General features: G+C 41.4%; 2 protein-coding genes and 1 long non-coding RNA gene across 6 annotated transcripts; all 3 read left to right on the top strand.

The window, feature by feature from the left end:
• The first annotated feature begins 16,143 nt into the window (after window positions 1-16,143).
• hmga2 (high mobility group AT-hook 2) lies at window positions 16,144-70,368 on the top strand. 4 transcript variants are annotated; one of them, XM_071502053.1, is made up of 5 exons: window positions 16,144-16,718; window positions 18,269-18,355; window positions 27,377-27,427; window positions 54,664-54,696; window positions 62,601-70,368. In XM_071502053.1, the coding sequence occupies exons 1-5, from the start codon at window positions 16,611-16,613 to the stop codon at window positions 62,667-62,669; spliced, it is 348 nt and encodes a 115-aa protein (XP_071358154.1). In that variant the 5' UTR covers window positions 16,144-16,610; the 3' UTR covers window positions 62,670-70,368. The 4 variants fall into 4 exon arrangements, with proteins under 4 accessions (XP_071358154.1, XP_071358155.1, XP_071358153.1 ...); XM_071502054.1 differs by having other exon boundaries at window positions 54,664-54,697; window positions 62,608-70,368; XM_071502052.1 differs by lacking the exons at window positions 54,664-54,696; window positions 62,601-70,368 and adding an exon at window positions 31,310-33,326.
• A 10,184-nt stretch (window positions 70,369-80,552) lies between these two features.
• On the top strand, window positions 80,553-97,282 carry dera (deoxyribose-phosphate aldolase (putative)). Its single transcript, XM_071502470.1, has 9 exons — window positions 80,553-80,708; window positions 81,483-81,580; window positions 82,499-82,646; window positions 85,827-85,922; window positions 86,084-86,218; window positions 91,600-91,728; window positions 94,532-94,644; window positions 96,256-96,405; window positions 97,052-97,282. Exons 1-9 carry the CDS (start codon window positions 80,678-80,680, stop codon window positions 97,106-97,108), a joined length of 957 nt encoding a protein of 318 aa, XP_071358571.1. The 5' UTR covers window positions 80,553-80,677; the 3' UTR covers window positions 97,109-97,282.
• An 8,574-nt stretch (window positions 97,283-105,856) lies between these two features.
• On the top strand, window positions 105,857-107,975 carry LOC139635493 (uncharacterized). The gene is made up of 3 exons (XR_011694232.1): window positions 105,857-106,269; window positions 106,405-106,512; window positions 106,896-107,975. It is a non-coding gene; the product is annotated as an uncharacterized lncRNA (long non-coding RNA).
• Window positions 107,976-121,896: the final 13,921 nt, after the last annotated feature.

Genomic DNA, 121,896 nt, shown 5'->3' with positions numbered 1-121,896 from the left:
TTAAAATGTGCAATCCAAGGGCAAAATACACACAGCCAAGGTGACAGGACTTTGTGATGTCACAACAAAACAGTCACCGCCCTCTGCTACGCCATACACCAGCCCCATCCCCCAATCCCCTCCCTCCTTTTTTACTACACTTACATCACATTTTACTGGATTTGACTGTTATTCTATTTGATGTGTGTGCATGTGAGAGTGTGTTTTAAGCAGAGTAAATGGAAACAGTTTTCTTTTATGAGAGAGTAAATTTCGTTGTATGTGAACATGCAGTGACAATAAAGGCATTCAGTTCTATTCAATTAGTCATTATGAATAAAGTAGTTAAAATGAGCTCCACCTCAACAACCGACAGTAAAATCCTGCTTTTACATGAATGCGTGAGTAATAATAACCTAATGATATAATATGACAGTCTGACAGTCACAGGGAACATTTTTCACTGCAGGACTTTTTACAGGCTGGTATTTGTAGTGGTTATCATACCTGAATGAAAATCTCTGACCCTTGCAACCGTAGCAAGTAAATGGAAAATGGAAATGAGCAATCGCCGGGGGAAAGACCAAGTGCTCACCAAACCCAGCATCTAATGCAGACACAGGCTGTTTTACAGAAGCTATAGGATAATTATGAAATTTTGAAAAAAGAGAGAGATGTTCTGTAGGTTAGAAGTCATGTGCTGTATACTCTATTTGAGCTTGCAACACATGTTCCATCATCCAGCAGTAGTGATGGACTGATGATGCCAGGTGGAGGTCTGGGTTTTTCTGTTTGTGCTGAAAAAAAGATTCATAGCTTCGGGAGGAGGGTGTGATTTGATTTGCAACCATGTTTAGTCTGGTCTGAGGATTTCTTTTCCTTTCCTTCTCTATATATATAAAAAATAATGAATACATTTGTCTTTCACAACCTTTTCATGCCTCTGGCCCAGGTTGGGTCCTTCTCACACAACATGTGTCCTGCACTGTGGACGTTTTCTTTCATAAAGATCGGTGTACGACCAACCGGTTTTGCCAATTTCGTTGTCGTGACAACTGTAATGTCTGGCCACATGTTGGCCATATGTTAAGAAGAAAAATTTTTGGTTTGAATGAATGACTGAATGAAGCGCTACATTTATGAACTGTTCCACGGTCACAGGGAGGTGGGGTGGTTGGTGGGTGCAGGACTGTGGGTGACTCCTGCCTGTGGTGCATTCAACAACAGGACTTTGTTCAGTGCAGAGGGAGATTGTGGTTTTGGTTTAATGTTAATCTGGTTTGATCTTTCCCCAACATTAACCAGGAGTATTTGCAATCAGAGACGTGTGAATATCGTTACAGGTGGATGGAGAATTTCAAAGGCTTTCACGTATTTTCTGTGTCTAAACAGAATTTCTGGGAGACGTTGGGATTAAAACATCTACCTTCATCCGTCAGAATGAATCTTCCCCTCTGCCTGACACCTTCTACTGCTGCTTCTGCAATGTTTATTAGTATTGTGTGTAACTATGGCTTCCTCTTCCTCTCTCCTCCTCCTCCTCCTCCTCTTTCCTCCGCTAACAGAAGAAAAACTGATAACACGTCTGTTCCCCCTCTCGTTCTGAGCAGCATATTGATAATGTCCGTGAGTGTTGCTACTGTTTGGGTTGTGACCTTGTCGACTCCAAGAAGTCTGCTCTCACATTCCTCACATTCTCCACAGCACAACCCCCCCCCCCCCCACTCTCTCTCTCAGGGGCAGAGCTGCTCTGGACAGACTTACTCACTCTTACTGGTTCAATTACGTCTTGATGGGTGGTATAACAATGTCTTTGGCTCAATTGTTCTAGAGAACAGGTAACAGTTCATGTTCTGAGGCCCAGCTGAAGGTGTAAAAATGTTATGGAGCCTTGCTGTGCTGCTGACGGTTACTGAGTGAAAATTTCAAATACTGCATACTGTTGTGAAAAATGCATGATGAAGTCCTCAGAAACATCACATTTATTCTTTTAAACATGGGGTGGGGGGGTCACAAGCAAAGCAGCTACAGGCTAGCCGCCGGTTTCAGGTTCAATATTATCAACTTTAACTTCTTTATTATTTCTCGACATACATGGGAGCAAAACACGGTTCTCCACCGTGCAGCACATGCAGTGGATGAGCCGTCATTAAAAGTCAGTGAGAGCAGATGTACATGCTGCTGTTTGAGTGACTCTAAATCCAGTGAATAAGGTCGAGAAACAATATGGAAGCTGTGCTGTTTGCAACGTAGGGATGAAGATAATTCATGTCTGGTTCAATTCAACTCAATTCAAACTTTTGGCAATTTAAAGGCACATAGAGTAGACATTAAAAATGCACAAACTACACAAAACTACACAACTAGTGCAAGACAAACTGTAGTGTGCAGTAACTGCAAAGACAACAAGTCACACTTGTTGTAATACATATATTACAACACATCCATGCACGTGTGTCCCAGCAGGGTTCATCACTTTCTTGTGTTGCTTGGAAACACTTCCCTTGTCGCCTGTGCTCCTTGCAGCGCCTTTGTGTGTTCGGTTGTGCTGTGAGTATTTGCAGCACATGTGTTGTCAGAGCGATGAAGATGTTTTCTGAGTTTATTTGTCTTTTGTCTGTTCGCACGTGTTCTGGTAAGTTGCAGTGCGTTGAGCTCTCAGGGCCACCGTACTAACAGCTTTAAAAGCTGTGGTTGTTTGGTCAAATCGTACATGGCAACACCGTTTAGAAACTGTGCAACAGTGTGAGTGTGAGCAACAGGATATAAGTCCTGATTTACCTGAAGAGTAAGTTGTTTTCTAAAACTGTGGAAGATGCCATCAGTTTGGGAAGATGTCAGCAGGGTCAACACTGTCAGAAACGTGCAGGGTGAGGTTAGGTGGAGGTGATTTTTTTTTTTTTCTCTCAGGGAAACAGGGCAGGCGGGAAGGTTTTGGGGTGGTCAGGAATGTGCAACTGAAAGGGGCGACCTCCATTAATGGAGGAACAGAGCAGACGCCTCTGCAGGCTAAACAAAACTCTGTCTGACACCGAGATTGTTGGTTTATGATAAACTGTGAGTGCTCGTCTGTGACGGACACAGAGAGCACGATGGGAACATCTCAGCCTTTCTGGAAATATTTCCTCTCTAGGAAAAACACTCCTGTGGTTTATTGCTTGCTGCTACTGTGGACCTCGCCAAAATAAGACCAGTAATTCTGTACTCTCTGAACCTCGGCTCATTCACTGGCTTTATGTGTTTGGCAAGAGAGCTGTGGAGGAAATAGATGGACCTGCTGTTGCTGCGTGATTGGAGAAGTTCTTTGCAACAACTATAAGAAAACAAACCTGTTTCCTCCTCTTACCAACTGAGGTGATAATGCTGGGAAACCAAAACCCCTTTGAAAAACTACATGCACAGAGTTTACCAAGAGTAAAACCCTGATATATGTGTGGAAGCAAGTGAAGTGTAACTCCTGTTTCACAGGGACGACATTCCAGGTGTTCCGTCTGTCTTTTTAAGGCTATTAAAAGACTTAGATTAGAGATTATGATTATTACATTTATGGTTTGGATGAGGATTGCATCAATGCTTTTTTTCTTTCTGGTTTTTAATACATTTGTTTTCACTGTGTCATTGTGGGTTGTTGAGTGTAGATTGATGGTGATGCCAAAATTATGATTTTATCCATTTGAAAATGAATATACAACACAAAGAACCCATACAGAAATGTAATCTATGACATATATGTCCCTGTATCAAGAGTGATGTATATGTGCCACCTTTATTATTATCACATATATACATCCTGTGGATATATGAATACATAAGTTTATAGCATACATGAAATACCCATAGTAAAATTTGTGAATGTACATATATTAAAATATGAATGTTCATATGGTTTAACATATTGTGAGCAAATATGTTAATGTTTAATTCATATATGCAAGTTCACTAAAACAACATACATATAAAAATTCTATGGTTATGTATGTTTTTCTCATTAATTCCTCATTAATATTAAATCTGGAAAAGTGGTCTCAGTGTTTTGAACCCCACTGTAAATAATGTCAACACATCTTGACAGACTTTTGGGATGGACATATATCTATTTATTTAACATATGTCTACAATAATAGCACACATACATTAACATATGTATTTGTATGGGCTAGACACATACGGCGATATATGAAATTATTCCAATTTCTAATGTTTCTTAAATACACTTGAATTTTTTATGTGTGTATATATATATATATATATATATATATATATATATATATATATATATATATATATATATGAAACTGTACACAAAAACAGTTCAGAAGGCAGCAGCCAGTTTTCAGGTTGATGTTCTTTATGGAAACCGTGTGTCTTACGAGCACTGTTTCATACTCTGTGCTTGAAGGATTATGCCTACAGCCGTCAGTAAATAATAATGTACAGGTTGTGTGTGAAACACATGTATGTGTTGTGCAGCAGTGGAAAATAAAATGGTTTGGTTATTGACCCTGAGGTTGGAAGTGAACAGTGATAGTTAAGGTTGTGTTCAGGGGGATGAATGTAGACAGTTAGAGTTGTTACGGGTTTAGTGTGTGTGTGTGTGTGTGTGTGTGTGTGTGTGTGTGTGTGTTTAGGAAGTTGACCTGAACACTCTTAATGTGGATTAGTGTAAATTTAAACATCCTCTGGCGGAGACAGGCCTGGAACATGTGAGAAGAAAGACACTTGGCTTTGAAGTGAAATACGTCCAACCAGCAGCTGCTGCTGTCACTTGTGTGTGTCTGCGCCACACAATAACTTACACTTCCGGCCGGCTTTAGGTGTTCTTCCCCCATAAGGCCAGAACATCACAGCACTGGGGTCAGTCTGAAGCAGAAGAGGAAGCTTGAGAGCTTTAACGAAACAAATTGGAAGCTTTACTGCAGGTGCAAATATTAAGTTCACTGTATATGACGTCAGTGAACTGCAAACTTTTATTTCCTACATGTTGAGTCTTTGTGTCATTGCTTCTCGAGGTGTGTGTGCTGGAGTCAGTCTCAGCACGCTGCAAGCACCATGGACAGGTCTCCAGCTCCATACAGCTCTAACACACACCGGCTGCAGACACACACTTCCTCTCTGAGCAGGCTTTCAAAGAGCTGACAGAACAGACGAACTGGACTGTCCGGTTTCAGCTGAAACAGAGAAAACACATTTTGTTTTGTATTTAGACACAATTTTATAACTGCAGGTTGGCATTCCCTCAGTTTGTGAGTCACATTTGTCATGTAATGAATTTCACTCGAATTGTGTGCTTGCAGGTATTTGATGAGCCAACAAACTGTGGCAGCTCTGGGACGCTGGTGTCCGTGGCTCGGCTGCTTGCTCCACCACAACAAGACTTTTTCTACAGGGACTCGTGGGTCCTTGAGGATAAATCCTGACTTTGCTGATTATCTAGCATGGCTAGCAGATGAACTTTTCTGGTTATTTGGCTCATTAACATGTCTTAATAGAGCGCTGCAGAAATGAGTCTAAAAACCTGGAAATGAGTTGCATTTCAGCACTTCCTGCTCCCTCGTCCTGAAGTCTGTGGGCTTGTCGCATGGGCTTTCGGTTGGATGGCTAACAGAAGGTCGGCAGTTAGCACAGGCTCAAGACATTTTCATTTTTTATTCTATAACATGAAATCCATCAGTAAATCCCTCAGTCCTGATTTCTCGAAGCTTTTTGCTAACAAGTGTCAAAATGAGACGACAGAGGTCGTCGGGGACGTAAAACGTCATCAGTCCAACATGGAAACCGATCTCCTCACCAGTCCACCTTTACAGCCTCGCTGTGTTTCTACAAACTGTCACTAACTCTGTCAGAGGAAAGGCTTCTGTAGAAGAGCTCAGAGCTGAATCAGACTACAGGTTGAAGTTTGGTGGTGGTGACGGTGAAGTCATGTGACCGTGGTGTCGTTGGTTTATAGCCTAACATGAGCTTTTTACTGCTGCTGATTGTATTTAGGCTTCAAACATCATAAAGTGGAGTCATTAGTGAAGATGATCCTGCTGAACAAAACCTGTCAGCATCAGAAACTGTTGTTTCTCACAGTTTCTTTTATTTTCTGTAATAATCCAGAAGACAATGTAAAAATCCCATCGGCTTTTCATTGAGGGAACCAGGGTGATGCTAAAGTCAGGATTAGCCTAGAATAAATACTTCATCCCTGTGCCACACGATGCTCTTGTTTTCTCTGTGTGTCTCTGTGTCAGCGCAGTGATCTAAGTGACATGAAGGAGGAGGCAGCATTTCATTTTGTGCAATACTAATCAGTCTGAACACCACCTTCAAAATCACCAGTCCTCCAGATGCAGGTAAGAAGTCATACATATATATATATATATATATATATATATATATATATATATATATATATATATATATATATTCTGGTATATATATATATATATATATATATATATATATATATATATATATATACCAGAACATAACACTGTACACTGTTTTTGCACGAGGCAGTTTTATTTCTATAGTATTTTTCATTGCAAGAAAACTCAAGTCTGCTTTACATTGAAATACACACAATACCCAGTAACAAGTATATAGCAATATAACAAGTACAATACAAGAAAATGCAACAATAACAACAGAAGAAAAAGGAATAGTACATGTAGGATGTGGAAAATGCAAAGATGCAGCAACACATGACTTCCTCATGTTTATCTTCTGCGGGCACATTCAGGGTGCGCAGGAACTTTGAGATGCCCTGGAAGTGTGTAGACCAGCAGATGGAGTCTTCTCCCTGGCAGCATGAGTGCTGTATGAGAGACGGATGGGTATTACTGTAAACTGAAGAGGAAAACCAAAACAAGTCCTGCTCAGTGCCTATTCAAAAATAAAATAAGTTGTGATAATCATGTCTGCACAGCAGCACATCATGAAATCACTCTCAAGAAGCCACCTTAAAAATCTGCTGAAATCAGCCTAGAATATACCTTTTAGCAGAGATCTCTTTAGGATGCTGACAAAGAGCCTTTGGGAGAAACTTCTATGTTGCAATGTGACCTCTGACCTCTGTGGGTGTGGTGGCTGGATTCCACCGCAAATCTACTGGAGTTCAACTGCAGCACTTTAAAGGCCTCCGTTTTTTCAGTTTCCTCTGTATCTCCCACAGGAAGTAAACACACCACGTTGTGACAGAAAACACACGTCGCATGTTTCTGCTCCTGCTGGAGTAGAATCACCACTGCGAGGCTCACAACACAACACAACACAACACAACACAACACAACACAACACAACACAACACAACACAACACAACACAACACAACACAACACAACACAACACAACATATATATATATATATATAAATATGTGCACAAGTTCAAATGTTACTATGGGTATGTTATAAACCTATATCTTCAGTTATGCGGAGGTGACATATATGACAACAACTTGATATAGGGACATACTGTATATGTCATATATTACATTTCTGTATGACTTAATTGTGGATCATTTTGCTTTGACACACAAACACATTCAGTAATCACATCTTTCAAAAGCTGATGCAAGCATATCTCCAAGTAAATGACAAAATAAAACTGCATAGACTGACATACGCAGGGGAGGCAGCATCCAGGACGTTTTGTAACTGTATGGGATGATGTGGCTTTTCCACATTCTCCTCCAGTCTCAGCGTGGTTCTCAGCACATCCTCGGATATTGTCATTTTCTTTCCACCTCATCCTCCGTTCCATCTTTTCCTCGGGGAGGTGGAAAAGTTTATGACCTCCAGCCACATGATCAGATGACTCTCCTAGACACAGTGGAGGCTGGATGTCTGGACATATCTGCAGAGGATTGCTAGGGATGCATCAGACATGCAGAAAGAGAGTACTGCAAGAGAGGGCAGAGGGTGTGATGTGATGTATATATGAACTATATGTATGGTGAAAATGTACAGTTTTATATTGTATTACTGTATTACTTGAATTAATTTAGTTTAAAAATTGCAAAAGAATTGCAAAAAAAAAAAAAAAAGCCATAAAGCATATTGCACCATTTCTGATTCATTTCTGTGACATGTACTGTCAAGTAGCACAAGCAATACAATGAAGTTTAAATGAAGAATGAAGAATGAAGGATGAAGAAGGATCTTCATTCTTCATTTTAAATAAATAAAAGGTACCTTAGAGTCAGCAGTGGTACATATTGCACTGCTTCCTGTTGTAGTGCTGTTGAGGTCAGTGTAGGTCAGTGTTTTTATGGTTCCGTGACAAATGTCAGTGTCAGTGTCAGGCATTACAATACTATAGAGAGAAACCCAATAATAGCAGTGATACTTATAGTTTTAATAGTGTTATTAATAAGAACTGCAGCAACAGCAGCAGCCCTAATTAGGTAGGGAGGCAGGTAATATGATGCTTCAGACTTCGTGCACGACCCAAAATAGTGAACAGCTTGGGTCAGAGGTCACAGTGCAGTTGACTAGGTGAGCTCTGTGCCACCAGACTACAGCCTTTTTACACAGTATGAGGCCACATTTGAATGACCTGGAATCAGTGAAGGGACTTGAGTGAGACAGACTGAGTCTCTGTAAAATAACACGTTTCTTTAGAAGGCTGAACAAAAACCCACAAATAAAAACCATCTCCTGCAGTATGAAGATGATGTTTGGTAATGATATGAAACACAGTCAGCAGCGCATCGTCTCCACCTCTGCAGCTTTCGGAAGCGAACTGACGTGGGTCTAAGAGCCCAGCCACAGAGGACTTTCTCTGTGGTTCCACAAAGGACGGGAGGGATTGTGATTGGCTGGAAGTCATTCATCAGTGTGTTTAACAAGTGCTGGAATAATACATTATATTCTACATAAATGTTCCTTCAGCCTGGCGACACACATTTCACTATGATAAATTCTCTTTTTCTACAGATACTGCTCACTTATAACTGTGGACTCCTGACAAACATCTTGTGAGGACCAGGATCAGGTGATGCTGAGAGAGTTTCTTCTCCAGTCTGAGAAAACCCACCTCTGTCTCCTCCATGTCTCACTGTGCCACACTCCACCATATGTTTTTCTAATGGACAATGAGTCTGACAATGAAAATGAACTGAACTCACTGCTCATCACTGAAAATGAACACAGTCTCACAGGGTGTAGACATTCACACGGGGGACGAAAACACTGACCAGGAGGTGAGAAGTCGGCCCATTTAGAAACAACTACTGGAAACATCATGAAAATATATTATTCAAAAAACGTTCAGAAATCCTAAGAGCGGTCGTAGTGGTGGTAAATCAGACTGTATCATAAGAGAAAATAACTCTCCTCTTTTCCTCTTTGCACAAATGCAAACATTTCACAGAGTCTTGCTCATTTTGGACGGCACGCGTGTACTTCCTGCAATCCCATCCTGCAACGTGTCAGTGAGGTGCAGTGTCAAACCCTGGGTAAACCAACCAACTAACCAACCAACCAACCATCCAACTAACCAACCAACAAAGAAACAAACAAACAAACAAAAGGAGGTGAGTAAATCCAGCTGTCATGTCACATCCTTATTTTGACTTTAATAGGACAGGACGAAGCCAGATTAGTAGGTGTTGATGTACAGCTCTGACGTACTGAGCATAAAGCAAACAATATTTACGATTGTTGGGTGATACCTGACTGTGCATTTCTCTAAAGTTTCTTACTAATGTTTGATGTGCTAGATAGATAGATAGATAGAGTAAGAACAGAAACAGGAAAGTAAAAGGTGGCCACATCATTAAAAGTATTAGGGTGTGCAGTACAGGGGTAAAAGGTCTTCTGGAACCGGACTTCTTTACAGCTCTCCCCTGATGGTTACTGTGATGGCACATCCTGGTGGAAGATACAACTACATAAAAAATGACTTGGAGGTGATTTGGAGTTATGTTAATGTCATTGTAGACGAAACAATTGATTCATTTGATGGAATGTTAGATGATATAACTTTCACAGTTTTTACAAGAGTATGTAAATGTGCAAAAATGGACGGTAGATCCACAGGGTTTCGATGGTGGTTGAGCTTGAATAAGGAAACAGCTGATGAATCTTGAAAGATGTGGTGATTCTGTACATTTTCTATTAGTGAGTCAGCAATGGTAAAAAAAGAACTGTAAATGAGTGATTAAAGGGTTAGGTTAGGTAAAAACGCAGGCTTACGGTTACATCAACACGGACCTTAACCACGGCTCATAATGATGTCGAATGATGTCATCGTTCATTTTCGTGAACAGATGTGTTATTTTTGCGCCATTCACAAACTAGCTCAGGTGTGACTGCCCCCACCCCCCACCCCGACACCAGTGCAGGTAAACATGTCACCTCCGGACGTGGAGCTCTGTGGAGCTCTGCCCTCCAGCGGCTGCAGACACACAAGCCTGTGACTTTTTTTCTTTGTAATTTTCTTGCTCTGTGAGGGATGTGACTTAAACGTAGAGAAATACAATACCTCAAATACAAAATACTACAAATTATGGTTTTTAAAAACTCAAATATATAAAAAAGCTTTGTTAAAGTAATGAGATTAAAAGTAATTTATCACTTTCAGCCAACATAAATCTACCATTGACAGTCTGGGGTTGTATTATTCCTGCCCGTATTTAAATAATAATAGTTCCATTGTTGAAGTGTTGCCACTTTATCCTGTAATTTATCGTGAAATACACATTGATGATGATGATAAATGATTTTTTTAACTAATATCAGTTTCCTTGGTCTTTATTTCAGTATCTGCAGTGTAATTCTAATAAACTTTACCAGTTAAGCAATAATTCATCACTGAGTAATATCTATATTTTTTTAGTGCACTTCTATTTCCAAAATGAATGTTAGTGTTAGACTTCTCAGCTGAAAAAAATCAAAGACCAGATCAGTCCAGGGAATAAATGTATCGAGGTATTAACATTATTAACTGTCAGTCTGGAACTATCCAAGGATTCTTTCATAAAGTCACAGTTTTTGTAACAGGAGGAAAGATTCTTATTATACAGTTCATGGGATTTAGTTTTTTGTCCCATGAAAATATATATGAAAGAGGCTTTAGTACAGACAATATGAATCCACTGCTCTTCTGCTGTGTATCTAACTATATGATGATACAGTCTATATTACAGTAATAATAAAAGAAGAACGTTTTTGGCAGCGTAATTGTAACAGTATAGAACAACCATGACTGATGAATCTGTATTATGCTTTTTTGCATGTTGTTGTCTTTGTATTTCTTTTTAAGTGACATGTATCAAATCACGTACTTTGAACCTGTGCTGATTTATTATTTAAAAGGTTATTTAACATTTTATTGTTACAATTTTAATCTTATTGGTCTAGAATCAGAAGGAGTCTGGTTTTAATATATTAATATAACAACATTATAGTTTGGTACATAGATCTAGGAAGAATGAAATTAATTGACACGTCCTTTGAATAAATAAAGGCACATGGTCGGTGACAATACTCAGAAAGGCTGTGGCATTCAAACCATGATTGACTGGTATTACTGTGTAGGGCCCAAAGGGCCAAAAAAACCCCACTCCCCACACCATGACAGCACCTCCAGCCTGGACTGTAGACACGAGGCAGGTTGGATCCATGAGTTCCTGCTGCTGACGTCATACTCTGACCCAACTGCAGCAGAAATCTGGATCCATCTCACCAGTCCAGTAACAGAACAGTTTTTATAACAGTGTGTAAACTATAGTGGTTGAGTTTCAGTGATATAATCGGTTGTGAATTTTGAAAGATGATGTGATTGGATGAATTTTGTGTCAAAGCGTTGACCCACAGTTTGGTTCCCATTAAAGAAGTGAAGTCAGTGTAGAGAGACGAGAGCACCCAGCACTCAGCCTTCATATGTGTTTGAGTCTTAACTGTCCAGGAAGAAGCCATCAGGCACGGATCATCAATTGTTTGGACCTCCGACATACCCCCCCCCCCCCCCCCCCCCCCCCCCCCGTAAGACAGCCTCACATGTGGATCTCCCACCAGCTTCTATATTTAATTTGTTCATTTCCTCCCTGAGAGTGGGGACGAGAGACAGCGACAGCTCTGCTCTCACTGCAGGACCTGAGCCGTGAGCAGGTTGCAGTGGCTTCACATCGTCCAGCTGAAAAGCATGAGTGCCAGGTCTTAATTGGCTTAAGGACGCCACTGTGGTGTGATGCCCTGAAAACATTTTGGAAAATAATGTAATCAGAGAGCAGTTAGAAATAGAAAATCCTTAAACAGTCTGAAGTGTTTGGCAGATGGCCTCTCAGCACCATAAATGCATCACACATGTGCTGCTGCTTTGATGGAGACTGGGAGGGACATATCTGGAGGTTATTCTAAAATTAAAGGATAAGTCTGGCCTTCTGCTGTATTTTTCTTATGGTCACTCTCTGACTTCCTCACCAGTCTGTGGCTCTCAGCTCAAGCCCATCAGTTCCCACTGGAGAAAAAGAGCTCACAAATATATCGTTTGATTTCTTAAAGAAAATTAGGAGTCATGGGAACCTCCACCACAAGCACTGATATGATTTCATATGTTTTCAATCTGAATTTGGGGGAAGTGTGTGTCACTTCCCATACACAAATGTAATATTTGTACATGTATTGAATTTTCATAGATGAAATATTTGTAAAAAAAAAGTATAAAGTATAAATAAAACCCATTAGAAATAAGAACAATTTCATATATTGACATATATATTTAGCCCATACAAATATATATGTTGATGCATGCACTTATATTATATTTAATATTACATATGTTATTAATGTATTAATATATCCATCCCAAAACCTGTCAATATATGTTGATATTATATATAGTAGAATCCAATAAACTTGCACATATAAATCAAATATATATTGTTACAATATATGCCCACAACATCTTATGCCATATTAAAATTCATCATAGATATTTTTTAAATATCTGCATATACAAATTTTACTATGGGTTTCATTTCACATATGTTATAAACTTATCTTCATATATACAGAGGATGTATATGTGAAAATATGATATCCTCTTAATATGACATATATGGCAACATCACTCTTGATGTAGGGACATATATGTCATATATTATTTTTCTGTATGGGAAATGATGCTCAGCATGTGTAGAATATTATCATTTGATGTAATGCTCCAGCCCTTAAAAAAACCATGTCTTTAAATGTTTCTAAAATTCCACCACTGTGATCGAAAACATCGTTTAGCATCAATGAAAAGTTTGAACCTGGAACAAACTGATGTAGAAAACGTGATACTGTCATGAGGTGTGAAGAAAATATTTAAATTACCGATAATGAAAAGGAAATTTGGTGGGAAATGTGGAATATTTGAGTCATGGCCGCACAGAGCTTCACTGTCACTGCTGCGGTTTATGAATCTGAAACATATTTACTCTACTGTGGTATTCTATTTTAACCTTCCTACCTACCATTTAGAAGTAGTGTGTAAAAAAATGTGAAGTGAGAGAACTCACAACACAGTTGTAGTAAATGTGAGCAGATACTCAGAGATTTTAACTGTTGAGTAGTTGTTAGAAATTGTACATTAATGGAACTGCTGTATAAATGAATAATGAATGAATGACAATCTAATATAACACTGTTGTAATCATATCAAATATGAATATTAATATACTATTATTTATTTTTTTCATTATTATTCATCATATGTATTATATGCATTAATGTAGTTATTCATTTTTATATAGGCCACTTTTTCAGTCTCCGTGACAACTGAGCAAACTGTGCACAGTAACAGTTAAGAAATATTGCATGGTCCTGTATCAGAGAAAAAATGCCCTCACAGTGTCAAAAAAACACAACTGTTTAAAAGAAAAAGGAAAGGAAACCTCTCATCTCCGGTCCTGAAAGGGAAATGAATGCCAGCTCTGAGGGTGACAACCCCCCCCCTCTCCTAGAGGAAGATTTGTCACAATAATACGTAATAAATAATAATAAGAGTATTGGCAACAACCATCTAAATACTGCTTATTATTATCTGATGTATCTGATTGGTCCAGAAGGGCACTTCAGCCAAAGAAGGTGAAAGGTCATTGGCTTGCGCAGAATAACCACAGTGCTGTGTGTGTCTCTGCTGCTGAAATGAATATTCACTCTGCCCTACACACACACCCACCCAGCCACACACCCACCCACACACACACACACACACACACAGACAAAACTTTCCGTTTCAGTGCAATAACACGTTTATTTCCTGTTTCATTGTGCCTCGGCTGGCTCAAAGTGAGCCACATGCCCAACAGAGATGAACGCATGAAACCACCCTGAGGTAATGGATCTGTGCAGCCATTGATTGTATTGGTTTGGTGCTGACGCCGCTCTGTCTGAAAGGGAGGGGTCTGCACAGAAACCCCTTCTTTGGGGGGTCTAAGGGCTGTGAATGGGGCTTATGAATGAAGTGAATAGCAGCTACAAATTAACCACACACTACATAAATTGACTGCGTCTGTGGGAGGAATTTGTGCAGTTATGAAAATAAATGTTTTCTACAACAATGTGCGCGCTGATGAGATTCCTGTTCAATGTCACAAAGCTCAGAACGTGCCTGATCCTCTCTGAGCATTAAGCTACTTTTGCTTGCAGTGGCCAGTGTTAAGCTAGGGAGAGCATGGAGAGCAGGCTGCAGGATCGTGGGAAAGGTCCTCCACGTAATGCACTTTATTCTTTGTGTTTGTTGTTCTTGTGTAATTGATCTCACTCCACGTCCACGGTGGAGTTCTTCAAAGCGCCACACTTTTTTTTTTTTTTTTATGCCTGCGTCGTCACATTAAGGGGAAATATGCTACATGTCTTGTGCATCATTGTCCCAAAATTCAGCAGGCATTTGGTATCTTTGAAAAACTTTGTGACATCCACAATAAATTCAAATCTCTGTGGCGTTGAGCAGCAGGTTATATGTAGGCTACTGTGTGAAGAGGAGAGGGGGGAGAGGCATACATAGGTGCTGAGCAAATAATTTTGTGAAGGTTAAAGAAATATTAACAGACAGGAACCTGAGGGGAATGTCACAGGAATGTGAAAGTTTTAAACAGGCATGGATTGAAAACAACAACTGCAATAATTTCTATTAAAAAAAAAAAAATTACCCTTAAAGTTCAACTTTACACATGAACATGAGCATTTGACCTGGAGAGTTTGGACATTTTTACATTTAAAACACAAATGTGAGTTTTAATTTCACATATGCAACATTAAATCTCACAGTTCAATTAAAGGTCCCATATTTTTAACTTACCCATTGTTTTATTTGAAGTGTTAATATCTATAAGAAGATATATTTGTGAAAAACCAAACAGGCCAACGTTTGGCCGACTGTCTCTGAGGGAGCTAATAAAAATATAGCCGATTTCAGGTAAATCCTGAGGGTTGGATGGTGGGTCCACGTGGGTGGGGCTTGAGGCATGGCTGAGAGCAGTGACTGCTTTGTTGTGACATCACAAAGTTCCAGAAGTCCTGACGACTGGTTTTAAGGCTCAGTTTCTGAATACAGGCTGTGTGCATTTCTCTGTGGACTGAGGCTTTGATACTTTCACAGTATTAATATAGAACCTAGACCTGCTTTATAATTAAAAAACAAAACAAAACAAAATAACCAACAACATAAAAATCTACTTTTGTAGAAAATGGGACCTTTAATGTTTGAAAATGACTATAAGATATTCCTTTATCCGTAGTATAATTTTTCATGATGGATAAGCAGACTGCTTTTATATATATATATATATATATATATATATATATATGTTTGTGTTAAGCTACAATCCACAAGACAGTGACACAGCCTACAGGTTTTTGTTGTTACACCTACATTAGTTTGAGTAGATGTGCAATTATCTTTTATTAGCTGTGCTACCAGAAAGGCTGTAATGGAAGTGTTTTGCGCCCACTCTCCCTCCAGTATTGAGGTGACACTGTCTCTCCAAAATGAAGCATGCGGCTTCATATTCCACTGAGGTGAATTCTGAATGAATGTGGAGTCCGGATTCCATTGAAACGCGTGAAAATGTGAAGTTAATTCATAAATGCGGCCTGCCACGTCTGGCCTGCAGCCAGGACCCGTCTCCTCTCTGTTGTTTCTGGCTCCCATCCAGCCCCCCCCCCCCCGCCTGTATTATCCACCCACAGGAGAGAGGTGATTTCTTTCCTTTTTCTTCTTCTTCTTCTTCTTTTTTTTTTTTAAACTCCATCCTTATTGAGTGGAGCCTGGCTGTGGAGTGTGGATGTGGTTATTATGCCCACACTTCCCTACGGTCCGGACTGAGCTGTCACGCCTCGCTGCTGCTGTATGGTCCTGCCCGGTGCCGCCGTGTGTTGTAGCCGAGTTTCGGTCGGAGCTGCTCGGCGTCCCAGAGTCCGATGTCCCCGGTGTCCTGTCTTATGCTCACTGAGCCAAACCTTCCAGCTGCTCCCTGGCTTGTTTTATCAGCTTCAAAGTCTCCAGTCGTCCCGCCAGTGGAAGCCTCACAAGCGGACAGCGGACCTGTGAACGTGCCTCTGAAGCGACCGTCGTCGGCTCCCTGTTTGTTTCCCCTTTCTCTTCTGAAGTCTTTTCTGCTCACCGGGAGAACGGAGGAGCCGCAGCGCCGGGAACCATGAGCGGACGCGGGGACGAGGCCGGGGAGAGCTCTGGCTCCCAGGAGCCCACGGGGTCCGCGGAGCCCCAGAAGAGGAGGCCGGGGAGACCGAGGAAGCCCCAGAAAGTGAGTCAGAGTCCGGGCCGCGCCGCTGTTGAGCGGACGCGGTGTCCTCGCCGCGGACAGGATGAAATGTTTCTTACTTTGTGACTTATTCTGCAAGTAAGAGTGGATGTGCACAGGCTGAGCAGGATGTGCTGCTCTGTGAGGGCAGGCTCGACACTTGGTTGCCGTTAAACTTCGGCACTGACTCGGTCCTGGAAAAGAGCACTGTGTCCGGATGCCGCTCTGATTTCGTGTACTTTATGAAACTGTGCAAAACGGCTCACAATCCGTCTGAAAATGAGCTTATGTTGTCATCGACTGCACCGCACTTGCATGAAAGCAGGGTGCGCAGTCCACCATAACTTCCCTGTGCTCTTCGTGGGTCGTGTGAAGTACGTTTCTCTCTGCCGAGGAGCGCGGGCGCAGGCTGCTGTTTTGATGTGCTTTGTGAGCTGAATACATTTCTGTGCAACTAACGAGGAATGCGCCTGCCTCCAATTGACAGCATGAGTAAGAGGAAAGGCATGGGGGTGAATGTAATTCTGCAGATCTTCCGTGGGTTGAATCGGAGACGCCATGACAACTGAGGGGCTTTTAGTGTTCATGCCAAAGCGTCCGTGGATCGATGAATCACGCTCCTACTAAAGTTTCACGGCAAAATCACGTCGAGTGACACCGCAGGCTGCAGGGTGACTGTGGGTGTCAGAAACTGGACACAAACACAGCAGCCCGCAGCTGCTTGGCAAAGCAGAGCGAGAGTTGAGTAAAACATATGCGCATAAGCTGCGTGTTGAAACATCACCAGGCTGCATCGAGGTTATTTTGGTCATAGAAGGATTGACTCAAATTGTGCAAAGTTCAGTGTGAAATGTAAAAGTTTAAATCCCGCTCCTTGATTCTGTCTGTGATGTGTGCCCACACATACTGTCCTCCTGTAAAAAACGAGCCCATAGGTCGTCTGTGCAGCAGGTTATTATGACCCATAGTTACGTTTTGTTGTTAGGCTCTAGTGGCCATAGTAATTATGACAGGAGCGAAGGGAAAGTAGTTTATAGTATTAGTAGTAGAAGTAGTAGTAATAGTAGTTTATATAGTAGTTTATAGTATAGTAATAGTAGTTTATAGAGCGACAAAGTCCACGTCAGGAGGAGGTTGGGGTGGATGGATGGGTCAACAAAACAGGAATATGACACAGGAGAGCGGTGTTCGATTCCTATGTGAAAGTTGGCGTTTACGTTCTATTACGTTCTATTATCAATGCCTGTTCGACAAAGTGAACCACATGATTGTCGTAACCATGGGAAGGAACCGGGGAAGGAAGTGCTTATTTTAACCCAAATCACCATCTTTTCCTAAGCCTAACCAAGCCATGACCGGTATTATAGTAACCATGGCAACAAAGGTAGGCAGTCCACTCTCAATACAGTCCGTGTGTTTATTATTGTAACCACGACAACCGAGGTCTGGTACGCCTGTCGCCAGAGGGGCGCTATTTCAGGAGACACACAGAGCTGGTTCAGAGCTGTGTTTCCTGTCCTTGACACCCATGTCATGTCCTCCCACCATTTTAGGAGCCGAGCGGAGAGCCTGTCCCCAAGCGACCAAGGGGCCGCCCCAAAGGAAGTAAGAATAAGGGCCCCTCCAAAGCAGCGCAGAAGGTGAGGAGCCTCAGAACATGATCGACACAGACACCTTTGCTAACGCCTCTTTGAGGACATTCATTGTTTCATGGTCACTCGTTCACTCCTCCCGACTCACTGTCCAGGGAGTCATATGTAGAGGAACACACAGTCACTTCAGCAAGATGAAAACACAAACTCTACTCAGGTCATTTTCTTTCAGTGCGAGCGCAATACATGATGGTGTATACTGCTTGGTTAGTGACCACCGGTTGTACACTACTTTTCATGATGCATTATGGGATACTATGAGTTCACTGTATAGGGTATAATAATTCTCACTATACATTTGGACAGCACTCCATTAGTGAGTGATTTTGGACACAGCCATTGAATTACATTCCACAACCAACATGGCTTCAGGAGTGGACATGTGGGACTGATGACTGGTAACCAGACTTTACATTTTTAATTGTTCTGGTCAAATTGCTGCACATTGTTATTATTCATAACCTTCCTCATTTGGGACCATCCACATCACAGGCTCCAGTAGAGACCCAGAGCTCTCCACAGCAGCTACCATTTCATTCAAATCTCACTTTTTTCCCCCATGAATCTACCGGTGTGATCTCTCTGTCGGTGAGATCAGTTTAAAGTTGAATGTTTTTTATATGTTATTTGAATGAAAGTCATTAACTCTAGCAATATGCATGAGCTGCAAACCTTCCCTCAAACTCAATTATAAGTCAAAACACACACACCCACACACAAACAGACACACACACATACACACACCCACACACAAACAGACACACACACATACACACACACTCACTCACTCACTCACTACAAAAACCTCACATTTTGTTTTGTGAAGTTGAGTGCTGAGTTGAAGATGACTGGATTTAAATATAGTTACAGTAGTGGTGGGTGTATATCAGATAACACTGCATTGCCAGGTGTTTCTGTTTGTCCTGAACCTGCTTCTGTATCTAAATGGGCTTGGATTAAGTAAGCACCACAAACATGTTTCAGTGATGGTGCAGTTCAATACAACACCACCACTGACTGCAGCCATAAAAATACCCACCATAGGTTTTTTTTCCATGACCAAACTACGCAGAGTGTTTAAAGCAAATGCAAAATGTTTGAATCTTCAGGAAGGATCAGTGAACTGTGTCATCCAGTTGATGGCTGGATGTCCTGACCAGGTCTGGGTTTTGGTACTAGGCCTGAAATATTATCGAATTCTTAATATGGCCAAGTGCAATATCCAGAGAGGTGCGATTTATGTGTCACAACAGACCATAAAGGAAGCATTGTTACAGAGATGCCCCGGCCTACAAATCATATTGGAACATAAAGGAACATACTTGTTTAGTTCATCATCTTTTTTTACATTTTTGTTGTGAAATTTAAATGCAAAAATGACCATTCAACTGAAATCATGACTCGTATTGCAATTACAATATCTGCCAAAATAATCACAATACGATTTTTTATTTTTTTTTTGCATATTGTTCAGCACTAAATGGTCCAGACTGAAATGTTCCTGCAGCAGAGTGGAACATGGAACATCTGGTCATTTCTATTCATCTTGACTTATTCTTTGATTAGATACTTTCTGCCAGTGTCAAACCATTTTTGCTGATTGTGTTTAAGAATTTAAAATGGGGAAAAAAAGTTACATAGAACATGTTTATGTCCCTCAAAAATAAGGTGTTTTTTGTATCTGTACTGAAACTCAGGTATCTTATTGGCAGTCCTACCGAAATGTTCAAACAACACTGAGCCCTAACCCTGACCCATCAGCTGTTCATGTCAGAGTAGAAGGCTGGAATTATACATTTGCAAAGGCACATATCTTTGCAAATGTACACAGAGAACGGTGTTATGGGTAACAGAAAAAAAATACGTCTCCAGTTGACACCTGTGCATGTTTATGTGCAGCTGGCAGAAGCAGGTTCCAGTCTTAAAGAGTGACATACCTCAGTGAACAAGAGCCTCCAACAATAGGAACCCACTGCAAACACTAACACACGTGAAAACAGACAGAAACATGCAGCCATAACTAACCAGCACTTTCACACACTCGTGTTCACATTTCCACAGAGAGAGGGAGACAGTGTGCATGAGAGATAGAGATGATGAATGAAAAAAAAAGGTTAAAGTGGCAAAGGAAAACTAATCCAGAGAAAAGCTTTGAAATTTTACAGTAATATCCCACCCATCTTTTAGGTTGTGTTACACGTCCCTGTGTCTTCGTTCATTGGTTAGATGAAGCTGTGATAGGCTCATGATGACAGCAGCCTTAGTGCTCCCTTGCCACCATGAACCACTGTAAACATTCTCAGCACTTCTTTGAAAAGATACGAACCACCCTGCTCCGGCCATAATCCAGTCGAATCGCATCTGACATTGTTATAATAAACACTGAGGATATTAGAATTTTCAGATGAAAGGAGTCCAGGCTCAGCCCACACCTGTAACATACACGCTTGAAAAGTTCATTTCCCCTTCCCAAATCCGTAACTTCTGCAATCTATGACAGATATCATGGCAGCTTGGAAGAAGAAACAATTGTACTGCACACCTTGACTGGACTATTACTCACCTTACTGCAAAATGTAGTCGACTCGGACTTGCTCTGAAAAAAATAAGGTGTTATTTGTGGAAAATGTCAGGTTTAGGGTTGAATGCAGGGAAATGAGATCCCAGAATACTCACCAACATCTGCGACCGCCCTCACCAGTAAACTGTCAGGATGTGTTGTTTGTTGAAATGTAAGCCTCTGACAAGGCTTTGCTATTAATGACAGCTGTGTCATTACCTCCATTAGGGAGCACAGGTGGATGGATTGATGAACAAAGTGTATGGCGGCTTCAGTACACTTAAAACAAACAAGGCCCTGCATAGGGGTCTTAGCTGTTCTGAATGTCTGCACCCAAAGGCAGGACGAAAAAGTCTCAAGTTGAAGAATTTTACAAAAAGGAATAACTGCTCACAGGTTCAGACAGTCTCACCTTTTTCAATTCAATTCAATTCAATTCAAATCACTTTATTTAGCCCCGAGGGGCAATTTAAAAGGCCCAAAGAGTAGCTACACACTCACATACACAAAGAAAAACAACACACTAAAAAGAAGAATGCATTGCTTAATGCCGTGCTAAAGCGCTAAAAAAAAATCGTGTTGCACTTGATTGCGCACACAAAAAGTGGAAACAGAAGTAGTTCTGTGAAAATTGTAAAAAAAACAAAAAAACAAAAAACACATATAAAAAAGTTACAGAAAGTGTGAGACATAGGCCCCCCAGACTTTGTTGTGGGAAAGCAGGTTTTAGACCTTGTTACATAATTCAATACACTGCATGTACGCAGATTGGAGTCTTGACCATAAAAGAGGTAAATTAAAAAACTTTCATTTAGTTTTTGCATTGACTTTATGCATTTTGAAAGGAGCTGACAAACCATGTTGATGAGAGAGGCACATGATCAGGAAATGCACATCATGGGTCGTTGTTGTTTTATTTGATTTTCTCCTGTAACATGTTATTTCAGCCATGTTAGCAGCGTGGCTCCAATGATGGCAATGTCACCCCGTCAGTTGGTCGGTCCACCTCTTTGGTAACAGGAACACATTTAGCTGTTTTCCACTGTGGGAACAATGACCTGCACTCATGAGCATCTAATAACCTGAACCTTATGAGAACTTGTATGGCAAAGGTGATCTGGTATACCTTACTTTTCCACTGTGTATTACAAACTGGGAAGGATCAGTTATATATCATTCAGAAGGCAACATGCTTTGAACGTACAAAGCAACAGAAAGCAACATGTCCAAAATGCAGTCTCCATTTTTCTTCATTTAAGTTAAGAAAGCCTTCGTCGATCTACACACACAGGTGAAATCGTGGTTACTGCTTTGCTTTTGTGTATGTTGTATTTGAGTATGACACATCTGTTTGACTAATCACAAGCGACAGCTGCTTGACCAATCATGGGCGATGGTCCTGTACGCCCGCAACCCCTTCCCCTGCTTGAAACATAGAGTACCTGGAACTTGATTTGTTACCAGCTCTTGAAGGGTGCTGATGTTTAGCTCCTGGAACTTGTCTCCAAAGCTGGTAGAGGACAGGGCTGCCAGTTCATGTGGTGGAAAATAGCTACCTGAGATCAAATTTTATTCAACTATTCATCGTCCCCAAAGGCATGAAGCCTACGAACGTTGGTGATCCCCCTGGTGACTTTTCCTGACACTTCTGGCTTTTGCTGAAATATCTTAAGGATTATTCAGCGGCTGGCCCTTACATTTATAGATATCCATGGTGCCCACAGGATGAACCACATATTTTTCGTTAACTAATATGCCTGTACTATTGAATGGTTTGCCATGAAATGTGATTGAAGGTAAATGTTTTAATCTGTCCAATACTTTAGTTTATGGCTTGCAAAACTAATGTCAATCCCTTCATCCTCTGCTGTCGTTTGTCTTTACTGCAAATTCTCAGATGCTAACATGCTAAAATGCTAGAGGGAAATGTTTAAGCATTCAGCTCAAAACATTGCTTTGCCCAATGAAATCTTCACAGAGCTACTAGCAGGGCTGTAGTCTCTTTGCTGTTAGCATGTGTGTGTCTGTGTGGTCTTGTACTGAGGAACTGAACTGTATTGAAACAAAGATGCTGTCTCCAAACCGCTTTATTACCAATGGAAGTGCCATAGCTAAATACTGAAGTCCAGGCTTGAAACCTTGTGACACTGTCTTTCCCACCAAAAAATCCACAGCATCAGATGTTTGTGTACTTGCCTAAATATGCTATGTTTAACTGACAAAGAGCTTTATTGGAAGCATGAATTTTAACTTCTGTTTGTTGTGACATTATTTTACAGCCCAAACACTTTGTTGGGAGAAGGTTTGGGTTGATGGATGGGTCAGCAAGTCTTTGCTTGTTTGGTTTCCTCAACCATGACCACAATCTTTCTGTTAACCAAGTATTTTTCTTTTAACCACGATGAAAAAGGTTCCCTAAGCCCACAAACCCTAACCTTGAACAAGTAATTTTTCTGCTTAAATCTAACCAAACCTTATCCACAGCAGTGGAGATCAGAAAATGGTCTCAACAATCTTCTTGGAATGGGTCATTTGGAATGGTTTCGATGAGAAATGTAACATATGGGTAATTAAGAAAAACTGGTACAAATTACTTTTCTTGACCTTTTCTTTGCAGGACTTGTTGTGAAATGCCATATGCAGTTTCCTCCAAAACCGTAATGAATAAATGAGAATGCATTTTTACGCATGACTTTTAAGCGTAGCGGTAATAGAGTAGTTTGGTGAAACCAACACTGCATGGAAAAAGAGAAAGATCACCTTGGTACAGTTTAGTTTCACTTTGGCTCTTGCTGTTTATAGTTTCTTGTAAAAGAAAAATGGGAATTTATGGGAACTTATGGCAGGTTCCCTCTTCAGATCCCTGGGTAGTCAGGGCTGCAGCAGACATGCTGCATCTCTCTGCTCAGACATCAAACACACTGATGATTAATTGAATAGGGTGTTGTCTTTCAGACCATTAAATCTCCACATTAAAAATGCATCATCCCAAACAGAGAACTGGGATTACGGTACACTGATTGGCTAGCCAGCAATGGGATGTGTCACGATAAAGACCTGCTTATAAACATCACATGACAAAACATCATCATTTTGTTGTAGCTGAAGATACGTATGCCTCTCTTACATTAGGGGGTCCAAGCTAGCCCCTGCTCTTGCTTGACACAATGTTACAGCTTGTTTTAAATGCTTTGTTGATGATGATATTCGGTAGGGTGGGAGATAATTAAGTTGATTTTGAAACTGATTATGCTCATTTATAGAGCAGGTCATATGAGAACATACAATAGAAATAAATGTGCATTGTTTCCTGCAATGCATGTGCTTTGTAACCTGTTCAGTGCAACTGAATGTCATGAGTACAAGATAGCAAGTCCTCCAATATAAACTACCTTATGCGTCATTGTCTCTACCCTTGGATACGACCCATAGGAGTCTACCAATGGCAGGCGTACTGAACCTTTGTGGTCATGGTAACAATAATACGACCAGTGGGAGTGTACCAGTGGCAGGCACATTAGACCTTTGTCATCATGGTAACAGTAACAAACACATGGTAAACATTGAGGAATGGTCATACTTTGGTTGGGTTAAGGCACAAAAAGTGCATAGTTATATTTAGGTACAAAAAGGTCTTGTAAAAGATCATGGTTTGGGTTAAAATAAGTCCTTCCTTAAGGTCAAAGACCTTCATCATCATGGTTTCAAGGATAAACATATGGTTATGGTTATGGAATGGTCATGGACAAAAGAAACAACGGTGATTACAAGTAAGCAGCAGTCAACCAATCCATCAACCCCAACCACCTCCTAGCTCTATATACTGGGTCACCTTACTTCCTCCTTTACTCCTGAGGTTGCCTATCTATGGGCTGTCATAAGCTGCTTGCATAGCTGCTCACTATTTGCAGGAAGACAGTTTAGTACATACATGTACACCATGGGGAGAAAGACTTTCAGAGATGCATGGACCTCTTCAAACCTTCAGTTGAATGTTTTTACTTTGTGAATCAACTCACATGAGAAACTGCAGGTGAGATATTGAAAAACTCCACCTGCTGCCTTGTGACCAGGCTGGGTGGCTTATTCTCAGTGTCAGGCTGACAAAGGAGCTGCTGTTGTTTACTGAACCAAAGCTACACACATGCCCTAACACCACCATATCACTGATACGGGGCTTTTGCTGGTCATCGTCTGCAAAATTCATTGGAGCTCAGCGATTTGACTAAGATTTCACCTGACTCCCAGCCAAGAGCCATGGAGCCTGGATATATCTGATGAATTATTGACACTGGTCTGGTCTTGTTAATTGTGGATGACTGCAGGGCTTTGCCTTCTGGCTGTGCTGGACAGTCTGCAGGGTGCAGACTCTCCCAATTCCCACAAACGTCAAATCATTCGTTATCTAAAGAAAAGTAATTTGGTCAAAATAGAGGGGCCTGGTTGCCATTATTGTTAAGGCTGTGTTACGCTACTGTTGCATGCTACTGAATTTAAGATTGTTTTAAAATGTTTGTGCTGCATTAGGCAAGTCTCTACAAGTTGGCTGTTATAGTGTTCTGACATGAACAGAAAGCAATGACTACCCAGAAGTAAGGAAATCACAAACATGCAACAGTCAACACTATAGCATGCTTTCCAAGATGGATAGCTATACTGCTTATCCTTACAGGGTTGAGGGGGGCTGGAGCCAGCCTGTATTAAAACAGCTACATGGGCTGAACACATTCATTTGGGTTTTATGGTGAGTTGGCTTTATGGCGAGTACACCAGTACTGTATCAATAGTAATGTATCTCAACCTGCCACCACCAGCAAATCTCAGTGATCTCAGAGGTCAGTGAGTTAGTCAGCTTTCTTAGCAGATAAGAAGACTGACAGTCATGGAGCCACATTAAGCACATCCAGCTGCTCAGCGTTGGACTGCAGAATATCCTATAAGTGCATTTTCAGGTTGCATAGGCAGCAGGAAAACAATTCAGTCACTGCCATTGGAAAAAGGACTGGTTCAACAATTACACATTAAAATGCACCTCCTTTCAGTGGAATTTGGTGCTCTAATTTTTCTTGAATTCTGTTTATTCTGTTCTAACCTGTCTGTGACACTCAGCTCCAAGCCCATTTGCTCCCTCCGAAGACGGAAATCTTTAAAAATTGCATTTTTAACAAAAGGCTCAGTAATTTCCTGAAACAGTGGGCATTGTAGTTTTCAGCAAACATCGCTTAAAGAGGAGGAAATAGGACATTTGGTGGGGAAAATTTTCAGTTACAGATTAATCCACAATTAAAGTTGTAGTATACATGGTAATAAAGGTCACTGTAGTTTTTGAGTGTTACTCAAACAGGAGGGAGTAGTGCATTTGTTGTGAACTATTTTCAAGGATGAATTAATACAGACTTGATGCTCTAGTGGGCATTTACTAACTTAAATACTTTACTCAATTTATTTTTATACCTGAAGGGTATAAGTCGCTTTGGAAAAAAGCATCTGCTAAATGACTAAATGTAAATGTAAATGTAATTCTTTTAATTCATTCTTGGAAATGTGGATCTTATTTTTGTAGTTTTGGACATCATTTCTATCAGCCATGATAACACTGTTACTCAAGCTAATAGCTGGGAACTCAGTGATATCACTAAAAAGTCCGACAAGTCAAGTAACACAAGGAGTCAGACGATGAGACAGGATGGACACAAACACCCACGTTAGTCAAACCTACTTGGAGAAGAAAGCTAAAGTAAATCTATAAATTTATTACACAAACTGTCTGCTGTAAACATCCATCACAGTTTACAGATCCACTTTTTGCAGAGCTGAGTCTCTTGTAGTTGTGTGCACATGGAGGGGTGAAGTGTTGGTTTGGTGCCAACCCGTCTGACCGTGGGACTGCTCACATTTCTTGACCTGATGGGCTTTGTTGCAGGGATCTCACCCTGTTCCCAGATCTCAGCAATGAATCTGGTGAGTCCACTGTTATTCTAACTGACAGAAACAACGATCTGTTAATGGAACACAACGGCTGCCTAGAAGCCATGAAAAATGAAGCTGAGGGAAGGAGTCCTGCGCTGAGATATTACCATAATAACCACAGTTGAGCTTTTTGAGTGTTTGTCATTGCACATTAATCACAAAAGGAATGGCTTAAAAATGATGAATACATTTTTTCTGAGCCTCACAAACACATTGAAGTGAATATTTGATCAGAATTTGATTGATTAGTTCCAATAAAGATTAATGTGTTGAAGCTGTGTTAGTAAATTATTTTTATTTCATTCTTGCTCTCATGTCCTGATGTAGCCAAAACAACAACACCCCAGGCTATGCACTGTCATGGGAATGAATGGAGGGCCATCTTGTAACATTGTATCTAGCAGTATTACTGTAAAACATCCATGTCATGCATGTCACTGAAGTCGTAGGATAAAGCCTGATTATTTATGTCTCCACAGAAAGCCGAGGCAACTGGTGTGAAAAGGCCCAGAGGACGCCCCAGGAAATGGGTGAGTCAGTGGTTCTCTTAAGGTCTGAGCTTGTCTCTGCTGCTGGACACTGGAACACATGTTGCACACAACCAACTGCTCCTCCAACCTGAAACAACCATACAGGTCATTTTCTTCAACCCCTGATGTGGGACTGTCTCCTGAAATAGCGCCCCCCATGGCGGCAGGCGTACTGAACCTTGGTTGTCATGGTAATAATAATAAACACATGGACTCTACAGAGAGTGATGAACTTAACTTTGTCACCATGGTTACTATAATAATGATCATGGCGTGGTTAGGTTTTATGAAAAGATGGTGATTTGGGTTCAAATAAGTACTTCCTCAACATTAGACGATCTTTGTTGTCATGGTTACAATAATGACAACGAATGACAACATAAGCTGCTACTGTCACATGGGAATCGAACACCGCTCTCCTGTGTCATATTCATCCATCCACCCCAACCTCCTCCTGACGTGGACTTTGTCGCTCTATAAACTACGTCACCACACTTTTCCCTTTGCTCCTGTCATCACTACTATGACCACTAGATGTCGCCTAGCAACAAAACCTAACTATGAGTCATAATAACCAGCTGACAGACGACCTGTGGGCTCGTTTTTTTTAACAAGAGGAGCCTGTGAGAGAAAAGGAAAACTTCAGCACGTGATCTTATTGCCACACACTTGCTTCTTATCATTTAAAAGCTTTTTGCTGCAGAGACGTCTCCCAGTAGGTTTAAGTTATTGCCTGGTTTGAACGCATGTTGAAATGGACTGAACTGTTTTTAGTCATTTCTTGTTATTAACTTTCATTAAGCGGCCTGAACACATTCAGAGCTTCCTCTCGGGTTGTTGCTGGTGTGTGTGTTCAGGGAGATTGCCAAAATGTTTGTGTTATCAGTTAAAGAAAATGTTTACCCTCCATGCTGACCGCAGGAATACTTAAATAATTCCACCGACAGCTTGAAGGCCTCAGTGTTTATCAGCTCCAAAGTAACAGAGCTGATTGATAATGCAGGGAAAAGCAGCTGGCATTTAGAAGTGCCACCAGGAAGGGCGAGGAGAGATGCATATATCATGTCTGCATTTTTATGTGCCAGAGGGGGAAAAAAAGAAGTGAAAGCCTTTGAGAACAGAGCTGGAGGGCCATAAAGTGTGTGTTTTATATTTATTTTCCTGGAAGGAACGGTGTGTTCCAAGAATCAGCGGTGCATATTTGGTATATTCTCCACTGTCAACACTGCTGGTTTACTGGTGCAAGCTCATGCTGGGACTTGTTAGCTCCATGTGGCGGCTTTAAAATCTACAGCAAGTAAATTAGCTGCTCTGTTCACATGCAGGGCATCGAATCCTCCGCCTTCACGGCCTTCTCCAACAGCAGGCCTACAGCTGCCAGGATGGCAGTTCAGGCTTTATGTCAAGTCTGATGTTTTTGGAGTAGCTCCCAGTAGGTCACAGTAGCATGCAGTGGGCATTTTTGAGAGTTGCAAGAGCAGGCAAACCAGGTGATCCGTACTGCTGAACCAATTACTAATCCATTCAAGCTTTGCATTTAATGTAAAGCACCTTCCTCAGTATAGCCTTACCAAATTTAAAGGAACATTGTACCAATAATCATCCCACGGTTAAAGTCACCGAGATCACATTTTTCTCCATTCTGAAGTTTGATGTGAACACTAACTAAGCTCCTGACTTGTACCAGGATTTTATGCATTGCACTGCTGCCACATGATTGGCTGATGGGGTAATTGCATGAATAAGCAGGTGTACAGGTTTTCTTAATAAAGGGCTCAGTGAGTGTGTAACTAATAATGTAGTCATCCATAATTTTATTGCATTATTACACATTTTTTGCACTATTCACAAAATGCTAATGTACGGTGGCCCTGAGAGTTCAATGCACCGCAATTTAAGAAAACACATGCAAATAACACAAGCAAATACAGAAACGTGCTGCAAGTGGCACAGACGAGAACGTACATGTTTCAAGGGGACACAGAAAGTGCTGAAGCCAGCTCGGAGTCACTTGTTGTTCAGTGCTTTTAACTTCAAAAGTCACAAAGCATTGATGAACAACAATTGCGTGCAAGTGTGTTGTGAGTATTTGCAGCACATGCTGTCAAATTGATGAAGATGTTTTCTCAACTGCTTCTATTTTGTCTGTTTGCATGTGTTTTCTTAAGCTGCAGTGTGTTGAGCTCTCAGGGCCACCGTACTAATGGGTGCCCACACCCCTCACAACCCATGACAGTACACTGTAAAAAGCAAAGTATAGAATTTACCCAATAAATCTGAGGTAACAATTTCCATCGACTTTTTTTTGAGTAGATTTAATTCTATATTGTCAGTAGAAAATAACTGAAATAAAAAGCTATGAAATACTAAAATAAATGGGGTTATATTTACCTCACATTTCAACAACTACTTACTCATTAAAATTGGGTAAAATGAACTCTTGATTGCTAAGTAGGTATTACCTAAGTATTAGTATTCAAAGTTAATTGATATCAGTCAGTAACTATTACTTATTCAGAGAAGGTAAAATTTACCCCAAATAATTACTATTCAGAAATAATTAATATCAGTTAGTAACCATTACTTATTCAGAGAAGGTAAGATCCTCCCACCACCCACCCCCCAAAAAAAGACTTTCAGATGATGATCATCTCAATGTTTTTAATCCATAAAATTATCAAAAACACAGAATAAAGTGCAATAAACACCTTCACACAGCTTTTCAAGGTATGAACATGTTTCTAAACTAACAGCTTCAAATGTTTCTAGATGACAAACACATCTTCCCACATCCAGCTTGCTCAAAAAGAAAAAGAAGTGATGAGATCAGAGGATAGAAGAGAAGAGGAGAGCAGAGAAGACAAGTGGAAATGAATGGATGAATGGAATCCGAGCAGAGAAGAGAAGAAAGGAGGGCAGAAGAAATGAGAGGAGAAGTGAGGAAATCAGAGCAGAGCTCCAAGGGATGTCCAGTCACATGAGGATTTTCTTGTATCCAAACTCTTACTTGTGCCTCTTTAGCTTTACAGTTTAACAGTGACTCACCAAATCTGCAGTACAGGTTCATTTATACAACAAATAACTGAACCGCCTCAAATGCAGACAACACTTTCAGAGGCCACTTATTATATTTTTAACATAAGTCAAAAGCACACACGCAAACTCTACAATGTTCCTGTGCATGTACACTATCAAACATTTAGATGAGGATAGAACAGGTGAACACCAACATATTTAAAACAAACTGAGGGTATTGACCAAGCCGGCCACTTGCTATTGGTGTTCCTTTTCTGCCAATCTGGGGAAATCAGACAGCAAGGGAGTGGGCTGAGAGAGGCTGCACAACATACAACTTGTGTGTGTGTGTGTGTGTGTGTGTGTGTGTGTGTGTGTGTGTGGTAGGGAGGAGAGCAGCAGAGAAGAAAAATAAAATTACACACCATCACAACTCCATCTAGCTGTGTGCAGATCCTCTTGTTGGAACAAGAAGGGGAATGTCTATTGCATGAGCTTATGTTTGAGGCTGTGGACCTTCTTCAGTAGTTTCGCCGCGTCAAGCTCCAAAAAAAGTTTCTGAAACGCATCAGATGTGTTCTTCAGCTGCTGTGGATATTCAAGGTTGAGGGCATATATCAGTCCCATCAGCAGAACACATGCCTTTGTTCGACTTCCACATTCTTCCATCACTGTGTTTCCCTCAATCACAATAGACACATCTGATGGATCCTCCTCAGCCATGACACTGTGCTTCACAATCACTTTCATTGTTTTGTCTGTATGGTCCTCACATTCCTACATGTTAAAAAAAAAAGAAAGAAAAAGCATACACATTTTTAATGTACATTAAGATGATGTTCCAATACTTTTCAGTTTATGTTGCAGAGTAAAGGAGAGAAGAGGGGAGTGGACAGAAGACGAAAGGAGAAGGGGAAAAGAGGGGATACCAGAGGAGAGCCGAGATATTTGATTTTTATTGATTTTCGTTCTTTGGATTTGACCTAACTCTAAACAACACAGGGTTGTCTGGCTAAAAGTTGGTCCATGCTCAGTTTTTGTTGTCAAGTTCTAGTAATTTACTGTGCAGTTTCCTACACTACCTCGTGTTGCCACCCTGATAATGTGTGCTGTAACCACAGACTGTAAATAAAGAGCAGTTTTGCAGCTCAGAGTGGGCTGCTCCACCATCGCCATCTTGGCAGCGACTAACTCCCTGCTAATCCAAAAATGGGCAAAGAGGTGAGACTTTGGTGCACGTCGGTTTGTGACAAGCATACGTCCACCCAGCTGTCACTCAGCGCAGCTCAATTATACACAACTTTAAGTCTTAATGAAATTCTAAGGTGAGTGATATAAAAATTCAACCCTCGTACAGTTATCATGAGGTTGCTGCTTGGTTTTATATAACACACCTCAACCAGTGCAGCCCCCTTGTGCAGTTTAACTCAGGCCTGTGTGCAATCTGAGCAATGGCCACGTGGACGACAGGAGAACACAACTTCACGGTATGCTGCGTAAGATGGTTGACAATAATGCAAAGGCTTTGTGGTGAATGGGTTAAGGCACTGGAGCGATCTCCTGTGTGGAATTTATCTTTGGGAATAACCCAAAGAAGATATTGAAGATTTTATCAGACGCAGCCTCACAGCTGCTTTGCCCGAGCGGCGGCCACAACAAATCAGTTTCTCCACTCCGCTGCAGGCAGCCGCTGAACCCTTAAGACTGAACTGATGAAACAGTTGAGGTTTACTGCAGCGTGTCTGCATGTACGCACACCTACACACCAACACAGCTGCTTCACGTCAACCCTTTTGGCAGAGCCACACACAGGCCGCACTGCAAACCAGCCAGTTGTGTGCTGTGGGCTGTGTGCCTCTCGGACTGCTACAGGGCACATGCTGACACCCACATGACAATCAAAGGTGCTGCCTCACAGCTGCTCCTCGCTGCATCTGAAGCGTGTGGACGAGAAAATGTTTAACTAGCACAATGATCTGTCAGCAGGATAATTAGTCTCTTTAGCTGCCTCTCTTATTGTTGACTTTGACCACAGCTCATCATTAAAGGATTCAGGAGCAATGCAGCAGTGACAGATATGTGAGTTGGAATTTCACTGTGGCTGTCAAAGAGCTGAATGTTTTCATTTCTTCTTCATTCAGCTTTACAGCAGAAAATGACAAATGGAGCTTTGACCTTTAGCTTTTGCCTCATAATCTATTATAAAATATTTATTATCGGACTGTTGTATGAGACCACATTAGTTTTAGCTAGGTGTTCCTAATAAACTGTCAACTGTGAGTATAGTAACTGAAGCAAAGAGAATAATGAGACAGTCATGTTTTTTTGCCATTTGAGTGGAGATGATGAGCTTTTAGCGGACAGGGACAACATTAGTGGACAACATTGAGGTGACTTTAGATATTACAAGGCAAAATGTGCGCACAGGTGTGGTTGGTGTGGTTGTATACTGTAGTTGAAACATGGTTGAGCTGGTGATATAAGGACAGATTAACTGTGAGGCAAGGTTGACCCTGGACAGGTCGCCTAGAATAACAACTTTTTACTTTAACCCTAGAACACTAACGTTAAAATTAGTAACACCATCACTAACGTCGGGTGAAAATCACCTGAACGCATGCCTCTTGAAAAAACCATAGATGGGAGGAGGGAAATAAACATACCATTAATGACATCAATGAGCAGCCTGAAGCTACCCAAGGACCCATGCAACTCAGACAGCAGCAACACAATGAAAATCACATGACAAGAATCGTGTGGGTGAAAATCACCCGACGTTAGTGTTCTAGGGTTAAGTATAACAAGCTCCTCCCTAAATCCAACTATTAAAGCTCCATCCAGTCTAAAGGTAGATGTCCATGTGTTTTGATTGTAAAGCAGGTCTAGGTTCTATATAAATACTGTGAAAGTATCAAAGCCTCAGTCCACAGAGAAATGCACACAGCCTGTATTCAGAAACTGAGCCTTAAAACCAGCCGTCAGGACTTCTAGAACTTTGTGATGTCACAACAAAGCAGTCACCGCCCTTGGTCAGGCCCCAAGCCCCGCCCACCGGACCCATCATCCAACCTTGCAAGATTTGGTTTCTCTGAGTGTTTACCCAAAATCTGCTACATTTCTATTTGATCACTCAGAAAACAGTCAGCCAATCAGAAGAGAGGCTCAGAGCCTCTGTGTTGTTACTAGAACTCCAGAGAGAAGCCTGAGAGAGGAGGCACTGGGATGGTTTTTGGTTCTTAAAACCACAAATACATTTTCTTATCGATATCAACACAGGAAAAGTGTTAAATCTGGGACCTTGAAATATAAGTGAGCAGGAAGTGAGGTAAGTTGTGATATTTTAGTCCGCTGGTGGTGTGTCTCTGTGACTTTGGTTTGTATTTGGGTTATTAAAAGTCACACACTGAGTCTCCCTCTGTACCACCAACACACAGCTGGCAGGAACCGCTAGGGTCAGTCAGACCCGGCTGATCCAGGGTCAGTCCCTCATTGGTATGTCCTCTTGCTCCTCCACTGTTTGGCTGCAGGTCCTGTCCTTCTACGTGCAGGTGCTGAGGTGCTGAGATGCTGACCAGTTGACCGGCTTCCTCTGCTAGTAAAAGCCTGAAGGGGGAACTCTGCCCTCCAATAGATCGCATTCATCAGTTGCGCACAACAGTTCCCCTTTTCTGCTGCCAAATGGCTGCTGTCCTGTGGGTTTAATGTGTTGGTTCCTTTACAGGCTCAACCCTCTGTCCCTGTTTGCTGCTCTGTTACAGTAAAGCTTTGGCATCCTCAGCGTGTGGCAGCCTATGAGAAAGGCCTTTGTGTTGTCATGACAACAACAATGAAAACCATGACATTACTTTTAAGGAAATAGAACAGCAGTACCTAGAGACCTCTGTGCTTTGTGTAATTGAGGTCAATTGCTCGTAGTCTGTTAACTGTGCCGAACCTGCTTTAGTTAAAGGTGCACTCTTGAGTTTTTTTGTGCATGAACAAAGTAAACATCTCCATCATTCTTCTGTTGGTGAAATTGTTGCTGTCCCGTCAGTGCTGGGCGGATGCATGTTATGGAGGCTAGTGTATAAGCTCAGTTTAGCTGGACCATGTCTGCAAAACCTGGAATAAAATCAGGCCCAGGAAAATTCCCACAATGAAACTGATGGCCTTGTTCTGCAAAATGTTACACACATGTTTGTATGAAGGTGGGTAAATGTTTCCTACAGTGCTTATAATTCTCACTCTGTCTCTAGCACTGTGAACAGTCTTACTTTAAATCTGAGCAACTCATTAGCCAATGACAAAAGGTCAGTTCACACAAATTATTAGAAGAAATTTACTTACTCCCTTTGTTCATCCCTGGTCATTTATTATACAGTTGCAACAAGGCTTTAAGAGAGGCCAAGCACTGTCCCCTCAGAGACCAGGTGAGGTGAGCAGCAGGTGGAGAGCAGCATAACATCTGTAGGATATCTACAGAAAACACTCTACGTCTGCTGCCATGTGCATCAATCTAACCTCATCATGCAGCAGACAATGTCACACACATCACAATTTTTTCAGACCTTGGATGGATTTTCTGCATTTGTCTCCATTCCATTCTTCTCCCAGCCGTCCAAGTGAACCACCACGTTTGATGAAGTGGTGCCGCAGAGGACTCCAGGAACTTTGACAACAAGGTGGAACTTCAACAAGATGAGGATTTTTGTTTTTTTCCCTGGCATTGTTTTATAAGATCATGCCACACATGGACGTACTGCGGAGGAACATCAACTGTCTATATCAAAGGGCTTATCCATAGGTTCCCAGACGTTTAACTGTTTATTACCTCCACCGAGGAGGTTTTCACCTGTTGGTTTATTTGTAAGTAGAGTTATGCAAAAAGTATGAAACCGATTTGCACCAAACCTTGTGGAGGAGTGGGACATGACCCAGGGACAAACCCATTAAATTGTGGTGCTGATCTGTTAAAGATTCTGGATCCGGTGGAAGAAAATGTTGGGTTTTTCGGCCTTGCCAAATGATTGTGCTCTACTTAATGCCATTCTAATTGTTGTTGTAAGAATGCCTCAGCTTTTTAATGTTGGAATTAAAAAAAATGCTCAATATTTCTCTGTCCTCTTGTAAAAAACAAGTTTGTGCAGCAGGTTTTTATGAGCCATAGTTACGTTTTGTTGTTAGGTGACATCTAGTGGTCGTAGTAATTATGACAGGAACAAAGGGAAAAGTGTGACAAATATAGAGTGACAAAGTCCACATCAGGAGGAGGTTGTGGTGGATGGGTAGGTCAACACAACACAGGAATATGACACAGGAGAGCGTTGTTCCATTCCCATGTGAAAGTTGTTTCTTTTATCTATGGCCGTTGAACAAAGGGAAACCACGCTGTTGTGACAACAAAGATCATCTAATGTTGAGGAAGTACTTATTTTAACCCAAATCACCAGGAGACACTTCCCAGAGCATAGACTGATACAGTTCTTGTTAAATCATACTGAGATGGTTACTGAAGTGACTGAATGGCACATCTATAATATTTTCACCGGGACAGCACACAAAGTGAAACAAAGATGATTATTCTAGCACTGTTCCAACAAATGTCAAGCAGGAACTGCACCATTTATATGTCCATGGAAAGGAGTAGACAGCAAGAAGGAGAATATAGTCTGCTGCGTTAGCCTGCCCTATTTGTGCTTTGCCCTTTCCTCTGGTCAGCCAGTTCCTGTCTGCCAGGGTTTGGAAGCCAAACTGTTTCGCTGCCCTCAGGCTGTCCCTCTGCCTTCAACACAGCTGCCCCTTTGTGTTCGATTCTCTGCAGTCACATCCGAAGTAACTCACATCCAGGACACACTCATACCCATCTCTCCTTTCTGTGTCAGTGCAAACCCTCATGTTAAATGGAGTCTACTGTGAGACTAATGCCCTCTGCATTAAATGTGCGGAAATGAAGTGAATGGGCAAGGAAGCACAAGCGCTGTAGCATGGGTATGTGTTAGGGGAGTTGATGTAGTGTGAAGGGGAGAGGGCTACTCCCATCTCACTTAAGGCTTTGCTGCTCTTGGCTTCGGGACAAAGTGAAGGCAGGTGCCAAGCAATGGAATCAGAGCCCAGGGGAGAAGGAAAGTAGGAAAGTCTGGCAGAGTTGACGAGCACCTTAATTATGAGTTTGTCCTGCAGCTTTGAAGAAGTGGTGAAGAGGTCAGGAAGGTCCTCAGAAACCAGCAGCGTGTTAAAAACTTCTTCCCTTTGGATGCGTGCATGTGTAAGGCAGGCGTAATTGTGATATTGTGATCAGTGTCAGACATTAAAAAGCCTTTTATAGCCTTGGCACACCTTATAGAGAAAATATTCAACTTGGCCTCAAGGGTTTTGGGCAACAGATCCAGAGTTACTCTCCAGAGTGAGTGAGGTGTGGAATCAGGGCTAAAGACTAAAGCTGAATATGAATTGATAGTACAATATATTCAGGAGCATGAAAACTCATTGTTGAACATTTGAAATTTAAGTTTGATAAGAGTATTTAAACTCAAGCTGCACGTACTTGCTTTTAACTGAAACTCATAATGTTCAGTAGCAAATTGAGTTTACCCTGTAAAGGAGATGGTGCAAATTTCTAAAGCTCCATATCTACATCATGAAATAACAGAAACAATACCTCTGGTTAAATCTTGATCCATCTTAATCTTTCACCGGCTGTCCACTGGCAACAGGGAAGAATGAACTGTGGTCAGTGCTGACTGCTTGTCACTTCTTAGATGTCCCACTGGAATGCTTCTTGTGGCCTTTGTCAAGTTAGTAGTGTATGTTCTGGTCTTAAGGCAGGATAGGATTCTAATTCTAATTCTTACCCCTTTGATAACTGAGCTAGGTTCCATTTGACAATTCTACCATGACATGCAGATGAAAAAGTTGAGACATAAATAGATAAAGAAAAACTAGTAGTTAAGATTATTTTGTCAGTATAGGTATTTAGACAGAAAATTGCACTGAATTTGGACTTGAATACTGCAGAATATGAACATATACATAAATGCTATAGAATCTTTCTTTTATTATCTAATTTGACTGTCAATCATAAAAAAATAAATCGTGAAAGAAATAACAGGTCCTGCACTAGTTGTCCTAACATTAGTGCCACCCTCAAATTGCAGACATTTTGCAAACAGCTAACGGTAAACAAATTTACAGGAAATCAGTTCGTCTTTGCCGCTCTAAAACAGTAGTTGGTTCCTGTGTAAGCAACTGTTTTAGGGCAGTGAAGACGAATTGATTTCCAGGGGAAAGTGCTGTTTTATCTGGGTGTGAAACTAAAACTTCATGTTTATTGATAAATTAAGTGGTGCATGCAATTTGCATACTCGCCGATACCCGATACCGTATTTTATGCTTTATCAGAGGCATTTACAATACTAGCATTGTTATCACAACAACTCTACACATTTCCATCAGCCTCAGCTTAACTTGGTATTTAGTGCTAATTAGCAAATGTTAGCATGTTAAGTGGCTGAATTAAGGTGATGAACATGATGAATATTTTACCACCTTGGCTGTATCTAGCTATTATTTCAAGTCCATCATTTGATTGGAAGTATTCATGGAATTTTCTGCTGATGAACTATGATTTTCTGCAGGTGACCTTATTCTTTGCTCAACTGTGGGTCATCAGCAACCTGGACCTGATCAGAGGAGCTCAGGTTTCTGACAGTGTGATATAAGGACAGGAGTTCTGCAATAAAAGAAGAAGACTCTGTAGACAAACAGCAGGATTTTGAAGTCAGTTTTATAGCTAACAGGGAGCCAGTGCTGGGGGGTGAGGATGGGAATGATGTAATCCCTTTTTTTGACCCTGTTACTCTTGCAGCAACATTTTGAACTGGTTGGAAGCAGGATTAAGAAGACGGAGTGATACTGAACGAGATACAGCAAACAGAGTAGGAGGATACGAGGGCCAGGTCCGATGTAGAGTGAACTGATTTGAGTTTTGACATAATGATGTCAAGATGACGCAAACTTCAATAATGAATCACATATGACTCCAAGATTTTGGAGTCATGTGCTGTGTCAATATTGGGGGTAATAATGTTAGTTAGTTTTCCAGATCCAAATAATGTAACTTGTGATCTGCTCTGATTGAGCTGGAGAAACTTGCCTGCCATCCAGGATTTTATGTCTTCCTGACCTAAATATCTCAGCTGTCTACTGTGGCCTAACTGGCCAGAATCCAAGGTATCCAGAACTGTGTGATAGCAGATATGTTAGAGTCTGATAAATGCACTTTTTTTAATTACATGAAAAAAAACAGCCCTCAAGCAGTTTGGTTTTCTCATTTCTCAGGTGGAAAGAAAGTGTCAGAACAGGGTGAAGTTCACAAACTGATACTGGAGCTTAGAGATGTGTTTTATCATGTCAAGAGGCCAATGTGTGATTTATGATAAAAATACTGTCAAAAACCTGCTTGATCTTGAATAGGCAGTGGCAATACAGTAGCTGATACCACACACACACACACACACACACCCTGGGAAAACAGTGTTAAAACTGTATCTCTGCTGAGCCAAGAAACATGAATGTGTTTTTGAAGTTCATTCATGTGAAGAGGATTCACTTGTGTTTACACAGAAACCAGAAACTTTCATCAGTGATTTTTTCAGACTCGACAAAAGCTTTGAACAAAATGTGACGATGTACGTTTTTGGATAAAAATAAGAGCCTTAGCAGAATACAACATGTCTATTCATTTAGAAACATCTGAATAAGGTGTGTGTGTGTGTGTGTGTGTGTGTGTGTGTGTGTGTGTGTGTGTGTGTTAAAATCTCTTAAACTTAAAACCTACCTTTTGGACTTTGTTTCTGTATATACTATGTCACTGCACATTTCCCTTTGCTTCTGTCAGAATTACTACAGCCAATCTGGTCTTCGATTTGCCCAAAAGGGTACAGGTCACTCCACTACTCATCGACCTTCACTGTCTACCCATGGGTGCCCAAATCAAATTCAAATTACTAATGCTTGTGTAACTTCTGGGTCTGCACCCATCTACTTGAAATCAATCATAGAGAATCTCCTAAACAACTTCAAATGTGTTCATTTTAACTCCCTGCTCTCTGGCGTCTCTGGCAGAGCTCATTCAAAACTCAGCTCAGGGTTTTAACTGGAACTAAGAAACAAGGCCATCATTGATCCTTGGCATCGCTCCACTGGTTACCTTTTCCAACTGATTACAAAATCTGAGAACTTTTAAAACTCCAAGTCATGTATCTAACCTCGTAGTGCCGTATGTTCCCCCTCGCTCCCCGAGAACCTGCAGACGCTTCTCCTCATGTTGTTCTAAGAGCTCAAACACAAATGTGACAGAGCCTTTGCTGTTGAGGCATCTATACTTGAATGAATTACCTGACTAGATAATTGCAGCAATCTGTCTTCGCATGTTATTAACCCACCTTTTTAAAATAGCTTTTTATGGATTTCTTTTCAAACTTAGTTTATTTATTTGGTTATTAAAGTTGACTAGATTTGTCTTATTGTGAAGCACTTTGTAATTGTCCTTTAAGGTTATTGAATTGTCGGTTCATCATTATATTATTAGAAATGTATGTTGTTGCTTGACAGACTTGCTTTAAAGGGCCCATATTTTACACTTTTAATGTGTTTTTTTTTTGGTGTTGATATCCATAAGAATATGTATTGGTGGTTTTAAGAACCTAAAATCATCTCAGTGTAGTTTTACATCTCCTCTCTCAGGCTTCTCTCTGAAGCTCTTGCAACAACAGGTGATTGAACCAATTAGAAGAGAGGATCTGAGCCTCTTCTGATTGTTTGACTATTCTCTGAGTTGGCAAATAAAAATATAGCAGATTTCAGGTAAACACTCAGAGAAACCAAATCCTCCAAGGTTGGATGGTTGATCCAGGTGGGCTTGGATTGGGGTGTAGCTGAGGGTGGTGACTGCTTTGTTGTGACATCACAAAGTTCCAGAAGTCCTGACGGCTGGTTTTAAGGCTCAGTTTCTGAATACAGGCTGTGTGCATTTCTCTGTGGACTGAGGCTTTGCTACTTTCACAGCATTAATATAGAACCTAGACCTGCTTTATCATCAAAAAACACATGGAAATATCATTTTATACAATATGGGACCTTTAATCTCTCCCCGTGGCATTGTTCTTTCAAGTTAATCTGGTTGAGTTCAGAGTTGTGCCATGTTGGACGTGTTATGGAAATTTTACAGTATCCTAACTCGTGAGGTTGCCCTCAGAAAACTTACTTGAGTGCTCTGGCAGACATGTGAGCGAATATGAAAATTAGAATCACATTCATACATTCATTTGTCCTCGCATGAAGAGGAGTTTTTGTGTTAAGGTTGTGGTTAATTACATTTGTAGTGACTTGGTTTTTGTGTGCTGTGCATTTAGTTATTTTTAGGTCGCTGCTGTATCGTACTCCTTCACCAGGCTATTTGTAAGAGTGAGAGAAAGAGAGACCTCAAAGACCACAGAGAAACTCTGAAAGGAGTTGGGGGGTGGGCAGCAGCTTTGCCTCATTCCCTACATTCTCAACCCCCCACCTTCCTCCAGCCACGGCTGCTGCCAGGCTAAAAGGTTGAATTCCATCCACTAGAGGCCTTTGTTCAGACAGGGGCTCAACAACGACAAACATCAGGAGTTCTCTGGGACCTTAGCGGATGTCTACAGGTCACCTATGCCTCCCTCCCCCAGCTCCCACCCCTTTTTTCCCCTTCTGCAGTCTCTGGAGTTTAATCATTTCACTCTGAGTCTTCATCTACAACAACATGGCAGAGAGCTGCTACATAGATTAGGATGTAAAAAGCAGTGGAGTTTAACATTCTGCTCAACATGGGATTACTCAGTTGTCATATTACACAGCACAGTTTTCTTTTCTTACTTTTCTTTATCCACTGCTTCAACAAAGTAAAAATCTTTCCTGACAAAAATGCTCTGGGACACACTGATGCACCATGTTTTCAGGAGACATGATGCAACAGCAACATCAACCCTGGGTAGCAAATATGGCAAATAGTTTGAATTGCTAGAGGAAGGATTTACACATGCAGTAGCCGCAGATTGCATTTTTCTTTAAATGGAAACAAATACTTATTTTGAGGAAGATGTTTAGTTTTTTTTTTTTGCTGGCAAATTAAACATCTAAAGAAAAAACTCGTATGTCAGGCACAGTCATATGTGGGTTTGCCTGTTTGTTACAGTTAGTATTAAAAGAAATTTGGGAAACATCAGGTTTATTGATTTTAGGGGAGAAATTGGAGAATGACAATTAAAGCAGTTAACAAAACAAATGACAGAAAAAAAGAGTTATTGCAGGTACATTGTAACGTTTGTTTTACACAGGAAGTTACATGGCTGTCCTGCGTTGTCCAGGGTGTTTGTGCAGCGATGGCTTGAATTTTTTTCCCTCTTCCTTTCACAATGCCGTTCTTTCAAATTCCTTAAATAGATTTGGACATTTATGGCATTAGCGTATTTCTGCTACCACTATTATGAGGCAGGAAGTGAGCCGTTCCAGACACTACAGGTTAATTCATAACATCTGCAACGCTCTGTTAAAACAGTGCCATGCACAGAGTCCTTCCTGTTCCAAAGCAGCCACACATGCACACTGGGACACAGCCGCGTGCATTTGGATTAAATGGTTCCAAGAAACTAAAGACTGCTGAGCTCACAAACATAACGTACACTGAAGCAAACAAAAGCATGTTTGTCTTTTTTTTTTGTTATTCTGTGAATGCAAAATTCAATAACCAAGAAGCAAAGAAAGATTTGTAAAGTCTGCGCAGACATATTGCATTGCATTTTTTTTTCTACTTTTCTTCCGCTTTTCCTTTGAGATACTTGGGAACAGATTTCACTTCAAACAGCAAAGGCTCCTAAATGGAGCCGATCCAATTTGTCTGCGCCTTTCTTTCTTTTCAGAGCAAACCCCCCTGCCCCACCCACCACCACCCCAAAACCCTCCCAACAAAAGGCTGCTTGTCTGCTAGGAATTTTCCACATTCTTTGCAACGACAGACATTTTTCCCTTCGGCAAATTCCCCCTAATCACAGGATTTAGTTGGACCCTGATAGGTGCAATTCATAACTCTGGTGGGGCATCTGTGGGGGTTTGGGGAGTGTGGGGGGTCTGAGAATGGAGAATGGTAGGGGTGTTGCACAGTGGACAAGGTGGGCGAAGGGCAACTTCCATCAAGGAAATAGTAAAAGTATTTCAGGAAGATCATGAGGCCTGTAGATCCCTGGTTAAGCTTTAGAGGAAAGCTTGTGGGTGGCCCAGCTCCTCTTCACAGTGGTGGCGTTTAGGTGTAGTTCGCACTGCACTGACTGTTTGTTCTTGTCTCTTGGATTGTTTTCTTCTGTGAGGTTAAGCAGTGATTGCGTCAACAACAGAAATCCCCCAAAAATTTACACAAAACCTTTACATAACCTTTAGAGGAAGACCTGTAAGAACACGTCCGAGTGCCTGATCTGCAGACATCCAGACAACAACAAGCTGTAATGAGACTCTCCCACAGAGGTCAGGTGACTGTCAGCCACTATCAGGGTTTTGCCAAATCATATTTTAAAATGAGTGTCATGTTAAAGTTCTTGTTGAACTGTCTAACAATATTTAAAATCCCTCCCCCTAAACCTTTCTAACAGTGGAGTAAAGAGTGGGGACGGATGGGATGCCACTTTAAGCAGTGATTGGTCAGAAGTGCAGAGGTGAAAAAGTAGGCAGAGTTTGAACTTCTCTCTCCCGAGCTCTCTTCACACAAACACTTCCTTTTGTGCGTACCACCGAGTGCAGCTCTGTGAAGGCCTCTGTGCGCTGTCATGCCCATTTGTATGATTAATTGTGCTGAGACTACAAAGACACGGCATTCATGGAGAGAGACCGGGGAGGCAGCAGGATGCAGTGGGTCAATGTACTGCCATTTCAATCAGGGGCAGAGAAAGACTTAATAATAATGCCATTAATTTCCTTTGTGGGAGAGAGCAGGAGAAAGAGAAGAAACAAAGAATAAGCAAGAGAACGGGAGGAATAGGAAGCACGCACATGTGGGCGAGAGATCGGAGGAGTGTGTGTCTGCGTGTGTGTGTGGACAGAGGGAACGAGACCGCTTTGGATTCTTATGACTAACTGTGGAAAAAAAAAGTTTGGCTCAAGACCAAAGTTCTTTGTTTTGTGAGGATAAATTTGTTCAGTGAATGTCGTGGCCATTTAGAATTTAGATATTATGTGTAAAAAAAAACTTAGGTTGATGCCAGAGTGAGGACATCAGAATTGTATGTATTCAGTTAGTGTGATTAATTAGTGTCACTCACGACAGTAATTGCAATATTTTACTCATTTGTCAGTATGAAGAACTTTATTATATTACTTTAATCGCCCAAATGTAATATATGTAGATGTATTGAATTTGCATATATGTACTGTACATATAAAATAAAATTGCCATATGTGTATAGCCCATACAAATATATATGTTAACATATGTATGGTTATATTGTAGACATATGTTATGTAAATATATTCATCCCAAAGCCTGTCAATATATGATGTTACAGACTAAGGTCTGAAAGTCCTTAGTGTAAAGAGAAATTAATAAGAAAACATATATGAGCATATGGAATTTTTATTGTAGGTTTGTTGTTTTAATAAACTTCCATATTTAAATTAAATATATATTGTTAGCATATATGGTTGCAACATGTGACGCTATATAAAAATTCATATAACATTTTTTTGATACATGTACATATATACATTTAACTATGGGTATTTCATATATGTTACAAACCTATATCTTATTAACATATATGGCAACATCACCCATGATATATATTAGATTTCTGTATGGGCAGCACTCAATGGCTCTGTACTTATTACTCCTTAAAAAAGTGATACTTATTAGTGACTAATACTAATAATTATTAATTACTTATAAGTTCAGATGAAAAACTTGACTTGTTATATTGCTGCCCAAATAATTACTGCCCAGCACTGTGGATTATTAAAGACCCCTTTATAAATACTCCTACTCCTACTATCACTAATAATAATACTATATACTATTATAATAATAATAGTTATAGTTAGTAAAGTTATATATTAGAGCATCATTTAAATGTAAATTCAATGAATCGCTTCATAGTTTGGTTCTATAAATGGTTTTGTAAATGTATCAGTCAAGTAATGGATTAGAATTAACCACTTAAAACTAGGCTATAATTATTCTTTTTGGCACACTGCAATCTCCATAATTAAAAGACTCATATCCCTAGAAGTTTCCCAGACCGACAGTTGACTTCAGCAGACTGTGAATTCCCACGTGTTTTACAAACCTGCCAGATAAGTCAAATGTTTACCGACCTAAGTGCTCTGTAAGGCAAAGTTGTTACATTTTAACAGTTTGAATGGTAAGCATTCCAGGTTTTAACGGCCTCCTTCTCTACACAGCATTTCATCTGCAGCACGTCTCATGCTACGCTTTTCATCCCTGCAGACTGGTGTTTGTAGATGGAGGTTTGAACTTAGGGGGTCAAATTATCCATTTGGCTTCAAAGGAGGTCCAAAGGTTAGCATGCCCGCTAACGGTTAACCAGAGCAAACAGCAGCAGCACCTATTGTATGGGACAGTTATACTCAGACTGCAAGGACAGCAGAGTGTACTTACACACAATATACACTGTCTACACAGTACATATATACATGTACACATACATAACTATCATCAGAGCTGTAGTAAATTTAAAGGTGTTGTTTAATTTTGTAATGTATAGTACTTGAATGAATATAACAGTTTTGAAGATCTGAGGCTGCCTTCGAACTTTGTTTGAAACATTGTCTTGTCTTGTGGGTATGCAACTGCATTTCACCAGCGTTGCAGTCTGGTCTATTCCCCTGTAGTTAAGGCTGAAGTGGTCGCAGCGGCTTCTTGCAGCTGCTGGCCAAAATGCATGCTGATATCACATCACGTGTCTTGACCAGATATTGCTAAGATAAGCTGATAGCACAAACAACAAAAGTGGACCAGAGACCCTCATTTTGGTAATGCTCAGAGCCCAGCAGACAATCACTGCAGTTATGAGCGTGAAAGGGTATAAAATAGACTTGTGTGAAAGTATGCTTTGGGTCACTTTTACATACATACAGTGAGAGTAAAACATGAGCCTTCCCGTGCAGACAGCTGGATTGTTTAAAATAGGAGCGAATCTGTTCCATCAGAAGTGCTTGGGACGGAAATGAGACACGGCTGAAACGCCTCCCGTGCAGACATGTCGTTTAGAGCACTCAGTTCAGTTTATTTTACATTGTTGCCTTTTAGCTCTGGTCTGGTTTATGACTTTTTTTTTTTTTTTACTTTTTACAAATGAACTACGAGGCGTAAACATGTAGTTATATGGCCTGACGGGTAACTCTGTTTTGGTGAGATCATCCTACATCATGAAGACCCATATAGGGAAATCAAATTCTGGCAACTGTCAGAAAGTCATAGTGAGACCCAGCACAATATACAGTCTTTTTCCTTCTTTTTCCTTCTGAAGACCAACATTCAAAAAGATCATCATGAAATCTTAATGCGTGAAAGCTATGCACTAATATACAGACTGATAATAATGTTAATAATAACAGTTTCATTGAATTAATAATTACTACATTATTACTACAATAATTACTAGCACATATGCTACATGTTTACTCTGTTTTGGACACCTGGCTGCTGGGTGCACACATAATGTTCTGTATAATAAACAGCAAAAGATGTCATTTTAAGGACAATATAAATGGGCTGGTTTTAATTTAATTAAAAAATAAATACAGTTTTAGTTTGAGTATTTTGAACTGAGATGAACTGAGATACCTGCAAAAGCTTTTGCTTTTGGCTGTCGAAACAATAGCAACTCAGTATTCTTCCCATAGTTTTGATTAGCTTCACCTCAGCATAGGTGTAAAAAGTAAAAAGGTTGCATCTAGCTTAATTAATTACCAATTTAATGCACCACCAAAACAAACACACCCACATGTTGTGTGGCCAACAGGTGCATGTTTGGTTTGGCCAAATGCTAAAATACTCATTGTTGATCATCTAGCTTTCAATTCTGTGCCACTGCCCTTGTTGTAATTCACAGTTCAGAGGAGCATGTCAACAACGGTTGCGTTGCCTTGCAACATAACATTGTGTGTGTGCAAAACCTGGGGCTTTCTTTTCCTTTCTTGTGTTTGTGGGCTCGAAGCACTGTGGAGTTTCTGTTGTTTACACATCGCTGGGTTGTCCACTTTCGTGTTGCTTTATTCTGTTGTCAGTTCTATAAGATGTAGCAGGCTGTTTAGCTTAATACTGAGGGTCTATGTCATTTATCATTGGTCATTTTTGTTTAATTGTCCGAATCTTGTCCTCCTTTCTGGTTAATTCTACTGTGGCTATGCTGAGAAGGGTGGTAATATATTTGTAATTGATAAGGTTGACTATCTATAGAGCAATGAAATATATAAGAATAAAACTGAAAATCTTCAACAGGTATGCAAAATCATTATGAATAAAATAAAAGAGCTCATCCCAGAGATGTAGAGAACTTATGAGAAGAAAGAAAAATGCCTCACATGTACACTTGATTCTTTTATTACCAGAGGATGACTAGATGAACAAAATGAATGGTTGGCACTGTGGGATACAGCAACACATTTAAGGAGGATGTTAAACAGCGATTGAGACATGAGGAATTACTCCTCAACAACTATCCTGTTCAATCTGATCCTGCTACAATAAATGAAAAGGTGCATCAGCCTTCTAATAGCAGATGAACCTCAAGTACCAGTGCAGGCTGCATCCATAATCATGACAGATGACATGCAAGTAAAGATGTAAAACCTAGCAACAGTGAGTTAAATCTGGGAAACACAAGCAACAAGACCACAAAACTCTGCATGAAGAAAGTCTGCTGCTTCTGCACATCTTTAAACAGAGGCTGACCTGGCAGCATTAATGACAAATTATGAAAGAACACATATGAACTGGAAGACAAAGAAGAACGGATAAAGGCCAATTCATACTTTCTACATCTGCGTGTCGCCTATAATGCAACAACATGGATTCTTACTTTAAAGAGAGGTTGAGAAAGGAACTCTGAAGAGAGGTGGAAATGCCTGCTGTCAATAATGGAAATATCTGCGAGACAGATATGTGAAGGCCAAGATACTTACTTCTTCTACAAGTCATCACATAAGGACCCATTGGCGTCACTTTCTAACACACTGTAGCCCGGTGTTACCCAGTGTTTCAGTGTACAGACTTCTAATGTTCTCTGCTGCTTTGAAAGTTGCAGACCACTGCCTCATATATGGCTTCTGACATATTTGGGGGTGAGACCGCATCTTGGTTTTTAAGTCAAAGTGAACTTTTTTTTGTATCAAGCCACACCACAATCTTTCTCTAACTTAACCACAGACAGGATATGAACCCCAGTCTCTGGTGACAGTCATGCACTTTGTACGCCTACCATCCACCCAACCACCTCATAGTGACTCTGCTGCAGTTAATAAATGTTTAAAAAACAAAGACTTTTATTGGAGAAAGATATGGACACTTTCAGCGGATGGGCTTGAGAATGCTGAACTGGAGATTATCGGGCTCTGCCTACGGAAGATGTTTCCAGAGGAACTGTCCAGGCTGCAAAAGGGCACAAGTGTGATGGGGTGTTGCCACATTTGTAGACTGCCCACTGATAGGAGAGTGGTTGGCTCAGCAGGTCATCTAAACCTGCGGAAGCTCAACATCCCATGATACTGGCTAAAGATTTCCATATCTCAGCATTCTTCTAAGTCAAATCCATCAAGAAGTAGGACATAGTGGTCGTTACCAATGTTATCCAAACTGTGGGAGATGTACCGGATCACTGGCTCTCATACAGACATGAGTGCTTCATCTTCTGTCGAAGACTGAATGCTCAGACAGTGTCCCAGCAGATGGCAGACTTTACTTCTGTTGACGTCAACTATTTCGGACCTTTTGAGGTGAGGAGCAGAGAGAGCGTAAGGAACAGGTACAGGATAATTTTTACCTGTGTGGCCATACGAGCAATCCACATTTTAGTGGACTTTCACTCTATCATAGATGCACTGAGACACTTTGTGTTGAGATGTGGTATAGTTCTTTGTACATTGAATGTGCAAAACCTAGATGAAAGTGGCCTTCATCATCATCACCACCATCACCATCAAGAGCCATCCAATTACAAAAGAATTCATGTATCCTATTGACCAAGTTCTTTGTTCATCAAATACTTGTGATCCAGTACCATTGAATTGTGGAGTGCATGATCATGGCAAGCTCTGTGGGAAAGTGTGACGACATTTTCTCCAGTTGGAGAACCCGTAAATTAAGTCAGTCACTTTCAGACAGTGGAAAGTAGCAGGCTGAGGGGCCCACCTCTCGTGATAGGTGGGGCTTTAGTAAATGGTGGCCCGTACAAGGTGCTCAGCAGAGCGGAGGCATTTCTGTCTTTGATCAGAGGAAGACTTCTGGAAAGAGGCTGCTGGGTGGTTGTAGAGCTGAGAGCCTGGAGCGCTGCATTCCTCAAGCCACGGAGGGATTGGGTTTCAGCTGAAATGGGGTCTCCACCATGGGGCTCCTACTTTTATTTTATCATAACTTGGAATGGTTGAAGCTGCCCACACTGCCCTCATGCTAAGCCTCAAGCCTCCTGCCAAATTACTTGTAGGGCCGAGCAGCTGCGGAGGCCTACAAGTGATTCATAGTGTTAGGCCCAGCAACATCAAAGATCTGCCACAGCCTATGAAAGACAATGCTTTCTCTTTTGTGTTACAGGGGGAGAGGGGTCTGGGTTGGTGCAGTGGGGGAAGAGGGGCTTTACTAGCAGGAGTGGCTTCTGTACTTAAGGAGTGGGGTTCACTAATGCTTATTTTGGAATAGTCTGTCCCAGATGCATTGCAACTTCAGCTGTACATTTTATTACTTTCCCCCTGTAAACATAGAGGACTCATCCCTTGTCTTCATGGTCATTCAGTTTGACACTTCAAAGTACATTGTCTACCTGCTGTAACTTTGGAAGTATTAAACCTTTACTTATTTTGTAGCCAGCGCTCTCTGGGCTGCAGTCAAACTAATATCTCATTTTTGTTTTGTTATTCCAACATGTAATCCCAGATGTAATATATGTACATACACTCTCCAGCCACTTTATTAGGTACGCCTTGCTAGTACTGGGTTGGACCCCTTTTGCCTTCAGAACTGCCTTAATTCTTTGTGGCATAGATTCAACAAGGTGCTGGAAACATTCCTCAGAGATTTTGGCTCATATTGACATGACAGCATCACACAGTTGCTGCAGATTTGTCGGCTGCACATCCATGATGTGAATCTCCTGTTCCACCACATCCCAAAGGTGCTGTATTGGATTGAAATCTGGTGACTGCGGAGGCCAATGAGTTTCTTGAACTCATTGTCATGTTCAAGAAACCAGTTTGAGATGATTGAGATGATGAGGAGTTCACTGTGGTCATAAAGGGATGGACATGGTCAGCACCAATACTCAGGTAGGCTTTGGTGTTTAAACGATGCTCAGTTGGTACTAAGGGGCCCAAAGTGTGCCAAGAAAATATCCCCCACACCATTACACCACCACCAGCCTGAACCATTGAGACAAGGCAGGATGGATCCATGCTTTCATGTTGTTGATGCCAAGTTCTGACCCTACCATCCTAATGTCACAGCAGAAATTGAGACTCATCAGACCAGGCAAGTTTTTCCAGTCTTCTATTGTCCAGTTTTGTTGAGCCTGTGTGAACTGAAGCCTCAGTTTCCTGTTCTTAGCTGACAGGAGTGGCCCCCGGTGTGTTCTTCTGCTGCTGTAGCTCATCTACTTCAAGGTTCGACGTGTTCTGCATTCAGAGATGCTCTTCTGCAGACCTTGGTCATAACGAGTGCTTATTTGAGTTACTGTTGCCTTCCTATCAGCTGGAAGCAGTCTGGCCATTCTCCTCTGACCTCTGGCATCAACAAGGCATTTTTGCCCAGAGAACTGCTGCTCACTGGATATTTTCTCTTTCTCTTCCCCGTTCTGATGCTGGTTTGAACTTCAGCAGGTCGTCTGCTGCCATGTGATTGGCTGATTAGATATTTGCGTTAATGAGCAGTTGAACAGGTGTACCTAATATTGAACTTCCATGTATGAAATATATGTACATATAAAATAAACCATATGTAAAAATTACATATGAAACCTGTTAGAAATTGGAACAATTTTCATATATTGACATATAGCCCATACAAATATGTATGTTTATTTATGTATGCTTATATTGTAGACATGTATAGACGTAAATATATATCCATCCCAAAGCCTGTCAAAATATAGATATATTTAGATTCCAAGGTTCTGAGGCCACTTTCCCAGAATGGGAAGATAGGCATATTTGAGATTAATGAAAAATGAATAAGAAGAACAAAAGCACAATTTTTATATCTATGCTATTTTAATAATAAATGATAGATGCTGTTGTAATAAACTTCTATTTTATTAACTATGTATTGTTAACATGTATGGTCGCAACATGTTACCATGTAAAAGTCCATCATATAGATATTTTTAATCCATGTACATATACAAATTTTACACTGTATATATCCATAAGATGTATATATGTATATATGTGATAAAAGTATTTCCCCTTATAGGTGACATATATATGCAACATCACTCTTGATATAGGGACATATACAGTATGTCATTACGTTTCTGTATGGGGTATTATATAATCCTTCAAACAAGGATTGATTGTTTTATGAATTAGTGGTAAGCAACTACAAAAATATCAAGGATAGCCAAATAAACTACAATACATCTTTCCATCATGGGCTTTGGTGTAAACATACCTAATTCAGGCCAGTCTACCCTCAAGGTTCCCGAAGTGCATTATCCCTCAATTGTCTTGGTTCTTAATTCAAATGTTTGACGTGTACTATTTATTTAACACAGAAAAAACACAATGATTTTACTTACTACTTAAAACGTACAAGAATGGAAGCTAGATACCCATTTCCAGCCAGGAAAATAATACCAACTGATGTCAAGTTAAGAATGATAGAGATGAATATTCACAACTATGACAAGGATGTCAAAATCATAACCTCCATAATAAAAGATTACTTTGATGTAGAAGTTATGAGTGGTTAACTCATAATCATGACTTCTTAAATCAAAATTATGAGATATTTTTATTATTATGTTACCAGTGACACAACCATCAACTTCCAATGTTGTGAATAACGTATAACAACATAAGCATATTCAGACAAAATGAAGTGCTCAGGTACCCACCTGCCCATTATCCCAACAACAAAGGAGGGGAGAGAGCTGTTTAGAAGCGAGGAGCCTGACAGTGCTCAGAGGCTCAGCATCCTCCTGTCGGTGTGTATGAGGGTCCAAATCTTTCCTTCACTGCGGCTTGCATTCCTGATGCAGGGCCCATCCGGTGTTGACATGGACTCCATTACTGTGTTTGAGCCTACTGACATTCCACCAAGAGCTGGCAAAGAAAACACCAGCTGTTTGAACTGATCTAGCGTGTGTGTTTGTGTGTGTTTATGTGTGTGTATGTGTGTGTGTGTATATGTGGGGTTAGGGACATGGAACCCTCTTCTTAAGGCCAGCAGCTGGCCGGGCTTACAAGCACCAGGGACTACATTTTCTTTCTACATTCTCAGAGCTGTTGGAGTGCTCAGCTGTTCAGCTCTGGTCCAGAGCTACTTCCTGTGTGTGTGCTGTCAAAGGCCAAAATGAAAAAAGACCTCAGTCAAATGAAAATCCAGGTTGTATCTACATGTCCTGCACCTTTACAGGGTCTAAAAAGATCTACATGTAAATATATGGAATGAAAACAGTGCAAATATTATTAAACGTGCTACAATATTTACAAATGTAAAGGAGATTTTGTATCTGGCAATATCTGTAACTGCCCTTAACAGAAACTCTGACAGTCATGCCCACTTTGTGGGTGAACAGCCCATCAATAGAACCAGGATATTTCCCGGTGTTTGTGAGTGTTTGGGGCTGCACCATAACCCGTCAACTTAAACCAGCAATAGTTTAACAAGCAGGGATGAGCTGACAGACCTCGTGCATCACCTCACCTGTGTATGACGCTACCTTGCTGAACCATTGTCGCTGCAGCGCTGCTTCTGCCAGCTCTATCTTTCTACACTGAGTTGGCTTTTGATAATGGCCATCAATAATTATAATGATTATCCACTGTTGATGAGCGGTTGGAAAGGTGAAGACCTGTAACCAGAAGGTGCCCTCGTTCAGAGTGAGAGAGAGAGCGAGAGAAAGAGAGCGAGACTGAGCAAGAGAATGGACTGGAAGACTACTGCCCTTCACCTAATGTTCTAATAATTGCAAAAATGGTAAATAAATATATCAATATATGAATAAATGAATGAATGAATGAATAAATACATAGATAAATACACAATATTCTTTTTTTATATTTATTGTTGAGTCACAATTTTTTTATTTTGTACTCTGACTGACTGTGAAAGTTGGCAGGGTTTGAACATCTTGCTCAAGCTTTTTTTTTTTTAATTCTTCACGCAAACTACTGTTCTGTCGCTTCCTGTGTGGGAAAATGCAAAAGGGAGGCTGTGGTGAGCAGCCAGTAGGAGGCCATGATGGCAGGCTTTCAGCCCTGTGTGGGTGATCATTCAGAAACAGTAGAAACACTCTTTAGACTTTAGATGTAGTTGGGTGACACATCCTACGACCTATTTCATTTCAAGTACAGTGAACCTTTTCAGTACGTACAACTGTGAGTGTGCATAGTTTCTTTATGGGTAAGCCCTGCATCACACAGGTGACCTGTGGGTGTACCCTGAGCCTCACTCAAAGTGAGCTGGGCTTGGCTCTAGCTCCCTCGGACCTTGAACCTCTTCATGCTCAGCTTTGTGGAGAGGGTTTTACATAAAAATCTCTTTAGATTCTTCATTACTCAGCTGAACTAGAGACCCTGTATTTGGGCGCCCTGCCACCAGAAAATGCTGCTTCTTTAGATTGATATTCTAAACGCTGCTGGCAGTGAAAGTGCTGCTAGAAAGTGGCTAAAACCAGAAACACTTACAATGGATGACTGGATTGACAGTATTTATGAAATCTTTGGGATTGAAAGAATTACTTTTTATATTAGATTGCAACAGGACAAATTTATGAAAAAAATGGGAAAGATCGATAAATACATCACACCTGTACATCCATCATTTGTATAATGGGTCATTTTTTAAAAATGTCTTCTTTTTCTCACACCCTGTTTTTATAAAGGGATTTGAGTATCATGCAGGTACGCCCCAGCTTTCTGGTTTTAGTCGTCTGAGTTGACTTGGTCTGCCTGTTTTGTTATTTTATATTTTATTCTATTTTATTTTTTTAATGATTATGGTTTGATTTGCTTCATTGGTCCCCAGTTGCTTCTGTCTTATCTAATTTAACTCAGATTCATTACTTTTGGTTAAAATTGAGTCTCAATTTTAAGGCTTGGATGGAAAAGACCAGTAATGTTTGAATGGATCATGAAGTAACACAATAAAAAAGAGTTTTGAAAAAAGAAGCCAACCTAAGGTCTGACAGTGCTTGGCATTGTTATGAAGGGGTAAATACACTGTTCTGCATTAATGACTCTATAGAGCTATGCAGGTTTAAATAGAGATTTTAAAACCTTTACTTTCACCTTTACTCAGGACGTCATGTGACATCAGCAGCAGAAGTGGCTGTTATGTTTTTCTTTATAGAAAAAACTGAAGTTGGTGTGATTTTCTTCTGCCTCTACAATAATCTCTGTTTTGTTTTGTTTTTTTTAACAAAAAACTAAACTTAAACCTCATACACTGTCTGTGCACTATTTCACGCCACAGCCACAAATAAAAGAACCGCTCCAATGAAAAGTGAAGCCATTGTGTTGCATTAGCTGGGTGAGCTAGCAGTCAACAGCTACAGCTAACAGCTTTAGATGGAAAATACACAGTACTGTTTGGGTTCAGTTGTTCACACTGTGGATTCTGTTCTGTGGCTGTCTTTCATTTCCAGTTGAATCCAGCCAGCCTTCAATTCTTGTGAATCATCAACATTTTTGGTGAAATAACACATAAGGTGCTGGAGCTTCTTCTTGTTCATGTTAGCAACTGCAGAAACATCACTAACCTTCTCCCATCTGCTCTCTTGCAGCCACAGCAAGTCGTCCAGAAAAAGCCCGCTCAGGTAAGAGATCCTCAGGACTGTGAATATACACACACACAAATGCAACACACACTTTCGGGACAGATTACACTACATGTTATTTTGTATTTCAATACGCTGCTCTTACACTGCTGTTTTTACTCTTTATGGATAGTGTTAGATAGCACTCGTGGTTTTTAAGCCAAGGTAAATTGACTTTGTAATGAAATGGCATGTGGAAATAACGCTGAGTGGTTTCTACAGCAGAAGTATCATTTGATCACCTGAGCAGGTGGTTGTGTGGCTGTGTGTTTTTTGCTAAAGTGGGAACCTGCATAAGACAGAAATATGTAACGTCAAAAAGACATTGGACTCTAGCGACTGTAACGTCAGATAGATGTTAAATTTTAGTTGGAAATGAAAATTGGGTTGACCTCAAAAGCCAGCGTTAGCAGAGGGTGGGTTTTGGTCATGACTAGCATGTGGGTATTTTATATGTCAAGACATGCATGACATTCGGAAGACGTTGGCTTTTGGTCACTTAACACACAACTTAAAACCAACAAAATATCAACATCAGCTGTCGTCAGTCTTCTGCTCCATGTCGGCATTAAATGCTATCCTGACAGCGAAGTTCGATCACCCTCACAACCAACAGTCAACCAAATATCAACGTCTAACGATGTTGGTGACCATCCTGCAGGGTGTCATCTTCCAAAATCACACTCTAGAATTTTGTGGTGTTATAACCACTGTGGGCAGAATGACACTAACTTTGTTTGCCACTGTTTTCTAGAAGAAAGGACAGATGCAAAAATGAGCAGTTTCTGATCTGCAGAGTTCTGGCAAAGCTTTGGTTTAGACTTAAGACCAACTTGGTCGGGGTTAAGGAAAGATCATTGTTGGGTTTAAAACTTTTTGGTTGAGGTTAAAGAACAACAGACAGTGGGAAGCAGTAAAAAAAAAAACACCCAGCAGGTTCCTGTGTTCATGCTTTGTTGACCATCCATGAACACCAAGCTCCTCCCAGCGAGCTTTTACAGTGCTAATAATCACATTATGCTACTTCCAGCTTTGCACCTCACAGAGTCTTAATTGACTCGACCACTAAAGGTCCTGTGTTATTGTTCCTTTTTTTCTTTTCTTTTTTTCCCCACGGTTTGTGGGTCTCATATTTTGTGTCTCTGTTGTGGTCACATACTGGCTGTGTTGTAACTTTAGCTATTGGACTGATGATTCTTGTCAAGCTGCAGCGAGACTTGGAACATCCATATTGCTGCGACAGTACCTGTGCTGGTAGCTAAAGCTCATACCGGTGCTTACGAAACGTTGGGCCTGATGAGAACTGTGGCAAAAGTCACGTCTGTAAATACAGGAGTGGCTTTAGCAGGAGAAGAGGTGGAACAGGACATGAGTTATTTCTGCTGCTCTCAGTGAGAAATTCCAAAGTAAAGCGCAGGTCTTCTGCGTCTGCCTGTTCACATGTAGCAGATAATTGGATGGCGTTTTGTGTTGCTGGTGTGAGCGCCCACATCAGAGGACAAGCGAAAGCAGAATGGTAATAAGTGAGTGAAACATGACACAGGACCCCCACCCCCAGCATTCTCTCACACTCCAGGAATCCACCAGCCTCCCTCCTCTCGTTGGTGTGGGCCACTTCTTGGTGTGAATGCATAACTCGGCTCTGATTTGTGGCTGTGTGGGAACAGTGCTGAGGTAGTTGGGAGGTGCTGTGAGGCCCTGGGAGCTGCAAGCCATAAAAATGTCATTTAGCTCTCCCACTTTGATAGGCTGCTTTATCTCAGCCCCACCTCCACCACCCTGTGCAAAACCTCAAACCCCTTTCATTCCAGTGCTCAGGACTGGGTGAGGTGGACGCATGACCCAAACAGACGCTACAAACATGCACACAACACATGCACATAGCACCATCTCCTAATGAAGTTTGAGCTACTAGATCTCCTGATTTCCCAGGCTTTGTTAAATACCTCTCACTTCTCAGTGAGGCTAATGAACACTGTGAGGGGCAGAAGTGGAGAATCTGCAGTGACATACAGCTTGAAATGCTTAATTCTCTTCTTTATTATGGTATTATATCACTGTCCTGTGGTTGGAGAGATGGTGTCCCAGTTCAAAATATGGACTTAGACCAACCTCTACATTACATACTATGGCTAATCCGTAAATGTTAATGGTCAGAATCAGTAGCGAAGCTCCTGATGTGAACCTAATGTTGTCTTTTTAGCTGGAATGGTGGGGCCCTGACTGACTGACTGACTGACTGGTCATATTTTCACCACTGGTCAGCTTAATGCTACATGACTTGACTTTATTTGTGTGCAAATCTGATGTTCTCATCGTTGTATGTGTTGCAGAAAAAGTATATAAGAGTATCTTTTAATAACACAAAGTGGTGACTCAGATGAGGGCTGACAAAATCTGATTCAGGTGCAGCCCTACTTCAGTCAGGGAGCAATCAAATCTAAAGCCAGTTTCAAAGAACATATGTACAGCACCTTGTATTGTGGAACGACAGAGATGATTGAGGGATTGTAGTATGCTACTACATTTCAGTGTTCTCCATTCTTTTCAGAGGTGAATGAGTAAGATTAAAAGTACCGTGAAGGCGTAGTCCTAACCACAGCGTCCTGGTTTTGAGTCCAGCCCGTGGCCCTTTGCTATAAGTCATTCCCTCTCTTTCCTTGATTCTCCTGTCTCTCACTGTCACTATCGGAATAAAGGTAAAAAAAATAACCAGATGGTTATAAGTCACTCTTAAAAACCAGGAGAACTAAATAAACATGGACCACCAGAAGCATCTCAGTAAGATCCCCTAACAAGTCTGGACCTTCAGCTCTAACCAGATTCCCCTGCAAAAAAAACAACCCAACCTTAAGACAGCTATCCCATGTGACAACATCAATGGAGTCATCAGGAAGGGTCAAAGTCATCGACCAGGCATCAGTGAACAGCCAGAGAACGATTGAGGAGGCCACTCCTATTCAATGCTGAAGACCAAGTTAAAGCCATGAACCAGGTACAGAGTCAATGGAAAGATGCAAATCGAGGCAAACAGGCCGACTGGCTTTAGGCGACATAAGCTGAGTCTATGTGAGCTGAGTCCACTTAATGTTCAGAGACAGGAGAAGAGGCACAGACAGGAGAGGGCCAGAAGGAGAATAAGAGGACCGTTAAACTGCCATGTTACTGGCGCAACTAAGGCGCAGATCAGCTGTATGTGGTGCACTTGCGCATAGGAATATAGTAGTTTAACAGTTCACAAACTGTAGTTCCCAAAGGAAAGTGCTGTTGAAATACACAAAATAAAGCCAGGGACACTCTGGATGTTGTGTCAGCAGTGGAACGTCTAGGTTTTCATTTCGGTGCCCCTGTTAACGGGTTAGAGCGGACACACTGCCTGATCTAGAGATTTGACGTCTCGCCTATTTTTCACGTGTGACGCAAGCGGCTCTCAGCAAAAATAGACAGAGCAAAGACCTGTTGATGTCATACTGACACAATACCAGCAGCATCACACCTGACACCTATATCTAGGCTGAATCTGAATCTGAATCTGACACAGACATGAAAAAATGTAAATATATTAGTTAGTGAGACATAGCAGCTACATGTGGAGACGGTAGCATCTTAGTGGCATTTTCCTCCTGAAATAAGTCAGAAATTAATTTCCTCTAAACATTGAAGCCGCTGTGAACACACATGTGCTTCTGGCAGTAAATTGGGAGCGCACTGATGTGAATCTACAGGTTATACACTGAAATTAGATACGTACCACACACAACCCAACATCAAATAACTAACCAGAACTATCACTTTAAATACTAGAAATGAGCTTTGACCATGAAGTGGCAGAAAACACAGTGATCGGTGATGGTTTTGGATTGCATGGTGCAGTGCAGTTGGAGCTTTCTCCATGGACATCCTCTCCCTCGTGGAATGATGGTGTCGGTGGGCGGCAATATGATTAGCTTCTTTTTTTTTTTTTGTCCCACCACCACCTTTTTTCTCTCCTGCTCTCATCTGCCCTTGTCACACATGGTAGCATTTAGTTGTCCATTCAAGGCTGAAGTGTGTGAGCACTAATGAATGGAGTCGGAGCTGCAGAATGCAGACTGCTGAATGGGTGCACTGCCATGGTCTGGGAACGGAAGTGGGTTATAAATTGTATCAGTTAGCCTCCACTAATAAAATGAAGCCATGTGGAAAATGAAATCCATTTAATCTGTGGAGGGAGGAGGAACATCTTCGCTAGTTGTCACAGTGGTCATTGCACACTTAAAAAAAAACAAAAAAACAAGCAGCATTTGTTCTGGAAAAAGAGGGAAATTTATGGAGCCGTCATTAACACTGCTGCAGTGAGTTTATTTCCATTCACTGCTTTTAGGCACATTTTTGAATTTTTGCATAAAGAATTCTAAAAGAAAACAAAGTTTTTTATGTGTGAGTGAATTGAAAAAGTGAAGAAAATGAGCGCTTGCGGTTTTGCCTGTTACTTCACATTGATACAGTATGACATGAGTACTTGCCACTGAAAAGCAAAGCAGTTTACACCAATATCCTGCAGACTTCCAGTCCAGACTACACTTTTTTTTTTTCCAGGTGTGCATCCACCTGGAGACAATATAGTATAATGAAGATGGGCACACAATCAGCCGTGGTTGAAGTGCTAACAGTGGGTAGAAGTAGATAAATACAAATGTCTTAGCTAAAAGTTACAGTTAGAGGCTTGAACATGCATGTCTGCATACGCTGTATAAAAATTGTTGTTGTTGTTGTTGTGTGTGAGTGTGTGTCATCATGGCAAAATGTGGTCCTGGAGACACTGACTGTAACAGGAAGTACCACAGAGGAGGTCTTCAGCAGGTGTTTATATGTCTGACTGTCTGCTGTGAGATGCAGACACGAGTCTTTACAGGTGTGTAGTCAGCATCACAATGAAGCCTGAGGTAGAATATGGGTGTGGTCCAACCCATGACTCCTGAGTATTCACATTATGAAGTGGTCCTGGAGAAGGAGAGAGAGAGAGAGAGAGAGAGACTCACAAGGTGTAAACAATGCCAGCCCTGCTGGTGGGGCTGGTAATAATGTTCTACCTTGTGAGTACTTTTGTGTTAGAACGTCAACATGTTGACAGACATTGCGACTCTAGTTAATTATTTATTATTAATTCTGGTACATGATTATTTTGTTGGCAGCTAAACTTACAGATACATATGTATGAGAAATATAATATAATATAATATAATATATATAGGCTTGTATTCTCTGTCTCTACCTTTTAGATGCTGTAGGCTGAGTTTTGCCTATTAACTGGGTAGTTTGAGCCCTTTATTCACTTTTCCTCTGTTGAGGTCATATGAATGTATGTACATCATGCAGAGTACTGTTGTAATTGTAAGTGTTTTATATGCATTTGTACACATCTTTATTTACCTATGTCCATTAGGTATCTCATTAGTAGCGGTTCTTGAGGTGGGAACTTGTTCTTTGACTTTTAGTTTAGGTGGGAACGACCACGCATCTGATACATTGCTGGAGTATTTGGAGTTGTTCAAGCTGCCACTGTCTATGATAACCTCTGGTGTAGACTATACTCACTTCCAGTAGAAATCCAAAAACAGTACAGGCAGGAGCTTTGCATGACATGAGGAGTGGCTACAAAGGCTGTGCACATATATAGGTAACTGTGCCACTATAGGTAACAGAATAACCCCTGCAGAAAATGGACTCTGTGGTTGCTGGGTTATCCAAAGAGCTTCTGCGTTGGCACAGCGGTTAAAGCACAAGGAGATTTTGAGCAGTTTATTCTCCTTTCCAAAGGATTTCCACTCAGGCTCAGACTGTAACAGGTGATTTATTGGCTTAAAGGCAAATGAAAGCAGTATACAGCAGGACTCTAATTAATCTAATCAAGGCACTTGTCTACTATTGGACACAGCAACAGCAATAACTATTATAACTACTAACAAATATCATTAACTTACACAAATAATGCATCTGATGCACAGTCAACTTCAGGAGATGCAAATTCAGGCAGATTAACATGCTGCAGCAAACAAAGGGAGAGACTGAGCAAGGCCTGATCCAGACCCTCTAATCAGTTCAGGTTGAGGAGCTAAGTCCCGCCTTCCTGGGACTGGGTAGCCGTCAGATTTTCAACGACCCCTTTTTCCAGAAGTACAAGTAAAGCTTGAAGAAGCAGCACATCAGCAGTAGAGCAGCAGCAGCTTCAGGATGCATTCAGTAACAAAACTGCTGTGCAGTGCAAGCAAACGCATCATAGCTGAAGCTAAAGATGCGTGGCTGATCTTTAGACTCTACAGTGTACAGTGGCACAAAGTCTCACAGCAGTTACTGTATAACGTCACTGACATGTCAACTGATGACATTTCTGGGTAACCTGACCTTTAATGAAAATATGAGTGTATGGTATACCAAGCAATGTGCCATAAGCATTGAAGTAAAGTGAATACAGATGTGAGGAAATAGCCGAGGACAAAGTGGGTCTGAGTCTTCCTCCCAATAACATTAACTGACTGGAGTGCAGCCTTGACTTAGGTGGTGAATCAGTACCCTGGCACTCTGGTGGCTCTTCATCAGGGATGATGCACATGACCATTTCCTGTCCGAGATGAATCATTCACTCTGTGACCATGCACTGTAGCATTTAGCTGTTTGATTAACCCTGTAAAGAAGGAAACCTCCACATTCCCCATCAATCAAAACAGTTTGCTATTGTCATACAGAGTGACTGCCCAGCTAGAGCTCTCCTGCACAACATTAAAAGCATCACAATCCCAAAGTATTACTGAAGAGGCAGAATAGCAGAAAAAATTTATCCTTCAAAACTATGTATATGTATATATATATGTGTGTGTGTGTGTGTGTGTGTGTGTGTGTGTGTGTGTGTGTGTGTGTGTGTGTGTGTGTGGGTATATTTGTGATATAGCAATATTTAGACAGTTGTTGTTTGTTGAACTCCAACCACGTGCTTTTTTAAGCAGAAAATTCAGTCCATGAAACGAGATCTGAATTTCAGGAGTGGACAGTACATTTACCTGAGTACTGTCCTCAAGTACATTTTTCCAGTATCTGTACTTTAGAGGTTTTTTTTGTTTGGAGTTTTACTGCTCTGCACTTCTATAAAGTAAGTGTTACAGAGCTTTTAGTCAGACAAATTACTTTTATTTTATTTATTTATTTATTTATTTTTATTTTGAAAAAGCTGATAGATCATACACCAATCTCGGCCAGCTCCTGAACTGTGTGAATCTGGCAGTGTCCTAACGGTGCTACTTTAGATAAAGATGAGGCAGAAGAGTCTGTGTTTGAAGATTCAGAAATAAATAAAGGTCCATTTCATTTTACGACCAAACTTCATCGCCGCCTAAAAAAATCATATCATATTCTACAAGCTTTTTATTCTACAGTCTCTACAGTCAGTCAGTCATTCAGCCACGTTTAAACACTTAAGTACACTTAAACATTTAATAATACTTTGAATACTTAAAGCAAGTACTCAAGTACCTCAACTCAAGTGTGTGAAACAACTTAAATTGATGTAATCTTAGTGATGAGGGGTGGGGGATAGGGATAATGTTTATTTTTTATTTTTATGTTTTATGATGAAATGTCGATGTTTTGTAATTTATTTCTCTCTATGTTCTTTTTTATTACTGATATCATTATTATTATTGTTGTGTAGTTTTCTTTATTGAGTGCTGTTGCCTTCATTTCCTGCTCGTGGATGGAGCTGGGAGGATTTGTTAGCAGACTTGACGTACTATACTTTGCATGTTTCGTCCCTGCAGTTATATCTAACTGTGTCGCACTTTGTGTTGTGTTCTGTTTTTCCTCATTTATATGATAAATAATCGATCATGAATGCGTTTAAATGACATGAGCTGTCTCGTCTTTATTAACAGGAAGAAGAAGAAGAAGAAGAAGAAGAAGAAGAAGAAGAAGAGGCTGGAGAATCCCCAGAGAAGGACTAAGCTTCCACACCGTCAAACCTCTACCTCATTCAGCTGTCAGGTCTTTCAAAGGGAAAAGACTGCCTTGACCACTTATGTTTGACTTTTTCCAACATTATTTTACTTGGTTTCATTTCATGTCCAGAGTGCATCCACACTGATCTGACACTGAACAGGCAGAAACCTTCACTATTTGTCTGCATCTTTAAGTTCCTTTGCTACATTATCACATGGAGCAGCGCGGCTAACATCTGACAGAAACCTTCAGTAATAGTGCAGCTGCTCCGATTGGCTGAACACATACAAAGTTCATCTCCAGCCATTCTGCCTTTTTACAACAGACACACATCACGTACAACGAACCTACACTCCTCAACGAGAATCAACCGAAAACACACGACAAACACCCGACGTCATTGTCTTCAAAGCAGCGAGCGCGTTAGCGTCATTCTGGAGACAGCGAGGTGCGAGTCGAACACCCTCGCAGCCCAACTACAGCAGTGCACACACTCTTTCACACACACACACACACACCCTTTCATTGTTGACCGATTCTCCAGATGTTGACAGTACAGAGGAGACTGGAACGGTCTGGGTTTGTCATACACAAATGTAGAATGAATATCTGCTGCTCCAATGTTTAAATCGAACCATCCCGACCTTCCTGCCCCGTCGCCCAAACTGGTGTCAGACCACCAAAGACAGGGGAAACGCAGAGATCTTTCCTCAGGGCAGCCGTTTATCCATCCTGCTGGGTTAAGAAAGATTGTTATCGTCAGCGTTGGCTCAGATTGAGGTTCTCCATACATTATTACATTTACAAGAACGTCATCTTCCTGGATCTACTTTTCCTGATGAGCATGCAGGGACAAAACCGCACCCGACACAAAGGTTCAAAGGTTGAACCTCTTGTGAAATAAGTGCAAATCTTCACTGACAGCACTGATCTATCCCTTGTTACCATGTCCAACACCCAACCCATCCCCTAATCAACATCAGCTCAGGATTAGTTGATTAAATCTGTAACTGAACATACAACAGAGGCACATTTTACATTGATTGATTAATGTTAATTATAAAGGACAGAAATCCAACTCCTGTCTGGTAAATTGTACTTATGTGTTCAGACTGGAGCGTTTAATGTCTACCACTGTGTCAAAGCACAGGACATTATTTCAAAGGGTAGTTGTTAAATTCAGATGATCTTTAATCAATCAATTTAAAGTCTCTTCCTTCTGGCTGTTTGAAAACAGCTTTAAAAATTCAGCTTTGAATGATCTATTAAATCTAAGGCTGGGTTGTGATAACCTGCTCTTTTTTTTTTGGATCCAGTTCCCATATTCCCTGTAATGAGTTGTTCACATCCTTAACCTAAACTTTATGAGAATGAATTATATAAATATCAAGAGAGTAATATGATGGCACTCTGATTGGTTTATTGTATGTTACGCCCAAAAAAACTCCCATAATTCATGAGGCGACTAAGTACAACCCTTTTGAACCATGTGCCTGGGAAGCAACTTTTTCTGATGTTAAAAGAGCAAGAAAAAAGTGAAATGGATACGTCTTAAATGCCCTTGTGCCACGCCCTTTAGACCAGGGGCTTTGGATCGTTAAAATAGAGCTCATTACGTCCCCCCAAACTACTTATTTTAAATATAAGCACTGCATGTGATTTTATTTATTTCACTGTCAGAAAATGAACAGAAATGTTAGAGTCAATGGTCCAGTTCAGCTGTGCCTCAGATATGTATTCAGAGCTTTAATTGTGATACAAGGTCACGACGTAACCCAGGATGGTTTCAGTCCAGAGCTCTGCTTCGCTCTCCCTGTCGTTGGTGGACTCACACTCCTCTTTCCGAACCTCTTCACATCCTGTTGTCACTCCACAACCACGCCGTTTGACATTGCATCAGACTACTGTACACCATTCGCTCAGATTTACAGTAACAAGCTTATGTTCATGCAGTTTGTTCGTGCAGCATAGCTTTAATACCTTGATTCTATCATTGATGTCACACTGCAAAGAAATCCACAGACTTGCTTAAAAACCTCAAGAACAAAAAACCACAAGAACAAACCACACATTACCTCTCAACACACTTGATACCTGGATTTAGTAGCAGTGTGACAATGGATGACTCATCTCGCACTGTAACTCCCCGGGGTGCCTTATGTTTAAGGAAACCCTGATGGTATGCCAGCGCTTTCTGGTCACTGATATGCAATATCTTCTCATGATTTCAAACTACCTCTGACTCAGCATAACCAGCTCAGTACACACAAACCAATGCGCGGGATGGCAAGAGTGCGTTCAGATATTTCACAATGTGTTGTAACTTTATACTGTACATTAAAGCGAGGTCATGCCGGTTGTTCTTGTCACGGGGGAACGGCAATTTGTCTGCAACTGTTTTGTTTGATTCAGTCAGGTAAACTCTTCATAATCCACAAAGAAGCAAAGGTCAAATCTGACAGAGTCATGTGCATCGACGTTAAAGGAAAATAATTTAACTTAAAACAAACTTTTTTGTTTTTGACTCATGACCATCTTTCCTGTTGGTTATAATGTACAAGGAGTAAACAGTCTTAATGTTTAAAGGTCCCATATTGTATAAAGGTAGACGTCCACGTGTTTCTGATTACAAAGCAGGTCTAGGTTCTATATTAATACTGTGAAAGTATCAAAGCCTCAGTCCACAGAGAAATGCACACAGCCTGTATTCAGAAACTGAGCCTTAAAACCAGCCGTCAGGACTTCTGGAACTTTGTGATGTCACAACAAAACACCACCCTCAGCTATTCCCCCAGCATGGCCCACCTGGACCCACCATCCGATGTTGCAGGATTTCATTTATCTGAAAACTGCTATTTTGAGCTGATCTCTGTTAAGGATTTTGGATCATTTTTGTTTGGCCTTTGGTACAGTTGAGCATCTGTTCAACTAATTTTAGTGCATTTACCTGTGAGATTTACCGAGACCCTTTTCAGACCTGGTATTAACATCCGTCCGTCTCAGGTAATCTGATCACATGTGGACAGCTCTAAGTACCCAAGACGCACCGAGGATGCATTTGAGATCTGATCACTCAGACCACGTCTGTCCAGGGCCGAAAATACAGTAGTAGGCTACAATCTGTGGTTGGTCTGGCCGTGTGTCACTCAGAAAACAGAAGTTCAGATCCTCTCTTCTGATTGGCTGATGAACCTGTTCATACTAAAACTCCAGAGAGAAGCCTGATAGTTTTTGGTTCTTAAAACCACAAATATATCTTTTGATGGATATCAACACTTCAAATAAAACACAGGAACAGTGTAAAATATGGGACCTTTAATAAAACTCCAGGCAGATATTGTATTGACATTGTATTGTTAAACTTCACATTGAACAGAGAAGCAGAGCCGGGAGTGAACTGCACAAGGATCACAGCCAACACTTTACACATGCAGTTGTCTTTTATTCTCATAAAAGACGATCTGAGTTTCTCACTGGTGGTAATATTGATGCAGTGACATTAGTCCTCCACTCAGTAGATGCTGCAGCATTTGTTTGTTATTTGTCTAGACCCACCAGTTCAGTGTGAGGATGTGTTTAGTTGATCACTTGTCAGGTGACTCCAGAACTCTGCTCTTAGCAGTGTGACTGAAATATCGTCATAACCTGCAGGTGTGATGGTCAAAGCTGTGAAAATAAGACAAAGGTTGAACAAAAAAAACCCAAAACCTTAATTTTCCTCTAATTGGAGACAGACTCTGAAGCCTACAGTCAATATATATATTTTATACATAACCATATTTCTTTCTTTTTTTTGTAGTTTCAGTTTTTGTTTGCATACAAAAAATCCTACTAAATATCAATGATGTTATTTCATTACAATACTTAGGAATAATATTACATATATTAGTTATTGCTGAGATGCAGTTTTTAGAGTTTGTCTCCATCTACGCCCGTGCACATGGTGCTGACTTACCTGACATTTCCTTCAGAGATTCTTGGAAAAAGCCTTGATTCAGTAGTCTGGTTTTTTTTTTCTTTTCAATACTTAAAACACAAAAGCAGCTAACCTTTTAAGTACTGTTTATCTCGTTCACCTCGATGTTAATTTGTATCTAAACATGGTAATGAAACATATTTTACATTATCTGCAAACTGGGACTTCTGTTTGACAAACTGTTAACTTGAATTTATTTTGTACTGATTTACACAATGGTTTAATACGGATCAAGTGTTTGTATGACACTACATGATAGAACTACAAATGTTTTTTTTTTGGCTTTGAATGGTTGTTTTTCCTCAGTTGTGTACTACCTATATATGTACAGTACCTCAAATAGGCCGATAAAAATGGACTTATCAATTGACAAACACCTACCTCCAGTCTTGAAAAGGAATGACTTTGCCGGTTTACTTTCAGTATGAGTTACATTGACGTATGATATGATCCATATCAGGACTACAGAAGCTCCTCACATTAAGTATTGTATCATTCAAGCTTCCAGTCTCAGTACATTTGGATTCTCACCTTCAAAGTGACTTTCAGGTTTTGAAACAGATGTTTGGATTTTGTATATTGCATTCATGAATATGTTTTCTTGTTTTTAATTAGTAGATATCAATATACTTGATTAGCTGTTTTGTGTACTTCACACAAATGTGATTTTCTTGTCTTGTTATATGGTTAAACCAGATGTATATGGAATTGCTTTTCACTTAGTGATAGATTATATAATTTTTCACCTGTCATCATGACAACCTTTGAGAAGTTAACATGGTATTTTGTACTTGGCCAGAGGTAGAACCTCAGAGGAGCTACACTCATCCTGTCAACCTGCCTTCACCAGTGACACCAGTGCTGAACAGTGGCAACCAGCAGTTTAACAGGTGCTGTGGTAAAACTCTCGCTAACCAACAATCTGCACAGTGGTTTGGGGCGTAAAGGTGATTTCAGTCTGAATGCAAAGCAAACTGTCACCTTGCCTTATCCAAATTTGACCCCTGTACTTTGACCCATGTTTGTGCAGTCTGTTTATTCATCACAAACAGCTGGAATAACAGCTGTAGGGATCTTAGCTGTAGCTGGTAACTAGCTGGAAGCATAGCCTGCCTGTGTCTGTGTGACAGCTCAGCCTCTAACCGAACCCCAGCTCTTTCATTTTTCATTCATCAGAAACTGTACTGAGTGGCTAAGGACCGATATCTGTGTAGGCAACTTGCTCAGGGCAAATCCAGCTTGCCTTGACTTTTATTTGCAATTGCTCCACCTTTAAAACTGAACACACCTCAGTAGCGTCATTAACTTCCCGCCCCCACAACGGGCCTTTCCCACGCACATTGTTTTCACATCACAATAGGTAAAGAATTAGAAAATGAATAATAGATTCCTTTTGGCAGCTGCAGTGTCTCGGTCCTGCAGTTGTGCACAGTGAGTCCCAGCCACATTGTCATGGTTTACTCAGACATTATTGTATTTTGTTTTGTGAGAAAATAAATTATTTTGACTAAAAGACTAACGTGAATGGACGGCGCTTACGTAGCGCTTTTCTAGTCTTACCAACCACTTAAAGCGTTTTACACTACAAGTCACGTTGACCCATTCACACAGCGCTTTTCTAACAAGCACATATTCACACACCACCGTTACATCAGGGTTCAGTATCTCGCCCAAGAACACTGGGAATTGACCTTGAGTGAGACTAAACATGTATCATCTTATAAACATCAGACAAAATGTATTTAAGTGTAAAATTTTACTGGTAATTTCAGCAGCTGAACAGTGATTTGCAATGACAGCTCTGTCATTTAAGTCTAACTATGACTTCAAAACATCTGTAGGGATTACATCATGACAATGACAAGTAAAGATCTGTGCTGCCTTCAGTGACTAACATCCAAACACTGTGCAGGTGATGCTATTTCTAATAATCCAACCAATCGAAACAGAGAGAATCACAAGCTGCTGTGAAATGAGCTGGATAAGAAATACTGGATGAACTGTGTGCCCCTGTTGAAGCAGGCTGATCAGTAGCTTTGAACAAATGGCTTTGAAACAGACAGGCTTCATCATTAATCACCACACCTTCCATCAGCCAGACAGACCTTTTACATGGTATTATCATGTGTTCTGTATCTACCTGGTTAAGGGAAAAAAAACATTTTAAAGGATAACTACACCCTCAGATTCTGCCAAAAGTCTCTCTCAAAGCATATTTGTAAAAATGCATCAGAGGAGTGAAGGAGCAATGTTTGTCAGCAGCTTAGCCCCGTGTGTGCAGGTCACACTAGGTGTGCTTCCGTTCATCTGTCTAAAGCACAGTTTGGAATTCCGAACTTAAAACCAAGTAATGGTATTTTTTTTTTAATCAAATGTTGCAAAAAATACGTACACGCTCTCATGAGGTGGTTTTTCAGACAATTCGACATGCCCATATTTTGCTAAATTTCTGTGTTCTGGAAACACTTTTTTTGCATTCAAGTCATGGCGTCTTCAACCGAGAGGCATACTGCTGGAAATCTGTTGTCACGTTTAATTGGAACGATATTGTGAAAGGAGAAAACCCAGCTATTTTTGCGCAAAACTGCACTGAAAACCCATCTGCTGAGGGTCAGGTGACACTGACTGACTGACCACCACTCAGTGTAGGATGGACAGTGATGTAGAGCTGGTATAGACTCTCTCTGTCTCTGCTTCTTAAGCCTTGAATATAGCCTAATTATCGTCAGGCCTTTGTGTCGTGTTTACTGCCACTGCAGAGGAAAAAAATCATATGTACATTTATATACATTCCTTCTGTGTTTGTCAGGATTGCTAATGTTGTTAACGCCACCAGCAGCTATGTGTGACAGGCACAAACTGGGGACACAGTGAGCCAGTCAGTGTACGTAGCCGTCACAGTTAGGAAGTGGCCAGAGAATTCAGCTGATCTGAATTTTTGAATCCAAGCAGACAAATATGAGGTCATTTTGAGCAGAATGTAAAAAAATCCCCTTTCAAAAAAGATCAAAGATCAGATCACATGATAATACCAGATGTAAATGACATCTAGCTGAAACCACTGAGCTTAACAGACTCCAAGTTTCGAGCTTCTGAAGCTCAGTAGAGTATAAAACACCAGTTAATGTTCTGTGGAGGTGACATTACCTCAGTGTTGGGCGGAATGATCATAGAAGCCACTGTTGATGAGCTTTCAGCTCTGGGAGTCTTAATGAAGTTGATCGTTTCTCTTCATGATATCATGTTCTAGTACAATCAAATACACATTACTACCTCCAGAAAGGCCTACTTTTACCTCGTTTTCAACCTTAAATACTGTTTAAAATTCAGGTGTCTGAGAGCTGACGGAGAACATCTTAAAATTTTATATATATATAGTTTATTTTTGTGGGGGATAAATTTTGTAAGACTGTTTTTCTCTGCCTCTCAGTCACCATTAGGTAAGACTGGACATTTACCCTTTGAAAAGGAATTTTCTTACCGTATGCAATGTTATGTAGTTAGCTGTAAGGTAGGTGGAGAGATTTCCCAGCTCTCCCTCCGCCTTGCTCCTTCTGTATCATTTCAAATGTCTTCTACAGTGTCTAACCTTTATTGCTTTCTCTATCCACCTAATATTACTATCTTTGAATTCACTACAAATTTTGCTTGCTTGCTAAACAAATTCTTTATAGATATTCACTGTGTTTTATTCAGCACAATAAAATGTATGGCATCCATAAAATAAAGGTGTGAGTTTTTGATTTCTATTCTGTTCTTTACCATGTAGCTGATTCCTGTTTTATTGCAAACTCACATTAAATTCTAACCTTTGAGGGGTGTTACTCTGTTATCATCTTAGCTAGAGTTAAAGGTTTAAAGTGGGTTTAAATATACCGTTACATATTACATAGGAACAGGAAAAGATTTTCCTGTGTATAACTCTTACGGACACAGTGACCATGCCCGACAGTTTACCTATAAAACACCTGTGCATTGAACTACTGATTGAACAACTGAACTCTATGTATGTGCTGGTTACAGTACTGAAGCCACTTATTACTAACAGTTAGGGCGTGTGTCTGGTGGTTACCCTCATGTCTTTCCCATTAAAGATGTGCCAGTAAAAGCTTATTCCCACAAGGCTGGTAATAGACATGGAAGTGAGAGCGCTTCAGGATTGCTGCCATTCACTGCCAGTCTAAAAAGGCTTAGCACAATATGTCTGAGTACCAAGTAACCTATGGCAAGACAGCAGGGACACTTTGGTGGGTAGTGCCATTTCAGTTCCATAGGAAAATAGCAATGGGTGTGTGTTGTGTCTGGGACATTAACATGCAACATTGTCCAGGTGGAACCATCAGTCAGGCATGGACTGCACCATAATGCTTGCATATACCAGAGAGGCCCATTACCGCTTTTTTGTAAGTAAGGAGTAAAGTGGACTCTTCTCTTGAGTGCCCATGAAAAAGGAAAGAAGAAGTCCTCCAATACCTTTAGATCTAGACCAGCTTTAAATTATTCCCTTCCCTCCCTCCACATCAGTATTGGAGGGGGAGGAAGATTCAGAAGTATGGATGTGGAAACTGTGTTCTCCTTTGAGGACAATTAATTATTGTGTGGGCAGCCAACAGCAGGTAGTAACTCATTAGCTCACTGTTGTGAAGAAGTTATTGAAGTAAGCCAGTGCTCTCTATTGCCCTGCTTGGAAACCTTACAGCATCTCACCTCCAGGTTTGAGTAGGATGTGCCCCACACCAATGCAGGTGCCACTACTGCCTGATTTTAAAGACAGTGCAAACCAGTCGTCCTGTCCTGGACCTCAGCAGAAAGCTGACATCCAGCTTGTTGTGCTGCAGAATGTTGACAATTTCCAGGGCTGTCAGTAGGCACTTGGTTCACACCCACTGACCTCAAGGATGCGTACCTCCATGTACCCATCTGGTAGGACCTGAAGTTTGTGCAAAATGTTTGAGGCCCTGACTTTTAATACTTTGTCATGCCAGTCCTCATACCCAAGAGGTAGCAAGGGCTCAGGCTCTGGACTACAGGGTAACTATTGTAATGACTCCAGATAGTCTTTGAAACCTGGCTCTGCCATTTCCAATTCTATTCTCAAGTTGACTTGAGCTAAGAGATGTTCACCTTGCATTCTTACCATTTCCACGAAGACTGAGAGCTTATCACTCTGTTGTTAGGTGTCTCTCCCTCATACACCACAACATGCGGTTGATCCAGACCATCCAGTTGGTTCACCTTAATGTTCCACTGTGTTCATACACATTATGCAAAATGCAACAGGCAGCAAAAACATTTGGCATTATACTAAAGTAAATGTCATTCCTCTTCATTATGAATCTCCAGCGTCCTTTCACTTGCTAAAAGGCTTTCTCAAACGTTTTTGTGTAGGTGAAGCAGGACTGTTTTTGTGAAAGTTGATGATGCTGGGTGAATCCTTTCAACAACAATTGCTTCAGTAAGTAGGCAGTGCCTCTTATAATGTGCACAGGGATCTCCACTTCATCCGCCATCTTTGATTTCTGTAAGGAAAGAACAATAGTGGACAGTAACAGTTAATAGTTTGAAGAACTCCCACCTTGACCAATACAACAAACCAATTCAGGTTCAGAGAGTAGAGCAGGTCATTCACTAATTGGAAGATTGGTGATTTGATTCCCAGCTCCTCCAGTCCCCATTTGGAATTGTCCTTGGATAAGATACTGACCCCCAAAACCCCAAAGGCTCAGGGGTCAGAGCAGATCCTCCATTAATTAGAATGTCTGTGGTTTGATTCCTGGCTCTGCCAATCTGCATTTGGAAGTGTCCTGGGCAAGATACTGACCCCCAAAACCCTGTGTAAATGTACTGGTATGGTAGAAAAGTTCTATATGTGTAGGAGTAGCTGTATGAATATGTTTGTGAATGGTTGAATGTGACTTCCATTGCAAAGTACTTTGAGTGGATGATAAAACTAGCAAAGCACCATATATGAGCACGGTCCAGTGGTGTAGTCTACATGATACACAGGTATACGCCGTATTTGAACCTATTGCACAACCTTTTGCTGCATGTCATCCCCTCTCTCTCACTGTGGCTACCAGAATAAAGAAAAAAGCTGTGGCATATAGGGGCTGAATGGGAGACAGTATCGGTCACTCACCACTGTCCCTGGTGACACATACTCTTTCTGTCGCCCATGGAGAGATGTCTGATCTTTAGCAGCAGCTGCAGGTGTTACCTATGCAGCTCAAGAGCAGACTGCAAAGTGTGAGTGGAATCATTCAATTCCTTATACTCAACCAAATGATTAGTTGTAAATCAGTATCAGAAAATCTCTGGGTGTCATGTTTTGTTTGAGTTGAGGACCCAAATGCAGACAATGAAAAGGGGTAGACTGAGTAAAAAAGGGAGTTCAATGACAAAAAGGTAAACTTATGAACAGGAGAAAATGCACAGAACTCAAAATCCAAATGGGCAAAGAAAAAACTGGAGAGCAGGAAACAACTGGGGAACACCTAACCCTAACCCTAACCCTAACATAGGGAGGGTCCCTTCAGTTTCCCAAACAAAATCCAAACTTAAGATGTCCATCGGGGTAAAACCCTGACACTGGGTGTTGGGTGTAGCCAATCTACAGTATACCTCCTAAAATAAAGTACACTACACCACTGGTGCAGTCCATGTACCATGGTTTCTATTAACCCAGTTGCACTGGCAAAATCCAAAAAATAATTTACCAGCTCCTAACAGGTCTCCAAAGCTTTCAGTTTCAGCTTTAATGCAGAAAACAGTTCAATGAGTCATGGACTCTAACAGAAATATGACAAACGTTTCCTTGACAGAACATAAAAGTGTCTGTGAATGAATACAATGCCGTGCCGTCTGCAGTAACTGGAGCCAGTGTGTTTAGTGGGAGTCGCTGTTTGAAGGTATGATTCAGGTGTCATGACGGAGTCCTCTGCCTGTTCCTTCCAACACACCCTGAAACTGGGTGGATGTTCTCATATATGGTTTTCAACTGACCATGGCAACCTGTCTTGGCTCAGTGTGGGCAGCTGCAAGGTGTGTGCATGTGTGAAAGCACTGAGGCTACACTAGTAGGAGGATTTGTTTGAGGATGTGCTTGTATGAGTTTAAAATGTCTTTCCAGAGGTCTTTGTGTGAAACTGAGTAGAGAGCCAGAGAGAAATGCACAAAATCCAGCTGATTATACCTTACTCTTAGGTCCTTTAATGGTCATTCACTGTTATCTTGCTGCGTGTCAACATCAGTGAAGCCATACACCACCTTTACCAGCGTGTGCCCTTGTGGTTCTGTTTAACTTACTTCACTTTTTAACTTACTCTTTGTGTGTCATGGCCTTCATGGCATATGGGTTAAATGTACAGTGAGTGAGCACTTTATTAGGAACACCATGCTAACACTGGGTAGGGCCTCCCATGGCTCTTAAAACAGCCTCAGTTCTTCATGGCATTGATTCTACAAGATGTTGAAAAGGTTTCTTTGAGATTCTACTCCATGTTGACATGACTGCCTCACATCATTTCTGCAGATTTGTCAGTGAGGATGTTCTACTGGATTCAGCTCTGGGGACTGGGAAAGTCATTAAAGTTCACTGAACTCACTACCATGTTCGTGGAAACCAGTTTGAGACGACCTCTGCTTTGTGACATGGTGCATTATCTTGCTTGAAGTATCCATTAGAAGATGGTTAACTGTGGCTATAAAGGGATGCAGATGGTAAGCAACAATAAAAAGACTGCTGATTGATTGGTATTAAGGGGCCCAAAGTGTGCCAAGAAAACATTTCCCATACCATTGCATCACCACCACCATTCTGGACTGTTGACATGAGGCAGGTTGGATCTGTGGATTCTTTCAGAAACACTCAAACCAGTCTGTAAGGCACCAACAATCAAGCTACGGTCAAAATCACCGAGATCACATTTTTGCCCCTTTCTGATGTTTGATGTGAACATTAACTGAAGTTCCTGACCTGTAACTGCATGATTGGCTGATTGGATAATTGCATGTATAATAAACAGTTGTTAGAAAAAAATTGAGGAATTACATATGTGTGGGTTCAACCTCTGTCCAACAGTAGCTCAGTCAAAAATCATACCCTCACTGATGCTGCTACGCAGGAGCCTTACTACACCTGGGCATCTGAGTGGGGCAAGTGATAAGCCCCACCCACAACAATCCAGCCAAAAAGAAGAGGGAAATTAATAATTGGTTGTAAATGCTGCAAATGATACAGGAGTCAGTGTCCCCTGCATCTGTTTTATTCAATCTGATCAGGCAATCCGGGGACAGTGGAAAGATTCAAACAGCAGTTTTTGTGTCTGCGTTTTCTGATCCACGATCAGCCAGTCAGACATTAGGAGGTACATCTGTATCTGGTGTGCAGTTGCTTGAGGCAGCGCTCTGGTGTGGAGGGGCACTAGAGGAATCTGCGGGAGCACATCCCACCCAGCCCCTCTCTTGATGTGTGCCTATTAATAAGCATCGGGTACTTTCTATCCACTGACTCATTTCCACTTCGTTCCATCTCTCAAGTAGCTCAGTGCCCTGTCATTCTCACCAGAGCCCAGTAATCGAAGAACAATTCCCCCACAACCCCCCCTCTCCTCTTCCTACTTCTGTGATTCATCTGGGCCTCAGTTTGCCCCCTGCTTCACTTCTTACAGTGGACCTCCTTCTCCTCCTCCTCCTCCTCGCTTTTGAGCATGACCTCAATTTAATGAAGCACAGACTCGGAAGGCTGACCGAACCACAACAGCAAAGAACCCCCCCCCCCCCCCGCAACCCCCCCCGCAACCCCACCCCTTTCCACTTGCTGCTTAAAACCCCTCCTAAGTGGAGTAACTGTGCACCATTCACATTTCTGCAAGAATCAAAGCCATGCGCTGATATTCGGAGATGCAGCTGCAAATTCTTTGGCAGCCGAACAGAAAGATAAGAAAACGGGATTTGACTTAAGGGAAAACACAACCTACTGTGGACGCATGAAAAATTAGTTTGCCATGCACTGAGGAGACTGAGATATTTAATGATGGCAGAGAAAGATTTCTGTTGACAAAAAGAACCAAAAAAAAAAAAAACGACAGTGGTAACCTGAGGCTGGTTTTGGGGAAATTCCACCTCAAGTGTGTGTCATGACAAAACACACGGGACACCAGAGTTTGTGAATGCGCGGCTCACTCAGGAGCCAGACATGCTAAGGAGAGGTGTTTACTATTTAGTGCAGGGGGAGCGCAACCCAGAACTCATTACAAATGCTTGTTTCAAGATTTTACTTTGAATCTTCAGTTACCCTGAAACGCAACAGAATCAAGACTGGGCCCATTTTTATTATTTCACTTATTTCAATATTATATTCTGCATCTGTCCCTTCAGTTTCCCCCCAGGCTGATTTAAATTTACAGTGACACTAAGCACACTAAATAATGAACATTGTTGGAGCTTAGACTGAGCGACATATTCAAACCAAAGACTGCATGTTTTTATGGCTGGAAATATTATTAAACACATTTTCCTTAAATGCAGCCTGACATACTTGATATATTATAAATGTCTTGAATAAAGTTTGGTTGCACGATTTGAAAATGTAGAGACATTATTCAGATTTTTGAGTATCCTCTCTCAAAAATCTTCGACTTCGTGTTCAAACAGCATTAAAAAAAATCCAGCACTGCACTGACATCTAGTGGAAAGTCAAGAATATCATGAGTTGCTCCATACCTGTGTATTTTTATTGCAGAAGTATGGTCATCTTTTGGGTACAATAGGGACCAGTGAAAATAGAGTAACTGTAACTCACATAAAGCCCATTTCTGTGTGTCAAGGCAAAACAAGAGAGTCTACGTCAGTTGGCTCATGTGCGAGACGCAAAAACCTTCATTTCATCTGTTAAAGACTCCTAAAACTGTAAAAGCAAACAGTGGGATGAGATTATGTTATGTTTTCTAGGTCCAGGAGTCCTTTTATTGTGCAGAACAGCTTCGACCTCCTTTGTCTGCTAAGGTCTTTTGTGCAATGGTTTAACTGACTAACTGATTCTTAAAGTGCCAGTAAATACTTGAGTGAACATTATAAGGAAACCTGAAGGAAAAGACTTAAGGGTTGTTTTCTGCAACTATTTTTTTATTTTATGGAAAAACTTAACTTAAAGGTGTTTTGTGCAGCTGGCCCCTGTTGTTTGACCACACGCAAATAAGCTCTTTCAGTGATTGTTGTACCTCCTCACCAGCAGCCAAAGCTGAAAATAAATATTGTGGCCTCTCGCTTGCTCGTTTTTTTTTTTTTTCACAAGGACTATATAACAATACAAGGCCTCCCTAACATATGTCTCCATAATATTATGCAGGAGCTCCATGGTAACTGGGCAGGATTTGGCGGAGGCCTGGCCTCTCCCAGCCACAGATCCGATATGTGCTTCTGCATAAGTCTGGTATGCAACAATTACTCAAGCATGTGAAACTGTGCCGGGGTCCAGTCTTGCAGGCCAGCTAACTGCTTGCAGGGCGAGAGCCTGTCTGAACATCAAGGCCCTTGAATGAACTCTCTCTCATTGGGCCCTGTCCCATCTGATTAATATTATTATCTGGTTATGTCTTCATTCCTACAGGAGTCGCCCTGTGCTTCTGGTCCTGGGTGGGCGATGAAAAAGTCTTGTGTAGACTTGTGTGTGTGTTAGTCTGTGGTTTTGGCCAAAGCAACAGTTCAGCCATGAATCACCACAAGTGAAAAATGCTGTTCCTGTGCTGCCCAAAGCATTTAAGGACTAACCAGTGTCTTTGCATTATTTAGCTCATTTATTACAAACATTGCTTCATGTTTTTGTTTTCAGTGTTTTGATGTTGCATTATTTTTCATTCAATCAGTTACAGTTTAAAACACTTGAAGGCTCGACACTTGCTTGACTTCATGAAATGGACGTTATGTCAGCACGTATTGTACGAAACATGAATGTTTTACCGTTTTTGCCGTTCCCACATCGGTTTGAACTCACAACTGCATTACAACAAAATGATGCAACTTTGGCTTAACTGAAAGCAGATGTAACAGAGTGCCGTGTTGGTGCAGCGATGGCAGATGTACAGTATACCACATAACCTCAATGTTTGGTGGCTTTACATACACAGCTTTACATAATCTCTTTTCGAACTACTCTTTTTTTTTAACCTTTTAAACTCTTTGTAACCATAATTACAGAATGCACATATGAGCATATCATTTATCATCTTATTGTCTACCTGGTTTTGATTTGAATGCATATTTAAATACATTTAATTATACACTCAGATTGTTTATATGTATAAACACATGTCCACTTGTTTATATGAATATATATATGAATGTATATTTAAATCAGTGGAATTTTGAATCTCTCTTTGACATTTCATTTTATTTTATGTTATACTCAGGTCTCTCTTGTAAATGAGATTGATCTCAATGGGATCTCCTGATTAAATAAAGTACAAATCAAAACTTAAATTCTGGGCTGTGGGCACATCTAGGGATGGGTTCTACTTTGGATCTTGGATTTGTTAAGATGTGGTGCTAGTGAATCTTTTATCAGACTTTTTTTTTTTTTTATCTCTGCACACTTGGTGTCATTAGCAACAATGAACTAGAGACTCATCAGATGAATTTAACATCACTATTGCTCATCGCATTTTATTGGCCAATAAAGGCAAAATCAAGTTACTCAATAAAAACGAACAATAATAAGAGTAGACTAATAGACTAAGAGTTTCATTCATTGATAGTTTAATGGGCAATAAAAAAAGGAATTATGCAAATAATTTATAAATGATATATTAATTTGTCAAGAAATAATTCAAATTAAAAAGAGATTCATGAAAACAGTCAATAAATGCATCATTTAAAAATACATTTATGAATAAATAAATAATGGTATTTCAAAATGAATTTGAAAGAGAAACAAATCACTGAATTCACAAACAGCATTAACAAAACTGCTTTTAATCAAGCATTTTTAATGGCATTGACATTTTGTTACAGCTTTTCTTTACATCTTTTGCTTTTAGCCTTGTCATTTAGCATTTCCACGACTCTCTGGGCCTCACGCTGGTAAAAGAGATAAAATGCAAATTGCACATTGTGATGTAATAAGCTCTCTGATTGGCCAGCACCTGGCCTGTCATGTGCAGAGGGTGTTAGATTAGTAATGGGTGTGTTAAGATGGCAGAGGGTCAGAGTACAAGGCACCATTCATCTGAGATAAGCAGCAAATGCACTCTTCATTGAAACGCCTTCATCTATGACGTTTTCTGTTTTCTTCTACTGTGTCCTTGTGTGTGTGTGTGTGTGTGTGTGTGTACAGGTCAAGGGACAAGGTAAAGGTAAAGAGACTTCCCCCATTTTACACATATATTCACATATATTCACATATATATGTGTCTGTGCGTATATAGGTAAAGAAACTTCCCCTCTGTTTTTTCTTAGACCTTTGAGCTGAGATTCTTTCGACACATAATTTATGTGTCACTGCTATGAGTTCCTTTTATTTTATTGGTGTGCATTTTGGTACATATAACCTCCTTAAACAGAACTCTGTGTGTGTTTGTGTGTGTGTATGTGTGTGTGTGTGTGATAACACACAAACCTCTTTTTTGATGATCCCTTTTCCATTAAGAATTTTGCTTCAAAGCATTCCTTACAGTTGCAAACCAAGTAAATCAGACTCCAATAATTGTGTATGAGATCTTAGAAAACCTATTTCTGATATAAACAACATATCATGTTGTTTTGTGTTAGTATGGTTTAGTGTTTGCATGATATCTCTGATGTTTATAATAGGAGCAGTAGGACTACTTCCACAGTGTGAGGCCTGGTGTCACATCTGGTGCCATTTAACACTATAATTCTTGATGTTCTTGGAAAAACAGCTCTCAGATATGTATCTGGTATCACATATAAGATTTCTGTTAATAGAGGTGGATCCTTAGAGTGTGCGCCAAAAAGTCAACCTGTCACTTCTATTGCCAGGAGGAAAAACATTAAAAATGTTTAAATACTTCTTCTTTTTCTTCTCATATCCAGTCCCGTCACCGAGATTTTTGAGATTTTCAAGTGGGCCATGAGTGGGAAAAGGCCGGTGTAGAAACACTCCCAAGATGATCCAGAGAACTGAGAGGCACCTGAGCTCAAATGTCAATATGATATTCAAGTTTTCTCCTTTAAATACATTTCCCAAAAAATTCTAAAATTCTCTTTTCACTTTGTCATCATGGGGTATTAAGTGTAGCTTGATGAGGTGAAAATTAATTTGTTTTATTTTAACTACAAACACTTTCTGAATGTAAGTTGGTGACATCTGTTTGTATCAATGGTGAGATGCTTTGATTTTGACTATGCATTATGCTTCTATTTTACTATGTCTTGAGTTTGTGCTGAAATGAGTTACCTCATCAATATGTAATGTTTAATGTTAATACTTAAGATCACTTATGTGATATACAATTCTTCCTTTCTACTATAACCAGCTTATTGCCCAGGTATTAGGGAAATTGTTGTTGAAATGCTACTGAATGAATTAAAATGATTATTTAAATCTGAATGTCAAAAATGTTTAATACGATGGCAATCAAAAATCAAAAAGACTGATGTTGGTAGTATAAAAGCTTGAAATGATATGTTAAATATACATGTCCCCAAGCAATGATGATGTTGTCTGTCTGTTGAGTCTCAAAAAAAAACAACAAAACATTCACATCTTTTTCGAAACACCGTGCCACATGACTAAAATTTGTATGTTTATCATTGCTTATTGCGTTATATATTCTTTACACATTTTTTTTTATTGTTTTTTAAACCTTTTTTATTTTTCAATATTCCCTGCACCGCTGTTTGTCATAATATTAATAAAGTTGCGAAAAAAAAAAACACGTTTTACTGCGAAAGGGCTTCTTCTTCCGCCACATACGCTGTAGTCAGGAAGTGGAGTGTTGACAGGTCGGCTCGGCTGGAGGTGGCTGTTGCTGTTTATTTCAGTATCTGCACATTATTGAATACTATCCGTCCTTGAACATGGCGGCCAGGAACCCAGGCATGGAGCTCGGTGAGTCTGCCCCCGGTAAACCGGAGCCGTGGCTCAGTTCCTTATTAACACGTGTGGTCATCTCCGTTGTCCCGTGACTTCACCACAACTTTTCACTTTATTATGGAACAGTTAATTAATGAATAATCGAGTGGTCTGCCTTGCACTAGCTGTCACCTCTCACCGATTAATAGCGCGAAATACAGCAGCCTAGGAAGACAGCGACCGCAGCCTCGGCCCCGGCAGTTCAATAAGTAACGGGTTGGAGGTGACTGACCTGCTGAACATAGAAATGTTGTTGTGTAACCTACTGTACAATACGTACAGCATAGACATATGTTATTATCATGAAATAACAGTTTTATAAACGCTATCAAACAGACCCTGTTGGGGGTAAGTTACATGTAGCATGATGTTTCCCTTCCATACAGACGACATACCGCTGCATGTGATGTGGTATGGCTGAATGAGCACAGACACAGCCCCTCAGGACAGGATAATTGTTAACTCATGACAGCCCGTCTGTCCCTGCTCAGCTGACTGGTTAAACCCCACTGTGCAGTTCAGTATTGTTCTAATATAGGAAAACCAGTTTTCTGACTTGCTCTGACACTGACATGGGTTTCAGCAGCTATATTGATTTCTTTACACTGATTTAACCCATTAAATAATCCATCTATGCATCTATACCAGACGCTGCAGAAAGTTTTCCACCCTGACAAGAGCAAGTGAGGAAAAAAGTTCAATGTAAACACACTGACAGGTATAAATATTTTTCTCTATGCCCTGCTTCAGACCTGGAGTGGATATCCAAAGTGAGAGTGAACACGCAGGCTGTCCTGAAGAGAGCTCAGCAAATCCAAGGACAGAAGACCCCCAAGAAACAGTGGCAGGTACTTCCTACCTTTCACCTGCATCCTGTGTGTCTGACACATACTGGGACATGATGTCAAGAAGTCCATACTACTGTAACAGTTCATTACTATATGCATTTATACATCTGTATGCATATGTATGTTGATGTTTGTTTATTTGTATGTCTTCATCAATTAAGAAATTCTTTACGGATAAATAATCAGACACTGTTCCAGCAAATGAAAGGTCCCACATTGTATAAAGTGAGATTTAAAACAAGCTGTCAGGACTTCTGTAACTTGTGATGTCGAGTGTTTCAACAACGAAACACTCTCTACAGTCAGCTATGCTCCAAGTCCCGCCCACCTGCACCCACCATCCAACCTTACAGGATTTGGTTTCTTTTAGTGTTATTGTGAAATCTGCTATATTTTTTATTTGATCACTCAGTGTGCTTTTGGGCTCTGAGTTTCTCTTCTGATTGGCTGACTGTTTTCACTCTGATTGGCTGACTGACCTGTTGTTACTAGAGCTCCAGAGAGAAGCCTGAGAGAGGAGATGTAAAACTACACTGAGATGATTTTTGGTTCTTAAAACCACAAATATATCTTCTGAAGGAGATCAACACTTCAGTTAAAACAGAAAAAGTGTAAAATATGGGACCTTTAAAGAATTTGAAACATTGCCCACACTTGTCTAGAACAGCCAGTGATAAAAGGTGGTCGTTTACAGTAGTAACTGTTTGACAAAATCTCCAGTGGCTAAAAGTTTTATATTTTCTCAGTGTATTTCCCAACCTTATAGCTCGTCAGTGAAAACAGATATCATTCTCATATCCACGCTGTGTGTTTGACAAAGCATCTGAGCTGTGAGAATTAACTCTGAAGATGGAGTCAAGCTACAAAATAATTCCTCTGTTGTTGCTATTTCCGTGTATGTGTGTGTGTGTCCTGCAGGCTGCCTGGCTGCTGAAGGCTGTGACATGCATCGACCTGACAACTCTGGCTGGAGACGACACGCCATCCAACGTCCACCGGCTGTGTCTGAAAGCCATCCAGCCTGTCAGACACGACCTGCTCAGGAAGATGGATATGCACGACAAAGGTCTGGGGCCAGTTGGACAAAACACCTGAAATTCTCTACTAAACGTGACAATTAAGATTTCTCCTTAGTTGAAGGATTTACTGAATGGCGCTGCACAGAATCTCTTAAATAGTTTCCTTAGTTAAGGAAGAGATTTTACAGTGGTAAACATACTGTTTCCATGGAGACCATTGATTAGCTGCCGTTAGCACTTTGATACGTGTTCTGAATTTTGGGAAGCTGGTAACATTAAAGAAGTGCGCTGCTGTCTCATCCTCCGGTTGTTTTGACAGGGGCTTGCAGACAGTAAGAGTGTTTAGGTGACCCGGCACGCCGCCGATCTGTGGACGTGAAACGCCTCCACTCCACCTGACCGGAAAGATCATGGGACATGAAACTGTAGAGCATCATTTAGCTGCAGAGAGTTGAGGGATCCATCTCTAGACGGTTGGACAAATCATAGACTGCCGATCAAATCTGTAATGTAGAATCAAGTCCTCATTGTTAAGGGTTTCTCCTGGTTGTGGAACACTCTTCATGGGATGAGTTAATTTTATTTATCTGCATAAACTCGGCCGTGGTGAAGTTAAGATAGATTCAGAACTACCTTCAGTTTTTTTTCCTTACTTTGGCCGCTAAGGGCTTTTGAGCAACGGTTTAACTGACTTTCAAGTGATTCCTTAAGTATAAGGCTAAATATCAAATACTTCACTTAAAATGAGTTAAGTGAACATTTTAAGGAAATCTTAAGGAGAAGACTTAATGGTGTTTTGTGTTTTTTTTTTTTTTTTAAGGAAACTTCAACTCAAAATCTTAACTCAAGGTGTTTTGCACACCCGGCCCCTGCTTCTGCTTCTGCCACAAACACCACATACAGACCAGGGTTAAGTCACTGCAGCTGGACTCTGATGTCAGCGTACTGTTATTAATACATTAGGATGATATTGTTATAAAATTCCCAGGCAAAAAAAAAAAAAGTTACTTAGTGGTAGAACATCGCTTTAAACTGAGTGATGAGCTTTTTACAAAGGTGCTGCTACTAATGTTTTAACTTTGACCCCAGATGTCTTCACTCCAGATCCTGGCTCAGGTTTCCTGGTTTTAGATCCATAGATGCACAAAGATTCTCTCATCTGTTCTTTCATTGACACCTCTGCACAAAATCTCCATTTAAAAAACAGCCACTTGCTTTTTTTTTTTTTTGTAACTATTGTATAAACTATAATGATCACTTTGATTAATCTTTTGATTATTTTCTTGATTCATTGATTGTTTTTTTGTTTTTTTTGGGCTATATGATGCTGGAAAATAGTTAAAAATGCTGATCACGGTTCCCCAGCCGAAGTTGATGTCTTGAATTGAAGTTCAGGGTCAAGTTCAGTTTTCCAGTCGTTTTTTTACACATGTATGTTTACACACAGGAAAAACAAATGTTAATATAAGGCTGACATTTAAAGAAAATATGACAATAAACAAGACAAAAAAAACCTTACACAGTCTTGGAAGAAGAGTGAGTACCCTGGTGTGTAAAGGATGAGGATTCTGACAGCTTGAGGGTAGACGCTGTTGCAGAGCCTGGTAGAGGAGGCCCTGTGGCTGGGTGGTAGGGGGGTAAATCAGCTGTGGCTGGGGTGGCCGGGGTCCTTCACAATGCTGTTGTCACTGTCTGTGGTCAGGTCTTATGATCAGGGACCTTGCAGTTCTCATACCCGGCAGTGACACAGGTGATCAGGATTCTCTCAGTGAGAGATGAGATGAGATGAACTTTAGTCCCTGAAGAGGGAAATTTGTCTTGGGCAAATGGAACCAACGCGCTGCCACTTTCCATCATAACACTGAACATATAAGACCAACAATACAGTACAGAGAGGACGGACACTACAGACTGTCTGCATTGTTATAAGCACAGTCCCAACTTGACAAAGAGCAGAGTATCCCACCCTCAATTGCACAATCCCAGTAGCACCCCTGCAGCCCGACACACAGTAGCCTGATAGGCAGGTTCAACAGTTGCGCTGTTCCATAGCCTTAAGTTCAAGTACATGCACATGAAGTTCAGCGTTTGCCAGGCATCTAATGCCCCGAGAAACAAATTCAAATAAATAATTTGTATATAAAAGCGTTAACCAAGCATTTAAAAATGCTAAAAAAAATGTGGTGCATATGTAGAACGTGGTGCAGATGGGATGGAGGGAGGCGCCGCTCTCTTCAGTTGACACAGGAAGTGTAGATGCTGCTGTGCTGAAACTTTGCTGTCTCCACAGTGGCGCCACAGATGGTCAGCACTCGTCTTTCTGAAGTTTGCTCTTCCCTGTGTTTAGGGAAAGATTGTTTGTCTTCCACCACACTGCTGGTAGTTCCACCTCTTCTCTGTAAACCGTTTCACCCTTGATTCTGATGTGTCATCAGAAGACTTTAATGATGTGGTTGGAGCTGGACGATGCTGTGCAGTCACATGTCAGCAGCCTGAACAGGAGTGGGCCAAGCCCTGGGGAGTGACGGTGCTCAGTGCGGTGGTGCAGGAGGCGTAGCTGCTGAGCTGGACCGACTGTAGCCTCCCGGTGAGGAAGTCCAGGACCCAGTTGCAGAGGGAGGTGTTGAGGCCAAGAGGTTTCAGCTTCACAGTCAGGTGTTGTGGGAGGATTATATTGAAGGCTGAGCTGCAGCCAGTGAAAAATATCCTGACATAAATATTTTTTCTTTTCCGCGTCCTCAGTGGAGCAATTGGAGCAAAGTGAAGCACTTCAGGATGATGGGTGTGAGAGCTGTGGGGTGGTAATCATCGAGTCGGCAAACAGTAGACCTCTCAGGCTTTTAATTTGAGTTTCAGCTCTACATGATACATAAAAAACATGTACACACAGGTTTGTTTGAACTTGGGTCTTATTGTCATCATTTGTGTGTAAGTCTAACATTGTTGTCACCAAGTTAATAGCACGGATCTGGGGACATGGTGATGTCCTTAAAAAGAAGTCAGTGAAAAAAAACACGAACAGTCAGATGATCAGTTTGCGGTGGCTGTTGTTAGTCAAACTTATCTGGATGAGAGAGTGACGGTGAACTTTGACCTTCAGCAGCTCTGGCGCTTGAGGATGTCTCACTGTCTGTTCAGACCTGAATTCAACCTGCAGAGGGCGACACAGTCCACTTCATCCCCATGTTTCCTAACTGCTCTGCTCTCTGTGTTGTGTTGTGTGTCAGGAATAACTACAGCTGCAGTGTGTGTGTATCCGTCTCGTGTGGCTGACGCAGTGATGTCACTAAAAGCAGCCAACTCCTGCCTCCCTGTGGCCTCAGGTGAGTCACCTGAAACTGAAAACCAGACCTGTTTGATTCCAGTAAAGTCTTCACTGCAGGAGAGAGATGAAAGAGCTGAAGTGTGTGCGACTGTGTGTGTTGTGCATCCAATAAAAAAAAAAAAAAAAAGAGTAAGACTTGTACTCCTCCTCCTCTCACAGTGGCCACCGGTTTCCCAGCTGGCCAGACGCCACTGGAGACACGCCTGCAGGAAGTCCGCATGGCAGTGGCTGATGGGGCCACGGAGATCGACATTGTCATCAACAGGACGCTCGCCCTGACAGGACAGTGGGAAGGTACGTTGTGATCACGTGACGAGCTCAGCACAGGTCACTAACTGAGTCCTGTAGGTCAACGAGAAAACATCTGCTTTGAGCTTTAACCCAGAAGATTTAAAAAATGCACTTTCAGTTTTGATTGGTTTGGAGTTGGAATATCTGACATTTAATGTGACTGGCACATGATTACACAGGAAAATAAAAAGTGACAAAACTATTTTTTTTTTTGGGCAGAAATAGTTTTTCCTGGGGGCTTTTGACCGGCACATGGTCTTTGTCGACAGTACCTGTTGGCAGGTGCTGCACAGTTGTCATGGAGATGCAGATGTTTTTTTTTGTTACTTTTTGTTGGCACTGCTGTTCACACAGTCGCACACGCTTGTGGCTCAGCGTGTATTTACGCACAGGACACAGACTTCACAGCAGTGAGACATGACGGCTACCGGGCATTACTGACCTTATGACGCCTGTTGGAGGCCTGATGTGTCGGAGTCGCCAGCACCTTGGGTTTTTCAGTTGAGCTTGACGTTTCAGTTGGCCACCTTTCACATATCTCTTCTCGGCCTGCATCTTGAGCTGATTCACACACACTAATTTCACTCACTGGCTCAAATCTGTTTTATTATGACTATAGTGTAGTATAGTAGTATAGTAACACTGGTATGGGAGACTTAATGGAAATATTATACTAAAAAAATATTTGAAATGAATGAATAACTTAATTTATTATTTATTTATTTATTTTGAAAACCATCCCATGCCATGAAAATAATCTAGTGAACCCCTGGGGTTCCCCCAGGTGGAGAACCACTGCACTAGACCATTAGAGTCCACAAGCATCAAACACGCCAGTTCACAAACACTGTACTTGCTACACTACAGTATAATTTAAGCCACAGCCCACTCCTGCACTAAGACCTGTCTGAGAAATCCAGGGCAATAACATACTCCACCGTCATAAGGTGACGGCTGCTGTGAGAGAGCAGGGAGAATAATTACTATAAAACATTGTAAAAGTCCCAAGTTCGAGCAGAACAGGAGCGAGAGGGCAGAACACTTGCAGAGGCTTGATGTGTGCAGCTGGGAGATATCACGTGGTGGGTGGGTGGCACAGCAAGACTGATACACAGCAAACTTAAGCTGGGAGAGCAGACAGAGACAGTTGCTGCACACAAACTTGCAAGCTTGTGCGTATGAGTTAGAAGAGAGCATAATGTCTGACAGTCAGCAGCTGACATATTAACCTCTCCATGGCAAATGTCACTCAATACCAAGTGAGTTAAGGAAGACTCAGACATGTCACATACTGTTGATAGAAATGGATGCAGAGAGACGGGGAAGCCCGTGATGCTGCTGCAGAGATATCATCCACTGTCATTCAGCTGAGAGGAGCTGCGGAGGAGGACAAGGCTCTTGTCGAATGAGCAGGAATACCACGTGGGTGGTCCTTCCTCACACAACCAATGAAACAGCTGCTGTATTGTCAGAGGCTTCCCTTGGGAATGCTCTCTATAGTGCACAAGCAGCTGTTGGGTCTGCCTGAAGGCTGCTGTGCACGTCACATAATGAGACAGTGCATGCACTGAAAAGAGGCGATGAGACTCCTCCTCTCCATCTCATTTCTTTGATGGGGGGGGCACCCTCCAAGGAAATAATTGGTGGAGCTCCCATCATCTTGAAAAACAAGACAAGATGGAGAAACAGAGTTCACATACTATACACTACACGACTGAGTACACCCCTGTGCAATATCACTAAATGTTAAATGATTCCGAACCGTGTCATTTTACAGTAATTGTATTACTTTAAGTTGAAGTGTTGGGTGCTTGATCTTATGTTTCCATTGACTCCATTGAAAAATGGACCCCAAAGTATAACCAGTCCACCTGTGACCTCTGCAACAAAAGTCAGTCTAACTTGTGATCACTGTGACAAATTTATACCTGTTGATTCCCAATTAACAGTGATTGCATGTCCAAGTTTATAAAATAACCTGTAAACACCACGACGTCCTCAATTTTGGCCTTGGTTGTTGTCTAATGCAACACGACTCCGCATGGTGCAGAAATTACGTAACCAGACTGTGAGACTTCATAAGGATGGGAGAGGGTACCACCAGTAGTAGGCTACTGAATATAAGTTGCGGCAGTGGTGGTTAAGAGGTACAGGTACCAATAATAGAAGATGCAGTGGCCGTCCTCAAAAAATTAGCCCATGCACAAGTCTCTATTTATGCAACCTTGCGTTTAAAAACAGACAGGTAAGTGCTTCTGAGGATTACCTGTGGAAACTGGTGTTTCAGTGATCGGACAGTGTATAAAGTCAACCTCTATGAGCGGCATCCAAGAAACAGCACAAAACTGCAAGTTTAAACTTTGACAAAGAATGTGAAAAAAGCCCTCAAGAGTACTGGCAGCACATTCTTTGATCAGAAGAAACCAAACCATGAAACATGGAGCTGAGAGTTTTCTGATATGGGACTGCATGAGAGCAAAACGTGTTTACATGTCACTGTGGTTGCAAGAAGACCCCTGGTCTGAAGAAGTTTGACAGGAGAGGAAGCTTTGGACATGTCAAATATCCCAAATGCTGCAAAAATCTCAGAAGAGTTTGTAAAGGAGAAAAAAGTTGTCTTCTGACTTGAATCCAATAGAACTCCTTCAGAGTATTTTAAAGTAGAAGGGAGAGCAACAGAACCCCTCCAGCAAAGAGCAGCTGGTAAGATTGAGGAAGCAGAACATCTCGCCACAGATTCGTACAAGACTGGTATCATCCATGCACAGGAGGATCAAATCTATCATCAGAAATAAAGATGGACATACAAAATATAAAAAAATGAATAAGTAAAAAAATTGAAGTTTTTTTTGGATGTTGTGATATATTGTCACTTCTAGCTGGGAGTTAGGGCCAAGGGGTTACATTTTTGGCTTGAAAGAGGGGTCGCCTTGAGTGAGTAAAACCATGGTCTTTTTAAAGTTGTCTTTGGGTGGTTTTTATGCCTTTATTTGATGGGGAAAGTGGAGAGAGACAGGAAATACTGGAGGGAGACATGCAGTAAAGGGTCTGGCTGGCCAGGAGTCAGACTGGGGCCCTGCTGCTCAGGGCTCACTATTCCCATATGGAAGCATCCTAACTACTTGACCATTGGGATGCCCCAAACCATGGGTAAATTCTACTGGGTCGTTGAGCGAATCACAGGTTGCTGTCTTTCTAGAAGCAATTAATCAGTGGATGCTCAGAGACATTTCTCTGTCCAAGTGTTCCCATTCAGGGGCAGGCCCATAGGCCAATCACTGGAAAAATGCTGGATTGAATTATTTCCTGGGGGAGTGCTACTGTGCACCATTGAAATTGCCACATTTTGCTGGACAATAACTGCATCATTGTTGGAAACCATTATGCCCTCCACACTCCAGAGTAGGATTCAGCCTCCACTTGCCTGGTTGTGGACAGCTGAGTGAACCTTGTCCCGGCTATTCATATACACGCCAATGGAGACGCAACATGAGAATGATGCATTCCTCCCCACCTGAACAGAAATGCCAATGTATATGTGACGTAGCTCTCCCCTGGGGAGCCCTTCTTCAAGTGGGGTTATCCATTGTGCCAGGTCTGACTGTCTCCGTGTGTCTTTTGTGACGCAGTGGGTTGAGATGGAGATGACAAAACCACCTCTGGACCCAGAGGAACCACCCTGAATGGCTGACATCATACCCAGCAAACACATCACAGACAAAGCTTGCATTACTGTGGCATGTGTCCTGGAGGTGGGAGGGGGCAGTAAACTGTCCCTGTACTGGAGGAATGTAAACTGGAGGAATATAAATGCACTCATAGACAAATTACTAGGAGGGTAGTGGCAAAGCCCAGCAGTAACACATGCCTCGTAAGCTCCACTGTCTGGAGTGCTGCACTTTCTCTGGAGGAGGCCATCAGAATCAGGATGTCCAGATACAATAAAACCCTGATGCCCTTCCTGCATAATGAGTCTAGGGCTGTCTCCACGTATTTGGAGAATGTGCATGAGGGCAGAGAATAACCGAAAAGAAAATGGTTTTACCAAATCTGGACTCCTTTGAGTAAAAAATGCAGGAATGTCCTGTGTTCGAGGATGATGGGCACATGGAAGTAAACGTCTTTTCGGTGGATCGGTGTGGACATGTTTTATGGTGAGCATGTGAAATGGATACCCCCAGAGTTCCCCTTGCCCACTGGAACTCTGGAACAGGGTAAAGGCGCTGTCTCTGTGACAACGTTTCTGTCTCCAGCCCCGCATTGAATGGAGAAGGAAGGCAAACTGGAGACTGCAACCCTTTATTAATTTGACCATCCAAGAGGACTTTGCCACACAGAGTAACGCTCCTAGAGTGGGTGAGCTCACAACTGAGGCACCTGTGACAGCTAGTGAATAGCCCTTTCTATTGCCGAGGGGGGGCATTATTTGTGTCAGTAAGAACATCATTTTCAAAATCTGAATCACACCACGAAGAGAAACCACCACTAACACACACAGATGGGTGAGAGGTGGGGAGACCACGGAGAGGCCGGGGTTGTGGGCTGTTGTGTCCGCTCAAGATAAAAAATCTGTTTTGCTTGTAATAATGTGTGGGCCTAACTCAACAGCTGACAGAGTGTGCGAGTGTAGAGGAGTCAACATGTGTAGGGGAAACATGTGCATTAACAGAAACAACCGCAAAGCAGTCAGGAGGAGAGGAAAGCACTGAAGAAGTGATTGTTAGAAAACTGCTCTATTGAGAAGTGGTTGGCTCTTAAAAGAGCTGCTGTGCATGGAAATCCTTGCAGAGAAACACACATCTACTGTATCCCGTCATTGCCGCCTCTGGTTGTGGGGTGGCCTGACAGGCAGGGTCATCCAGGTGCAGGCAGAGTGTTGATGCTTAGCAGTGTGGAGCAGGCTGAGCACCTGTTGCTGGAGGAAGCAGGGTAGGGAGAGAAGGGTGGAACTGAGACATAGTCGGTAATGACTTCTCCCAGCCTTCTCCTTCAGATGCCTTCAGGAGGTGTTTGCTTCCTGGAGGAGTTGGCCAAAGAGGGGCTAATGGGGGCTTCCAGAAGACTTTATCAGATCTGCTCAGAAAGCTGAGGCATGTGAACCACATGCCCCAGTAGGTGCTGGGGGATAAACTGCAAAGCGAGAGCTCATACCAGGAGAAGCCAATAGGAAATAGAACTTGACAATTTTTTGTGTATTCCTCAACTGATCACAACTGAAACTTTTTTTTTTTTGTTTTGACTGTTTGTGTATTGAAAGACTTTCTGAAAGTTTTAAGGTATTATAGCAGGTGCAAAACAGTGTTCTGTGTTTTGGTGATGGAGTGACTTTTTGTTCAAATGTGGATAAAGTGTGTTTATTAAGTGTTTCTTTTCTCCCTCTACAGCTATGTATGATGAGATCCGTCAGTTTCGGGAGGCCTGCGGCGACGCCCACATGAAAACCATCCTGGCTATTGGAGAGCTGGGCACCTTCACCAACGTCTACAAGGCCAGCATGGTCGCCATGATGGCTGGTCAGTCTCACCATAGCCTGCTCTGATACATTTCAGCCTGTCTTAGTTATAGTCACAGTTTATGTCTCTTCTACATAAAGAAAACGTTAATTTAAAGGAGCTTTTTGTTACTTTTGCTATCACTACATAGCTGTGTTAGCATTGACAGCTACTTACTTACCAGTCTGGAAATGTTGTGAGTTCAGCATCATACTTCATTCCTTTAGTCACCCAGAGCTGCCTCCAGTGGTGGAAAGCCACCCTGTTGTTATGCTTGTATTTCTCTCACTTCTTTTCTTCCAGTGAAGTTAGCATGCTAACCATTTAGCTGTGGCTCTGTTGGCCCATCTTATCCCTTTACAATAGTCTCTGTTGCATCCTGAGGAAGTAGTGCTGCTCAGAGGGTGTATTATATCCTCTTGTATTGTAAACAGAACAACGGCTGAAGCTCTTGACTAGACTGGTAAGTAAACAACTATTAATGCTAACGTTGGCTATGTAGCGATAGTGAAACTTACATATGGGTTCTTTGAAGGAATAGGTTGGAATTTGTTTCAGTGAACATTTCAACACATAAGCTTATTCTGTTCCTTTCCAATGAGAATTGAGTTATTGGTCAGTCTCTGTGTACAGGTGGGTGTATTACACAAAAAAGGCCAAACATGTTTCCACAGTGTACTGTGAAATAGCAAATCAAATAGGGCTCTAGTGTGTGTGAGCAAACTCATGGGGACACCCTGCAGATGTGTAGGATGAGGGAGTCAGGAAAGCAGAAGGTATGTGCGAGGAAAATATCTGAATTTATCTTATGGTAAGTTGAAGTCTGTAAATGAAACCAGTTGTGCCAGATGTTTTCTATCAGGTCAGTTGGAAGTTGTCAGAAAGAAAAGTGGACTATCCTGGACTGTACCACCTGGAGGCTCATTCAATAAACCTCCAGTTTCACGGCAGTGAACTGTTGTAACAACCTAAACTCCTGCAGTGGTTTGATGTGAGCGTGTATGAATATTCCACATGTTCAGGTTTAACTAGAGCAAGAAGCTCAGACAAACATCTGCAAATAATAGAACACATCTGCTGCCTTCATGAACTATATCAGGCGTTATTATTCTCCTACGCACAGAATCAGAATTGGTTAAATAAGCTACTTCAAGAGTGAGATACTAACGTTATGTGTACAGAGGGGGCGTTTCAGCCATGTCTTTCAGTCTCACCTGTCTGACAGAACAGATTAGCTTGTATTTTAATCAGTCAAGCTGTCCACGCCGGCTGCAAAGCGGCTCGTGTTTTAATCACACTCTGTGCACAATAACTACACAGTAATGACAGTAACTGTGCATTGAGCTCTGAAAACACAGGTGAGCTACAGTCAGTACTGTACCAGTGTAGATGCAGATGTGGGACGCAGGACGTCGGACGCTGCTCGGCTCACCCTGCACCTCCTGTATAAACATATATTCCTTGTTCTGTCTGATGGAACAAGTGTTTCACCTCAGATTCCAGCAGCTGGAGGGAAATATGAGTGTGTCTGCAGGCTGACGGATTTCTGTGGTGAACCGAAATAGAACCGTGATGAGGTTCATGGTATCAGAGGCTGAGACGGCTCATAGAAGGGACAACCCACAGTTTGCTATACTTTAATTTAATTAGCTCCACCTTTTTAGTCGTGTCACCACCAGCTTCGCTTTTTCTTTTTGTGGTCCCATTGCCATGTGTTGCTAAAGAGTTTTCAAAAGCCAGTAAAAGTTGGAGGGTTGGTGTAATTCCTGCTGTCATCCAGCTCGTGGCGCTGCTGCTTAACGTTTCCTTTCGCCTTTTGAAAAGGCGAACCTGAAGAGTAGAGCTCTCCCTCTCTCGTGCACAGGCACACACACACACACACACACACACACACACACACACACACACAGTATGCTTAACTAGCCATCACATAATAAGCCGATTACAGAACCAAATTGTCAGGGGCTCAGATAGAGATCATTATTAAAATGCATTGCTTTTGTCGCCACATTCGCTCCTTAATCTCCCCTTGTTCCTATGAATTGCGTATGAGATTCCTGAAATTGAATGATAATTTCACCTATTAATCTCTGATGCAGGCTATTTTACTCTGCCGCTCCCCGCCAGTATCCCCCTGCCCATGCAAATGAATAGAGCTTCATTACCGCCACCCGCATTTAATAACCGTTATCCATTATCTGGTAATTAAGACTCCCCATAACGAATCTTAAGGATTATGCCAGTTTGAGGAAGAGGGGAGAGAGGCTGAAAAAAAGACCTGACTGGAAGAATACATAGAACATGTCTTTAATGAACTGGAAAATGTTCATCTTGTTCTGTTCAGTAATGAACAGTCATTATACACCAGGGAGGCAGAAGGGGGTGATTTTTTTTTTTTCCTGCAGCCCGCAGTTTGTGGGTAATCTATTAAAGAGCATCATTTCATCTTCTATTTTTATCAGGAAAGCTGATAAAACATAATTGGCTGTGAAGAAAGGGAAGGAAAAATTAAGGCTTTTATTGATGAGCAATGCAGCTGCCCTCTGTTAGCCATCAGCAGCAGCATATGTTCTTGTCTGGCCAGGCCAGACGATCAGAGTAATGCCCTGTCCATCCTCTGTCTGCGCCCTCACACCAGCAGCGTGTTGCTGACTCTGCTTCTCCACTTCAGCACCTCGTCTCGTGTGAAGTCTTCACGCGCAGGTTGGAACCTGGAGCAGCGAAATAGAAAACCTAGTGACAGATGAATGATAAGAGCAGCATGACAGTATCTGCAGGACCGTGTTACACGCTCCACTACATGTCACCTCTTCCAACCCGACAGGTTCGGACTTCATCAAGACGTCCACAGGAAAGGAGGCCGTCAACGCTACCTACCCAGTTGCCATAGTGATGGTGAGAGCCATCCGTGACTACTTCTTGTGTACAGGCCACAAGGTACAGTACTTAACTCCTGCCTCTCTGTTGGTCATGAATATTTCCTGGTTAATGAGAAAGAGGGAAAGTGGGCGGCACACTGTAGATCAGCTGTATGGAAGTTGTTTGCTTTACTGGTGGTATTGTCTAACTTATGAGTTGCGTTTCGTGACCAGCCACAGGATTTTAGGGGGCAGGAACTGAGACATCTGCTCAGTCTCAATGAACTGAGGCTGATGTCTGCGGAGATCAAAAATGTAATCATGCAAACTTCCACAATGAGCCATTGGTGAATGTGGGCTGTGGGTGGGACCATAACCTATTTACACAACAAGGGCTCTCCTTTACTCAACCACACTTCAGACTAGACTGTGGCAGTTATCGTGGCAGAAGGTAGATCCATGCAATGTTTTACTGGCACAAATATGTTATATGCTATAGTATGATAGTATCTTATAGAGTATATAGATCAGCAGAGGAGCCACAGACACATCAGTGTGACTGCGACCACATATTACACAGCCTGTGTTTTTGTTGTTGACGTGCATGCAGTTTAATTTAGTGAATAACTGATATCTAAATGAACCAATAATAACTGTTTGAAGACATTTCCATATTGCTCTGCCCTCTGCTGAGTGCGTTTAAAACTGCAGTGCCCCCCCCCCCCAGTCGTTCAGCAGCAGCAGTCTGAGAGCAGGACTTTGGAGAACACAGTGTGGCAGTTTCTCCTGCTTTTTTATTTCTTCTTTGTCCCCAAGTATTTTCTTCTTTCACCTCTTTAGATGCCATGTGCCGATGTGGTTGTCGATTCTTTTGTTTCGTTGCAAATTAGTAGAAGTGAATTAGCTGATAGCTAGCACAGCTGTAAGGTAGTAATTACCATTCAGCATATTGTAACAATTGAAACTATAGAGCATAGTAAATAAAGATGGACGTAGCCTCTGTGACGTCACCCACAGATTTCTGAAGAACGGTTTTGAAGCTCAGAGTGAGCTGCTCCGCCGTCGCCATCTTGGCAGTGCCCATCCAGACAGCCACACCCTCAATTATACCTACCTTTAAACATTAGTACAATTTAAATGGGTGAGTTATCTAAAAATGATCTCCCCGTACAGTTGTCATGAAGGAGGAAATTAACGTTAAAAAACGTTTTTTGTACCTGTGCTGTTAATTCTGCTGTGAAGTTGGACATTGGGACATGACAGTCCATGGTCTCCTGCTCATTGGAGGAACTGCAGATTGCAGCACTTCTGTGTTGGCTTCATTTTTCACACACAGAGCTTGATGCTTTGTGCCCGTATAATCCACATTAGACATGTTAGATTTAAGAAATTGTGAAACATCATGAAATATCCATGAACTAATACCTTTTGTTTATTGGAGGACATCCTTATTTAACCTGCCATGAACATAAATGCCCCCCCTCCCCCCAGTTTCTCTGAAAATCTCTAAGAAAGTTACGAAGGTCCTGACGGTTCATAGAACCTGGACCTGCTTTACAATCAAGGAAGACATGGAAATCTCACTTTACACAATGTAGGACCTTTAAAGCAATGAAACCCTGAAAGTTAGAGTGTAATCTTGCTTTAAGTGAAGTGTGTGTCTTGTTAACAGATGTGTGTGTTCCCTCAGGTGGGCTTTAAGCCGGCAGGGGGCATCCGGACCGCTCAGGAGTCTCTGGTGTGGCTCACTCTGATCAAAGAGGAGCTGGGAAACGATTGGCTCAGTCCTCACCTGTTCCGCCTGGGAGCCAGTAGCCTGTTGGCTGATATTGAGAGACAGGTGAGGACACACACACACACGCTACTTTTCCTATATAACATGACCTTGGACCTTGGTCTGACATTTTTATTGAAAACGAGTTATTGACATGAAACAGTTCTTTCACAATTTCTAAACATTTTTGTAGGTTTATATCCAGTTGAATCTTTTAGCGGCCGTATGATTTAAAAATTTAATTCTCTGACTTGGTTCTATAATGTTCCATCTGCAAAGCACCGCTCAGTGTTCAGAACGTAGACATGAAGATCAGTCAAGTTCAGCCTCTTTACTTTGTCACTTATCTGCTGTGTGACTGAAGAGGAGCTGAACAGATCACACAGTGCTGCGAAATCTGAAGCTTCACAACCAATGATTTTATTACAGGCGTTGTAAATGACACTTACAGATGTCAGACAAGCTGAAAGTCATTTTTTAAAATCTTGTTTGAACTTGGTGAAAAGCTGATTTTTAGCATTAGCTTTCATGCTTGAAAGCTTTATAGCTAATGTTAACAATGCTAATGCTAATGTTAATGGTAATGAGGCTGCTCATGCAGTGTAATTATCAACAGAAATTGATAGAAAACTTTTATTTATTTAATTTTGTAGTTCATCTTTACAAACTGTATTTATTGTTCACTTTGCCACATTTGCTCTTGTTTGTACAGATCTATCATCACGTGACTGGACAGTACGCGGCCTATCATGAGCTGCCTATGGCCTGAAGCTGTGGACTTCCTGTTTCAGTGACCAATCGGAACCTCAGATTCACCACACAAGCCTTGTCAGTGAAAGTCCAGGCGGCACGCTGACTCTTTTATTCTGACAGAACAAGCAAAACAAGTCTTAACATTTGTAACTCTGGCCCTTGCTGAAAAATAAAAGATAATATATGTGGACAGATGAGTGGCTCCTCTTCTTTCTGCCTTTTTCCTCCAGACATAAGAAGTAATTGACAAACTGGATTTGCTTAGAGAGATGTGCTGAGAGCCACAGAGCTTCCATCACATCCATGAACTCTCTAGTTCATGCTGCCCGTGTGATTTTGCGTATGCTTGTCAAGTCTCCGATCCATCCCAGCAGTGTGTGCGGAATCTGTTATTGAGGCTTCCTTTGCTCTTAATTTCATAAGCAGCCAACTGAAGAGCGCTGGGGATTAATCAGGGGTTAAGTGAGTTTAAAAGATCTGATTGAACAGCTCACAAATTTGAGGCTTCATTTGAAGACGGAAAACTTTCTTCTTCCTCTCCTCTTTAATTAAAATATCACAGGCCTTGACCTTGACTGGAACAGAGGATAAATGAGTAAATTAATTGTGGAAGGAAGGGGATGTGAGTTTTTTGGGGGAAAAAAAATGTGGGATTAGATGGAAAAGCTCGTGGGAGAGGGTTGGCTTCAGAGCGCTGGTGGAAGGGCTGGGAATGGGGCTACGCTCAGTCAGGGATTGTAGGTGGTGGTTTGACGAGGTCAGGATCTGCAGAGGTGTGGTCAGTAAGCCTCTGCTGTCTGCACTGATTATTGGACAAATATCCTAAAGCTTTGAAATGAATTTTTCTAAAAGAACTTTTTTTTTTTTGGTCTGCATTGTTTCACCCTTCAACACGTCGGCCTGTTGCTCTGGACCAGATTTGCTGTGGGTATTTATAACCCCAGAGGATGATGTGTAATGATTTCAATAACATCTTTAGTGCTGTTCTTTCTTTTTATTATTATTATTATTATTTTTCTGGCTTTTTCTGGCTGTATTTATAGGCACAGTGAGAGAGATGGGATGCCATGCAGCAAAGGGCGGTGAGCCACTGAGGCACACAGTGCTGTTGTTTCTTGACAACATGGATGAGTGTTTCACATTGGTTTGATTTCTTTGACATTTGCTCTGGACCGTCATCACTTGTTCAGGAAAAAACAGAAGCAACCCTTCATTTACAGCGCACAGTCATGCTTTCTACAGAAGGAGCCTTTTTTCATTTTGCACACCAGTCAAATGAAATTATTGACCATGCCGCCAAGATGTCACATAATTCTCCCTTCCTCCTTTTTAAAGTATAATTGTGGTTTATTTCAACATGGGACTTGTTAAAACAGGTTTTTCAGCTGACCCCATCCACAGCAGCACGTGGCTCAGCCTCTGTGCTCCGGTGCTCCTGCTGCTTCTTTAAAGTTGGAGCTGATCGGACTCTACACCGACTATAGCCGGGCACCTCACAGAGCCCCATGTCAAATAGCCAGAACTGTTGCTTTAACCAAAACGTTTTTGTCGCCTAAACGTGCCGTCGTGGGACATGAACCCAGCTCTGTGATGTCATCTGTTTGTGTATGTGTTCCAACCACGGCCACGTCCACACCACTTCTGTGTGGTACAACAATAATCACATGCTTGACTGAGAAGATGATTCCCGGGGGATTTCTACCAGACAGGGTGGTTGTCCAGGGCTACGACATTAAAGATCAGAATGATCCTATTTTTTTTTCTTTTCTTTTTCCAGGGCTTTCAAGAAAAGCTTTTTCATCAGTGGGTGTTGTTGGCTGCTCCCTCGATGTCATGTTGTGACAACTTGGAAAAAGTTGCAGATGAGTTTGAGCTTTCACAACACTCCCACAAACATCTCCTCAACAGCTCCATTCAAAATCACTTCACTCTGCACTTATGAAACACCTCTCTAGTCTTTTCAGCCACTGAAGGCGCCTGATAATATGTACATGCCACTTTTCACTCATTCACACACATACTGAAACGCCACACCCATATACACACACTTATACACTGTTGGAGCTACGGTGGCCCTGAGAGGTCAAAGCACTGCAACTTAATGAAATATGTGCAAACAAATTCAGAAAACATCATCAATTTGACAACACGTGCTAGAAACACACACAACAGAAGTGTTTTTGAACCTGGCCTGGGTTCGTCACTGTTTTGATGAACCCGGGCCAGGTTCATCACTTTTTTGTGCCCCCCTGGAAACACATTTTGTACATTTAGTATTTGGTTGTGTTGATGTTTTCAGAATTTGTTAGTTTTTTTTGTCTATTTGCATGTGAGCATCCTTGAGCTAGATGGAAAACTGCACAAATGACCTGTGCGATTTATTTAGAGTGAAGCCGTTTATGGTGCCATCTCTCATGTGAAAAAAAAATGATGCCAACTGTTCAACAACTTTGCAGCAAAAATAGTTTTTCTTTTTGTTTCCTCCTGGGAGAAAAAAAAACCCCTCCCCCCTATGTGTGAGGTGTGTGAGCGGGAATGATGGAGTGAGCTTCTGTGGTCTGCTCTTGATGGATTAGTCCCACTTACGTAAAGGCATGTAGATCATCTCAAATCTGGACCATCGGTCAGCACGCTGCCACTTGACAAGACAGAGGCACGGAGGCTGGAACTTGATTCTGCTTGATTGATTCTCTGGGCCATCCATAAAGATTACACACACACACACACACACACATACACACAGCGGAGAAGTAGGCTGCTGCAGGATTAAAAGTTAAGTAGGTATGTCATCTGACTGAGACCTCAGGTTTGGTGCTCAGAGGTTGACTGAGAATTTATTTTTTTTCCCCATTGGTGTGAATTTGTTGAGGAAACATATTCTGAATGTCTGAGTACGCTTCAAACAAACTGGTTGTATCGTCACCGTACCTGAATACCTGGACCTCCACACTGGAAGGCTGCATGAAAAGCCTGCAAACATCACCTTGTCCTGGCTGCATCTCACTGAGTCCCCGCGTCCTCGAGTCTCTCTGTGTCTGTTTTGTCTTTGTGGTCTTGCCGCCGTGAATTGTACAAGTGAAGGGTAACACTTTTTCAAGCGGTCTCTCAGACATTTGAACTGTTTCACTGGGTTGTACATACAGGAAGTCACAGAAATCGTCTTCAGCAATTACCTAAATGGTTTCAGCAAATACACAATTTCCAATTACTAAAAAGCTACTAAATGTTCAGAGTTGAACATTAAAACATTTCCAGCAAGCAGATATTTATGAGTCTCAATACAAAGGCTTACTGTATTACAGAAACATGCAGTTTTAATAATAACAATAACCATAACAATAACAATAATAATAATTATTATTATTAAAACCTCTAACCTTTTGTACTGTTGCCTTAAAGCTCCACACAGTCTAAAGGTAGATGTCCATGTGTTTCTGATTATAAAGCAGGTCTAGGTTCTATATTAATACTGTGAAAGTATCAAAGCCTCAGTCCACAGAGAAATGCACACAGCCTGTATTCAGAAACTGAGCCTTGAAACCAGCTGTCAGGACTTCTGGAACTTTGTGATGTCACAACAAAGCAGTCACTGCTCTCAGTGACGCCCAAAGCTTTCCCATAAAGAAATGACATATATGTCCCTATATCAAGAGTGATGTTGCCATATATGTCACCTACTGTATAAGGGATTATATTATTATCACATAAATACATCCTCTGCATATATAAAGATATACAATAAGTTATTATGACATACCTACAGCAACATGTGTATGTATGTATGTATGTATGTATGTGTATATATACTCATACATACATATATGTTTATATATTAATTCCTCATTAATTTTAAACATGTCTTTCTTCCCATTCTGGGAACGTGGTCTCAGACTTTTGGACCCTACTGTCTATAATCTCATGAATATATATTTATGTAACAAACAGTATGTCTACAATATAAGCATACATACATATTTGTATGTGCTAGACATATATGTCAATATATGAAATTATTCCAATTTATAATCAGTTTTATATGTAATTTCTATGTTTTCTTATGTACATATATTTCATATATGGAAATTCAGTATATGTACATATATGACATTTGCATATAGGTTGGAACAGCACATTCTTACAATCTACCACATAGATTTAATTGAGAAAATTTACACAATTCTCTAGTTAAGATTTGACCAGACCTGGATTTTCTGACCTACAGTGGCCACACAGGCGAGGAGCTGCTGTGGTGCGGCTTGTTGGACAGCATGAGGTGGGTGTTTGATGTGAATTGGACAGTGTGTTATTTGACAGCGTGCAGATCCGTTCCCACTTTCACTCTCTCGGAGGCTCCCGGTGGTTTGGATGAACACCCGGCAGCAGCCAGGGCTGAATTTGTCACAGGAGGCGATCCGGTCGCTCATACCTGACAAATCAGCTCGCTCAGATTGATTGGTTTCCTGTTGTTTAATTCATCAGTGTTTCTTTAGCCTGAAGCAGGTGTGAAAAAATAACACTTTGTGAGCCACCAGCACCTCACACATAGTTTATGATGAAGAAAAAATGGCCGGGCGGGGGGGACAGTGTCAGTAATGGCCTGACTATCCATTATCAGCCACAGCTCTGATTTGTCATGCTATTTGCGGCTGCAGAAGACACACCATGCACATGGTTTTATTAATATCCCAAGATGCAGCTCTGCTATCGGCCTTCGTGGCTGATTTGTTAAAGAAGTGCTCGACATATTTGTATCCTTTTTCATTTTCCCACAGCATCAACATCAGTAGATATGTAAATCAATATCCCATTCAAATCATTCCACTTTAAAATATTCCTCTAATATGAAATGCTTGAATCAGCCACCAGACATAAATCAACTTCACATGCTTTAAAAGTTTAACAAAAACCTGTGATGAATTTTTCCTGTGGGCTAAATAAATTCATTAGCCTCCTCCAGGACAACAGCTCGTGGTGATACAGAGGCTGTGAAGAGCAAATGAAGACATGGCAGCTGGTGGAGCAGGTCATGTGACCAGCAGTCAGCAGCAATATGGAGCGGGCCTATCATCAGTGACCAGCACGCTGATGTGTCCAGTGAAATGTTAATGAAAAGACATCAAGACCGGGCGAGTGATACAACGTGTGTTTCCAACAGATGCTTTGGTTTTTTTTCACCATGTGAAAACCATTTACAAGTTTGGTCCACGTGTCCACAAATACACATAAGAACGTGTGTGTGCAGTCATCTTCATATATTCATGGGTGTCTTAATGCAACGCTCACATGCCATGTAGGCTTACAGGTCTTTTCCATTGTGCAAATTAGGGCAGGTCATTAATCTAAGACGTGGTCCTATAAGACACGTCCACTCAGCTTCAGAGACTAAAAACAGCCCGAGGCAAAGTTCTGACAGCATCAGAAACTTAGGATCAAATTCTGACAATGTGACTGTTGCTATGAGCCACATCCACAAACCAACCAATCAGAATAAAAGATGAAACGGTGAAGAGTCCAATGACTGGCACAACGTTTTGCATAAAGTCTCCCATTTGTCGCACAGTCTGATCGCCTCAGATTAATATTGTGTAGTCTGACACAGATTTCATTAAAACCATCTCACACAGAGTGACATGTGCTGGAACCTTCATATGACTCCAGTGTGAAGTATGAACTGCAGCTGTGTTAACTTTACCCTCAGAAAAGCCTATTTTCTGCTTAATTATTGATCTCACATGTATTTTATGCCCCAGACATAGTTACTCGACCTGCCACACAACCTACTCACAGGCAGAGGTTCGGGCAACTGTGGAAGCCCTGAAAGGCAAGTGATTGTTTTTTTTTTTTTTTTCATTTGTGAAAACAGGTGAGGTCTAGCACAGAGACAAGCTGAGTTGGTATGAAGACTGGAGTAGATTTGCCTCTCCTGGCCGGAATGAGTATTACAAAAACAAACACTGACAGAAATCTATCAAGAAAAAAAAAAAAATCATCCTGGCTTCAGTGCATGCTCACTCACCTGTTACCTGTCACAAAGCGGCCACGCCCTCAATTAGGAATAACTTTAAGCCTTAATGAAATTTTAAGGAATGAGTTATATATAAATCCCTCACTAATAAGCCTTGTCTCTGCCAGGATTTTATCATGACCAATACTGATGTTTTGGTTTCACAGACTCTTGGATTAATCCTGGTGAATATGCTCCTCTCTTGAACCATGCCTCCCTGATTTTTTTTTTCCACCAGCCAAAGATTGACAGGTCAAGCTGAGGCCTTGCAGTAAAACACAAATCATTTTTAGTTGTTCTTCAGTCTTACTCGGCTGATTTTACACCTTTTGTCTTCCATAGTCTTAGTTTCCCTTAAAAAAATAAATGCAAAAATACAAATTTAACTCTGGATCTATTCTGGAATTTTCAGACTTTTATCAGTCAGTACTGTTTGTCTCCCCAGACATTAAACCCCCCCTACACCCCCTAAATTCACTCTCTCTTCCTCATTTCTGTCAAGCTTTTAATGACTCAAACCATTTTTTTTAGTATCCATCAACATCATGGGCTCACCGTAGAGCAGCTTGTCAGTGGTTTTAATTTAATTTAATTCCTGCTCCTGCAGAAATATTTTAGATTCTTTGGCTGAATTTTCTCGACCACGGTTAAATGAAGAAATAAGGAATTTAAAAAGACAGTACAGGAGGGCAGAGTGGAAATGGGAGAGGGATAAACACAGTGATCCCTCCGCTTCTCTTGAACATCTGATGTCCACTTTTCAGTGTGCAGTCAAAGAAGCAAGACACTATTTGAATGACTTACAAATGGCTGCTTTAAAACCCATAAACCCTGTGGTTGGGCCCTTGTTTAGGCAGCCGCTCAAACCCTCCCCAGAGAGATGTGAAGGACATTAGCAGAATTCAGAGAGCTTGATGTTGACTCCTGCCCCTCTTCAGCACTGACTCACTTTAATGAAATCTCTCTGTCAACCCTGGAACGCACTGTAGCACTTTTCAAAATCTTCCATCTGCCCTTCAGACTGCATTGACATGCGCTTGGTGTTTTTAAAAGCAGTATTTGGTTTCAGGTGTTTTAGCCGTTGTGATCTGCTGCCCGTCTGCTGGTATTTTCAACATGCCACTTTTTAAAGAATTTCAGATTCATCTCTCAGTCGCCATTTTTATCTAAGCTTTTAGGACAAATTGTCTCCATCCAACGTTTCCCACTGAGCAATTATCACATTTTTCAAAAATTTCAAACGAACACCTGCGCGGGCCAATGGGACCGAGGCATCCGGTCCAGGCACGGAAGGCACAGACAGTAAAGACAGACAGACAGGCACACCAGCCTCTTCCTTGCTGCTCCACTTCTTCTTCTTCTTATTAGCAGGCTAGTGCTAACACTTCTCAGCACCGGGAAGATGCAACTTGGCAACGATAGTCTCTACAAGCTAAGAAGTTTGGATATCTCCACCTATGTCTTCTCTGCTGATCTTGAAAATGCCTCCTCCTCTGCGGCTCTCTCTATTGTTGTGTCCCCCCCAGGGGTCTAATCTGGGTCCCCTACATACATCCTACCTGTGGGGCCAATCACGGATAGACATAGTATTGGTTTTCTTTGCTACACAGGTGATATGCCATATGTCCCGACAGAGCCCTTTATTCTGTCCTGCCTGTAAGAAATTAGCCTTCCTGTTCTTGAATGACTCCAAATCAGAAATAATTGTAATTACACCACCTGGCCCCCATTAACGATCTCTCATCTGGTCTGTCTGTAGTGGTCCGTAACCCAGTTGTCCTTCGACAGTCAGGTGACTAAAGTTGTGCAATCCTGTGGATATTTAAGCAGGATCATCTGCAGATCTAGAAAAAGTCGTCCGCACCTTCGCATCCTTCAGACTGGGCGACTGCTACACTCTGTCTCTGGTATCAACAAGCAACCAAAGACTGCAGCTGATACCGGAAATGATGACAACGGCAACATTTGATTGTTGCCCACCAACATTTCTGCCAGCTGCTTTGCACGTGTGACTTAAGAATGGAAGTTTTACTTTCCTGTGTGTTTGCCCTGTTTGATGCAACATGGAATTAGGCCGCCATCACTGTCCTCCTTCCTCAGCTGCAGTCTCCCCAAGTTCAAAAATATGTTTGTGGACACTGTCCTTGACGTGTCCAGCCCCTCACACTCCGCACCATCTGGGGTCACTGCATGTTGCTGAATTTGTCAGTGTGAACGCACTTATGAACTCCAAATAGTGCAGTGTAGTATAGTGTAGTAATGACGTCTAAGTAAGGATGTACAAAAAATCTCTTCTTAAAACCTTTTTTTTCTCTTGGCTTGAAGGTGTTTGTTGTTTGTTGTCGTTTGTTTTAATTGTTTACCTTGTTTTGGATAGGTTGTATGTTTTTCATTTCATTTCATTTCATTTTTTTCTTTATTTTTACTCTACAGACTGTGGTTTGGAAGGTGCCCTATAAAAATATTCTTAGTATTATTATAGTTGTTAAATATACTTGATGAGAGGATTTTTAATTTTTCTTTTTTTATTGTAGGCTGAATCTTACACTTTGGCCTAAAAGAAAAACAGGGTGGGCTTTATTTTCCTGCTGGGGCCAAAGCTTATGCAAACACAGATTTTATGCAATTTTCCTTGGCGCAAATATAATTGTGTGTGTGAGTGTGTGTGTGTGTGTGTGTGTGTGTGTGTTTGGTAATGTCCTGGTACCAAACAAACGTGTTTGCGCTGGTGGGAGCCGAAGCTGTGTTTATGCTGATTAGTGAAATGTTGGTGCTCATCTTGGCACCAAATTGCGTTTGCGCTAAAACCTGCCCAGACCTCTGAAGCTACATCTTCAAAAATCATAATAATAAAAAACATATTTCATATTTCAGTTTGCTCAACTTTGTGATCACCTACTGCAGATTGATATCAAGACACATTCTGCGGCTGAGAAAGACTACAGTATCATCCTCGGGATGCACACCAGGCCTGCTGCTGCTCTGCGGGATCAGGTCCTGTCTGTGCAGTTGATGAAGCACTTGTCGTCATCTCCCAGCAGCCGGGATGATGTGCGTGTTTCATCTGCAGCGTCTGATCTGAGAGAATTTTACACGTGGATTAATTATTCAGATCTCCGGAAACCACGACAAGATCGATCAGGCTCCAACGATCAATAATGTTCGGCGTCGCAGTGAGTTTGTGGGCATACAGATATAATCAGAAAAAATATTATACACCGCGAAGAGTAAAACATGTTGGGGAAAATAATTTTTAAAACAAGTTCACACACGTTTTTTTTTTTTTGTTTTTTTTTTCATATCTCCAGCTCAGGTGCGCAAACCTGTACCATCCTCTGAGCGGTGACACCCAGCCTGAACCGAGCCTGACCCGCAGTGGAGCTGCTGCTGGGCACTGAGGACAAGTCAGTACAGAGGTAACACATGATAACAATGAAAAAAAAATTCCATAATTCCAGCGGATTCTGTTCTCTTGGTTTCCTCCTCTGCTTACTTTACGCACACTGGGTCTCCGACAGCGCCTGGATGTTTCAGTCATTATGTCAATCACAACTGACCTTGTGCGTTTTTCTAATCAGTAAATATCAAATTTCCAACCCCTTATATTAAAGATGCTGTGCCATTTTGATTTTTTCCGTTGGATAAACTCATGTTTTTTGCTCATAAACTCCTGTGTGTTTATTGAGGGTTGGAGATTGAAGTCATTAGCTTGTGACTTTAATTGTTCCAACTAAAGCCAGCCCTGCTGATGCTGCTGCAGCAGCCGCCTGTTTTCTTTTTTTTTCTACTTTCTTTCCAGCTTTTTTTTTATTGCTCCTTCATGGGGCTGAACTTTCCCTCTGTCTCGGAGACCTCGGCATATTAAAGGGGGATGAGAGGAGCTGGTGTGGTTGGTCATTACTGAAGCTGCTTCAACTCCACCTGCTGGCCCTGTGTTCCTGCTAATGATGTATGCAGCCTCTCCTCTGTGCTGCGCCCAGCTGCGCCCTGTTGCGCCTGGTTTTGCACCCATTTGTTTTTTTTTGCGCCTGGAGATTTTGCTGCATTTGCTTGTCTGCACCTATCTCAGGAAAATGTGAGCACGTGGTTACAGACGAGGGTCAGCGCCTGCATGTACCCCATTAGATACTGCACATCACACTGCATTGTTCCCTTATTAGAAGCCATTTGAGGCACTGTTGCACTGTTGTGTGTTGAACTTGGCTGCGTCTTCAGGCCAGTTTCCAGTACCTACACAGCTTTGATCACAGATGGCTGAAAAGCTCCTCCATCACAGCCAGTCTGAGCTCAGATATCCAGGCAGAGCCCGATTTCAAGGTTGAGGCAGGTGAAACTCAAAGAGAGAATAATTGGCCCTCAGATTGCAATGATATTAATGATACAATTAGAGCAGGCCTTTGGTTTCCTCTGTGGCAGAAACAGGTAGTGATAGGTCATACCAGGGGACTTCACTAGTGTCAGTCTGATCCCTCTGATGCCGCGCTGATCCCGCAAAAGTGGGAGGCTGGCACACACTTGCTCAGGCTCATTTCCCATGGTGCACCCCTGCCTTTAGTGCTGACCTTGGTTGGAGGCTCCCTTGTGGTGAGAGAAGAGATGGAATACATGTTTGAAAGATCAAAACAGTCCAGGCTCACCTGTCTCCACAAACACTGGCGCACAGTTTTCACAGCCCACGTTCATTAGAGAAGATGATCAGCATCGATTCATCGCAGCTCCAAGACACAGCTGTGCACTGTGGAAAAAAAATGACACAGTTTACCTGCACCGATGTCGTCTCTGCATGGGCTGACTCCATAGCATGAAGATAAAAATGTGAAAAAAAAAAAAAAATTTTCTTTTACATCCTGAACTTACCAGATATGAACGAGAAAGAAGCAACAGATCAGATCAGCTTTACTGACCCAACACAGGGAAAATGAAGATCCATTTTATTCTATTTCATAAACAGTATAGAATGACACACAATGAGCATCTACAATATATATATATATATATATATATATATATATATATATATATAAATTAATTGGTAAAAGTTTTATTGCTAAGTATGTTTTCACACACAAGGAAGTTGTTCTGTTGTTTGGTGTGAAACAGTAAACACAGGAAGAAGGAAATGAGTAGAAACAAGAGTGAGAACAAGACACCTGAAGATAAATAGAAGAATAAAATTAAGAATAAAGATGTGGAATATTTACAACAAAGATGTGAGGAATGTAATAAAAAAATATAGAAAATTTAAAAAATACAGAAATATATACAATTTGAATGTTTATGCAGTGCAAAATAATGGGAATGTGCAATAATTCTGTGGGGGAGGGGGGTCAGTGACTGTCCAGGGTCTGTCTAGATTAAGCCTGGTTTTAACTCCGTATTAGTCGCCCTTCACTAATTAGCAGGCTGATAATTTGACTCGATAATTTGATGTCGTCTGCATCTTCCAGGCACCTGCAGCTCCATGTTTTCTCTTCTCTTCTTACTCTAGTTCCTTTAGTTCATAGAAACTGCACAAATGAACGCTCTCTCCCTCTCTCTCTCTTTGGCGACGTTGCATAAACTTTATTTGGAGTTGTTAACAGACACAAACCATCAGGGCCTCCATCCTGTGCAGCGATACTGGTGGAGTGTGAGTGTGAAAGATGCAGGTTGTGGTGATGCAGGGAGGTGGATTAGAACATGTGACTCAACACCATGTACCGGATCAGTACAAACACAGCGCGAGACCATCTGAAGGAATCAAATCAGAAACTAGGAAGTGACAAAGAATAATCAAACAACTGCTTTTGGTGGATAGAATCATTTGTTGCATAAATATCTATAAATAATGGTATTGATTGATTGATTGATTGATTGAGTTTATTGTCCACCTCAGTGGAATATTTGTCTCTGGTTTCTAAATACAATCCACATACACAACCATTAACATCATACAACATGTAGAACACACAATGGTGAGCTGGTAGCAGCAGGCGGGTTATATAAATTCCAGAGAGCAAATCCTAATGAAATAACCAGCGTTTCCTGATGAAGTCAGTATGCGGTTCCTCTTGGTTTTGTTTGTATCAGAAGCTCTTTTGTTTCGGCCACATTGAAATATAGTCACTGAATCAGCAAGATTAATATTTTAGATTGTGTGATTGACTCAAGTTTGAAAATCAGCTTTGGATTACTGAACTCAAGCTCAAGTTTGAAGTCTCATCAATTTGGTTTTCATTGTATTTTAGAAAAGAATGGAGACTGTAGGCTGGAGAGGAGGGGAAGCACAACTCAGTTGTTTAAAATAACACCGATCAAGAGAAACATTAGGATACATTTAATCATGATAATAACTATAATGCTGTGCTTCACTAATACAGAAGCAAACAGCAGTAAAATCAGTTGGATTTACTGGATGAGCTCACCTCCCTGACCGAACACTGCACTGTAATGCAGCATGTCTCAGGTGGGCCCTGGGTTGGTTTGTTTCAGACTTCGCCTGAGAGTCCTCCAGCAATCATCTGAAATTCAGAGTAAAGAAAGTTGATGCATTTATTTATTCAGCCATGTTTACTCAAATTCATTCTTCCTCCAGGACACAGGTGCAGCGTCTGTGTGTTTCCTCAGCATGAGCGGGTTACCTGGGGGAGGTGGTGCTGTGGTGTAGCGAACCTTCTTTTAAAGCACCAGCCCTTGTACTCATCAGCAGCTCGTGTGGGGCCTTTGCTGGGACCACTGCTGGGGAGACTTCACAATACCTTCCTGTGGCAATAGAGAGGCTTTCTTATCTATTTTGGATGATACAGTCACACACCATGAAAGACCCCCTCAGCCCAGGTGGGGATGTCAGGTGTGGAGGCCAGAGAGGTTGCAGGATTTCAGGGAAAGGTAGGAGGACTAGACCAGGAACAGTGAGTTAGAAGTTACATAGAAGTTGTGAATTTAAACTACCCCCCCCCCCAAAAAAAAAAAAAAAAATGGGTGTGACTGCGTCAAGCAAAGATGAAAAATCTCCTACATCTAAACTCTACTTTTCCCTAAATCCGCTCTTCAAATCTCACTCCTGACTGAGCTGATTTGAATTAAATCAGTTCCTGGATCCCTCTGTAGAGAATAATCTACATTCAGCTCGAGCTCTGGGTCAATAGCATAACCACTGTGCAGCACGAGGCACCACTGAGACAGAGGGAAATTTGATTCATGGCCTAGTAATATAAATCTAGAGAAATCTCTGTCAAAGAACCATGGTCAGAATAATTATTTGCAATGGGAAATCTCAATGGAGTCCTCAGAGCTCATTCCGAGGCTTTTGAAGTGAGCGCTGACATTGGAGAAACTCAAGGGCGGGGAGGGAACGAGGGGCCTCTCAAATGAAGAAAGATGGAGCCGCGCTCACCTCTGAAATTATAAGCAGCGCTTTCAAGAAGCCGTCAAGTTTGTGAGAGTAAACTGAGGTGTGGGGAGGGGGGTGGGGGTTTGGGGGTGGGGGGGTTCAAGTGAAAGGAAGACCTGAATATCTGCACTTGAGGAGATCATTAAAAATGAAACAAGATGTGTTTGCGAGGCGGGAGAGCGAGGTGGTCTGAAGTGCACAGATTCAGCAGAGGACCCTGTCGTTCCCGTCAGTGTAGTGGCAGAACAGAGAGAGAAACATTCCTCTATTATAAATCACTATATATATAAAAATTCTGGAAAACATTAAAAACCTTGAATTTATTATCAAATGCCTTGATGCTCAGGTCCCCCCACAGCGTGTAAGACATATTGTGTGATGCTGATTGCCTTGTTGTGGTCAGGAGCCTGCTCCGGATCCCTGTGCCTGCCGAGAGAAACAGTTGGGAGGCCGATGAAGACGGGACTGGTCTTAAACGCCACGTCCAGTCTATCTGCTCTTTCCTGTTTCTCTCTTTAACTAGTTCTACTATGTAGCCATGGCCCAGGATTGATGAATGACTCAGTAACAAACCTGTCTCCTGTTCCTGCTGAGAAACACATTTTAGTGCCTACAAGGACTCGGCTCTTCCATGAAGTCTCACACTGTGAAATCATCTCAGTCTGTTATTGAGTCTTACAGTTTACCTGGTTCTTTCAAGAATTTCCAACAATTAAGTAACTAGATTAATCTTTATCGTGCACTTCATGACACGTGTCGTGGAATTAGTCTTTGGCAGCAAACAACAAAAGTATATATATTTATATACATAATATTTACTAATGCAGTCATGTTTACTAGAGGACAGTTTTGTATACAGGCACACCTTGAGTCAAAACAGGCACAGTTTATTTTATTGCTAATGATGAAGAGGAAAAAACATAATTCCCAAAATAACTTGGGAATTATTTTTATTTTAAATGAGCAATTATTGTTGCATGTGTTGTGCTATGGGACAAAATTAGCTGCATATATTTGCTATTATGAGCTAAAAGTGTTGAAAAATACTCTTGTGTGGTCTGGTGTGATTCAGCTGCTTAGCTTTGGCACAGTAACAAAAACTTGTTGCAGCCGTCTCCACCCTCCCTATCAGCCACGACAGAACATCATGAACTAGCTAGACACCCTCACCTTTACACATGCTAACTGTGTGACTTAGAAGTCAGCCAGACAATGATTCAGGCTAAGTGCATTTGTTAATTAATACAAAAGGTTGATCACATCCCGTTTAGGGATCCATTCCATCCATAATACAGAAGTGTTAGAGGCAAACAAACCAAATTATCAATATGTGAGGATAAGACTGCACAGGTGTGATCTTCTACTACTATCTGATCATCAGTGCATCAGTGTTAAAGGTCCCACACTGTATAAAGGTAGATGTCCATGTGTTTGTGATTATAAAGCAGGTCTAGGTTCTATATTAATACTGTGAAAGTATCAAAGCCTCAGTCCACAGAGAAATGCACACAGCCTGTATTCAGAAACTGAGCCTTAAAACCAGCCGTCAGGACTTCTGGAGCTTTGTGATGTCACAACAAAGCAGTCACTGCTCTCAGCCACGTCCCCGCCCACCTGGACCCACCATCCAACCTTGCAGGATTTGGTTTTCTCTGAGTGTTTACCTGAAATCTGCTATATTTTCATTTGATCACTCAGAAAACAGTCAGCCAATCAGAAGCGAGACTCAGATCCTCTTTTCTGATTGGCTGACTGACCTGTTGTTACTAGAGCTCCAGAGAGAAGCCTGAGAGAGGAGATGTAAAACTACTGAGATGGTTTTCTTATGGATATCAGCACCTCAAATAAAACATCAGGAGTAAATATCTAATATGGGACCTTTAATATCTCACTTTCCTCTAATCCAGACACCCCAGCAGTGCTAATGTATCTGCATGTATAAATATGAAAAACAAGGATAAATAAGTTAAAGAAAATGCTTTTTAATGAATATTGTTTCTGTAGCTGTGTGGAAAACACAAAAGAGCACAGAGACAAAGGAAGAAAACTGAAGTCAAAAAATCTGGCACGAACAAGACACAGCTCTTTCTTTCAGAGATTTATTAACAAAAATCAAACAACTTAAACAAATCCACGCTGCTGGATGAATCCGTTGGGAATATGAGGGAAACTTTTCCTGTCAATCACAGCCATGACGGAATCATCACAGTCTATTTGAAGTGTGCGGCACGAGTCGACGAGGGACCCTGCCGCGAGTAAATAAAACATGCTGCTTTACTTTGCCTTCGTGTCGGTTCATCGGGCGGCTCTGCTGATCAAAAGAAAATTGGCTTTGATTAATCAATCAATATCCCGGTGGCCTCTGTCCTGTCCATTGATCTGGCGGCTGCACGGAGGTCAGCGTTGGGCTCGGCAGCATGTGAAAAGCTCCGCTGTATCTTTCACACTGACCTGCTCACACAGAAATCCTCCCGCATTGATTTTTCTTTCATTTCCCTTCTTTTAAAACGTTGCTCTGTTAAAGGGTTATCCACACTGAGGGAGGATTTCTTTAGGACATGACGGTTTAGTGTGTAAGAAAACAAATATGAAAAGAAAGCAGGTTCCTGAGAGAAATCCGGTGATGCAGGAAACTGGACACGTTCCCACTCACTGTCTGGTTATTGTAAAATGTTCAGTTATGTTCCAGCAGGTTCTCCCACAAACTGTCTTATTAGCAAACCATGAAGCTTTAAAAACAATCTTCATCTGACGAGAGCAGCATGTCTAGAAATACAGACACTTTCCAACCTTGTCTCCTGCAAATTCAATTCAATTCAATTTTATTTGTATAGCACTAAATCATAATCTACATCATCTCAAGGCACTTTACATGGTAAGGCTGAGACCTTACTTTGTTAGCTGCACTTGGTGACAGGGGGGATGAAAAATTCAATTTTAACAGGAAGAAACCTCCAGCAGAACTGGGCTCAGGGTGGGGTGGGGGGGGGGTGGGGGTCTGCCTCGACCGGTTGGGTTCACAAAGTTTATATCCTAATAATCCGTGACAACAATATGTATTTGGGAAGAAATGTGATTCCGCCTTAGTTACATTTTTTAATCAGCATCACGTGGAGACATTTTTAAGGAATGTACAGCATCAGAAAACGTTCACGCTGGGTGGCTTTGCAAAAGGCCGACTGAAGATGAACATAATACCTGGCAGCTAAAGCATGATTGATATTTTTTTCATGTGTTTAGAAAATGCAAAGCACTTGGTAAAGGTGGTTGAACATTAAAGGAGTAGAAAGGTATTAAAGATGCAACAGCAATTTGGGATTGAAATATTCTACTTTGTGTAAATATAAAAATATAACAATGTAATAAAGTTAAAAAAAAAAATTAAAATTAAAAGGCCCACTCCCCAGTGTCTCTGGGAACCACAAATCACTGCACAGTTTGTGGACTCAGAGGCCGTCGGTGAGTTTTGTGCAGTCGTTGCTGAAATATTAAGAGAATCAAAATAATATAATATATTATTTTTCTATATTGAACTAAGATGACCATTTTTCCTGAAGCTTAACCAAAGTGTTTAGTGCTTCTACCACATGTGGAAGTGGAACACTGTGGAACATGTGTCCACGTCTGTGATGTCAAAGCCTTGTACTTCACACACTGTTGCGTTCTTGTGTGAAACACTGTGTTTGCAGCTCATAGCAGACGCTAGAAAATGTCTCCACCGCACAGGCAGCAGTTTTTTAACCTTCACGATGAACAACATCCATCCCCTCTGCACTCCTTCGCTTCGTCTCCAGCTGTAGCGCAGATACAACTCACCAGCACTGCCTGGTTAACCACATGAATCCAGCTGCTCATCTCACTCTCTCAGAAAGACAGAGAGCAGTGTTCCTCCTCAAACACTGACGAACACGAAGTGCATCTAAACGTGCGCGGCGTCAGAGTGACTGGAGCTTGGATGGAGGGAACATTATCCAGTGGTCTCACTCCTCACCGCTGTTCCAAACTCCAGAAGCCATCTGGAGAAGTTTCGCCTTCTCCTGGATCGCAGGTTCTTTTAAAACCCCTGCAGGGGTGATCACCAGACAGTTTATCTCACTGAAGTGCTCCGAGGTTCCATTTCAAAGACGCGTCTTCACACCCCTCTTGGCGGCATCGTTGTTTTTCATGTGGTCCCATTCTTCTGGAAAATGCAAATGAGTGTAATTTCAAATGACAACGAAAGTAAACTTCTTCTCTGAGTTGTGCGCGCCAGGTTCCCTGTGGGGGACAGGGAGCCGAGAAAAACCCTGCTCTAATTCTGTCATTGTCAAACTTTGACATAAGCGATTGTTCAGTTGCCTTTGTTGAGTGATACAATGGGTAACAGGGTCCCAATTCCTCCATGTTAATTTTTTAAAAGAAAGCACAAGACATGTATTCCTTGAAGAGATGTTTGCCGCTGCTTATGCTAAATATTATAACATTCAGGCAGTGATGTCTTTTGTTTTTCCCCTTTTATCTCCTCTTATCCACAGGAGGCCTTTACCTTTGCCACTGAGCCTCATAACAGCATCTCAGAAATAATTTAAGTAGCCCTTTTTAAAAAAACACTAAGACAAGTCAGAAGAATTCAGATTCAAGATCAAAGTGTGAAGTTTCTCTGCAGCGAGGTGGAGGGCTGACTTCCTCCAGCTTCCTCTCCGACAGTACGTGATGATCAAGTGCGCTGTTTTGTTAAAAGGATCTTGTCCTGGATTCCCAAGATCTACCCACGGCACATATGTCTGCGTATTTACCAGCATGTGTGTGAACAGCGAGTTAAGTATCAAGCTGAATGATGACAGGAGCCGCACAATGAGGACATTTTGTTCTGCTGCGCCAACCACAGCAGGTTTCTCGCTGTGAAAATGCAGCTGCAGTGTCAACAGTGACCGTTTGCTTACCTGTAGCCTTTGTTTTAAACCGGCGAGAGGACGTCTGGCTTGAGGCCAGGTGAGGACGCGTACACACCATTCACACTACGTGGATTTATATAGTCAGGCTATTATAGACAGAAAAGTTTCTCAGACTTCCAGTTTCTCTTTTTCCTTTTTTTTTTTTTTTTTTTCTCCTCTCCCCTGTCACATAAATCTGGAGGAGAAATCTGGGGGAGAAATTTCACAGAGAAGAAGTTCTTTAATTTCATCAGCACTCCTGACTGACAAGCATCATTATGGATAAAATTATCTTGGTAATTATCCTGCCCAAAGGAGATTTATATCCCTTTGTGAGGGCTGAGCAGGGAAAGCATGGGATGTGGAGCCGCGGTGCCTCTCCGCAGCCTGGAGAGAGGGGGCTTTGTTAAAATAGCGCCCTAATGAGGCGCAGCCGCTCCCCCCGCTGCACCGGTGCCGCGCCGGGCCTGACCACCCAGTGTGCATTGCTTTTCTTCAATTATCTCCCTTTGTGAGAGAAACTTGGCTACATGGATGTCACTTATATCCACATTACTGTTAGCTTGCTTTCCATTAGCAAGAATTTTGATGTTGGTGAAAGAATCATTCGAGGTCACTGAAAATATTTTATTCTAGTTTCTAAGCTGTGATTTTACCTCAGTTCCTCATCTTGAAGTTTCACATGATATTTAATGAAGGCCAATTACTTGTCCTTCGAGGATGTGTTCAGTGGGAAGCTTTTAAAAAACGGTGAAAATCATTGTCTTTATCCAAGACAGAGCAGTTTTCTTCCACAGCACATATTTAATAGTGTCTGCTGCTTTTATTCTCACTGTACAGTACAATACAGTGCATTTTCATTTTACACTGCAAAATAAAAGGTAAGTTAAAAAAGCTATTTTTTTCTCATGTTCATGTTCATCCTGTGACATTTCTTGTCTTCCACTTTGTTTCAGTGTGGTTCTCTTTGTTTTGGAGATTTTGATTTTTCACGTGTCAGTATCTTCAGAATAAGGAACATTCCTGTTCTGTTCCAAGGCTGCATCCACACTACTGCATTTCAGTTTTAAACTGCGTCACTTCTGCTACGTTTACACTCAGTGTCCACTCTGCTCCGGACTTTTTGAGCACCTAAAGCTGCAGCCTTCTGGAAATGCAACAGGCTCCATTTAGTTTGAAAACTCCAAGGTTGTGTTGTTGTCTGGACTGAACCGAAGCAGAAACCTTTGAAAACTCAGTGATTGGGTCTTGTCTGTTTACACCAAGTGTCAACCCACCATGACGTCACCCATTGGTTTGTCAACTGCTGTTTTTAAGCCTTGACACCGTCTTTTTTGGTTTTTTCTTAAACCAGAAGAACACATTTGGAGGAGAGGGTGGAGCTGAGGAGCAGTGAGCGGTGGATCTGACCTGCTCTATACTCTACCCTGATTGTCAGGCAGGTTGCTGTGTGTGGTACAGTCTGTCAATCGCACAGTAGTCCCGCCCTAATGCATCCCCTGCTTTATGGCCTTTTTTCCTCTAAATGGAGCATCATTTAAAAAATGAACATCATCTTGTATTGAAGAAGACTTGAAACTAGAGACTGAGACCATGAACTCATCAGGAAAATGTTTACTGAGATAATAAATCAAGTGAGAAGTAGAGACATTTTCACATAGACTTCAAAACAATCAGACTTCTTTTTACCACGAGTGGAGTCACCCTCTGATGATCATTAGATAGAATGCAGGTTTAAAGCACTTCTGCATTGGCTTCACTTGAATGACCATCAATATTCATTTTTCGGTCTCTTTATTAAAATACAAACAGAAGATACATGAAATATGTACAGAAAATAAAAAAACCCCCACAGTTTTCAGAACAGAATAGCTTCAACAGGCAAAAGTCAGTATTTAGTGTGACCTCCCTTGGCACTAAGCACATCTTGAACTCTTTTGGGGAGACTGTCCTGAAGTTTTCTCAAGTAATCTTCTGGTATATTTTATCAGGCTTCTTTCAGCACTTCCCAGAGTTCTTCTTTAGATTTAGGCTGTTTTTTTATTTCTTTCTGCGTTCAGCTGATTCCATACTGCCTCTATAATATTCAGGGCTGGACTCTGTGGAGGCCAGTCCATGACTGTCAGTGTTTTATCAGCTGTTTTTTTCCTCCAAATATGATTTCACTGCATTAGCACTGTGCTCGGGATCGTTATCATGCTGAAAAATACAACCATTCCCAGTCAGGTGCTTTCCAGAAGGAATGGCATGATGAATTCAAACCTGTCTGTAATTTCAACATTCATGATTCCAAAGACAGACAATATCACCAACACCACTGGCAGAAATGCAGCCCCAAACCAGGAAAGACCCTCCACCATGTTTCAGTGAAGGATACAAGCATTCCTCCATCTCTCTCCAACTCTTCTTCTCATATATTGTCAACGATTGGACCCAAAAATTTCAAACTTGGATTTGTTTGATTCCACTGATCTTCATTCCAAGCTTTGTGAGCTTAAGCATATCTTAGCCTTTTCACCCTCTTCCCCTTCCAAAAAAAGTGGTTTCTTGGCTGTGACACTTCCACAAAGACCATCCCTGATCAAGCTTCTTCGGACTGTAGAAGGGTCAACTTGGCATCCCGATGAAGCTGCCAGATGCTGAGCCAGGTCCTTGCTGGACTTATACCAGTCTCTCAAAGAAGAAACTCTGAGAAACTTCTCATCAGATTTTTAAGTTTTCTTGGCCTTCTAGTCCTTTTTTTGCCCTTGACTTCTCCTGATTCTTCAGATTTCTTTAACAGCTTGAATACCATGTCTTGAGTATCCCGTTTTTCTGCTGATTTCCTTTGGAGAGTGGCCTTGCTGATGCAAAATTATGATTTTATATCTGTCAAATTCTGTGATCTTTGGCATTTTGAATGGATTGAAAGTTGGTCTTATATGTATTAGCAAGCTTCAAATGAGTTCAACTCATACAACATGTGTATGTATTGCTCAGGCATGTCTTGCGCAGACCTGGTGTAACTGACCTTTTTCACAACGGTCATTTTGACATGAAATAGTAGGACAAATACAGGACTTAGCAATGACATTAATTAGGGTTCCATTCCATTTAGGTTTAAGAGAGCCAGGTTCATGCTATTGCTCAAGTGTAAGGGAAAGTCACACTAAATAAATGCCCCTTTAGCCTATAGAAGCTAAATTTTTTTCCCCCCAAAAATCAGTATTTTAATACTGCATACACATTTCCTGTATTTTATGGTTCTATTCTAATAAAGAGACTGAGAAACAATTATATATGGTCCTTATAGCATTTCCAAAACAACAAATCTAATGGTGATCAAAGACTTTTGCAGAGTACTGTAGAGTCTGTGGTTCAAACAGATTCTAATGTGACCTTACCTTTATCTTGGAACAGAAACAAACCAGTTCCAAAAGGTCTGAGACATAAAGCCGGCAGGAAGAAGAAGTGATGGCTGTGAACTCCCTTATCATAAAGTTATGGGGGCATCATGGCCAACTCATCTGATAACAGATAACCTGCTCCAACCTGTTTGGTGCGACTGAGGTTGTTTCTGCAGAGCAGGTGTAACAGCTCTGAGGCTGTGAGTGGAAAGGCTGTCAGTATACGGTGCTGTAAAAAGGAAAAACTCTTCGGATGAAAGGATCACTCAGTGTGAACGCTGTCTGACGCACGTTAGCATTAGCCTGCTGCAGGACACGCTGACCGCAGTCACAGTGTGCCAATCAGCTCTGAAACACCATCACTCGGGGAAGTCATCCATGGGCCTGTCCCGCTCACTCACAAAGCTCACACTTTCTCCCAGCATGCAGCAGAGCTATTAATGCGAAGTGAGATCTTATTATTCACTGAGGGCCCAAAGTGAACCAGAGATAAGGAAGGCTTGATGATACATTCAGAATCACTTAGAACCTAAAGCAGCGGTGATTTAGATTCTCTATTCATTTCTGCCCATCAACCTTCTTTTTAAAGGCAGCGCTGGTGAGAACAGGAAGCTTCCTCTTATCAGTTTGCACTCACCACAATGTATGTTAAATGGGTTAGAAATAATTCTCTTATCTTGAGCGTTTAATCATAGGGTACAACTGCAGTGACTTTGTGTTCAGACAGAAGGCAGCAGGGATGACTGGGCTGTTATTATGTCCTCATCAGAAAAACATCCAGGGGAAAAGAAAATCATTGTTGTGATTGTTACAGCTAATTACAGCTAGTACGTCCTGTGCTGTCTCTTTACAAACCCATTCACCAACAGCAGCTCACCTGTACCTGCACTGTCTCTGATGATTATCAGCTCCAATAAAGAAAAATGAGTCCTGGGAGATTAATCAGTGGTCCCTGATATTTCTGCTGGCTGTGAGACTTAATGGGAACTGATCTATTACAACTTGGGTTTTAGTTTTGTAGCTTTGGTTATTAGTTCTATTGATTGTGGTAACACTATACTCACCAATGTAATTGCTGAGACCTCGAAGGTGATGCTTGAAATAGGTCAGCAAACACATGCAGTCCGATAATCAGACAGGCTGGAGGCAAGACAACAGTTTATCAGAGTTATCTAAAGCACACTGTTAGGGAGACAAACTGAATTTGACATGACAGTAATGATCCCTCATTACCAGGACAGAGGATATTGCAGGAAAACAAATGAAACACGTTGTCAGTGAATGTTTTGCTGATTTTTTTCATATGAGCATCTTTGCAGATACATATTAAAAGGGCTATTTGTCAGTTTCCTCTGCAGTTGAATGTGGTTTCTTGCTGGGAGTGAGCTGTGGTGATTGTTGCTTCATGAACAAGAGCTTCAGCTATCGTTCCAGTTACAGCGGAGGCTGCAGCGAGTCGCTATCGGAAAGTGAAAGCTAGCTGGTTAGCATGCTAATCTTAACATTGGTGTTGCTTTCCAGCTCTGGAGACAGCTGTTTGTGAGTAAAGGAATAAAGTTTGGTGCTGAACTCACAACTTCTTCAAGACCGGTAAGTGAACAGCTGGTAATGCTAACGTTAGCTATGTAGCGACAGCAAAACATACAAACAGTGTGGGTGTAGCCTTTAAAAAAGTTTTTCTTGTGAAGTTCCTGAAAAGCAGAATCCATAGAGTTACTCTATGAAAGTCTTTGCTGTTGAAAACGAGTAGGATATAAAAATAGTTTTTAGGAGACAGGGTCGTTTCTTCCATCCAACACTTTTGTATTATTGAACGTAGAGAACATTGGGGTCTGTAGAGACTTTTAGAGCCATTTGACCTTTATTTTCTTTTCAAACAGCCAGTGACAAGAATTTGAAATGCTGTTATATACACTAACCTGCTTGATCATTCACCTCTATGGTATCACTTGCTAAAAAGGTGGATGTAAAGAAGGTGCTGAGCTGCTATCAATGGCTGGTGAAGAGACAAAGCCTAACGGCCTGAGCCTAATGAGCAGCTGTGAGGCCCTCATTAAGAGTGTAGAGCAACCGCTGATCCTTAATGAGCTTCTTCATTAAGAGCCATTTGGAAGGGAAAAGGTTTGTAGACATCCAGGCTCAGCACCTGGAGCACCAGGGCAGGCCGCCCCCTTCAGACAGGACCATTACAAATACACTAAGTTACTGAATGACATGGTGTGTGTGCATGGTGTGTGTGCATGTTAGACTCAACAGGGGTTAATGCTCTCTACTGTCACTCACACTCCGATCAACCAGTAGTTTAATATCAGATACCAGCTGTTCCCTGTGATCCTGTCTGACCACAGAACAAAAAAAATTGATGTCAGTTTTTGTTGATTTTAATTCACTTGAATGCTGCAATGTATTCAAGATAGGTGTAAACTTTAAAGAGCTGATTATCTGCAGTCTGACCTGTAGTCTGATGGAAACACTCAATATGTAAATACCGTCAGTGATGTTCAAAAGCACGTAGCGGCAATGCAGGGATTAAATTAATATCATGTGCAATGTACCAACAAACAAACATCTGATGACATTAATCATTATGCGTTGAACACTGTACTTTGGACCGTGGGTGTCCTAAATAGCTGATTCACTGCAGTGTCGGCTGCTCGCCATTGACATATAATTTTAAAAGAACTAGATACTGTGTGTCCAGATGGTTCCCACGGCAATGAAAAGAGTCAAAGACTGCATGCATTATTTTAAAGACATTCTTTCATCTTTATCTTTGTTTACAACCTATTTTTTGGACCAGTGTGCCTCAAATTACCTGCAATTCTGACTATTACCACTGCATCAAAATCACTTCACAGCCCAGTGCTATTCCTGGGACTGATGCTTACCTAGTGAATAAGCCACAAACACTTCTATAGATGATTTTTTTTCATTGCCATAAAAGTCTTACAATCAATGACATGGTTATGTGGGACTGTCCTCAGAACACAGCGGCAGTGGACTTAGATGACGATCGGACCATATTTTAAAGGTCCCATATTTTACACTTTTACCATGTTATATTTGAAGTGTTGATCTCCATCAGAAGATATATTTGTGGTTTTAAGAACCAAAAACCATCTCAGTGTA

This window comes from Trachinotus anak, unplaced genomic scaffold (assembly GCF_046630095.1).
Source record: "Trachinotus anak isolate AG129_WGS33_773 ecotype Australia unplaced genomic scaffold, CSIRO_AGI_Tana_v1 ptg000018l, whole genome shotgun sequence".
Lineage (NCBI taxonomy): Eukaryota > Metazoa > Chordata > Actinopteri > Carangiformes > Carangidae > Trachinotus > Trachinotus anak.
This window is presented reverse-complemented; position numbering and strand designations above follow the sequence as displayed.

Excerpts from the sequence above, each read along its gene's own strand:
- hmga2 (XM_071502051.1), top strand. The coding sequence starts at position 16,611 with ATGAGCGGACGCGGGGACGAGGCCGGGGAGAGCTCTGGCTCCCAGGAG. Across the intron at positions 16,719-18,268 it reads GACCGAGGAAGCCCCAGAAA|GAGCCGAGCGGAGAGCCTGT; the intron begins GTGAGTCAGAGT and ends CCACCATTTTAG. Across the intron at positions 27,428-31,297 it reads GAGGACGCCCCAGGAAATGG|TTTATGTTGCAGAGTAAAGG; the intron begins GTGAGTCAGTGG and ends AATACTTTTCAG.
- dera (XM_071502470.1), top strand. The coding sequence starts at position 80,678 with ATGGCGGCCAGGAACCCAGGCATGGAGCTCG. Across the intron at positions 80,709-81,482 it reads GAACCCAGGCATGGAGCTCG|ACCTGGAGTGGATATCCAAA; the intron begins GTGAGTCTGCCC and ends GCCCTGCTTCAG. Across the intron at positions 86,219-91,599 it reads CCTGACAGGACAGTGGGAAG|CTATGTATGATGAGATCCGT; the intron begins GTACGTTGTGAT and ends CTCCCTCTACAG.